This window comes from Colias eurytheme, chromosome 7, assembly GCF_061535395.1.
Source record: "Colias eurytheme isolate Ceu_HAF_F1 chromosome 7, ilColEury1 Martin Lab GWU primary, whole genome shotgun sequence".
NCBI classification, from domain to species: domain Eukaryota; kingdom Metazoa; phylum Arthropoda; class Insecta; order Lepidoptera; family Pieridae; genus Colias; species Colias eurytheme.
The window spans coordinates 7363601-7507779 of record NC_142986.1 but is presented as its reverse complement, the minus strand read 5'-3'; the positions used below and the strand labels follow the sequence as shown (position 1 = coordinate 7507779).

The following is a 144179-nucleotide window of genomic DNA, read 5'->3' as shown; positions in this document are numbered from 1 at the left end:
TGTCTCAAATAATCTTGTCTCAAATAATGGTAATATTCGCGTCCCTACTCTAGTCATTGCTTATGCTCATGTTCATCTTCAAGAGATCGAATAATATTATGGTGCACCCTATCATTTGTCAAACGGTCTTCATATTGAGTAAAAGTTTCAGATTATCGAGATAAAATATGCCATTTGCGATCAGCTGTGAGACGTTATACCCTCTCAGTGAAGGTTTTGGTCTCACAGGCAATTCTCGTTGCGAAGCGGTTTCAGGTTCTCGGCATAACACATGTTGTTTTGGTCAATAGTAAGCCTCTTACCTCTAACGATCCTTGAGAACTCTTATTTCTCATTTTCTTAGCTTTGCTCGAATTTCGATATAAAGATTTTTTAGGTAGCACTGATGCGAGTGAATAAAAATTAAGTTAAAACGGACTGAGAGTGTTATAATCATCAATCATCATCATATAATAAAATTGTGGAAAAGCGATGTCTGTAGTTAAAAAACTGTAGTTAAAATTTTTTTTGTCTGTTTGTCTGTATGTTTGTGCACGCTAATCTCAGAAACGGCTCATCCGATTTAGATGCGGTTTTCACTAATGTATTGTGGTAATCTTCATTTAACATTTAGTGTTTATTTTATATCAATCGGTTCATAAATAAAAAAGTTATGGCCATTTAAGTAATCACGGCGAACATTTGCTAAGGCATTCTATTGTACACTGTACAGTGTACGATAAAACGTAATTTATCTGTTATATGTACGCTACAGTTATTCCTTTACATGTCCAGGTGATCATATCAAAATTCCCCAAGGGTTTGGGGGTAAGCTGAGGTAGTAGGGGGGGGGGGGGCGGGGTCAAATTAACATTATGGTTACTTCTAATAGGTAAATTTTCCACATAAAATGTCCTTTAAATTATGTCGTATTATATTTCTAACCCCCGACGCAAAAAGACGGGTGTTATGTGTTTGACTGCTATGTATTTCTATGTGTGTGTGTGTGTCTGTCTATGGCACCGTAGCTGGCTAACAGGTAAACCGCATTAGATGCGGCTTTTTTTTTGTTAGGCAGCATATTTTCCGACGCTGGTTCTTAGATAAATTGTATCAAAATCGGTTCATCCACTTATTATACCTACATAGGGGTAAAAGTGGGAATGAAAAAAATGATATAATAATTTATTTTTAAAGATCGTCGGGAAGTTTATGAAATTATTTATTCCTTTTTCTATACACTTTTCTTCGTCTAAACGGTTTAGTTACGTGCTCCCTCTCTCTCTCTTCAGCCTTTAGTTACGTGCGTGAGACAGGAAACATCTAATTTGGATTTGTTGCTGGATTTGATAAAAATTGAGTATCGATTAAGCTGATCAGTGGCTACACGGGCTACACCATACATTATTAAAAACATCCATTTAAGAAAGGAAGGAAATAGAATTTGCTCCTCTCCCCCCCTGGTTCCTAAAAAATAATATGACATAATTTAAAAGAAATTTTACGTAGAATTAGTTAGGCATTTCTTTTTTGATTTTCGATATTATATATCTACTAATCATAATTTTTAATTACAATATTATGTAGTAACTATTTGGTATAGGTTAGGCATTTCATTTCTTGATTTTCTTTAATAAGTTGGTACGTAAGTTTTTTAGCTCAGTTAAGTAAGAAATTTTAATAACAATTCTTTTAATTATTTATGGTAGTACGTATTTACTCAATAATTGTATGTTAAGTAGTAATTCAGCATGGGCGTAGCCACGGTGGGGCTGGGTGGGGCGCTTACCCTGGCTTTGATCTGGTAGGTACCAATTGTGAAGGGGAGTGGGCGTGGGCGTTGGCGTGGGCCTGGGAGTGAACGTGGGAGTGGAAGCATGAAAATAAAAAAAATTATTGTTGCCCCACCCTGAGCCCATGGTCATAGGTCCCATAGTCACTATTCCACGCGGACGAAGTCGCGGGCACAGCTAGTAGACAAATATAATCAGAAAGCTTTGAACTCCTAAGCTCAACCATAAAAGATAGACATTTATGATGTCGGGAGATATTTTTTATATAATATGGAGAACATTTCTTTCATACTTGATTTCTGTGTAGCTTTAACCATTAAGGTTGCACACGCGACGAAAGCTTAAAAATGGAGTTACTGCTCTGCTCACGAATATGAAAAATAATTGAACCAAGTTTCGTTTAAATCCGTTGAGTAGTTTTTGTTTGTATAACGGTTATACAGACAGACAGACGGACAAAAATTTTTGGCGTCAGTGTCGATCCCTAATCACCTCGTGATAGTTATTTAGGAAATATATTTCATGTACAGAATTGACTTCTACAGATTTAATATAAGTATATAAGTATACATATATTTAGATTCCAATTTCCATGTAACGTTAAATTCGACTATACAATAACTAACAGACAACGCAGGTTACTCTCGTTTCCGTAAGTTGAGGCGGCTACATATTCGGTCCTCATAACATCACTTTTTGTGAACGAAACGACAGCGCGGTTTAATTCGATGCCAACATCAGAAAAAAGGAAATATTTTTAATTGAGAAAAAATATTATGATTTACACTATTTATACTATTTTAACATTAACACAAAATATAAGACTGTGAGTGTGTAAAAATAAATCCAGCTAGTTTCACATCAAACTTATGTTTTTAATTAGGTATACGACATGAAAATATATTAATTACCAAGCAATAATCATACAGGTACTTAAATACTGAACAAAAGTATTAACAGTCAAAGTATATTTTTACTTACAACATGTAAATGATGAAGGAATAATAATTATCAACGAACTAACCTTTTTGTATTATTGTTTATAAATATAAATTCATAAACAATAAATTTATAAAGAATAGAAAAAATTCGACCACTAAAGAATGCTGGTTCGAGTCCCGCCTCGTTATCCAATTTTTAAAACACGAAGATTTTTAAAAATGTAACCAATGAACACAATCAATATTAGATTAACTGTAATGGTGTCTAGTTTGACTTAAAATAATAAACATCTACCCTCACTTTTAAAAATGTAGTATATTCACACGAATTATATGCGCACCTTATAGGGAAGGGAAGATATGGGTTAAAGAGTTAAATAAATAAATAACATAATTATATTTAAATTATTAATTTTTAACATTGTGTTCAGTAGTGTTAACATGTAAATTGATTTGATTTTTACGAAATCTCATAGATGGCGCTGTTTCAAATTTGTATACTAATAAATTCATTAAACTGATTCTCTGCCCAAATTACGTAAATGACATAGTTTTTATTGTGTAAAGCTAGATAATAGCATAGCTTACCCGAAACCAACATTTAAACATGAGTCTTTAGATTGTACGCTGTCGTAATACACGGAATACGTAAGAAAAAAAAAGGTTCACAGCTCCTCCCCCGGAGGTGATAGCATGATAATATGTTTAAAAAAGCCTCACCCGACCTGTTAGTAATATTCATGCAAAATTTGAAGTCAATCTATGCAGTACTTTTCGAGATTAGCCTGGACAAACATACAGACAAACAGACAAACAGACAAACAGACAAACAGACAAACAGACAAAAATTCTAAAAACTATGTTTTTGGCTTCTATATCGATTATAGATCATGGATTATGTATTCTTTTAAAAAAATATTCAATGTACAGTTTTGACTTTCCTACGATTTTATTATATGTATAGATATTTACGAACAACGAACGTTACTCCGGAGCTTTGCGTAGGAGTTCACACCTACGCGTATTATTATCTTAGCCTAATTTTGTATCCCCAAAGGATATATTATGTTATTCAATAGAAGACTACCACTCACACACTACCTACAATATATTGTAATGAGCATTATATAAAAGATATTAAAGGAATGCTATGTTGATGTTTGGTGTGAGTTTTCATTTCTTACTTTAATCACTTTAAACTAAAAAAAAATGTTATGCTAGGTATACAATTACACCAAGAATAACTATTGATATTCATTATAAAGGTTTAAACTTTTTTAACTCTTTTACTCGTTTATTTTATTAAATAATGAGTTAGGTAAAGGATGTCTTTTATATAATTTATGTATGGTCTACTTATAAATACGTACAGATAACAAATATAATCCCTTACAATATGTGTAAATGATTGATAGTATATCTCACAATTTTTTTCTCTATTATAACGTACGTCTATACATCACGTAAGGTTAAAAGAAAAATTTGCGGATGTGTAACAACTGGCCCGGCCATGACCCAGCTACTCGTCCTTCTTGGAAGTTTATAAATCAATGTTCAATAAAACTTTGTTTTTGTTAGATTAATCAGTTTCTTTTTACCATCCAGATCGATCTGACGTGTAGAAAACTTTATCTGTAAAACAAAGCTTTTAGATAGAAGAGTATAATAATACATGAAACATGCATTTGGGAACAGACTAAATAAATACCTAGTAAAAGCAACGAATATTTAAAAATTTATTTCTAAACATCCAGCTGTATAAATGTAAAATTCCTTATCAACGTTTTTTTACATATTTTAACTGTAATAACAAAGTTTTTAGGTTAGAAGAGTATAATAATGTAGGTACATATTAAAAATACCTACATTTGGGAACAGAATAAATAGGTAGTAAATGCAACGAATATATAAAAATTTACTTCTAAAGACCCAGCTGTATAAGTGTAAAATTCCTTATCAACGTTTCTTTACATATTTCATATTATTATTTTTTTTATCGGAAGTACCTACTGCTTAGCTTCCAAGAAACCGTATTGAAATCTAAGTGCACAAGAGATCAAAATATTGTTAAGAAAACACGCTTTCAGCTTCAGACGGGGTTGCATTATAAAAGCGAGAACATATTGTATGGATACTCATAAAACATAAAGGGATATTATTTGAATGGATAGTTATGTGGGCAGACATCGGCGCCGCTCCGCCGCGACTGCCTGGCGTCTCTCGTAAACACGGGATTTTCTTTACTATCTCGTTCGGAATATCATCCTGAAAAATTAATACATATATTTTAGAAAACGATAAATTACAGGGAATATTTGTATGGAATTTTTGGTCATTGTAAGATAAGATAAGAGTCGTTATATTTTTTATGCTTTTGTATTCTACAGCTAAAGTTCAACGTCAGAATCAAAAAGCTTTTAGGATGAAATAAAAAAGAATCCAATTTTGATTTTGGGTTAAGATAGATATTGTATGTGTACTTGTGTAGGTAGTGTGTGAGAAGGAATGCAAAAAAATAAATAAATCATAAAGATATGTAACAGTACCTATTGAATCGTAGCAGATGCCTCATTCATGCCACCGCAAATATGCCACAAAGCTACAATTTCACCGCAACCAGCTTAATTATTATTTTTATTTTAATATAATTTAGGATTTTTTAGACAGTAGAAATAAATTCTTAGTCGAGCATGTAATTACAATGTAATTAAATATAAATTTAATCATACTAAGTGTATCCGAACAGAACAGTGAGTCAGGCAGTAAGTTGGCACTTCAGCCAAAATCTGCGAAGGTCAGGGTAACTTTTACGCTATGCAGTATTTTGTTACTTTGCGTAAGTTGATATAATGGCGTCCTTGAAACGTTTATTATGTAACTAAACCCGTTTGTTTGACGTAAGCTGAAAAGACTTATGGCATTTTAAGTGCTGTTCCAACATAATTATACAGAGATGTTTAATTTTAGCTTGTCTCTGAAAGCTGTGTTGAAGGACGGTTTATAAATCTGTGAGGAATTTTGATAAAGAATGGGAACAATTGTTATAAATTGGCGCCATTTAAGGGCTGTTGTTTGTATCAGACCTCCGAAAATGCGATCGAATGGAAAAAATATCACTGCAAGGTAACGCTTGGTTAATGCTTAAGTAGGTAACATTTCTCCACAATATAACATAATAAGTAGATAATATGTTATGATTTCTCATAAAAATAAATACGTACGTATCGAAATAAACGTACGACATATCAATAAGAAAGGTTGTTATTAGTTATTACGTTACCAAGCTTTTAGTGTACCTATTATCATAATTTTATGTTCAAGTATTTTCTTCAAAGTTTCACAACAATTTTTAGCGTTTACGTATCTTTATTTTATTGCCATAATGTATTTATAAAAATGTAGCTACGTAATTTTTATAAACTATGATTATTTGAAGTTCTTCCCGTTTCTTATCACTGAAATCCATAAGGAGAAATGAATGGAAAGCTAATGTTTGTTTGAACCAAAACGCGATTGGTGTGAACTGAGCAAGGATTGAGGCTAATTGATCGGAAAATGAAATCGTTCACGTAGAAATATTCGTAGCCGCGGTCTTGTCGCGGTGAAAACATTTCGTTTCCTTGACGGTGGTACAAGATTATTTTTATATATTTAAACGAAAAATCTATTCTTACTTAATGTTATAAAGCTGAAGAGTTTGTTTGTTTGTTTGAACGCGCTAACCTCAGGAACTACTGGTTCGATTTGAAAAAATTTTTCGGTGTTAGATAGCCCATTTATCGAGAAAGCTATAAGTAGTAAATATAATAATAGCTAATATTGCTAATAATATAACTTATATTATAAAGCTGAAGAGTTTGTTTGTTTGAACAAGCGATCAGGGTCCGGGTCCGATTTGAAAAATACTTTCATCATAATCAATATATTATCTATACTTGTCTATACTATACTAACAATATAAAGCTGAAGAGTTTGTTTGAACGCGCTAATCTCAGGAACGAACGGGTCCGAGTTGAAAAATCCTTACAGTGTTAGATAGCCCATTTATCGCATTAGGTACTTATAAACTGTAAGCCACTTGTGCAGTTGATGTTTTAGTTTGTTTTCCATTATGTGTAACTTAGATATTTACTACGTCAGGAAGCTTTTAATAGTTTTTAGTTAGCAGTTGCTTTATAAAAGGGTGTTAGTTTAGTTGAGTTTTGCGTAGCAGCGACATACAAATAAAAAAACTACTTAAGAAGGTATGTGTTCATTAATGAGTAAATCGGATATGATCTTACTATTTATGAAAAATAAGATTTAGGTAATCAGGTGATAAATGAATAACAATAAGTAAGGCATAGTTAAAACGCTTGTTGTATGCAAGCTTATAGAGCTTATAGAAATGAAGAAAATCAATAAGTAGGTATGCTAAGCAAAAAAAAAAATTACGACATTATCATTTTGATCAAGCGTTATCCTTATAAAAAATATTTTCAATTCCCATAATGACAACGATATTTCTACAAAATTTATAGAACGCAGACTAATAAAGTTGTATTTTATCACGAATATATTATTTGAATTGAATATATTACTTGTACCATTGAAAACATTTTCCTATTTCATTCAGGAAACTACCAATGCTTCGTGGAACTATATTAAATCTATTCAACTGTAAGAATTACTTCGGTAAAAGGCTATTAAGTGGCAGATTTGATAAATAAATGCTATTACTTCGTTATAAGGAACTTTATATCAATATTATGAATGCACGAAATATTAATTGAAGAAAAGGGCATTTCAAATATTTTCTTAAAAAAGAAGTTCCTTAAAATTCAAGTTTTCAGCAAGTATGAGTTTGTAACGCCTATAATATGTAACTTAGTACAAATGTATTAAACAATATTGTGTAATAATAAACACATAGGCGTTATACATTTTATGAAAATAATACCTATTTTTCTATGATTAGCTTCAATAGCCTGTTAATTGATGACTCCATATTTTTTAGTAAACGTTCTCTTACCAAAATGGCCTATTCACATACGAGTATACCTATCTGTCACTCAGATGTTATAATTGCTTCATTGGCAAAGTCAACAAACAAACAAAAATCGACTTCATACATGATAATATTAGTAGATAAAATATTTCATATATAGATGTATGAAATAAACTAGTGTCTATAAATATATTATTTCCGCTTTGAACATGCCGCTTTTTACTTGTCCCAGATATTATTTTTGATAAGGTAGACGTCTGCCAATTTCCCGATGTAATACAAAAGCGCTTTTAGCGGATTTTTGATTTCTTTTTAATTTTATATCAGTACATAGAAGTTTTCCCATGATTAAACTTCGAGTAATCGCTTTTTAGCTTTTCACATAAAATTTTTCATTCACCCTTTTAATCCTACTTGGGTTTAATTTCCGCTTTAGAAAATCATTATGTCACGATCATGATAACTACAAACATTTAAAATTTATTGTACGTATAATATTTATTTCGATTTACGATTTTTATTGTTAAACAATAGTGAAAGCCATAATTTTCATAATGTACAGATTCGTTTTGGATAAAATCTATACTAATATTATAAAGCCGAAGAGCTTGTTCGTTTGTTTGAACGCGCTAATCTCAGGAACTACTGGTCCGATTTGAAAAATTCTTTCAATTTTAGATAGCCCATTTATCGAGAAAAGACCAACAGGAGCGGAGCAATGCGGGTGAAACCGCGGGGCACAGCTAGTAAGAAATAAATAAGGAAAATAAAAGTGAACCATAACATTTCCTTTGGTTAGTAACACACATTAGCGAAATCCTGGCAGACTTCCGCCTTTTATTTTTATTTATGTTATAGCTTAGTGTATATTTACTGCGTTTTATACTTATTATTAATGGACCAGGCCAAGATAAAATTCAGGTCTATTTCAAGGAAAAAAATATCACCAAACCTATTTCTGCGTTTGCTTGTCTTTTTTTTAATATTTATTTTTTAATTTTAAGTAGTTATCAAGTAGAAATAGGGCTGGCCTGCATCTTGGTATCTACAGTGGTAGCATGAGAGCATAATATCAAGGATCATTTACTCTTTAATTGTTTCAGGACTTAGATTGGGCTTGGGCTTGTCTGGCAGAACAAAGAAGATTTTTCACATTTCATCATCAATAGCCTATAATTATTTGTTCCCAAATGGATAAACGGGACAGAATTCAAGGTAAAAGTTGCAATATTTGAAATCAATGCTGAATTAAATATTTTTTATGCTTTCATTAAATTTAGATATTTAACAAAGGAAATGTGGTAACGGTTTTTAGTTTTTATTACACTATTGTTCAAAAATATATAGACCTACTTATATTGAATACAAAGATTTAAACTACAAGTAAGTAGGTACTTAGAAAAATTATGAATGATAAGTAGGTAGTTAAAGCATGAAAATAATCTCTTGAATATAATAGAGATAACTATGGTTGTAAAAAATAAAATAATACATTTCATAAATATGTATAATATGACCATAATATGACTCATTCCAATATGTACCTATACATAATATTATTTAGAAGAAAAACTATAGATAAGTGCGTAATATAAATCTTAACTTCGTCCTTCGTACCTAATCTGAATAGCTTGGTAATAATTAACGTCGACACTACTAAAATTTCTAGATAATACAGTCACAAGATACTCGTATACAAAATTCAAAGTGACGAGTGTCTTACAGAACTCGAACGAGTGTAAATAGGAGCTTGTCGACTTGACGACCTCACACTTCAAAGTAAGAGTACTCGTCCCTCTAACTCCGTCTGTTTCTTAACCGAGTTAGTGGAATATTGTCTCGTTATCTTGCTTACGTTTCACATATTTTCTAGATTTTCTATGTAGTTTTCTAATTATTGCGTCAATTTTAATTCTCATTTTATATTTTTGTTCTATCTTGTATCTATCTTCCTTGTCATCATCGTTTTACTAGGTATCTACGCTATCATACCTATTTATGAGAATATTTAGAATTTTCAGCAATGAGTGGACCGAGCGTACTTCAAAATTTAAGATCCTTGAAGAATAAGATACTACAAGCTGCTCTTATAATATATTTTTCTCGAAAATAATGTGAGATTATATTTTTTTAATACGTACGCCTTGTTAGTTGATATCCGACAAGATAAACTCTAAACACAGAATACCAATATTTACGCTAAAAGTTTTTTATTATTATCAAGCGTATTACAAATTTCATGACAAGACCATCCAGGAATCCAGTGAAAATAGATTATCTGTTAATTGATACGATTCATAGTGAACGGGTACGGTCTAATGAAATTCAAGATAGATGTTTCACCGAACTAAACAATGGGAGGGTATTGCTCATTGAATACACACGATAGTAAGGATGAGCACGCATTGTTCAATACAAAACTAATGCCTTGAATACACAGGCTGAACCAGCACGGTGCAAAATACAATGAGTCATGGACAACTTTTAATAGCTTGTACGGTTGTACGGTGTACCTAGTATATTATCTGTGCATGTCTTTTGCACGTAATCAAGTCAGGTACCTACTACATAGTACCTACTTAATTAGGTAATTCAGGAACTAGAAAGATTAATTGATAAATTAATTTTTTAAGTACCTATGGACGAATATTTACTTTTCAATAATATGTACTAATATTTTATCACAGTTTAAATTAAAATATTTAGATAGTAACAGAGCTAACATCATTATGGTAACATCACGTACCTAACATAATATTCTCGTACCTACCATATCTATTTTATTCCTATTTCAAATTTAAGATTTTCTTATAAGCCGACAAATAATTTCAATCAAAACTAATGTATATAAGTTTTTGTTAACATTTTTAAGAGCTTTTTGTTAGGAAAAAATATTCTCGTAACGTGCCTTAACCTCTCCCAACATAACCTTGAATCATCTTTCGAGGCGTGGAAAAAACTAATAATACACATGACTATCTACATCTTCTAATCAAACGTTATTACATCGATATAATCCCCATTCATTGCTCGAAATTACGCATCAACACGGGCCTTTATATACGTGCTTTGACTGTAATTTATTTTATGACCTTTCGGCAGACGTAATAAGGGCCTTATGACGTCATATAACGATCGCTCCTCAGTACTGACGAACTTTAGCCTTATAATGGGGAAATAAGGAATTTTATTTTCTTACTTTGCCTCCATTATGCCGGAGAACGCTACTTTTGAGCTTTAAATGGACTTGGATTGTATTTAAAAGCTTGTAACTACCTGTACGTAATATTTTCCATAATATGAATTTTCATCGGAAAAGCTCTGTTGTAGGTAAATGAATATTGTACTTTTTGTAAATACGTATAACATTCGACCTTTTAAAGTCAAGGGTCACTTACCTATTTCGTCTTATACAAAATTAATATCGAATAGTAATTTTCCCTGGGAATATTTTCTTACGTACAATCATTGTTTCAGAACATAACAATTACTTGATTTGTTATGTTTAATAATCATGATTGCGGAAAAGATATAAACACGTAGCTACATTTAGTCCAAAAGTTTCTCACGACAACAATTTCGCGGTAAATCTTCGTGATCCAAGTTTTTCTATGAGATAAGTCGACGCCCGCTAATGACCTTGTGTGGGAATTAATTCCGATCAAAGTATATTATGTTGTCGCGGCCTTGTGACGTAACCCCTCTGCCTTCGTTGATCCTCGCTCCGACCGAGCGGCGCGTCGAACGTGCGCAGGCGCAGTTGAAAATAAAAGGCTCTATAAATTCCATTATTATAAATACAAATTGTAATAAAATACGTAGCGTTTGTGCAGTGAAAGTGGTGTTTCAAATAATTGTTTGTTCTGGAAAAATGCTAACAAACTCTGGGAATTAAGCCAAGGATATCCACTATCTTGTAAGTTTTTTTTTCTGATACTTATGTAGGTATGATAACAGAAATGCCACTTTATTAGAATTATATCGTCGATAGAACATTCTATAATATTCGGTTTCTATCTAGGTATACCAACTTTATACCTAGTTTTGTTTTACTGATATCAATAGATATTTTATGGTATGTAACATTTTATTGGTGTGAGACTTAAACTGAAATAGGTACCGGTTCATAGTATTCAACTGCCGAAATACCATAACATGTTTCTAAGATTCATTCCAATTTAAATAATATTTTAGTGGTGAGTTAGAGATGAACTAAGTAAATACCTAAGTCGTCGTTCTTTCTAGATGATACCATATAGGTAGGTAGACTTTTTCTTAGGCACCAATTTCTATGAATAAAGAACTAGTCACGCCTTGTACTTGAGCAAACCTAGTTTCTAATTACGGCAGTAAGTATCCAGCAAAAAAACATACAACGAGGAAAGAAAGTTTCTTTAACTAGTTTAGTTTTCCTTATTTTAGTTGGGGGTATATAAACAAATGGTCAGTCCGTCACATGACTCTTTTTAAGGTTCAAATAACGATTTAATGATATCATCAAAACAACGTCACGTCTTCAATTTAAGTGACTGAGAAAAGTAGGATTATATTTTCAATAAGGAAAATCTAGCAAAAAACACTTATGAAAAAAAACGACCTTGTTTTCCGTCAAATTCTTATTGTACTTTCAAGATCAGTAATTACACCAATAAAGCGCACTTAAACATCATAAATATTAAAGCCTAATGTGAGTAGGCCTTAAACAGAAATAGTTCCATAAAAAGCAAAAGTACAAGGGCCTCATTAAGAATTCGCAGCTGCAGGTATCAAGGTGCAGAATATAATCGAGACTGTAACATTGACATAATTACCGTATCAATGACTTGCGAATTAATATAGGTATAGGATGATAGTAATTGTAGTTATAATAATATTATAAACCTTCATATCATAATATTATATTATAATCGTCTCTTTCGTATTATTTACTACGTTGTCCATTGTCCAAGTCTTCAGACGCTGGATCAGGATTATAGTAACACATTACTTAATAGAGTAGGTACCTATAACATTTATCAATGACAAAATTTCATCTAGATACGGTTACGTGAAGGAAACAAAAACATAATTATCTAACCTCGCGATTCACAAATATAATAATAATAGATAGTAATAACGTGACTATTTTTTATGCAACCAAAAATATTGAAGTAGGTAAAAGTATAACTACGCAGCCAAATACATTATCTATATCTAACAACATAACGTTTCACTGCTTCTTCAAAAATTGTGTCCTTTGCCTACGGGGACGCCTGAAACTTGAAAGAAACCTATTATTTAGGACTTTTCTCCTTGTATTTGACAACTTTTCGGCACATTATCAACTAACGATACTGTTGAAAATAGAACACTTCACTAAAATACCTATTTTTGTGATCTATTGTCAACATAGACAATTTTCACATTAGGATTATGTGCTAATTATTATTAGTTATCACAAAATTGAACTGGGAACAAACATATTAATTCCAAATATTAGGATGAGATTAGAGATAACACATTTAGTTGAATCGAATATTATTGGAAGATTAAACATGATTGTATCAATATAGTTTTAATGTGGTTTTAATGGATACAGCTATAACTGTTATTATCAAGGAAAGAGCATAAATCAGTATTATAAGAACTCATAACTCCATTTATAGATTCTAGCATCGATACTTATTACGAGCTTCCTATATACAGTGTGTAGTTATCTAGCTTTATAGGTTTTATCACGCAAGAGTGGAAATAGTCTGAGAGATAAAGATATAATCTTGTATAATATCATTAAAATATCAATAAAAAGTATTTGACATGAAATAATTAATAAAATTCATACGATTTTGACGTACAATTTGAGGAATAGTATAAGACAGCATAAATAACACGGAAATATTCCGATTACTTACAACATAATTCATTAAACTGTCGTTAACATATTTACAAAATGTATTTGATCAATTACGTAGTTCTACACATAAATATAGATAAATCTATTTGTTACAATAATCTAGTAGGAAATTTTCTTATATTCTGTATAACGGTAATGGGTGATAGTATTAGATATAAGTATAGATTTTTTTTTGTAATAGCACAGATAATATACTAGATAAAATTATCCCACTAGGTAATAGTGGGATAATTTTATGTGAAATAGACGCAAGTTGAATGCGAGGCACATCGTTAAATATAATATTTATGTTACAATGAGTGTCATTATAAATGTTAAAAGTTACGTGCTAATTTAACTAACAATACCTTTAAAAAATCTATTGTCAAGAATTTACAATAAACGATAGCACCTCAATACTCTCCAATAAAGTAAATACTTATACTTAAATACTTATTCATACTTATTTTCCAATGAAACACAAAAATAGATGAATGTATGTTATCAAGCTCTTCCACTATCACGCTTGGATGCGCATCAAATGCTCTCGAGGCCTATGACCTCTCATTCAATGAAAAACAATTTATAGTTTAAAATTAACAAAGGAAATTTAAACGGACAATGCATTTGTAAACACTTCGTTGCACTTTTGACCTTTTGAAGTTAATTATTTAACAAAAATTTAAACTTACTTGTGGATCTGTAAAGTATACATCTAAGAAAATTAAACCAGTATTTATTCGATTAATATATATTTGTGTACTCTCAAAAATATGAACTTCAATTTTTTTGTACGTTATTTTGTATTCCAATTTTATTAATCAACTTTTACCTATATTTTATATCGTGTAGGATCACGGTGTTCAAAACAACTAAAAAGCTTTAAAAATTTGAAGTCTTCAGTGTTAGAAAATATTTATCAACTATGAAATTGTAAATTTGTTGTGACAGTTCATATAGATCCTAAATTACGAGCATTTCTTTTAAAATTCTCGACAGAACGTGACATTGTAATTCACAAAGGGACGTTTTGCGAAACGTGTTCTCAATTCTTAAGGACTTTTATCTTTATTTATTTCTTCTAATACAAGAGTAAACAATGTTTATTTAATATGTATTAGTCTTATCCTATCCTATCCTACTTACTTCCTTCCTACTAATATTATAAATGTGAAAGTTCGTGAGGATGTGTGTGTGTGTTTGTTACTCTTTCACGCAAATACTACTGAACCGATTACCTACAATGAAATTAAGCACACATATATAACTTGGATTAACACATGGGATAGACTTTATCCCGGAAATCCCACGGGAAAAGTGGGTTTTTCTTTAAAAAACGCGGGTGAAGCCGCGGGCGGAAAGCTAGTTTATTATATTTGACAAAAAATGAAGTAAGTAGGTCCTCTAGTTTGTACCTATGTTATTGTTACCATATTATACTTAACATTAAAATTAAAGCAAAACGTTTCGTTTACCATTAATCAGATAAAACATTATAAAGCAATTAGAGTTTTTTATATATTTTTCATGCCTAAACATAGGTACATAATATATCAGCAACTTATTATACAAAATACACACATAATACGATCGTATTCGACTTAAAAATATAGTAACAACATCCTAAACTTTTAAGGGTTCCAAGTATACTTACAATAATATTCCATTCGAATTCAAATGTCGTAGTTCGTAAAGAAGTTGTTTCTCCCAATTTAATTAATGAGCAAACGACGCCTCGTTTCCAATTCTAGCCATGTTCTTGTATTTTTATTGAGGAAGGAACATCTAATACAGTAGAACCTTGACCTATTCAGGTATAAAGGAGCCGGGAGCAGGGAATCAACGGTCCGTGACAAAACCTTTCAACCAGCGTACCCGAGTATCCGACCCTTCTGTTTACACTTTATTTACGCTTTAGAACATACGATATAGTAGCTTAAATTACATTATGAGGAGAAATTTTGTTTCTAATTAATATTCGTACTCGAAAAATATAACTACGTAAACAGGTAAAACTCAAAAGATCTGTATTGAATTTAAAAATGTTTTCATATACCTACATATTTCAATCAACATTATTTACTAGCGAATACTAGCTGGCTGAATTTCCATACCAAAGCACTAACCAGTCAATTATAGAAATAACAATCTTAAAATAAATGGCAAGACGTGTTCCACATAAGATAAGGTAACATATATTATTCCAAAATTTCCTAAACAGATTCTACCTACATGTTATAATTTTTCGTAGATGTTTGATTTTTTATTTATCGTTGTAATGTAGGTATCGATTGATTTTTCTTCCCTACTGAAATAGTTCATACTAAATAATAACTAGAAAGGAGAATCCTGTTGCTACATCATTCAATAAACAAATTAAAAATATTTTCGATTTCAGAATCATACTCGTCAAGTTTTCGAAACTAATTAAAGATTGTACATGTAAAGTTTAATACCTGATGCTTCCGATAAATCGTATAATATAAAAAGGGTAGTTTAAACAATGATAAATCGCTTCCAATGATTACACTTATCATGCATGGCTGGCCAATTATAGCCAAAAATAGCACATAGAGTGGAACTACGGACACCGACACATGTGTGGCTGATTATTTCAAAACCTCTGTTATGTGTAAAGTAATTGAATTACAATGGATGCAATAATAGTGATTGTGTCGACGATATTAAATTTACCGACGGTTCAATGGAACTTAGTGAAATAAATTTATCGGTATGTTTTAGTGTGTATTATTTTTAAATAATTGTATTCAAAACGATATAAATACGATGTATAGTGGATCGTTTCTCAGACCTGCAAGTTTGTATAGCAGTTTCATGATACTATGTCCTTCCAGTCTATGCTAATTTTAAAGATTACCTAATCTCATTAAATTAATTCTCACCCAATACTGAATTAAATACTCACGTATATAAATGAAATAAATACTCACATGAATACAAGAGGGAGACTCGTTTTCGAATATTTTAGATGATACCATCAAATATCGCTATGAAATTTAACAACTGCAAATGTCATTATTTCTCTAAAATCTAAATGATAACAATCGTTACAATAAACTCTGTAACATGTATTTCACGGCAATTTTATTATAGGTGTAGCATTATCTTTCTTACAAATACATGTAATAGTATTTACAATCTTGATATTTCTACGTAGGCCTAAAATATTTATGTTATCAATAAAGAAAATGTCTATTTCCTTTCAGAGACGACGAAAATGACGAGGAAATTTCTATTCTGTTTCCCGCTGAGGCTTGGGAACATCGTTTTTGGTTACATTGTTATTGTAAGTGTTATTTCTTCATTTGAAATGTAGGGTTTGTTTTTCTTTAAAAAGTTATTGCTAAGAGAAATTTGACAGGCGCTTAAATTTAGATATTTCTATTTATATTTCATTTGAAATAATAGTACCTATATAAATTTGTATATACCTATAAATAGAAAATATAATAAAATGTATTCGTTCATCAATGCTAGTAGAGCATTTCCGATATAAGTTCTAATTGTTTTGCTGTCTATTTATTTAAAAAAATTAAGCCAATCTCAGCTATGAGATCATGTCGCAAATGACAAAGCAAATAAAGTTAAGTATCTGGTTATGTAGGTGCAGCGTAGGTTGACGGTATTTTACTGGCTAACAGATATAAATAAGGATATTCTTCCTTGGTCTAGACGAGTATGAGTCATACGTATGTTAAGTTTTGAAATATTCCCGATTTGCACAACGCATTCGATACTATTTCCATTCCTTTGTTAATACAATAAATTTTATAGTGTTTAATATTGTTAACTTTACGAGATGGATGTATGAAATTTTATCATATTAGAAAAATTATATTTTATTCATTTAAATTTCCTGTACATAAGTAATGTCTTATTATTTTTATTAAAATATTTTATAACCAAAATGCAATTATAAATCAAAGGCTGTTAACATGAGATAATTCATTTTCTTTCAGATTGTAAGTCTAGCAGTAGCTGCGTTCCACATTTATTTACTGAGCCAAATAATCACACGAAAGGATGAATCTCACTCAGAATACGAAAAGCACGAAAATATATTGGGCAAAGAGAATAAAAGTATCTTCTTAATCTCTATTATATACTACTTGCTGTATATAATAGCTGGATTATTGTTATTACTTTTTAGTGTTGTTTTCACAATTGGAGCACACACGGTAAGCATTCATGTCATGTTTTTTGATAAATGAAATATTGTAAAATGAAACTTATGTAATAAACAGAAATGGTAATATTAGATAAGACAATAGACATCGTTTATTCTTACAAAATAAAAAGCGAAAGCTTAAAAAAACTCAGAGAACTGATTCACCGTGATTGATTTATTGACCTCATAACAGGTCACTTAATTCACAATCGATCTTATTGAGTGATCGTTTGTTCTATCGGTCTTGTAAAATATTTTCATGAAGACTAAGAAAAGACTAGATATGTACATCTAGTCTTAAAAAGTGGATAATATAATAAAATTTTTAGAATTATTATAATTGAGATTGTTTTTAATAATCCTTATATAACTGAGTTTTTTATTTGGGTGATTTCTAATAATATAGGTGCCATAATAACTCTTACTATCTCTCAAATTATTATTATTTCTGTTTCTCTCTTATCTTCAATCGACGCGTTTCTATCCATCCTATTTTAAACAGTGAGCTGTGAGTATCAATAGAAAAAAAATATTTAAACTACATTGTTGCCTGCAGTAAATAATACTTAGCTTAATATCAGAAGCAAATGTTTTATAGCCGCTGAAAACAGGTTTTATTACATTTTAATACAACAAAACATGTGTATGTACAATAGAGGACCCTATTAGTACAGTGCCTACTGTACGTATAGTAGGCACGACAGAGTGCGTTAGCTTTTTGTAGACAACATCGCTTGCAAGTACAAGGTGTTATCCCACACACTTCTGATGCAGAGATCGCAAACCTTACGTGTATATTATTACATTTTTTTCGAAAACCTCGAGTTTAATAAAGACAAAAGACACTACAGTGTAGGTTTTTATTTGTATGCTTATTTCTGTGTGTATCATTAACAAAAAGATGGGTATTTACCACTGCCACATAAATAAAATAATGTTCTAATGTCTCGTATTCTCCTATTTTTCAGTATTGATTCTGCAGAATATATCATTATTCATTTACTGTACTATAAAAATATTAATATCTACTAGTATCAGTGGTTTGCCTAAAAAGGTTACTAACTCCTCCCCAGAGTCGGTGAACTCAGTTGAATGTTCTGTAATAAATAATTAACTGCACTTAGGTGATTACATTTCACCGCTGGCGATGGGATTGTCTCAAGATCGAGTATAATTAATATTTAAATCCACTTATACCTAATTACATTGGAAAAACTAAAAAAACGAATTGATGAACTTAGTCACAAAAAACAATATGAGATACAAAGTACGTGAATTAGGAGATAACTTCGGTATCGGTGTGATTGCAAAAAAAAATTTGGGTTTAGTAAGCAACATAGATAATAATATCAGGCAATAATATATGCAGGTTACGCTAGTTGCACAATATCCTAAACTACAAAAGCTCTGTATATTAAAAGCCAGCGTTCCTTCCTAATAAGCACAATATATGTTTCATATGTGCTATGAAAACATAGATTAAATTATTTATATTTGCAGGTGAACAGATGTTGTGTAACGTCTTTCTTCGTGTACAGTTTTATCCACATTTTCCTCACAATTCCGCTCATTGTCTGGGAGGCGCTGACGGCAGGCTGGATACAACTTGGCCTCTTGGTATTATCGGATGGTTAGTATGTGATAGAGTCTATTAATTGTGCAAATATGTTTTTTTGTTAATAATTATCTTTTTGATTAGATTTGGAAAATTGAAGTAATAGAACTTAACATTGACTTAGTTTGACGAATGAAGATGATAATACCAGCTCGTAATGTATTTAGGGTACTAGTGATGATCTTAACTTTTTATTTAATGTTCTAAGTGCTTATAAATAATTATTTAAAAATTTACCCATTTAGACTTCTGGCTTTATCGATAAGAATGGACAATCAGAATATGTTACAGTATTTAATGTTAAATTGGTCCCTCAACTTAAATAATAAATTACGATGGTCCTTTCAAAGCCGATAAATATTGGAATATTTTTGTTTGTTTTGTTTTGAAAAATCTGTGTGTAAAATGTGTTTATTTTGTTCCAGTGCTCCTGATAATTTGTTTATTCAGTGTTAAGTACCTGATGGAAGCAATAAGGACTGGAAAAATCTACAGTCGTCCGGGTTCGGTGCTCTACAAATATTGATGAAATTGATTGATTCTTTATATCTAAGCTTTAATTTATTTATGACAACGGAAAACATGGATAAATAGATGATTTATTGCCATTTTATCGAATTAAAATAAGGATTTTAATCATCATAATATTATAAAAACGATCAAATAATATAATTAAGATTCCATAGTATTTATCAAGATCTGTTTGTTTTTAACGATTTTCTTATTTTTCAATCACTAACTTATTTATTATTTATTTTTAATGGTGTTAGTTGTATCATAGACTAGAGTAGATAATTTTTGAAACAAAAAAAAATCGCATTTACTATGGTGGTGTTTATTTTTTCTTACACCATATGAAAGTAGAGATTTCAATATTAATATAAAGATCGGCAATACTACATTATCCCGAAGTACAGGACGAGGTTTGGCTCAGGGAGACCCATTGTCCCCTCTATTATTTAATATTGCAACTCTCCAGGTTAGCAAACAGATTTCTAATGTTATGATTTCTCAGTATGCTGATGACTATGTTTTGTATATTTCGGGAAAAAATGTTGAGTATGTATCTAGGGAATTGCAAATAGCTTTAAACAAAATAAACAATATACTAGGTGAGTTAGGTTTAGATATTTCTCCAACTAAAACCAAGCTTTGTATTTTCAAAAGAGGTGTCAATAGACAACAAATGTCTCTTAATATAAATAATACTACAATCGAAGTAGTTAATGCTGTTAAATACTTGGGAATGTGGTTAGATCAGTCTTTAAAGTGGAATATACATATTCAAAACTTGGTCTATAAAATATCTAGATACTTAAATATTATCAAAATTCTGGCTGGGGCATCATGGGGTGTTCATCCCAGACAGCTTAGAAGATTGTACATTGCTATAATAAGGAGTAGACTAGACTATGGATGTTTTTTATATGATAATAGCTACCAGAAGTATACAAGTAAATTAGATAAAATACAAAATCAAGCAATGAGGGTAATAGGTGGTTTTATAAGAACTACTCCAATACATGCCATGGAGAGTGAACTTAGCCTCTCTCCATTGCATGTACGGAGGGCGTATTTAGGTGGTAAATTTTTACTAAAAGCCAAAGCTCGATCAAATAATGTAACTATTCATATATTAGAAGAATTATATACACTAAAAGATAACAATTATTGGCGTAATAAAAAGAAGCCATTACTTGTGATTCTGTATGAAAAATTATCTAACATTAATATTTATAATACTCGGCAATTGGAGATGTTTTCAATGGATACCTGGGTCACTAATATCAATTTAGATAATATAGTTTATGTTAGTATTCCTAGTATAATTAGTCCCAAACGAAATTATAGCTCATTAGATTTAAACTTAGCATGTATGGATTTAATTAATAAGCAATATTTTAATTATTATAAAATATTCACTGACGGCTCCAAGGATGGGGAGGGGGTCGGCTCTGCATTCTACGACATCCAATGCGATATAAATTTAAAACTAAAAATTAATAACAATTACTGTTGTATAATGGAAGCAGAACTAATATCAATTTGTGAGGCTCTGTCCTACGCAACTTCGTTAGTCCAAAATAATATTGTGATATTTAGTGACTCCAAAAGCGCGTTGCAGCATTTAATCCGCTGTACTTCGGGCCTACCAGGTACCCCTATAGCTTACACGATTTTAAGTCATATTTTAAATTTAACTGGTAATTCCAAAACAATTAAACTACAGTGGATTCCATCACATTGTGGACTGGAACATAACGAGCGAGTAGATATGTTGGCTAAACAGGCTATTTCAGATGGAGTGGACTATAATATGTTACCTTATTACTCGAATTGCATTTGTTTAATTAAAAACTACTGCTATAACCTATGGAAGGAATATTTTGATGCGCGTTCAAAAGAAAAAGGCATATGGTATAAAACCGTCCAGCCACAGCCGCTGAGGATTCCATGGTTTGAGCATCACAGCCTTTGTAGAAAGGACATAGTTTTGATTATGAGGCTGCGTACCGGGCATGTCCCATCAAATAAGTTTGCGTTTCTGATGAAAAAGGTTTTGTCACCGAATTGTGAACAATGCGGTGTTCCAGAGGACATAACGCATGTATTGATGGAATGTTCCCGTAATGCAGCCTACCGTCTATCGAATTGTAGCGACATATTGAAAACGTTTGCGGACATCAACATTATTTTGTCTAACCCCCATTCGGAAGAAATAAAACGTATTATCAGACTATATAATATGGGTTGCGCCTCGGATCAGTCTCATTAAATTATTTGTAGCTAGATATATATTACTGAATTTATATACCTGTGTACGTATGTGTATGTGTGTTCCTGAGCGACATAATCATTTTGTGATTAAGCTCATTAAATAAAGATTTGAAAAAAAAAAAAAATGAATAAAAGGCACCCCAAGTTTTTGAAAAAAGCTGATATTTTGACGGGTGACTTTTCGATTGAAAATTAGGTTGTTTTTTTGGTATTAATTCAAAAGAAGGCGAAAAAATAAATATTTTCAATCAAATAAATTACAGTGTATTTGGGACATAATAAAGTAAGTTTCCACCAAATTTCGTAGAAAAAAAATAAATTTTGAAGTAGATAGAAATAAAAGACCAAAAACTTGGTTTTTTGAATTTTTCACCTAAATTTTTAGGTTATGTGAAAAAATTGTGAATACAAAAGTTGTAGAACTTTTAATTACCTACAACTTTGCCATTGAACTTTTTTCTATAGGACTTGTAGTTTTGTCGGAAATCGAGAGAAAACATTTTTTTCTCTTAAAAGCTCCCCCCTCCCGCTTCCCGAACTCGGATTGACCGTAATTTATTTTTCCTTACATTTTTATCATATTCCCCTCCTTTTCTAATGGGTTTCATCCGACTGCGATTTTTTTTTATCTTTTCATTATTTTCAAAGGCTTCTACCCCAGTCTATCACAGAAGTCTCACAATGTAAAGTGTTGTATTTATGCTCAGAAATAATGATGTGTTCAATATTCCAGCCGGAAAACCTCGCCTTAAGTACTAAAAATTATATTTATTAATTACTATCATGCATGCAATGGTTTTCTGTTCATTTCATACAAATTATCTTATTACTGAATGTTACTTTCTTTCGTAATTAAAATAGTAATAATATGTTTAACTGTTTTAATTAAAGTGTTCTGCGAATATGAAAGTTGCTAATTAGGTACATCCTATATTTTATTATAGTCAAAATTATGTTGATGCTTTTTATAATTATTTGTTAAATTAAAATTATAAAAACGAATTATACAGGTTTTACTAGTTTTATTTCATGGGCCTTCTTAATATTGTACATAATATTATCCTAATAATAATTTAATCACACACATAACAAAAGCACACAAAAACGATCACAGTCACGCATTTTTGGATTTAACTTAAACTAAAATAAATAGATTTAACTAAGTATCTTCAGTTATTGATTTTGTAATAGTTGGTAAAAATGTACGTGATTTAATTCCCTTCTTCTTCGTTTCTTTCCTAACATCATGGGTACGACCATAGCCATGGTAGCTGGAAGCATACCCGCTCCAACAGCAGCCAATACCGTCGAACTATCCGGCGAATTATTACTTGGAACTAACTTCTTTCGTATCACCTTCTTCTTAACAGGTCTCACCTCAGATGCTTCACCTTGCAAATACGTCATTTTATCCATATCTTGCTTAGACTCTTCTACAGTCTGGAAGCTTCTTTCAACTTCCAATAAACCTCCATGCGATGTGGTCATATTTGTATGAGCGTCGTCGATGGGTAACACCGTAAGGGACACAGATTGGTGTGATGTTATTGTAGGAACGTCACTGTTTTCTTCTGGTACCTCAAGAGAACGATGACGCTTTTTGTTTCTATAGCCTTTAGTGGTTGATAATAATACCCATTGTCCATCACCGTATGGAGGTCGTGAAGATCGATCATCCTCTGGATCTGCGTCAGCATAGATTACTTGTGTAGGACGTCGCATTGGCCGTCTTTGCATAGACGCTTGATGTAATGCTTCGTATTCATATGGAAAATTGGAAGGACGGGAATCCGTAACAACTGAATCCGATGATCCATAGTAATTATTATCTTCGTTGTGATAATTATCATTTCTATCGCAGTTTGGTCTATACGGGCGTCTACTATCATCAGGGGACCATGATAGCTGTAGATTATGCAGTGATTGTTGCTGTTGCGTAGGAATCTTATTCTTAGTCCACGATGGTTTGGATGGTAATTCGGTATCATATTCGGGAGGAATATGCAGTTTATTATTTATAAAACCAGGCCGACTTAATGTGGGCTTTTTCTGAGGATAATTGTAGGAAAATTTATTACTATCGCTTTCCATGTCAGGGTAAGAAGAATACTTATCGTCAGATGAAAATTTTGTGTCCTCATCTTCATTCCAATAACTCGGTTTTTGTTTTTTAACGTTAGGTTTCCACTTTGAAATCTTACTAGATGACCATGCTACTGGTTCTAATGTTACCCAGCCATCTTTATCATCATACGGATGCTTATGTTGTTTTACTTTAAGTCGATTCCAAGTGGTAAATACTTTGCCATTATCATCATCTGCCTCTTCGCCACTAATAGAAGTATATCTGTCAGCTTTAATATTTTGCTTCTTTAACTTCGCGGCTAAAGCTGCAATTGCTTGAAGCCGCTCATTCGAAATATCGCCAAAATCTTTTAATTTATCTAAATTATCCAATTTGTCCATGTCCATGTCTTGAGGGCCTTCGTCATCCATATATCCTTCTTGACAAGACGGTCCATAACAACGAGGTCTGTTCCCACTAGAATCATGGACTGGAGTCATAAAATTCTTGATAATTAAATCATCATCGCTCTTCTCTTCTAAATCTTCGAAACGTCCTGCTTCAATAATCGTGATGGGTTCCTTTCCAGGTACATCGATTTGGTATGATTTCACTTTGTTGTTGTATCGTTCAATTTGCGTTTGGTCGTTTGGAATGGCATACGTCGCATGGAACAGACAAAACGCTAGTAACACTATCATTTTCTCGGAATTTCACTTTCGTTGGTTCACGTGTGAGCGCGCAGGCGATGCGCGCGTGTACTGAGCGCCGGCGGCTGCAAGAACTCACTGATATAGTTTTGATAGTGGATGCACAATAACTGCCCTCCCTGCTCTCTAATGCAATGGTAATTTCAAGTTGGTCACGACGAATGAGCGACATAATTACACGGCGATTGTCGTTCGCCGACTTATCTTAATTCACCATCGCGTGCCTCTGTCGCCGTGACCTGCGACTCGGTGAAAATGCTTTTCTCAGGAGAAATTATTAAATAAATATAAGAAATTATAAAATAAATTATCTTATGGAGAAATTGCAAAAATGAAATTTTACGTTACTTTTTTAAATACATATATAAGCATTGGTAAAATATAGATCGTATAATTTATTTTTTATTAATTATAGTTCTCGAGCTATTATAACACAAGAATTATTCTAAAATATAGTAATAATATCGTATTTCATTAAAATAAATTTACATCAACACGTTAGTTTTAAACACTAGAGAAATATGTACTTGCAATATTTTTAGAAATATGTATCAAGGCATTTTCTATAAAACTGCAGTTGCTATATGCTCTCTCCCAACCCAGATGATTATAATCGTTATCATACGATCAATTTCACTTTAATAACCAGTTAATCTCACGACAACCTCATCCAGAATGTATTAAAAGTAATCTCGATGTATCGTGCATGCATTACCTTATAAACGAAATAAGTACGTGAAAATATTCTACTTGAAAAATTGGATCAGTTGGTCTTTTCTTTTGTGTATGATAAAATTCAACTCGTATATAATCTATATAATATGATATATTAATATTATAAAGCTGAAGTGTTTGTTTTTTTTTGTATGTTTGAACGCGGTAATCTTATGATTCGGTGTTAGATAGCCCCTTTATCGAGGCTATAATATATTATCATCTCGCTAAGACCAACAAGAGCAGAGCAATGCGGGTAAAGCAGCGGGGCACAGCTAGTTTGAATATAAAATACGCATGAAAAGGAATTATCAAAAATAATGTTCGTGACTTGTTCGAGATAAAATTTAAATTGGTTGAAAGTAAATACCGACGTCCTATATAAATACATTTATATTTTTCAAGACAATTAAACCGCACAGATAGATTCGTTAAAGTAATTGAAACAAATTCATCATACAAATGGAAAGGTAAAGAAATTGCGATTGCGGTGTCTTACGTAACATAAAAATAGAGTTCTATTATTTTGTTACAACTTTCTATTTAAGTGATGCAAATCGCAATGAAGTTTGTTTATAATTTAACGAACTTTCATTTGAACGAATTTCGCAATACATGAAAATTGGTTCACCGTTTCGCGATGTTTATGTGTTGTCACTTGTCACAGTATTCAATAATTAAAAAACAGTATTTTTTTAAGCTTAATTCAAGCAGAAATTATTTTTTAATATTGTCTCATGTTTTTATTCGATTTCTTTTCAGATCACGATCTCAAAAATATGTAGAGCAAATTAGTTTTAACTAGGTTTTTCTTATTATCTGAATAAAAATACAAACTCTTTAATTCTTGCAATTAAATTAATTATCATTATAATTTTACGCATTAACACTTTCATTTTACAGCAGGTGATTCTTATAAGTATATTTTTTATTAACACAACAAAAAATAATTTATTTAAAGGAGAAAGTGTAATATCAAATGATCTACATAATTAAAATGTTTTTCAGTAACGAAATAGGTATAAAAAAAATAATTAGCTAGATGACAACAGAACATATATACTCAAGGGAGTAGATGACTTTGATACATATAATCTTACATAGACGACGCAGTTGGCGCAGTGGTAAAGTAACTGCCTACTGAGCCGACGGTCCCGGGTTCGATCCCCGGTCAGGGCAAATATTGGTGTGATGAACTCAAATATTTGTTCTTGGGTCTGGGTGTTATTATCTATATATGTATTTATTAAATATTATATTTATCGTCGCCTAGTACCCACAACACAAGCCTTAATTGAGCTTACTGTGGGACTAGGTCGATTTGTGTAATTAATGTCCTATAATATTTATTTATTTATTTTATTTATTTATATATATGCTTATTCATATATGCTTGTATTATGCATACCCAACAAATTGATTTATTTGATACCATTGCATCGATATCGCTTTTCAGCCTAGAAAAATAAAAGCAAAGGCTCTGGTAGTTAACATCTTACACGATATGCAAATAGTAAATTCAAACCTAATCTACTTATAACCTAGTTAAAGGAAAAATATCAAATTATGTAAACCAGAGAATATAAATGTGTAATATAATATGTAAATGTAAAATCAAAAAAGTTCATTGCGCGCTTTTCTCCTATCTTAAAATTCCCACAGAAAGAAGCAATCATAAGACTCATTATCCTGCTATAAAAGCCTTTAAACCGATTCAAAAGTCTTGAAATTCTAAATGCTTTCTGTATTGATTATTTTCTTTACCATTTCTTTACTCATATATATACCACAAAGCCTGAATGACAAATAAATAATATAATTGTGCGTCTCTACTTTCCCGCATTTACGGATATGAATCTTACCTAGATTTAGCACAAAGAATATCTAGGCTTAGTTTATTACGTTATTAGTTACGGGTTATTTTTAATGTCGCAGCGGCTGTAATGTGGCAAACTTTATTACTTTTACGATGGTCTATAAAACATTTATTACCTTTCTTAACTTGATTTTAAATTGTTTCTCTTCATTTGAAATCGTGAGCTTCTGTAATTCTACAAATATTTCTTAGTTGAATCGTATATTATTATGTAGATACCTACCGCGTTAAAAATACTTAAATAAATTGTAATTATTTTTTTTAGTTTCCCTTTTCACTTTTATACGTTTTTAACGACTTCAACGATCATCACCGACTTTCTTTAATGACTTTTACGAAAGTAAATATTCCTTATAAGTATGACTAGAAGGGAAAGCTCTTATAATACTAAAATTTGCAGAAAGGGCATGAACAATACGAAAAATCTATCGTTCTTTATTATGTAGGTACCATAGATTTTTAGGATCTTCTGTTTTGCTTATGCGTTACAAGGAAAATCTTTTTTTGATAAATATAGCAGTGTTATAGCAAACAAATTATTTAACTTCGGATATTTTACAAAGTTAAATAATAAACTATTAGATTAAACAGAAACCGCTTTGTAAGTGGAAACTGTCACGGTGTGAGAACATTAAATGCATCTTCCATTTAACGCACTACGATTCCTTTATGCTTTCTAAGACTTAATTTTGTTGATCTTACTGAGATTTCACTTGCACTTCTGTGTATACTTTGATTGTTATTATTGAAGAGATGATAAATTTAATAATTATGTGAATTTCTTATAGAGAGACCCCCACAAAAATTAAGTGGTATAGGAAAAGTTTCTGACATTAAATATCGAAGTAATGTTTTATAGTAGGATTCGTAGATAATTATTAATTAATTATTAATAATAATAGTGGCGCGAGATGCCTAATACTAGACTCTATGATGAATACAGAGATATAAAAGTAGGAAAGCTGGTCACGATTCACGAATAATTGAAAAATGATTTAAGTACAACTTCATACAATACAATTTCCTTCCGGAACATTGTCCCGAGGAAAAGAATGTAATAATAAAACACGGGTGGATGCTATCAAATCCCTTCCTCCTACCAACCGTGTAATGTACATATGACTTTCTTTTGTATTGTTCTTTTGTGTTTTTCAACACATACTAATTATGAATAGATTCGGAAAGCTTATGTGAATATATTTGTCTTTAGCAATACCAAATCACAATATAAGCAATAATATATTATTATGTATCATATTATTATCAGTATCTATTTATAATAGCATTCTTGTTTGTTAACTCATTATTCGCATTCGTAAAACGAGAAGATTTATCTGTGTGATCAGCCTCAACCTCTCATCAGCATGATCAGCATATATTCGCGTGAAAGTTCAAATTGAAAACATTTTCTTGGAACCCAATACATTGTTTATTTATGTTAAATTTAACAGACAAAAACATTAAGTACTGAATGATATTGGAAATGAACGTTCAAATTATGAAAAATTATTTCATTTATATTAGGTAAGTACCTATATATATTATTTGATTACTCAGGCACCAACATGGTCTTAATCTAGACTTTTTGTATAATCGTGACTATCTGACTCTTGTTAGATGAAGAAAATTTCGTATATATTATGTCACACTGGTTAAAGCTAATCTAAAAGCTTACAAACATAAAACAAAATTTGATCTGGTTTTATCGCTGACAACAGCATATTGCTCTATCTAGTTTTTCAGAGGCACATCCTATCTAGTTTAACCAAAATCCTATCGCCAAAATAGAGTACTTAGCGTTAAAGCCATAAACGATACATAGTATATTATTGTTATATTATATAACAAATGCATTTCACCGAATGAATAGTTCACCGCGTTTGTATCGTGAGAGCGGTGAAAATGTTTTTATTATAAAGTGAAACCGGGCCTTGACCGTCACGACCTCGGCTATGGAGTCGCGAAAGATGATTATTTTTTATTTATAACTAACACTTTTAACGTAGACTTATATTCTACACTAATCTTAACTAACGTTAAAAGAAGGTGGGGATTTTTGTATGTGTGTTGTAATGTATCATACAAAAATACAGGACCGATTTATATCACTATTTATATAAATTCTATCACTAGCTGTTGATCCTGGATCGGCGTGGAGGCGGGACGAGCAGTTATTATAGCAGAGCTATTATGCAATAATTTATACACTTACCAGATATGAGACATATTAAACATTTTATAAAAAGACTAGCATTCCGCCTGCGGCTTCGCCCGCGTTTTCAAAAAAAAACCCGCATAGTTCCCGTTCCCGTGGGATTTCCGGGATAAAACCTAGCCTATGTCACTCAGAAATGATGTAGCTTTCCAACAGTGAAAGAATTTTTCAAATCTGCCAAGTAGTTTCGGAGCCTATTCAATTCATACAAACAAACAAACAAAAAATCAAACCTTTCCTCTTTATAATATTTGTATAGAAATATATTTCATTCCTTATTACAAAAAAGGGTTGAGGTAAAAGAGGTTCATAACATATAAGTAACATTTTCAGGCTAGCTCAGAAATTTCGCTGTTTTACTGAAAATGTTGTTGTTGCTGTAATTTCAATGAAGTTTTTACTACTTCAGGTAATCATGATTATTCCACACATTTTTTGCATATATAACGAGGAAAGCTGCAACAGATTCAACAACATACAATTAAAATATTATAAAGATGACAGCTCCACAGCCGCCTCTGTGCGAGCTTCAGTTCTCAGCATTTAGGCAGATCGTGGAAAGTGCTCATGATCTCGTAACATTGGCGCCAATTACGCTTTCGAAGCTTACTGACGTGACGCAATTCTATCGCCGTGACCGGACACGTAACTTTTGGGCTACTATTACGATCTCATTTTGTCTATTTTCTTTATTGATGCTATTTTGGTTAGTTTTGTATTATTGTAACCACCTAGTTTAAATAAAAATGTTCTAAATTGCTATACCTATTATCAATATACAACGAGATTTTTGGGTTTGTTTTGTTTAGCTTGTTGAATGTTTCAATGCGAATTGAAGCTTAACAAAAATAAGTTACGTCTCTATTCATATTAAGTATATATGCAGTACAAAGAATGGAATCAATTTATGTTTTTGTAGAATTATTTTCACTAGACCGAAATATGTGAACAAATATTTTGCAATTTATAAGATCCACGCCAAAAAAAACAACTAAAATCTAGATTTATATAAATCTCGTGTCACAATGTTTGTCCTCAATGGACTCCTAAACCACTTAACCGATTATAATAAAATTCGCACACCATGTTCAGTTCGATCCAACTTGAGAGATAGGATAGTTTAAACATGTAGGTACCGAGCGAAGCCGGGGTGGACCACTATTATAATATAACTATATATAACAAACAATTACGCTAACATCGTAACATCCTTTCAACTCAACTAAAAAAACCTTGTTATTGTTAACAGCGCCACCTGTGAAATAAATGTTATAAGCACGTGCATTTCACTTTATTTTTAGAAAGGAGAACACAATAAAACTAGGGTACAATTTCTGCACTCAAACTTTTTAAGCTAGTTGTTATTGCAGACAATAGATGGCGTTGTAAACAATTTGTTAGAATAAAAGCACAAAAGTTTATCAACATCAAATATTGATCATAATATCACGATAATATATATTTTTATGGGATCTTTGAATCCATGTATAAAATTATCAAAAAGGCAATCCAAATTTAAAATTGATTTTTAACCTTTAAATGCAGGTCCGTTACTTCGACATACGTAGGTACCTTATTATTCCCGTCCGATTAGGGCCCTTCTGGCCTCCTCCACTCAAGCGACAGCTCAAGCCGAGGTTCGTGGTCCCCGTCAAGGGGGGACGCCCTTGTGCATGTCGCTACCAGGGTGAACCTTCAGTTCACCCCCGCGTCCGCGTTAAAATGTAGAAGCCCTTCTGGCTAACATTGAGAGACACCACAAAAAAAAAAAAAAAAAAAAAAAAAACTTATTATTAATTAAAACTTTAGATGACCTTAATTTACTATAGAAACGAGTATCATTATAGAAAAGTAAGCTCCTAATTGAGATCCTTACGTTACATTATCTCCTAAAATATGTAAATTAGTAAATATATAAATATAATAGAGCCATGAGCTAAGGCCATGAGCATATCAAGTAGGTAGGTCAAAATATTTTCATTTTATTACTTAGACCCACAGATAATATAATACTACACTGCAGCACGTAATTTATCCATAACTACTTTAAAATATGATTTGAAATACAGCATTTGAAGTATTATCTACATCAAAATATGATTATCTACGAACCTGTCTATTGAAAGAATAGTCTAGAAATATCATGCATGGTGGACCATGAACACTTAGATAATGTAGCCTTCTATTGTCATTTTACTTTCAACTCCACTTTAACTTTTAAAGAAAGTACCTTCCAGCAATCATCCATTGGTTATGTAGAGTCCGTGGAACCCACTTATGAAATATGTAGAATATACTTAAATTAGTTAAAAAACTGTAAAGTGAATTCGATATACCTAGAGAAAAACAATTCTATCGGTTGAACTATATAAAGGAGTTATACCACAAATCTTTTTTGTCTTTCATTCATTTTGAGTCCTAGAACTTTAAATGTTTTATATGTACTTCATTAAAAGGAAAAACAATCAGCTAAGACGTAGTTTAAAATCATCTTAAAAATAACGATGTAATTGGAAATACAGCCGATTTTTTAAAGCTACTATCTGGTTATCTTTGACATAAATAAAATAACAATATAACATAAAATTCTGCATACCCTGAAAAGAGAGGTGCATCGGTTTAACAAAAATGGGCGAAAGACGTAAAAAAGTAGGTGCGTTATAGTAGGTGCTAATATGTATGAAGACTCCCAAATGTATGATGACATTGTCACACCCCAAATATTATCGAGGTGCCATAACACATTACATCATATTCTTGCCGAAAGTGCAGTCATCGCTGCCCTACATAACTTTTATTACGGAAGCAAATTGACTTGTAGCGTGGTCTAAATAAAAAGGTTCCGCTACTTTATCATTGTCGCCTCATGTGAATTGTGACCATCGCTTCTTTATTCCATAAATATTTATCCAATAGCCACCTTGATCTTTAAACATAAAAATCATAAAATATTCATGATGTCGTGAAAAAAAATTACAACGCTTTTAAATTAAGGTAAAAATTAATTGGATTAAAAAGGGGATTAATTTAAATTCCTACTGCAAGATTGCAAAATTGTTTCATAATTTAAAAAATCATGTAAGCTATGCTGGTTATCGAATTACCGAATACCAGCTAAGGCCTGTAAAACTGAGCAATACGTTTGGTAATGTTTAAAATCCACGCCACTTGAAAGCAACAACAATAGAACTATTAGGAGATGTCATCGTGCGTGCAAAAAACAAAAGCGGACTTAAAGAGATAAAATAGCGCACTGCACCTGATTCTTAGCATCCTATCTCTGCCCATTGTACCTGCAGTAACCATCCGGCACTCTTTAGAAATGGTTGTCTTCTACCTCTTATTACTACCCTGTGTCACCCTTGCGCATTCCGGAGCATATTCCTCCCCGCAATATGCTAAGAAAATGTACCCGAAGAATTTTGATACCAGCGCTTTGCTGCCTAAGGACAAGCCTGCACATTTTAAGAGCGAATCGATTGATCGGTATGATAATAGCCTGAACGATACTTCGCAATATGGCCGAGCTACGTTCTTGGATACAGCAGGGAGTTTCCTCAGTGGTGCTGGGAGTCAGGTTATGTCGAGCCTGGCAAAGGATTTCATAGCAAGGTCCACAGGGAGCAGTCAGGTTGGTTTTGACTGCATTTCGCAGGTTCGTATCGCACTTGTATATAGATTGCACGCATTTTTGCATGACTCAGCTTTGCGTTATCGGTCGTCCCAAAGTTTTTGTTCAACAATTCTTGGGTTGGTCTTTTGTTATGTTCAGATAACTTGTGTGTATTAAAAGTTAAAACATGCAAGCAATTTTATAATTGAAGTTAGCTTTAGTTTTAATTTTGTATCAGAAAAATATAAGTAGATACTTAAATAGTAGAAATCAGATAGAAGAGAAGAAAAGAAATCAGAATAGTAGAAATCAGAAAAATATAAGTAGATACTTAATTATTAGTAGTTAGTAGAAAAAATATAACAAAGCCATTCAGTAGGTTAATGCAGTAGCATAAAATAGTTTTAAATAAATGCTAACGATATTTGAGAATGGTACAAGTTGGTAACTTTACCTTCCAAATTGAAAAAAATATTATAGCGGTACAAAGCCGTTTCCATACGTTACAAATAATCCATTACAACGTTTTCTCAAATAGGTACTCAGCTTAAATCTGACCAATCTGGTGATCCTCATAGTTTTGAAGGCTCTAGTACTGGCTGCGGGATTCTTTGGAGCTGGTGCTTGGAAGGGTCACCATTATGGAAGGAGTTTAGAAGGTACCATTTAAACATGCTACGTATATGAGAGTCAATTGATTCTGTACTAACGGTAGTTTTTTTGAAAATATGGCATAGGAACTTACTAGCGCGCGGGACACACGGACGAACCTACGGGCTAAAGCATGTTATTCTTGTATAAGCTAAACTAATAATTAATAATTAATAATAAGTAATTTTACCAACATTAATACTTAGGTTTTATTTTTTTTTTTTTTTTTACTAACAAATGGATCTACGATATCCGAATTTTTGATGCTAAATAAATAAAATAAATAAATAAATAAACAAATTTCCAGGTATAATAAAAATAAGTATTATCGCTTGAAAGTTAAAATCGTTACGAACATACCTACTTGTATTTTCGCGTTTATCATATAAGCAGGAATTTATACTTAAAGCACAAATATTATAAAAGAACAAAAATTAGCACCAATTTGTGAAGATATTACAAGATTAATACATAATGTGATGAATAATAATTAGCCGGTTATTTATGAATCAATAACCAGAAACCATAACAACTAACTAATTAAATACAAAAAGACGTATAATTTCAATGGGCTAGAGCTTTTCATCTACCGCATTTTGCTTTTCGGTAGACTATTTATTATACTCAAATAAAAACGAGGAATAAATAGGTTCGCACGCGCCTACATCTTACATATCAGGAAATAATCATAATAAACTATAAAATGTCCACAACAATAATCCGGAAGCTACTAAGTACCAACTAGTTCAGTAAACATACATCTGCCTAGTGTTCTCACTTCCTACTTACTATTCTAGACTTTAAACCAACGTAATAAAGAGTATTTTAACAAATGTTTAAATATTTAAGCCTTTGACCACGTGCCGAAACTGACCATCAGGGCTATTAAGTTAATCCAATAGAGTTGGATGCGTTTTTCTTGTCCATTCTCGAAGTAATCCCATTGCAAGGGATAATCTGCAGACACCGTGCGTTAATGACTGTCAGATTTGCGGAAATTTGTTAAATAAATTGTAATGGATCAGTTATATACTGTTGATATTTTTTTTTGTAAATACTTAATTTTTAAATACTTTTATATCTAAAGTAAATGATAAATATTTACGAACACTCAAACAGAGCGTTCGTAAATATATAACATATATATCCCCAAATTACGCTAAACGCGCTTGTAAAAAATGTAAATCTATGTATTCTATTCAAAAGAAACAAAAACCACTTGCAATTAAATTTCTTATTTTATATTAACAGATAACAAGAACGCATCATACATAACAGAAGACGAAATCCTCTTATATGTGAGCTATCTAGTGGGTCAGCAGACGCAAGACTACGGCTGCCTGTACCGTCTGGCTTGCCAGAAGCCGCACCAGGCCGCCATCTATGCTTCGGGAGCGGAACTCATATTGCAGGGAACGAAACTTGTACAGGGGTATGGTTCAATATTTTTTTCAATACATTTTTATAAGTATAAATATATATAAAACGAATTTAAATATTAACCACACTATCTGTATCGCTCCGTTATTAATAATAATATATTTTAATTGAATTTTGATTTCGCCTAGTGCGGGAACCAATGAATTTTCTAACGTCTAGCTTTAAGTACCTACACGCAAGTCTACGGCCTCATCTTACTATCTCCCTTGCATATATTTCTGATTAATTTTTATGGACTGAACTGTTTTAATTAGGTACAATAAACAAATTTGTACACAACTTAAGTGAAATTTCTTCATTTATTCTTCTTCTTAATACCTATTTAAACGGATCAACTAACATACATACAAAAAACTTAACACAACACAATATGAACAAAGAAAAAAAATCCACACTACGCATTATCCTTTATTGTCTTTTATCGTCACCAATAACTTAACACAACGTAATTAAATGTCTTTAACTTTTAGGAACAATATTACGATGTACAAAAAATTTAAAATATTAACGCCACACATCCTTTATCTTTTAATCTCACTAATAACAAATGATAAATTAGACCTCATTCACACGAGAGCTTTTTTAACGTCCGTTAAAAAAGCGTCCAAATAGAACAAATGCATTCCCAAGTATATGTTCACACGTCAGCGCTTTTAAAGCGCGACGCTTTTTTATCGCGCAGTGTTCTATTTTCAACGCTCGGCGTTGGGCGTTAAATAAAATAGACCATAGGAAACTTCTTACTATTATTCAGACGAGCGCTAAAAAAGCGCCGGCGCTGCGTTCAGTATGCCGCACGCTCGCTCAGCGGTAGCACGTGTTTGTTGTGCTTATAATCATCAGAAAATCGATACGATGTCGTGGATTGTTGATCCCGAACTATTAATTATAGATGTGGAGTCTCGTCCGTTCCTGTATTCAAAATCGTTATAGACATTTGAAAATAATTAAAAAAATTCCGGGGTATTGCCTTAACTCTTCGTACAGTGTCACAAACTGCCCTTTTAAGTATCTCTGTTCATTCAGAGGATGTACCCAGAATGCCTTTTGTTTCCTTTTTCGTCTTTTAATAACACAAATCGCTAGTGCCAATCTTTCTTTCTTTCAAATATACCTAACATATAAAAATTAAAACAGTAGGTTTTTTTATCATATTCCTTTAAGTAACATGTTTATCGATGACGAGTTTGAACAAATACCTAAGTAGGTACCTACAAGTAGTTTATTAAGAACAAACTTTCCGAGGAATTCTAAGCAAATATAATAATATAAATATCATAAAGATATTACGCAACTGACATTACGTAATTATTTTAGCAGAAACCATTTCCACGTCTTACTGAAGCCAGAGACGAGACATGAGTGATTTTAAAGCGTTAGTATGAACAACCACAGAGAGAACGTTTAAAAAGCGCCAACGCCGGGTTTTAACGCAACGCTTTTTTAACTCTCGTGCGAATGAGGTCTTAGTCTTGCAGGAACAGTATTAATTTGAATAAACACACAAATCAAACATAAAGTTTACTACTCCACACACCATTCTTTCAACTTTTTTTACGTCATAAATTAACAATAAACAAATGTCTTTCAGGAACAGTATTGATTTGGAACCATACGAGCACGTATCACACGGCATCCAGCAGGCCACGGCGTGGGGCGAGCAGGGCAAGCCGTGCGAGCAGCGATACCAATGTAGCTAGTTGCTTATGAGATTCCATAGAATCGTGGCCCTGGAATTGTTTAATGCTTTAAGTGGCGATGTCATATTTAGGTGTAGATTATTAAAATTTAAAGTCTGTTCAAATAACGTGAGTTTGTTTAAGGCAGAAGCATTAAACTGTCTGTTAGATCAATAAACAAAATTGAGATTAATCCATTTATGTAAGTGACTTTAATTAGTATCTACTTATTCAATCAACATGGCCATTCTACTTATTAAGTGAAATTATTTATAAACATGTTTAAAAATTCCAATTTATAGTGACAGACATATGTTCTCTGGCATTTTATTGTGAGTAATTTTCTGATATTTTTAATTAATTGCGTAATGACCATGCAAATTTGTACTTGATACATTGAATACTTGAATTTATGTAATCTTATCGAAGCGTACTTTGTAAATAATTTTACAATAAAGAAATTAAAATTATATCATTTGTTTTATTTCTATTTTCTGTACACCTCAAACGCTTTTCCCTATATATTTTTTAATCTAAAGTGTCTTCTATGCATACGAGACTTAGCCGTCGCAATCTGTGTCTTCCGTCTCTAACATACGGTCTACTTTTACTGGAATTATATTTATTTTTGTTACATTATATCCCACCTGTGCTATATAGAGCCAGCGGCCACAACTCTGGGCGTCCTCTCTGTTGGGTTGTTAATTCGAGCGGCGCGGTACTCCGCGTACGAAACATAGCCGTCACCGTCGGTGTCGTCCGTCTCTAGAGTACGGTCTACTATTGCTGGAATTTTAAAAAGGTAAATTATAAGAAATTTTTAAAACAAGACACAAAATGATTAATTTTTTTATTTTCCTCGTCTTTTTTGGGTTGCCTGGTAGAGATCGCTGCCACCGATAAGGCCGCCTACTGTACTTTGATTAATTATTTATTGTTAAATTTATAAAATGTTTCCTATATGGTGTACAATAAAGAATTTTTCATTCATTCAATCATTATCAAATCTCAAAGATGGGATACAAATGAATATATAGATTAGCTCTTTGGGAATTTTTATTCAAGTATCTTTCTTTCGTAAATTATATCGTTTTATATTTCTTACCAATATACGTCGCAATATTATTAGCTTCTGGCTCTATGGAATCTTCGACATCTGAGTGAGGCTCGTGTTCCATTGTATGATACACTGCCTGAAATTAATTATTTAGTTATTCTTAAGTTATTAATAAAATACATAAATGACTGATAAAATGAAATAAAGTTTCAGTGTCCGTGTTCTTCAATTATTCGATATCATAGATAAAACAATAAAGAACAAAATATAACATGTGTTTTATTTAACCTTTAGCATTTCCAGACCGTCCAACATGGAGTTCCTATCAAAGTCGTGTGCTGAAAAATAATGGAATTCCAATTCCTCCGGGGTCATATTAGCCAACAATTCCGGAGTCAATTCTTGTACATCCTCTTCGATATGTCTGAAAATATATTATTTACCTTAGTTTATATAGATATTATTATGTGAAAAAATGCTCTATCAAGTTTTCATCATAAATTAGGTACCTACTTGAAAGATTGGCTCAATTTATAATATGGATTCTCGTATTTAAAAGAAATAAAAAGTATTAAGTAATTATATCAAAAAATAAAAATAATTAAATAAATATTCAAGCAAATAAATAAACAAATTGGAATGAAACAAACGGAATCAGCTTTAGCTAAATGCTACACGAAACAATTATTTCATGTTGATACTTATAATAATAATATAGGTATTCAATGCAGTTTTAATAATGGAGCTTATGTGTTCATCGCAAAGGAACGGAACTTAGATCTTTAAAAAACCATAAGCAGTAACGCACTTGGTATCATGAAGCAGCTTTGACTCCCTGGTTAGCTTCTCCGTTCCTCTTGGCACATAGTGATGGTGAGCTTGTTCCACACCATGTCCATGGGGGTGGTGTGGCCCGCGTCGCATACAGCATGCCATGCCGCTTAGAATTACTATTATGATGGCTAATGAAAAGATATTCGAGTATTTAGTAGGGGCACAGATAATATAATACTATGGTAGTGGCACTCAGCTTTGTGAATCGATTGAAAAATATTCTTAAGTAGCCACAAATGTGTGTGATTACTTAACTGCCAACCATTGTTATTTAGATTTCTATGCTGCCAACATATTTTTATACGACGTATGCGGTTGTGTTAATTAAATAAACAAGAAAGAAATAAACAATTATTTTTTAAATGAATTAGCTTTTGACTGATGGTAGAGATATTGTTTTCTTAATAAATCTTCTTCATCAAAAAAAACACCATACTATTCTCTAATTTACGAATGCATCATTATTGGCAACCTTTCATACAAATAAAGTTAATAAATAACCTTTCACACGAATCACGAGTATTACTGCATAAACTGAAAAAAGAACGTGTCCAGTATTTCTGACCATAAGCACGACAATAATAACATTGCACCTACGCATTTTTTCTATAACTACCACAAAAAAGTCAAACCGGCACGCGCCTCAACGACAAATTACTCCATACAAATCTTGCCATAGCGCATACCTGTCCATCATTGCAAGGGGTGGGCAGCTGGCGCCCCCGGGGGTACCAGCGTGATGGCACCCCATTGAGACGCAATATTCACACCTCATTTCACATTATGCTATTAGTTTTGAAATCGTGTAGAAAATCTAGGCTAAGAAATGACAATTAGCTCGGATTTAAATGAAATGTAGAGCACATTTGATTTGTAATTATTTAGTTGAGTATTAAGTTAAAAAAGTATAGGTAATAAGACATTTTCATACTTTAGAAAGTAAAACCGTGCCTTTTTCATATTTAAATATTTATTTATTTTTATACCTGTACATTTTGCTTTATTAATCCTTACATTATAGAAGAACTGATTTATGCTGATTTATATTGAGAATAAATGCGCCTCTATGAGCTATATTATTGCTTGAGAACATAAAAAGTACATCATCAAAAACGACTAAAAAATACGCCAATCATTCGTGTAGCAACTATTCGGTTCACATCCCAAAAAACATACCGCTTTTAGTCTACAAAAGTGGCATGAACAGAACATGACACTATTAACAAAAACACACCAGCCTCACATTACAAAATAACAAAACAGGTGTTAATCAGCGCCCCATCCGAAAATCTATTACGATACAATTTCAATACATCGAATGAATTATTTATATTCGCGACCCTCTCAATCAAACTGTACAGTTGTTTCGTAGGAAAGACGAGACCGGGTCGAATCGGACCCTACTTTGTAGTATAAAATGAAGCCATAATGGAGGACAAATTATGCGCTTCGTGACAAGTGCGCTCCGTATGTCGGGGTGTCCGACACAAGCGGTTTACATCTGACACACTACTCGCTATTGTAGGGAACAAAAATATGAACTTGATGTGTCTATCCTCGCGGATATAAGAGATATTTAAAATGGGTCAAAAAACTGCATCGCTAGCTATAGCTACTAGAACTTTTCTGCTATCATATTAAAATTAGTCTAAATTGTATGCATACATATTTATAGCTTATTGTTTTTTTATTTATATTGCTTTATTATATTATTCATTTAAATCCCAAATCACACAGTATTGTCAAGTAAAAAGTTCTCGCCAACCTTACTTAATTTGCTCTATAATTTCACTCTACCACATCTAATTATTTATCGTATATCTCCACTTCATACTTCAGACTTCGAACTTCGAACTTTTTTATTTTTACAATTTTTTTTTTCATTTGATTATTCGACATCCATACATACCATGTGTCACGACACCAGCGCAACCCACTGCATTATCGCCTTATAGCGCCCTAATCTCATGATTACAATGGACACAACCACGGCTCATAGACTCCTTTATACCTTATCTTTGGTTACATTTCGTATAAAGTGATTATACTCGTATTAACCATACCGCAGTGAGGGATATGCATCGTAAAAAAGCTGTAGAATACTGAGTAGAGGATACCTTTTTTATTTTTGTTTTGTTTTGTTGCCAACAAATTATGACCTATCTTATGCTAATCAACTAGAGCTATTAATTAGTCGAATATCAGGAATATTATTCAAGCATGCATATTAAATTGTAATGCACATTAAATAAATATATAAAATAAGGCATATGCAGTAATAGGTAGCTGAAAAATATTAAATATTTGTTTGAAGTATTTATTCAGATATTCATAATGGAAGCTACATAAGAGAAGCTAATAGTTATTCGTTATAAAAACAGTAATTGATTTGTTGCGACTATCTTATTACACTATCCTTAGACACTATCAATACAAAGCCAATACAAATATCTTCTCTGTATAGAATTTTACTCTACAATTACCATTGATTCGTAAAATTGTAGGTTATATTGACACTATTTGTAAATAGTAGATACTATTATTATAATATGTACTAGGAGACCAATAAATATTTTATCGTATAATAACAAAACATCCTTTGATCAAAACATCATTATTTTAAGAAACTTTTCAATCATAATTTAGCCATTTGTCATATTGACACAATAAAAACAAATCATACAAGTGAAGTCGTATAAAACTAAACAGGAATCAGTATAAAATTACCTACCTTCAAACCTCATCCTCACATTACACGAAATCTTGATTATCTTCGAACAATATCAATTTCACACATAATTGCTTAAAATTTGTGATACAAACACTCCATATTCTGACAGCTTTCAGTTTTCAGACATGGCGGACTTGAGCTTGACGCTTGCGCAGTATGCTGAAATGAATGTGTACCGAATTTCAACTGCATAAGACTTAAAATCATATGACATTAGTGTAATTCCCGCGCATGTCTTTTTGGTCCCGAAAATAGTTCGCTAAACGTTCACGTCATTGTTTCGTGAAAAATATAATAGATGGCGGTATAAGTATCCCTAGTATTGGAAAACCACAGGAAAACTAATATAATGGAAAATATTGAATAAATAGCTGAAAAAAAAAATAAAATACTTTAATTTTTTTCTAGATCGACTCTAACAATTTGGCTACGGCATTCAAACAGCCATGGTTCGTAATATTTTTTTTTTAATAAATGATTAAAAAGGTACTAATTTAAATAAAAAGTGAGTTAGTATCAAGATTTATTCGACATTTTAAGGAAGGCATATTTAGTATTAGAATAGATGAGGTGATCTAAAATCTATACTAATACAATTAGACTAAAATACTATTGGCATTGAGACTAGTAAAAAGCAATTCCATAAAATGTAGGTTCACTTTGTCAATATTATTTATAAGTTTAACTCTAAAAGCAACCCCTTATCTAAATACATTATAAAAGAAACTTACAAGAAATGAAAATAATTACGTCAGCCATCAATAAAGACCTCTGAATGTTTTAATACATACTCATTTTCTCGCAACCCACCACTGAAAGAGATCTTTATTCCTTTAAAGATAGGCGCTGAATTTACTGACATAACAACGCAATCCCCGCAGCAAAACAGCTTATAACAAAGTTTCTCCAGACGATAATAATTCTTAATTCTAAGTGTTAAGTTGTTCTTTCGTTTGCATTGTTGTTGAGAAGAAGCGTTTTATAGTTAAATTGTTTATGTTTGTAGCGATCTGTTAAAAAGAGACGGGCGTATGTAAGCGTGTGAGTATCGTATGATCAATACATCGGGGGATGCGTTATACGGAGGCTTCCCTAATGGTCGTTTTCTTACATTTGCATGCTAATTGATTTCACCACTCAGAACATTCCTTTTGTCTTATGTGTGACGCAAATTGCAACGAATTAAGTCCCGTCGCATTGTGTTGAAGTTTAGTAGAGTAGTTTAATGCTTTATATGTATACTAGCTTTCCACCCGCAGCTTCGCCCGCGCAGTCAAAGAAAAACCCGCATAGATCCCGTTCCCGTGGGATTTCCGGGATAAAAAGTAGCCTATGTCCTTTCTCGGGTATCAAAATATCTCTATACCAAATTTCATGCAAATTGGTTCAGCAGTTAAGACGTGATTGAGTAACAGACAGACAGACAGAGTTACTTTCGCATTTATAATTGTATTAGTATGGATTGTATAGCTATTTACGTTTTTGCTTTTAAAATTATTTACATAGGTACTGTGCAAAATGATGTCTTGTAAATATAAACATAAGAAAACAAAATTATTAATACTACAGGAAATACCAAGAACTCACCTTAGCCGTTGCCTTAGCCTCTTAAGGGCTTGGTCTAGTAGTGCAAACAAATGCATCCTGTCATCCTATATGTAAATAATACAAATGTACTAAGGGAAAGTTGCTCCACTTAATTTTTAAAAATTAAATCATTCGTATGCATAATTTAATATTCGTAATAAGTACCAAAAATGACAATTTGAAACAATTTTCGTGAAAATTACACCGGGTGATTTTTTTTATCAGTACACAAAATTTGCGAATACTTTCTATTGATATCTTCAACTTCATGTTTATATAACTCATCAACTTTTACAAAGAAATTTGGACGAAATATAAAAAAAAATAAGCTTTCCATACAAAATGCATAACTCTATACATTTTTTTCGACCTAAGTTTCTTAGTGAAAGTTGTTCAGTTTAACTAATAAAACGGATAAACAAATTTTGTATATAATAAAAAAATGTAATGTTTGTGTTAAAAAATTATAAAATAGAAAAATACGCAAATGAAAACAAAAGATATTTATTTCTAACTAGCTTCCGCCCGCGACTCCGTCCGCGCGGATGTCGGTCTTCGCGTCTTCTACAGATTTATTATATTGGTTAGGGAGCCAGGTGCAAATTTGGTTAACTTTTTCCTCTCAAGAGATAATTCGTCAGACGCATGAGAGTATAGTATTATAAAGCCTCGTGAACGTCAGCTGGCGCTCGGTTGGGGGGGTGAGCGGTTGTAGCCTCCCACGCACATAGGAAAAAAAATACATTCATTCATTCATTTCCTCTCAGCTAAAAATTTGTCAAATTGTAGCTAACCCAATATCTCAACGAAAAAAAATAGTCAGCTGGTTACAACATGGTGTATTATACGTCAGCTGGTGTCTCGAACATGAAAGTTAAATTTAAAGAAAAATTTATTTTCCGTTATTTCCTCTCAAACAAAAATTTACCTGATGATAGCTTATATGTAACTGTGGATAAATATATATGTCAGCTGGCTGTATCTTGGTGGAAAAACCGTCAGCTGATACGGGAGGCTACAACCGCTCTTCCCCCCAACCGAGCTCCAGCTGACGTTCACGAGGCTTCATAATACTATACTTTGATGCATTTTACTAATTACCGCTTGAGAGGAACTTGGTCATAAAATCTGCTGCTGGCTCCCGGACCATATGTATTATGTATAATATTATATAGATTTATATTGATAAACCTAATAAATCTTTTGCTAGCATTCTGATGCTTTATCGGTTGCACTGGATTTATCTCTTTTTTTTTCAATCGCTTGAATGATATAGGATGGGTCCTTGATGGGCATCGAATGCTGAAGTCTCGAATCAATCAATTCTGACAGTATGCAATTTATGTAAAATCTTGATAATGGTCCATCATTTTATTTTGCCTAAACATTACATAATTTTTTATATATTCTATTTTTAACGAATGATTCACTCCAGTCCAAACAGCAAAGACTTCTGCTTCTTCAACGTCTAGTTGCAGAAGCAGAAGTCTGCTTATTTGTATTTCAAAAGTGTTATTTTTTGCATTGTATTTCAAATATTAATTTTTTTATTTTTAACCGCATCTTCCGCATTCATGTCTTTTGCCGGAATTAGACATTTAACTTCTACTAGTCCCATTTTCCCTTTTTGATATGGGAGTGTATAAAGTAAATTTTTTAGATATTTCTCGTTATACTTTTAAAAAGTTATTATTGTCATTTTGCTCATTAGGTAAAGTAATTTCGATATCAGTTTTAAGTTTTTTGATACCTGCAATAATAACGTCATAATCGCCTGCACATACTTAACGATTACACCCTGTATACAATCCACCATCCACATTCATAATGTTTTCCTGTCCTCCTCTCCTTTACGCTGTTCACCGATACATTTTAAATGAGTAAATCTGCTACCACTGAAGGATGTTTCATTGTGATCAGCAAATTTTCACCACTGTTGTCGATTATTTGTTTTTCATTTTTAATCAGCAATTGGGAATCATCAGTTTTGTTTTTTGCAGATTGGTGATGTACCCTAACAATACGTCGAAAAGGGAAAGCATCAACGAATTATCGTTTTCGTCCTCTTTTTTTATTCTTCGCGTCTCTGTTACTTGTGTTTGTTTAGTTCTCATCACCCACTGAATTTTCTATGTTATTGTGATCTTCCATTACATCTGAGTTTTGATGATGTGATGATAATCCATTTTTAATATTGGTACTTAGAGTTGGTGGACTAAACTAGAAATGGCGGACTAAATTTGTCAGCGCATCTGTAAGATCAGAATATAAAACCAACATCCTGTATTTAAGTTACAAAATTAATAATCAAACAACATGCCGCTACGTTGAAAATGACTAGAAGAAAAAATTAAAACACCTCGGCATATAATTTTGGAGTAAACAAATCATTTTCCCCGTATGGGGATTTCCCCGGATGAACTTGGGAAGTTAAAGTTCTCAATACAAGTTTATATTATATTTCGTATTTCTCAAACGAAACGAAAATGAAGTTCCAAAAATGTTTATTCATTTTTGGAACTTCAAAAAAAAAAATATTATAAGAAAATTTATGAGCTTACTTTAGTTTTAAAGAAATATACATCCCTTTACTGACACCCCGTAAAAAAAAGACATTGTTGCCAATCACCTTTGCAATCTATTTGGTTTCATTAACTTTATGTTCGAAGATAATTTTTTTTCTAGTAGTTACACGCGTATTTTTTTCGTTTATTTTCCATATCGAAATCAAATGTTTAAAAATACGAATATTTGCACAAAACTAAGATAAAAATAATCAATTAACAAAAATATTAAATTTAATGAAGTAGAGCAACTTTCACTTCGGTATGAAGGAAAATCGAGCGTAGAGCACACGTCAGAACGCTCCGGCCCAAGGAGCGCGACTAAAGAAATTCGCTAGGATTTTTCCTAATTATTTTAAATATTTTTTTAATATTTAAAGAATTATCAAAATTCAAAAAAAAATTTTTTTAAAGGATTAATACTCATTGGTCTTCAACCAACTCGAATAAATTAATGGAAAAAATAACTTATAGCAGTATTTATCAATAGATTTTGTAAGGCAAAAAATGGGAAATTTAATGAATTTATAACGTTCTAATTAAGAAAATCGTAAGTTTTTTGGAAATTGTATTCAGCACTTTTTAATAACGACTATATAAGGATAATAATGCGCTGATCAGATTGTATAAATTGTAATCGGTTGCAACGTAGTGAGTGCACAAACTTAGCTCGAAATGTCTTTGGGGGAAAGAGACTTATCTTGAAGGCCTGATTAAGGTAACATAAAGTAACTTTATAAATGTGAAAAAATTCACGCGCATTGCGTATATAACACTAATTGATAAACAAGAAAAAAAAAATTCAGTTTATCATTTCATTAGCCGGGAAAAAATTGTCAAATAACTTGTTGAAAACGCAATTTTGCTAGACTGCAGCCTTAAGTGGATATTTTTCTTTTAATGTGACACTTTCAACGGAAATGTTTTTACAAAAGCTTATTCTATGATTTTTGGCACGTTCATTAATTAAATAACACCTAATATTAATTTTTATTTGAATGGATTATTATATACGTCTTCGATAATACTAGTTGTGATTTCTACTTCAAAGTATCATTTGTTTCTACTATAATCATGTCATAATCATGTAGATATTAAATTTCATATAATGATTGGTACGAGTAGGTAATTAACCTAATGTTATTATTAAGTTTACATACACAGTTGTAATTTATAGGTAGGTATAGATACATTAAAATACATGTGCTTACATAAGGAATTAAATATATGAAACCTGTAACAGGTTTCTAGACAAGCATAGCCTGATTAACTATTTACTTGAGATATCATTTTACGCATTCACAAAGCAAGCAACGATGAAAGATATCGTCTGGTAAAATTACGCAGAAGTTGATAGAAACTACTTACTCAAATAACAAAATAGAATAATGCATAATTGAACTAAAATAGAGAGGTAGAGTAGATTGTGCCTACTCTATTAACTTTTTATTGCTTCGTAAAGATAATTCCAAAAGTTATTTTGTAGAAACTTAATATGTTTGAAAATGGAGCAAAATTCAATATTGAGATCTTTTTATTAAAAAAAAAAACATGAAAATCAAGAGAATTCACTTGGACTTGGATGCCTTAGCCCAATTTAAAAAACACAATTATAATCCTATTAATATTATAAATGTGAAAGTTTGTATGGATGTTTGTTACTCTTTCACGCAAAAACTACTGAACCGATTACAATGAATTTTAGCACACATATAGAGGGTAACTTGGATTAACACATAGGATAGGTTTTATCCCGGAAATCCCACGGGAACGGGAACTATGCGGGTTTTCCTTTGAAAACGCGGGCGAAGCCGCGGGCGGAAATCTAGTGTAAAATAACTCCACCTACCAAATATGTCATCCACCTTACAAAATATGCGATCGAATAGGTACTTTTTAAAGCTGTTTTTCAAATTTATAAACACACATTAATGTACAGTCCCAAATCCGAGATTTGTGGCTAGGGAGGCGCGGGCGTTGCTAGGCAACGCCGGGAGGCGGGCATCCCGGATCACTTTTAAACTTTCATGTCGGAAAGTTTTTAAGGTTTGCTTGTGGCACTCAGAGTCTCTTCCTTTTTGTTTTATACTGCTTTAAACGTGATACTGATGTACCTGTACATTGTTTTTATTTCGTTATTTTACTTTTTTGAGTTTTATCCTACTTAGATTGATGTCACTTTTAATGTTTGTTCAAAGTGACCGTGTACATTTCCTACACTGGTATATAAATTTAAACCAATAAAAATATATTTGCTGTAAACTTGCTAGATTTTTTGGTAGGTATGTGTTTATTGGTAAAATTTATAAACTTAGGAAGAGGAATGCAAAATAAACCTAACTAGAGGGAACTAGAAATATAGGATTTGCGTGTATGATCGGTTCAACCTAGCGAGTTAACATTATAGTGCTTCCAAATTTTAATTAAAAATTCGACTAGTACAGAGAAACTTTTCCTTCTCCTTTTTGGTTAAAATAATACCACAATTGTATTCAACCATCTACAGAGACTCTCACAGAAGTCCAAATAGAAACTGTCTCTTTTACAGATATTGAAATAAATAAATCTAACTTAATTAAAAACAAAAACTTAAAGCATCAAAGATTAATTCTTATCAACCTTGAAACATGAAGCAGATCCCCTCAATAATTCAAGAAGTCGCATGAAAAGTTTCCAAGCGTTGAGAGTGTTCCGTACAAAATTGATGAGCTAAGGAAACCGCGTTCTGCGAAGCCAGAGAACCCGATGTTGCTTTTAGCCCCATAATTGGTAAGCTTTTAAGACCGCGCATTCGTTTGACGTTTACCGTTACCTACTTGGAAAGATATAATGTACCTTCTTTATTATGTTCGGATTTTAAAAATGTATTTTTTTATGTGTAATTTAAATACCCAAATAACGGATAACTGGGATAGAAAATAAAATTAAAATAATAATGAGTTTTTATCAACATTATTGCACATTTCGGACAATAGAGCACTACCTACCTAAGTGCTCTATTGTCACCAAATCAAAAAATCACGATCCACAGTTTATCTTTAACAATTTCCAAAAACTTTTTATACTAAAAAATACCTATACCAATAGCAAGAGGTATAAGGCCCTGTAGACAAAGTAACAATTAAAAAACGATAACGAAGTTAGAAAATGAAAAATGTATGGGATTGACATTAGATAGACCACGTGATCTAACGCGGCGTATGTCAATCCCATACATTTTTGCCTTTTCTAACTTCGTTATCGTTTTTTAATTGTTACTTTGTCTAAGGCCCAAGATTATTTATTTCGATTATTATCATTAAAATAAAGTTAATTGAGAAAAATTTTGCGTGGATATCAGTTGGTCTTTATGAATGTAAACAAGATATCTTAAGAAAAACTCAACTTATAACTTTGATTTTCATTTTCATCAATTTCAAAATTCAGAAACTGTATATCAAAAACTTTACAACCATTAATCTCTACGGACTTTTATAGCCATAATATTTACAGGGTTCTCCATTTTCATTAAAGTAAGTAACTTTTCGCATCGACACTAAACTAATTTTTGTTTGGCTGCTGACACGTGGCCGTAATAAAAAAGTTAAACGTTCTAATTTCAAATTATAGAGGGCGACAACTAGCACGCGAACATAATTGGGCGGCAATTTTGACAGCAGGATAGGCGCGAATTTTTCTGTCAAAATATTTTTGCAAACAATTGGCATTCTATTCAGCGCTTACAATTTCCACGCCCACATTTTTGTAACAAAACAAAACCACAATTAGCGTAATAGTAACATGTAAATTTAATTTACATTGTAAATTCAACAATGGCATTTTAAATCTAAGTGCTCCCCCATTTTTATTGAGTCACGTTAAGCAATGATATTTCGTAATATTCATGCAAATTATTAATTGCCTCTCTCAATTAACCTGTTTAGCAAATCAGAAATGTCATGTAAATATTTGATAGCTGAAAATGACTCGAAAGGGAAGAATTATAAAATTATATCTCAAACGTTTCGTTTCGAGTCTCTGAAAAGGGTACGCTTTTAAGAGCTGTAAAAGGCGTATTTTGTCCCTGTCACACGGATCAACTATTAGGCCAGGTGCTGACCTCTTTTGAGGGTCATTTCTATTTGGTGAAAATTTTTCCCTTTTCGTAATAGCGAATGATGAAATGGATTTCTCAAGCTTTAGGCTATTACCAGTTGCTCTGATATTTTCTATAATAATTTTACTCTACATAATTTCGAAACCACATCAGTACCTACCTATACTTAGATTACTTACATTAAACTGCATTTTATTTCGTGTCGCATGTCCTAAGAAAAAGAAACAGTTTTTATTCCCCATAACTAAAAATGTTCTATCACTTCAATTCATCCATAACAGACTACGAACCAAATCTCATACATAAATATGTACTCGAGCTCCACAGAATCAAATGAAATAATAATTAAAGGGTATTTCAAAGAAGCTGTCCGATATTCGGGATGGATAGCGAGACGCCCGTAGCTATTAAAAACTTATTAAACCTCATCTCGGCCAATTACACCCTAGTTACAGGCCCTTCCTCACGGGAAAGTTAAATGTAATGATACAAAATTCTCATCAACGAAATGAGAATCCTTTGTTATGTTTTGGATACAGTGTATACTGAATTCTGTATAGGTACCTATGATGTTTATTTATTGTGTAAAATATTTTTATTAGAAAATTGATACTCGTAAGTCGTATATCGTGATCGAAATACAAGGTTACAGAGGCATTTGTCATGTACAAATTAACAATATTTTGAGACTATCCATGTTGTTAGCTAATTGAAGCTTTCTGTTTTTGAAAGCTATTTTTTTATCAGCCCAGCAGGATTTCACTTTATTCGTCACTTACAATTTTTTCTTTTATGGAACATAACCTCGTACTGATAGATAGACTACAGGCCCATGTTGAAAAAATTATGGGTCATTTGACCCACCACCTGACCTATCTAGAATGATATAAGAGCATAAAATAATAAGATTCAGCACTATGACGTCACTTGTAAGCTGTCCACCTGAGTGCAGATGAGAATTCGAAGGTTCAGGTAGAGATTTTCTCCCCTTGTCTCCATGATTTTTGTACGGCGTTGCGGAATAATGGCTTAAAAGCAGTATAGAAATAGTATGACACAGATGCCGTACAAAAATGGTGGTCCACAAAGTCGGAATTTATTTTTATTTTTCGACAGTTGCCGGGGTAAATTTGGTCATTTGATTTTGTACGGCATCTGTGTCATACTATTTCTATACTACTTTTAATCAATTATTCCGCAACGCCGTACAAAAATCATGGAGACAAGGGGAGAAAATCTCTACCTGAACCTTCGAATTCTCATCTGCACTCAGGTGGACAGCTTACAAGTGACGTCATAGTGCTGAATCTTATTATTTTATGCTCTTATATCATTCTAGATAGGTCAGGTGGTGGGTCAAATGACCCATAATTTTTTCAACACGGGCCTGTAGTCTAAGAGCAAAGCGTATCTCAGTCACTCAGACTCCTTGCCTGCCTACGTGCGTAAAACAAAACAAATCATTCATTTATTTTGATTTATTTCGTTCATGAACTTCGAAAATATACCATGAAGGATATATAAAACCTCTTTAAAGACGAGATATGCAGGTTCGGTTAGCGGGCGGATGAGGTCCGGATGCAGCCGTCCACAGGAAGCAGCCACGACGTTTCTACGTCTGCAATAAATTATCTGACTCTTTAGCTTATTGATTTAAAAATTTTAAGAATAAAAATGATTTTAAAGTATGAAAAATCTCAGGCTGGTTTGTACTGCAAGTTTATTTAATAACTACGAACTAGCTTTCAACTCGCAGCTTCGGCCGCGTGGTTTATTTCAATGATTTCATTATTAAAAAAAAAATTAATACAAACATGTTAATAAACATGTTATTCCCAATATTTTCAAATTATTTTCAATATGTACGTTATCCTCATCCTTTCAAACTTTAAATCGAAGCTATTTCTATTTACATAGAAACAATATTTTCTCGAAATAGCTTTTAGCACAATATTTTTCTAAACCATCACTTGTCGTATAGACTTATGAATCACAAATAACAGTAATAAGCTTGCGAAATATAGTTTAAATCGAGAATCAACAAATAATCCAGCACGTGCGAGCAATAACAGATGAAAGACGTATAATTTGTAGCGCTAAAGCATGGGCGGGCGGCGGGCGGGGCGCGCACATGGTCTCACAAATGTCGCAAATTGGTTATTCTGTAACAATCGATGTTTATATTGATATCACGAGTGTTTAGGCATAGTCGTATGTCGTAAATATGTATAACATACATTCCAATTGCACGCCTCATAAGCGAAGCGTTGAGGTGGGTACTACTGTCACTTCGCGCAAAACATCTGATTTTTCAAACTTAAAATGTCTTTATGTATCATACATTGCACTTGTAAGATAATACATACACACACATATTAAGAAAAAACACTATTTTTAACGTTCATGATATTTTTGATGTCATTTTTGTTATTTAAACTAGTTAAAAAACAGTTTAAAAAAGTTCTGTCTTGGACGTCCGTGTGTCTGTATGTGCGGATCCTTTTTCTTGTTAATACGATAGCGACCGAAATACTTTACTAATCGAGTCTTTTTTTTTCTCTTACGCTTGAGTATGCTCAGGAATAGAACCCTTTCATTTTTCAGGGTCTGATTCGATGTGGTTTAATTGTTATTAAATAAACAAAAATAATAATTAATAAATATTTATTAAAAAAAATCATGAGGCGTGCACTTTTGGATTTTCCAAATTATTTTTTTTTATTTACGATATGTAAATCTAAAAATACACTCGCCGAAAGGGATTTAAAATTTTTTTCGTGACACACAGCTGTAATAAGACATCTTATTGCCGCTGTTTCACATAGTTAAAAAACTCAACTTAATTTAGAATTTGATGTTTTTTTTTAATAAAATGGTATGGTCTAAAATATAATAAAAAAAATTGGACTTTTTTCTTCAACTGTTAGAATAACTTTTTAAACTAGTAACAATAATTGACATTAATTCATAAATGTTACTTTACTAAATAATAACTACTATGCAGAATATTTGTTTTCTGAACTATTAAGTAAGGTCATAATCATGTTAAAATAATTAATTAATTAAATTATTTAAGAGATTAATTAATAAGTATGTTCCTATTCTGAGGAAGGTACTGATATAAAGAAATTCGTGTGAAATAATTTTTGTTTTAGAAAAGTCGAACAAGTGGCCCTGTGGCGCAATGGATAACGCGTCTGACTACGGATCAGAAGATTCCAGGTTCGAATCCTGGCAGGGTCGAGAGAAGTATTTTTTTTAACTTCTTTACAAATGTAATTTCATTCCTTTTTGATATTTATTTATTGAAAAAATCACATAATAAATGTTTTGTATTTCCCTTTCAAAAACTGATTCTAAATAAGGCATTACCAAAAAAATAAAATATATCATTCTTGATTCTACGATAAAAGATTACTTACAATATTATTTGAACGACTTTTGTAAATAATAATTTCATGGTTACGAATATTTTTAATTAGGTTAGCCACCTCGTTTTGTTCTAGAATGTCAATAGAGCTTTAATTAAAAAAAATGATGATGAAATCCAAAATATAATTGTTATTCTTAGGTAGGTACTTCTATATATAAAATATGTCTCAATTTGCTCTACTTTTTTGAGAATTCACATAACTGGCCCTGTGGCGCAATGGATAACGCGTCTGACTACGGATCAGAAGATTCCAGGTTCGAATCCTGGCAGGGTCGACGATTATTTTATGTGTTTAAGAATAATGTATTGTTTTTAAACATTCTTTATAAGTTGCAAAAAAACTTTTTTGTTTTTATATAAACTTAATTCAATAAATACAGCGTCAAAGAGTGCATCTCAAATCGTGAATAATTTTAATTTAATTTTTCTTTCAATAAAATTGATAATGTGACATGTAACTTAAATTCTAGTTTATATATTTAATTACCTACTTATTGTGAGAAGCTATAAATGATTTATTTAATTTTTTTGAGGATTGATTGATTTTATCAAGAACTTTCATGTGCTTTTAAGAGCTTTTTTTAAATAGAAATAAAATAGCTTTAATGTTATAATTTCTATATTTATTGTGTATCAAGTGATCTCTATTCGATGCCTATCATTGAAGATTCGATAGGTTACTTTCTTACACGACCAAATTTTTTTACTACATTTTTTAACTTTTCCTGCCATAAAGTCCGGGATACATCGCCCATTTTTGAAAGTGATTACTATCAAGCTAATTTTTCGTGAGTAGCTTTATTTTGATGAGATGCCCAATAATTTCATGTACGAAACTCTCGATTGTGGTAGCTACCAGAGGAAACAAGGATAAAATATTTTGATTTGATGGTTCTCAAATATTAATTACTAACTGAATGTTTTTTTTTGTTCAATCTCAAGATAATTATCTAAATTATTCGAAAAAATATTTGTCCTACAAAATCTATGGTTTGATCAAAGAGTCCCCCTTTCCAATGTGTATCGATAACGAAGTCATCATAAATGATTACTAACCAGCAGATTTTTTTATTTTCACTTATTTAATACTTAAATAATTCAACAGACATATTGTCCTACAAATTGCGTAATAAATATTTGAGAACCGTCAAATCAAAAATTTTTATCCTTGTTACCTCTGTAAGCTACCACAATCGAGAGTTTCGTACATGAAATTATTGGGCATCTCATCAAAATAAAGCTACTCACGAAAAATTACCTTGATAGTAATCACTTGCAAAAATGGGCGATGTATCCCGGACTATTAATCCATATAAGATAAATCATACCTAATTCTATTGTCACTATAAGTAAGCTATCTCATGGTTTCCAACATAAAAGGTAGTAAGTACTACTGAACCAATTTTCATGAAATTTGGTATGGAGATATTTTGATACCCGAGAAAGGACATAGGCTACTTTTTATCCCGGGAAAATGACGCAATCCCGGAAATCCCACGAGAACGAGAACATGCGGGTTTTTCTTTGACTGCGCGGGCGAAGCCGCGGGCGGAAACCTAGTACTGATATAAATTTTATAATAAGATGACGACTTACTCAAAAGTTCAAAACCGTGCTTTATTTTTGGACAAGAGTTATTATTATTATTTTTTTGATAGGACGTTTAAAAACTAAACTCTCTAAAAATAACTTAATAAAAATTGACTGACACTCAATATCAGAACATTTGCGTTTGCAACTCGATACATCTAATGATATTCATAAACTATTAAAGGGTTGATCATATCATTAAAATGTTTGTTCAAAGAGCTCTTATCATTACATCAGCACTGCTCTACAGTATACTACAGTGTATATTTGAATAACCACAAGAGCTTTTGTTGAGATAAAAAATTTTATTTATATTTAGCACCTATTGGCTACTGCATTTTAAAAAATAGTAGCTAACTACCAATTCATTGTAAAATTGATTAATTATTTAAAAAAATTATGTGGGTAATTATTTATATCTCATATATTTTAAATTTTTAATAAGGTGACCTTATAAACACCGATTAAAGTAAACTAATCGATACGGACTTGAAACATAATATGTCAATTGGACTTGAAACATAAGTCAATTTTAAAATTCATTAGGCAAATCCCTGTCCAAGTAATATGTTTTCAAGGAGCAAAATAGAACAAGTTTCTACATAGGTAATTAAAAAAATGCGTTTATTCTGGTGTAGGTACTTTATAGATAATTAATCAAAAGAACAATAAATAAAATTTATTATGATAGGTATTTATTTATTCATACTTATTAGTTTATTACCCGTGACCCTCACCTTATCATTGCATTCTATTCTAGATATCAGATTTCGATTTTTAGAGTAACATCTCTAGTATTTAAAAAGAAAAAAGGTTAACTGACAAAACATTGTAGCGACGTCAGGTCTTTAAATCAATCCATCCATATTGTTTTGAATTCAATGACGGTAGTTTAAAATTAGAATGTAGAGTATCAAACGTCCGTCAACCACATTCTTCAATGTTCATTTGTCAGCGTCGTTCAGCACACTGCAGTTCGATATTCCAATCCCTTTAAATTATTCATTTTATCAACGTCTACCAGCCAGGAAAGACCTGACTCACGTAAACAACCTTGTATAAACGAGGTTGTAGGTTATAGACTTGATATGCAATACTTTATACAAATTCTATTACCTAACTATTAATTTATGGAATTGAAAAATAGATAGTAGAGATAATTAATAAATTATTTCAGTCAAAATTTTCTCCTAAATTTTTAATTGGTAAATAAAACTGAAATAAAAATACATATAGGTAATTTATAATAAACAAATTGAATATTTATGAATTTAAGTACCTGTAGCTAGTCTAAACAATAAACATAGAGATAGGTTAAAGTAGCAACTAGCACTATTATATTACACCGCGATTGTATAACAAAATCATTTTTAATTATTCGGACAACGTTATCAAAATATTTTTAAATATTTAATGAACAATTTTAAATTTAAAATATTCAAAGATAAATTTAGATACCGTCACATTTTTCTTTCAACAGATTTACCTCAAGAAGTTCATACGTGGTTTCGTGTTTTGTAGAACAAAACATGGTACAATGCATAAACTTTAAACGCTAGAACGACGAGAAACCATGGGGACAATAAAACAAAGAGAAGCGCTCCTAGCCTGAAGCGGTGTGACGCACCCCTAGCCGAGCCGGCAGTGGCCAATCGGCAGCCAGCCCGGAGCGCCCGGGCCCGCCCACCGCCGCCCCCGTCGCTCCACTGCGACTCAGCGCCGGGGATGAATGAGACGCAGCATCCCTATAAAGATTTTACATCGATTACGGGGATACCGAAGTGAGCCGTTTCGCTCTCGCTCGAGGGCGGCGACGTGATATCATCTCGCGCAGTCGCGAACAATTAGTGCGCGGGGCGGCGTGTCGGCCGTGTACCACGTCACTATAATGTGGTTAGTCAGTGAACGTCGGGGCCGAGCCGACGGCGACGGCACGGAGCACGACGCCAGGAACGCGGGCGAGCCGCGCTACACGATCAGCCAGCGCACCGGCCCCAGCACGGTGGAGTTCAAGAGTGCGGCGTGCGCGGGGGCCGGCGAGCCGCCCGCGCCGCCCTTGACCGCGCTCCCGGACCCGCAGCAGTTCAACATCTTCCCGGCCTTCTTCAGCCGCCAGCTCAACTTCAGTGGCAGCGGCGGCGGCGGCCAGGGCGCCAAGATCATGGAGGAGCTGCGGCCGAACCTGGTCGGCGGATTGCTCGGCGTGCCGGGCCTTCTAGACGAGCACCAACATGATGCCAAGTTCCTACCCTCAGGAGGGGAGAGTAAATACACGCCCGACAAGGGCAGAAAATGCAGCAATGCGTCAAGTTCCTCAGCTGAAGAGTTCGGTGGTCTATATGGCGGCGAACACGCAGCTACGCCTCCAGCGCCTCCTATTAGCCGGTCGTTACAGGACCACACAGGTACTTGTGCTTACTATTATCAATATTAGTCTTTTAACGTAATCAGTTGTTCTTATGGGTATCTTATTCGTATACGAGTATACTCAAACTTCATAAATACCTACTCAGATCTATGAATTTTGAAACAAAATGCACCTAATTTACATCGAATTTAATACAATGTACACAGGCTTAGAGCATAATAATGTAGTCGGTTCCAAAGAATAAATGTTTACCGAATGCTTATCTTTCAGCAACTAGATAAATAGCTTAGCTATAATATAAATTACTAGCTTTCCGCCCGTAGCCCCTAAGAAACTACCCAATTTTGATCATATAATTTCTACCAATTCAAACTATAACAAATAATTTGTGCTTTTAAGATTCAACATTAATAAATAATAATTTATAAAAAATATATTTATTTTTAATGATCTAAGATTTTTAAGACTAATCAACGGCGCCTCATATATTGTGATAATAAAAAGCTCTTCAATTTACACACTATGCTCCTGGTTTCAGTCTCTGAAAATTGCACGTCGGCTCTCTCAACTTTTTGCATTACCAACACGCTCTAACCTAGTTTTCTTCATTAAGTAATTTATACTCTTTATTTTTCTACGAGTTTTTATTGATATAACGTTGGCATACCTCTATCTATCTATTAGTTTCAATTGTTTTTTTCTCAAATTAAGCTATTGAACTTTAAAATCTCTCTCGGACATCTGAGGAAAAAGATAGTACCTACCTATATAGCTTGAGCTAATCCAGACTTCGTCTATTTTTAGCCGACTTCAAAAAAAGGAGGAGGTTATCAATTCGGCCGGTATATTTTTAGCCGAATTAAAAAAAAGGAGGCACCGACATCAAACCTATTTAGTAAATAGCACAACTAAATTATATTATTAATAATATCAAATATTTTTTATCTTTTACTTTTCCGTTTTGAAGTCGATTTTTTAACGTATTTATTTTTATTTAAACTTAACTTTCACAATAACAAATTAGATTTCAAAATAAATAAAAGGTGTCGCTTTGACGTATGGTATAGGTTCATTAGAATCTATTGAGCAGATTGAACATCTATGATATTTAGACAGGTTTAATCACAGACATTATAATATTGGTTAAATAATACATGAGCAGATATATATATATAGAGTATAACCTAGCTTCGTCTGTGGTACATTAACATATATCTACTATGTATATAAAAATAAGCCGGGTTTTCCTTCCTGACGCTATAACTCCAGAACGCACGAACCGATTTTCACGGTTTTGTTTTTTGCATTCGTTGGAAAGGTCTCTGGCTCCGTGAGATTTGTAGCAAAGAAAATTCAGGAAACATTTCAACAGAAAAGCGGGAAAACCGGGAAAATCATTTTTCACATACAGCGCCTTATGTAACATTTCGTTTGGTGTTTAAACTATGAAGGTGGTATTTAAACTTTTTATTTAAATTTGGTGGCGAAACGGAGTTCGCCGGGTTTGCTAGTAGCCTATAATAATGACAACTTTCTACATGTTCTTTTCATAAATTTAAATCACATACCTATAGCTTCTACTTATCAGTGTTTTAAAAATTCTACTACTGTTTCAATTATTTTTTTTAACGCAATACACACCTAATTTACAAACAAATAATAATCTTCTCATAATTTATTTTCATCATATCAGTTTATCTTTTTTTAAAGTATTTTTTTCTAATACTGCTGTAATTAATATTAATAGTTTAAAAAAAAGCTGTAGGTATATAAACATTATCAGTATTCTATTAGATAACTATCGGTCCGCCCCGGCTTCGCCCGTGGTACATAATATTTACGTTTTCTCTACATAAAAACCATCCTCGTACTTCAAGGAATATAATAAAAAAAGAATTATCGAAATCGGTTCAGCCGTTCTCGAGTTATGCGCTTACCAACACATTTTGCGATTCATTTTTATATATAAAGACTAGCGGTCCGCCCCGGCTTCGCCCGTGGTACATAATATTTACGTTTTCTCTACATAAGAACCATCCTCGTACTTCAAGGAATATAATAAAAAAAGAATTATCGAAATCGGTTCAGCCGTTCTCAAGTTATGCGCTTACCAACACATTTTGGGATTCATTTTTATATTATAAGATACCCTCAAGCGAAGAGTGAACCTGTACCTATATATATTATTATCATAAACCACATCTCAGCTTTCCATCAGCCGAGATTATTGTCAAGCGCTTCCCTATCTACAATTAAAAATAATCTTTAGTCATAGTCAACCTTATGTATCATTATTTTACCACTTTCATTATTCTAGCCTACGGTTAAATTAATAATTATTAAATGAATGCGTGCATAAGCTTTTTGAAAAAATAGGTATATACAAATAGTAAAAAAAGCTCTTTCAAAAAGCCTCTTCCTTCCTTCTATTTTTATTTGAGTTCATCAAAAATACGTAAAAATGATCACGAGGCTAGATTATTTTTATTCACATGAATTTAATTAATTTGTTTACATTTTGCTAGTCTGATATTTAAAAATAAATTTTAAACTAAATCAATACCTATTGAGTGATAATATTTAGTTGTAAAACAGTATGAATGTAAAAAAGCAGATTCTCAATGCATTTAAATATTCGTTACGTTCAAACTAGTCAAGAGTAGTAGTTGGTAGTAGTAGTAATATTCATTTTACTATTTACAATTTTTAGCAACAATCTACCATGGTGCCTCCTTTTCCCAACATCAAATAGGACGTTAATGTAAACTTGATAAAAACCAAATATCATCAAATTCATAAGTATGATGTAATTTCACTTATTTTGATGACATTTTAATTATTTTGAAATAAAAAATTAAATTTGTTATTGCAAAACGTTTTTTTCGTTGTTAAATAGGTGCCATACGCAATTTTTTATTTCAAAATCATTAAAATGTCATCGAAATAAGTGAAATTACATCAACATGATTCCGCTTAAAAGGTAAGTAATAACTTTATTACTTATATTATATTATCCTTTTTTAATACTTATATTGAATAATTAGTAAACTAATATTTTTAATAGATGGTTTCATATTTGTTACACTTTTGGGTATTAATATGAATTTGATGATATTTGGTTTTTATCAAGTTTACATTAACGTCCTATTTGAGGTTCGTTGGGAAAAGGAGGCACCATGGTAGATTGTTGCAAAAAAATTGTAAATAGTAAAATGAATATTATACATAGTATATCCTTTACGGGGACTCATGTTGATGGAATTTCACTTATTTCGATGACATTTTAATGATTTTGAAATAAAAAATTGCGTCTGGCACCTATTTAACAACGAAAAAAACGTCTTGCAGTAAAAAAATTATGTCTCATGGATCTATCTGAAGGCAAAAGATTAAAAATTACGCGTTAAAAAATGACTTTAAATTAAGGATATTTTCCTGTGCAGATAAGATGCGCACTAATAAACGCAACCACTGCGACCAGCCAGACAGCCCGGACTCTAACCGAAATAGCAAGAGGAACAGTATATCAAAGAACCAACTATACTAAAATGCTCTCTTGTCAACGTTGGTAGCTCCTATACGATAAAATGACTTTTTTTAAAACGTTACTAGCTCCCGTACTTATAATTAAAGTTCACAAATCTTAATCTTAATACTATTATAAAGGCGAAAGTTTGTATGGATGTTTGTTACTCTTTCACGTAAAAACTACTGAACCGATTACAATGAAATTTAGCACACATATAGAGGGTAACTTGGATTAACACATAGGATAGGTTTTATCCCGGAAATCCCACGGGAACGGGAACTATGCGGGTTTTCCTTTGAAAACGCGGGCGAAGCCGCGGGCGGAAATCTTGTAAAATATAAAATAGCATTATACCACAAATTTTGCTCCCATATAACAAGGCCCTGTGGCGCAATGGATAACGCGTCTGACTACGGATCAGAAGATTCCAGGTTCGAATCCTGGCAGGGTCGGGGTTCCTTTTTTGTATTAGTGAAATAATAGTTTTTAATCTGGATGTATTTTATTATCTTTTAATTTGAAAGGGTATAATTTAATCAAGTATGTCATATTATATGAAAATCTTTAATCTATATTATCTGTCTTAATTAGCAGTCATCTATTATCTACTTTTAAACGACAAATTCTTATATTATAGGTTATTAGTTATTCTGAATTTCTGAAAGCGCTCTAACTAATTTCAAGAAATTTTGTAGGTATGTGTCGTGGCCATATCGTAGATTTGCTCATTTCATGAAATGATTGATCATTTCACGAAATGGTCGCATTTCATGAAATGGCTAACATAGTTTGATCAGATCGTTAAATCGTAAATTTTTCACGATTTGGTCATCCACATTTGGCCAGATTGTATATGTTAGGTTAGGTTCGACTTTGATAAACAACGCACGAGCCGAGCGAGCAAAGCGAGCGTGCAGCGGCAGCGGCCGGCGAGTACCAGAAGCGAATCGCATTTAAAAAAAAAACAATAATAATAATATAGTAGGATATATATATATAGTTTTAGACGATAGATAGATTTTAGACGCATTTTTTCTTCAATATAAGATATCCGCAGTTTCCATAGTATTCACTTATTTAATACTACTGTACAATACTACAACAGACATATTGTCCTACAAATTGCGTAATAAATATTTGAGAACCATCAAATCAAAAATTTTTATCCTTGTTACCTCTGTAAGCTACCACGGAAAATGAGCTTGATAGTATAATCACTTGCAAAAATAGGCGAAGGATCCTGGACTATCAGACATCCAGGAAAGAACCTACTCTTAATGTTTTTTAAATCAATAATGTGTGTCTGTGAGTAAAAATACAATACAAATAACAATTTTGAAAAATAAAAATAAAAAATACATACGTATAAACTCTGAAATTTATATACTACCTGATTACCTACGTTATTATCAACGTTTTCATTTCAATGTTTAGGTTATCGTTGAAAATAATGTACTGCATGACACTCACTCACAGCACTCACTCTATATTTTAAAGTCACATTTTTTTAAAACACATGTTTAGAAATGAGTCAAAAAAATTCCTCAATGCATTTATTTGTTTCGTTCTCTTCTGTTAAATTAAATGGTATAAAAGCTACCATTTTTCACGTCATTTTTTTTTATAACACTTAGGTTACAATAACTATCTTAATTCTTGTATTTATATAATTAGGTTTTAATCATTTCAACAACAATTTTTTTGAATCAAACTCAAAAGTCAGCTTGCATTGAACTTTGTAATTAATTTTGATGAATATAAATACCTGCTGCTTTTAATGATAAATATTTTTGTTTATTCTTATCTTATTTCAATAACCTAAGTGCTTTTACAATTTTTAGCTTACCTATAGATAGATACACTAATTTAGATCAGAATTTTAATTTTTTAATCACATTACCTATATGGTTTTTTTCATATTTCTTTGATACGTTCTCGTTCTACGAATCTTTGATATATTTTTAAAATATAATAAACATTTCATGCATGCAATATCGCCAAGTTTGATATAAAAGCGAAAACATTTCTCGAAATCTCGAAATAAACGCAAATAATAATTACCTAGTATCCTTTTAATTTACTAAATGACCGAATTTAATTTTTGGAATTATAAAGCTTAATTTAATGCAAACGCTAATAGAGCATAATTATTAAACATGAATCTATTGAAATGATATATATAGATAAATGTATTTTCAATTTTTTGATTCCTAATATCATTTTTAAGTATACGTATACTAGCGGTCCGCCCCGGCTTCGTCCGTGGTGCATATTTCGCAATAAAAGGTAGCCTATGTTCTTTCTCAGGGTCTAAATAATATCTGTGCCAAATTTCATCAAAATCGGTCCAGTAGTTTATGCGTGAAAACCATACATACATACATAATAACAAACCTTTCCTCTTTTAATATTAGTATAGATAACTACTAACTATATAATTTATTTTATTTTTAAAACTATCGACCGCACAAAAAATTACGACATAATTTAAAGCTACCTAGTAACTTTATTTCTTTATCCAGTCAACCCGGTCGAAGCCGTATAAAATAATATAGTTGTTCACATGCTAATTTATTTTTAAATTCAATAAAGAATAGGTAATTCTCAATCAAAGGTAGATACGATTTAAAACATATTTATTGTCTAACAAAGATCCAGAATTATTATAGACAATGCACATTGATTTCCAACATAATGAGAAATACAATTCACAACACACATGTATATAAATTAAAACTAATAGAACTCCTCATTTAGCCTTCACCCAATTTAAAACTAATCACAGTACCAAATAGGACATCGCAACTAATAATTTCGGACACGTATCTATCCAGAATATGTACGTATTACAATTCCAATTAGAGTAATATTGCAAACAATCGGCCCGGGGCTGACGTCATGAATACGAAATGTCGCTAACGACCGCCCCCGGCCGTGCGAAGCCTGAATTTTCAAGCAGAGCTGTGTGGAATATATTTCAGTGTGCGTTCTGCGTAATATGCGTGGTTATGTGCAGCGAATTGTTCTGGAATCACGTTCGGTTTGGACTTAGGTAGAGGTTAGGCCGAATAGGATGTAACAATTATGAAAAGCGCATTCAACAAAAACCATCACATAGATAGAGAACATATCAACGTTGTAATACACTGTTTTAGATCAATGTTATATAATTATGTAATTAATGAAAAGATATGTACCTAATTGATGAAGATAATAAATCAAACCATTTAAAGTTAAATATACTAATTATTTAATTCGATAATACATATTAATCAATGTTCCTTAATATATTTTAATTAGTATGGGCATTATTCTTTTTTCACATCGTTTAATATCAGTGTAAGTTTATTTCTTTAACTTTCCATTGTTTATAACCGTATAAAATAAATTGGGTTAATGATGATGAGGATGACGATGATGCAATAAAAACATCTGGAATGATCTATGCTATTTTAATTCACAAATGTTCCTGTATTACAGTTGCTATACCTACAGTTGTGCGCTCGTATACAGCATAGCGACCTAGTCACGTCTACGAAGGCTCTAACAATGAAGAGAAACGTGCAGGCTATAATAAATGAAGTCTTTGTGTTCACGCGCCACACAGAATAGCGATCAACACGCCAACCAACCTTACATAATTAACGTTTTATAATGGATATTATTAAATGCAAGTAAACTTTTACTAAAGAACATTCAGTAGATAAACAAGATCCGAACTAAATAAGGTTCACATAACGGGGAAATAAAATGGAAACATTAATTTCGATTGATACTTTTTAATCGTCATTTAATTCACATAGTAGATAGTTTCGCTGTGACTTACTGTCTTATAATCTGGTACAACAGGCTTAACTTGGAAGAAAAACTTCGTTTTCGTCATCGGCTTAAGTAAATATTTATCATCTTGTTTGGGCTTCTCGTTTCTTGTGTTTGAGCTGCTTGAATTAGGCAATTTTACGGCTGTGTTTCTGCGTCCATTACTCGGCGGATGACTTATAATTGGTTTTGTGCGATTTATGTTGCCATTATAATTATTAAGACCATTCCCACTAGGTGATACATTTGTCATTGGTGTATCAGTAGGTGGATTTGTAATAACCGGATTACTTGTTGCAGTGTTATAATCATTGTTGTTCGGTATTTTTAATGGTGGGGCATTATAATGAGGTTTATTAGAAATATATGGAGAAGAAACTTGACTATTTCCGCCATTCTGATATCCATTACTGTTCACATTCGTTAATACACCAGGACCTTTGTTTATGTGAACTCCATTATAAGTATTAGCAAAACCTCCAGGTTCTGTTGGAGAATCGTTGTTATATTCGTTACTATTCTGATAATTTCCATCATTCTGTTTACGCCGATTATTTGCTGCATTTTGTTTTTTAATCGCATCCATGATATGGTTAATTTTATTTATGTCGTTCATTATTTTAGGAAGATTTGCATTATTTTGAAAAGAATTTGAAATAGGCGTATTTCCATTTGTATCTAGATCTATATTTGTAGGTTTACTATTTAAATCTCCATCTCCATTTGTTAGAAATGCATTAGGTAATCTGTTATTAAAATTATTGCCATTTGTGAAAGGAACTCCTTGATTATTTAGTAATGGATTATCTGAAAAATTGTTATTATCGTCGTTAGTTCTACCATTATACGAATTGCCATTATTAATTCGATCTCTATCTTTTAATAGAGCTTCTGGTAATCTCCAGTTATAATTATTTCCGGGATAATTTTGAATAACAGGTGCCATTGGGTTATTATTTTCGTTAAACATATGATGCCGTCTTGCCAGTAATAAATCCATGAGTCCACCATCGCAAAATGAATGAAATTGTGCTGAAAATAATATTTAACATTAAAATAATATTCACACCATCAATGCTTATATTTATTCTAGGTATTAAATTGTTAAAAATCTTAAAAATATACGAAAAGCGGTACAGAAAAAAATAATAATTACTAACGTAGTAAGTAGTAGGTATTTCATAATATTTCGAAATACATATATATTGACTTTATCGATTAAAAATAAATAACTCACCAAATAATATGTAAATGCTAAATATGTTATAATATTTTTTCATATTCACTAATACATCAACATAGTTTTATTCTTTAAATATTTCAAACTACAATTACACCCGATTCGCACCATTCTGAATTAAGAACTAACTTAAAACTATTAAATGGTCATTAAATTGTCGTTGAATCAGTAATTGAAACATGTTTTACCACTTAATACCACCACTAAACTGATGACGTATTTAATGAACTAGTAATTAGGAAAAATGACAATATATTCTCATACTGTCTTCAATAGCTGGGTGCCCTGTTTCATGGATAATATGATCATATCAATGAACAAAATTTTGTTTTAGATAGATAAAAACTACATGCATATTATTCTGTCACGGGTAATTAATTATTTATTTAAACACTTTATAATAATATTAGTCGCCAGAATTCTTCAAAGCACGCAAAAACTTCAAGATGTAAGTACCACTCTTATGAGTGGTACATCTACCGTCTGCTCAACACAACTTTTAGACATGTAATTTTTAAATGAATAAATAATACAAAAAATATTTCAGCTTTTTCCAATTATAATTAAGCGTGACGACTTTCAAAATCTTGTTCACGTTCAGAAATCAAAGTTTCATCTACTTATTATTATTTCGCAAAATACACAGGACCGCTACAAAATTGTCAAAAGGCAAACAGCTAACAGGACATACGTCCGTCATGTATATTTCTATTGATTTATTGTTCCCTAATACGTGACGCGTGCCTGCCGCCTGCCATGGCCGTCACAAACACCCACTACACCCAACAAGCCTTTACAATATAATAATAGATGTAAAATCACACTGTCAAAGATATTACTATTACTAGATGATTTCTAACTATTGTATGGTTAGAAATCATCTGGATTTGTGGAATATTTGGACTTAGAATCGTGTTTTGAAATGCTGCGATTTTTTGTTGTAGGTACTAAAATACATTTTTTTTTTTAAAAAGTTGTAAATGTATAAAACATTTTATTATGGATAATAGTAATTTATGAGCTCATGAAATATTTCATGAGTATCAAGTTAAATGAAGTGCCTATAATTATTTTCATGCGGTCAAGTGCGTGTTTGTGCGCGCACACTGAAAAGTGTCTACCTCGCTGTTATATTTATACGCATATTTCATATTCACAAAACAAAAAATTCATAAAAATGTATAATTATAACAAAATCAATTAAATTTAAATTAGCATAATAAAAATTCGAATAATTCTCGTCAAAGCTCTGTAAAAGCTACTATTACTTAGGTACTGTTTTCCTATTTTACAAAATGTGAAATAAATCAATCAATTTAAAACATACCTATTCCGGTACTTTCACCAATAACATTCTCGTCAATTCAAATCCACCTTACCAGTACCAGCTTGCAAATAAAATGCATAAATAGTTCGTAATAAAGTGCGTACTCAACATAATGGAGAGTCTCGCGCCCCCGTAGTCACTCCGATCCCTTAAACCTATTGTAAACTGGGGATCAGCTGCCACTCGATGTAACAAATGTCCAACGGGTTAAAAATAATTCCTGTACAGTATTTAACATTATTTTTGACGTTTTTGGAAAATATAAAACTAGTTTTATAGATTTGGAAGAGCGTGTTGTGAAATTATTTTCATATTTTAAAAAAAGGCACATGTCACTTGCTACACAAGGAAAAAATAACTAATTTAATTATGATTTAATGATTGATGAGGAGCCGAGGAGGTAATGATAACAAATTACTTATAACAAGTAGTATAAATAACAAGGTACTTAGTACCTATCACGTACCTATCTAGGTATGTAGTGATTTAAACATTATGCCATGTATAAACAATTGAAAGTATAAATTTAGGTACCTTAAAATATAACTGAGAAAAGATTATTTTGGCATAATAAAGGCAAAATTCACATATTATGTATTTGAGCAGCTGATTTTAACGGCAGAAAAATTATGCAATACTGCCATAAAACAGTCAATTAAAAAGATATCAATTATAGATTAAATTGAGAGGGATTTGCTGGTTCCTCAGCGATTATAAATCTATTAGCGGCATGTGATAACATATGGAGGCCGCTCGAGGGGCGAAGCACCCCGCCGGCCGGAGCGGCCGCGGGGTGCCAACACATAATAGATTTCAAGATCTATTATAAATTGCGATTTCGAGAGTATGTTCAATTGAAATTTGTTTTTACATCCAATAGTTTTTATTGGTACTGTTTACTTAACTTGTTGTACTAATGATGGTAGAGCATTTCTATTTTTTTTAATTTCAATTTGTTCAAGTAAAAAGCTGAAATAGTTTATATTGATGATTCAATAAGTATTTTTTAGATAATCCTTTGGCTCAGAAACTTTTAATCAACTATAAGTAAAAGTAAATCTATGTAGTTACGTAACCTAATAAATAATCTAAGTACATATTTTGAAATTTTATCACATTGTAACAATTTATCATTTAAGTTGCATTCATTAGTAGATTCTAAATTTATTTAAAACTAAGTTCTAAATAAATCTAGAATCTAACTTAAAGGAAATAAACCTGTATCTTATCAAGTAATTTTCAAAAAGCGCTCTCTATCTCGCTACAAAAATATATACAAAAAACAAAAACGTCAAACAAATCGTCACCTAAGTACAGTCACCCGACACCTCTCGACCGCTACAGATGGCGCTTTTATGTCAATCGTCATAATTAGGGGATTACGGCCCCCTAATGACATGTTACATTGAATATTGTTACCCGCGCAAATGTGCCCCATTCGGCAAATATTGTGCATTGACTTGTTGTAAGTCAGTTGTGATTATCACGGATTGTACTTGAATGTGGGTGTAAGAACGAAATCTGTTCAAAAATTGTAGATAAAACATTGAACTTAAAAATTAAATGATTCTTCTGAACACTTATTTCAAATTTTATTATTATTATTATAGAAAAGTATACTGGGCCCGTAGACAAAGTAACAATTAAAAAACGATAACGAAGTTAGAAAAGGAAAAATGTATGGGATTGACATTAGATAGACCACGTGATCTAACGCGGCGTATGTCAATCCCTTACATTTTTGCCTTTTCTAACTTCGTTATCGTTTTTTAATGGTTACTTTGTCTAAGGCCCCTGGTCTGTATTTTTAACAAACGTCTTTAATACAGAGAACTTTATTTTTTAAAATTGAATCTGAATTACGAAAGTTATTATCTATGATGATAATAAAGATAACCTCGATAGCTATTTAAATAAAACGTGTGTTGGAAGAGTTGTAATTTGACTACGTATGAAGACATAAAAGTACATGAAATAAAAATAGAAGTATGAACCTCCCAAATTGTGTATACAGTATCTGACTGAAAAGGACAACGTTAGAATCCATTAAGAAAAAACCGCAGCGACACAGCATAACACGTTAATAGCATCAAAAAATATGTCAGCTAAAAAACGAAACCGATAGCCATCAAAGCTTCTAAAACGTTCTGAAAAAATCAGCTTTTAAACGTTAAAAGGCTACGTTTACCGCGGACGCAAACACTTAGCTCCATGTTAATTAATAAGTAGCTGGAGCCTCGTCAAAGGGAATGCATGAATACTTGCAAACCGACCTCCGACGGTGCTTTTAAAATTCTCCCCTCTTAATCCTGTAGCTCAGAGAAACCGACGGTAAACTGATTACAACCAATTTTAGACTTTTTGAACTTCTATATTTATATGTCAAGTATATGTACCTATTATATTCTATCGGGGTATTCTGGTACTTATAACGTTCAATTATGAAACAGATATGAATTTCAAATGAACGCGGTAATTCAAAATTATGTGTTAATGCAAAAAGTATAACTACTTTACAAGGCCACCACTGATCTGTGTTTGTGATATACATATAAAGAGATATTTTAATGGCACATGGAATTGTGAAGTTATTTTTATTAAACATTTTATATCGTTTCAAAGTTCCTTTAAAACGAGTTTAATATTTTCTTCAAAAAAGTAGTGTAGCACCTGCGCGTAGCATGGCGTAGCGCCCATTGATTCAGTCCGCCCGATGAAACATAATCTAGAATAGGTCACTTTAATAATTTATATTCCATGTTTATATTGAAAACAAGGCAGTCATTATTAAAAAAAACCTTTTGTTATATAATATCTAGTTACTTATACAATTTATTAAAGTAATTTCAACAATTCGTAATAAAATAGTATTAAGGCACAGAGAACATTAAATGTAATAAATTACAGATTATAATAACTCCGCGGTTTTTTTTTATGTTTTAAGCATTAAATTTAAATTAAGTAAACGTGTATTTAATAAACATCAGCCAGTTTGTCGCACATTCCGAGACTAAATCAAAGTTCAGTGAGCCTACGAGACGAATCATTAGGTGTAACAGTGTTAAAGCAACGCAATTACAATTATGGGCGGTTGCGAACTTGACCTACGGTAAGGATCGATGCGACCCACTATGCAAATAAGAAACGGTTTCTTTGAGAATATGTTTTCAGTTTTGCTACGTTGCTTACATTGTTTTTCAAGAGCGGTTATAGGTTCAACAGAAGCTTCGTTCGTGTCAGGATATTTTATAGAATTTGAGATATAGAGAAAATATATTAAAGTTTTACGTTATTTTTTTGTTCCTATCTATTAATATATATTTGACGTAAAAATGTATTGAACATACAAAAGAACCATAATATTTTAAAATCGTTTTCTTCAACAAAAATAAAATAAATTCTATATACGAAAGCAGGAAAATTTTGTTTTTAATTTTAACTATTTTCGTTTTCAATATTTTGCTCTTATCACAACACAAACCGGAAATAGAATATAAATGTTTGACTACATTTTCTAACCAATCTTATCTGTCCAGCGGAAGGCGCGTTCAAGAAACTGAAGCCAGAGCCCGGCGGGAACGGCGCAGGGTCTGGCTCCTCCGCCCTGTCCCCCGCGCTGGGCCCACAGCACGCGGGCCACACGCCTACCACCGCGTCCTGTCCCACGCCTGCGAGACGGAGACATAGGACTACTTTCACACAAGTATGTTTGTAATGTTATCACATATAATATGATACTATACTATGATACTATACTATGATTATATACTATGATACTATAGTAAGGTAACTAATAAAGTGAGTTTGATAAGAGCGCTCATGACGTTACTGAAAGTAAGTTTGTAAGTGACTGGTTGTGTGGTGGTGGCGTGAAAGAATGGTAATCCATGTAGCCTGTAGGTCTTGTTACTTACATCCACCCATAAACTGTCTTTATTATGTGTAGGATTTCATTTACACTCACTCATTTTGTTATTTTTCTGATGTAGAGCTTTGGCTCTACTATTTAAGTAAATTATGACTCGTTCTATTTGGTAAAACTGAAACTGCAAATTGAAGTGCTGAACTGGTAGGAACATACGTAGTAAAGCCTTCTCATAAAACAAAATAAGTAGATCTTTTAAATAAATTTAAAGATTATAAAAGTATTTTATCGAAGAAAAGTTCTTTTGAGACAAAAACTATTATGATCAAACTGGAGTCTTATAAATTAAGTTCAGTCAAGAAATCTTTGAACTTTTTTTTCTATTGACAGTTAGAAGGGCGTTGTACAATCGTCAAAGTCGCCATCTTTCTTTTGTAAAATAGGTAAAGAAAGATCATGTAGAGACTATCGATTCTGACGTTAAATTGTAGGTCATCGTTTAATATCATGTCTTTGTTTACACAGGAACAATTAGCAGAATTAGAAGCAGCTTTTGCGAAATCTCACTACCCAGATATTTACTGCAGAGAAGAATTAGCAAGAACGACCAAACTAAATGAAGCCAGGATACAGGTAGGCCAAAAATTCATTTTACACTTCTTTAAAATTTTGCTTTTGATTTAATGACAGTTATTTATTTTATTTTACTAATTCAATTACTTAGTACCAGAGTTTTAAAATTGTTTATATGTATTAAAAAATGGTTTTCAATACCAAACATACGTAATTATAATACTTGAGTAAACCAGAGAGGACCTTGTTTTCTTTTAAGTATGATATTTCATTTAAACATACATTATCGCATAACAATTTAGTATTTTAAGAAAAATATCGAAGTTACAAAGCTAATGCATCGTAATAAATTAAGAACAAGGAAACATGCTTATTGCTATTGTAAAGTTTAAACCAACCATAAAATGCGATTACAACAACAGCGAAATGATCTAATCAATTAGATTTGGCAAAAACAAAAAGCGCAATAATCTACAATAAAAGGAAATACATAATAACCGGCAAACAAGTGAGTTCCTTGTTCTTACGTGGATTGTCGAAAATATCAATGATGCGCGAATATTCGGATAATACAATTTGAAGCGTAGGCCGGAGGCAGATTGAATTAAAGTGCCATCTGTCGTCTTCGTCCGTATGAATACGAAATGCTTACAGTTAGTCGCGATCCTTATCTCAGTTTTAAAATTGCTCAATCCCTCGGGGCACTATTGATTTGTCCCCAGAGCACCTAATTCGTCGCTTTAGATATTTTATTCAGAACACGACTTTTAACATTCTCTTGAAGTAACGATCGTAATTCTTGGCTCACATTTACGGAATATAAAACGCACTCACTATTTTATGAATAAACTGATTATTCTTTATTACATAATGTTTAGTTTCCTTTCATGAACTTTTAATAAAGATAAAGAAAGATAAGGTTTCGTAACAAAATAAAAATAGTTTACTAATTAATAGATAGCTAAAGTGTTTTTATTTTTCCTCTACACTGAATTGCATACCTCTCTTAAAATTACCATGTAAATACTTTCAATATCAAATTAGTCATCTTAATACATACATGCGTGCTTCTTCGTAGTAAGTGACAATGTATAAAAGCCTAGCTAAATGTTATTAACAGAAATTCTTTTACATATCGCCGTTAAAAGCTCGCGAGCACACGCACACAACTGCGAACACGCACACATGCCCACACATTTAACATAAGTACACGCTTCGTATCTACACGTATCTATTAACGTTCGCGACGCTACATAAGAATGTAAACGTTAAAGACGACGTTCCCTCCTTCTAGAGGAAATTTCGATATAAAAACGAAACGCTAGTGGGCGAACGAGGGAGGGAGCAAGGAGGGAGTGAGGTGGCCCCTGAGGCATTGCAATCCCATCAAATGGATCCGTAACGAAGTTAGCCGTTCATCCTCCCCGCGCGCCTCTCGACATTGTCTCTGCCCTCAAATGAATTCTACAATTGGAAATAAGAAAATGTTTTGTTGGATCTCAGTGCTTTTTCAGTTTAAAGGCGACCGTTTTCTCCAGATAACACGGCGCTCTGCAAATGTGAACGGTTTTTTGTATTCGGGCAGGGTTTCAGGGATCTTTACTAAATTAGATTTTATCGACGTTTAAACCGTAGCTAAGTGAAACTGACTTTCTTTTTTGTTTAGATTACAGCTGTAACATTACTTTATGTCTTTTTTCTAATAATACTACATTGTTGAACATTATTTACTATGATATAATAATACTATCTATTTATGTGATTATTTACTTAACTTAAAATAAAGCAAGAAAACTACTATCTACTCTCACAAATTTATATAATGTAGAGTGAATTTATACCAATTATTATTTTAGATATAAAAGCAGTTTTAAATTCAGTTAATTTATGCATTATTATTATTAATAACGAAATTAACCGTTATTCATTGTTTTACTAAACTACTTTCATAAACCCTACATAAGGATATGTTTCCAAAAAGTATATTTTATGAAATAACTTCGGGAAATGTACATCAATTTTGCAATGTAGAGTACATTGCAATTATTTTTTGTTTAGTTTTCGTACCAAAATTCTACTTAAAATAAAGAAAAGTTAAAACTATCTTATTAAAAATTAAGGAAAAGTATAATATTAAACATACCTACATTTCAAAATTTATTGTAATTACTGAATTAATATAAATATTACGCAGTTTCAAAATATGTATTATATTGATGAAGAGACTTATTATCAACTAGTATATAAATCTTTAAAATTCCATACATCCTGTGGAATCGCGATCACCGAACCATTTAACCTCGTAGGTATCGTAGTAAGAAATCGTACATAGCAACGGGAAATTGCTTCGTTTTTCATCACAACGCGCGTGGCGAGGGACGGATGTTGAATTGCTTTGCGAAAAACTAATATCCCATTTATGTTTCTTCACCCTATTTTCTGTATACCTACACGTTTGCGGTATTGGACTATGAACCTTGTGTTCAGTGGAACAGAGTGGGTTTTAAACTGGGTATAGCGTTGGGTATTTATGTTTATGTAGAGAGTGCGTTCGGAGGGCGGCTCCCCGGCTCTCTCCCTCTAATCAGCTGTAATCACCATATCAAACGACGCACGCCTCATTCCCGACGACAACACACAGATTATAGCCTCATGTGTTTTCATTGTGAGGACTTAGTTGAACATTATGTAGTATATAGTTGTAGAGGGCCGGTTGGTATGATCAAACAGTACTTCATTTTCAATCGCTATAACCTTTTGTGAGAAAATTATTCGTTTTTGTTTTTATTCGTCTGCAAAATGAAATATATCTTGTTTCAATTAACACAATTGTTTATATCTTAAGTAATATATTTTTTTTAATCCATGCAAAAAGTGCTCTAACCAAAAACATTTTAACAGGTATGGTTTCAAAACCGTCGAGCGAAATACCGCAAGCAAGAGAAGCAGCTTCAGAAGGCCCTGGCACCAGCCGTGCTGCCTGGCTGCAACGGGATGATGAGGAACATCCAGGGGTACCGCGGATACCAGCCCTACCCACACCCTAACACCATCAATCGATATCCACAGGTAATTTGTGAACTATGTTGAGTAATGTATATCTCTTTCATTTGTATTGGAAATCAGAACTCAGAAGGCGTAGGTAGATACTCAAAAGATTTACCTACTACTATTAATTTTTCCGTAGCTTTGAAGTGTAGCGTAAATAAATGTAAAGAATAGATAAATTTAGTAAATTAAATTTCTTTTTCTTTAATTCTTTTTTTTTAACCCGTTAAAAGGCATACGTCCAAATGAAAATGAAAATTTAATAAAAGCTTATCCTGTTACCATGAGCTTCATCAATTCATTAATTATTTGATGAGCTACGGACGCACCCACTATATTCCATGCAAACAGCCATCATTAGACAAAGCTAACATTATCTACCTTTTAGTATATGGAATGTGTTATAATATGTAATATGTACCTCTTATGACAACATGACTATTTACCAAAGTGCATGGTTATATCGCGGTTGACAGTTGATGAGACAACATCCTAGCTCCAATGTCCAATCTACAAATGCGCCCAAATACAATGGCTACTTCCTATTAATTCTCCTCCCATTTAGGGATTCTATCGTTGTTGATAGATAGATGGGTGAGTCAAGTGTCGCAATCAATCTGTATGTACCTACCTACATCATTTGCCATATCTTGTTTGGATTTCCATAAATAATAAACTATTGTGTGATGCATTTTACTATTTCCATCAAGACATATTTAAGTTTCTGATTAACTTAAGGCATTCTCAATACTCATCAATAGACCGTTGACTGAAAAATAATATTCCATACAATTTTGTACACAAGGAAACAATATGAGTTAACAATTATATTACATAGATGTCGATCAATTACTAGAACATTTCATATCTACAAACGCTTATACTAAATCATTGTTTTTTTTTGTGTGGTGTCTCTCAATGTTAGCCAGAAGGGCTTCTACATTTTAACGCGGACGCGGGGGTGAACTGAAGGTTCACCCTGGTAGCGACATGCACAAGGGCGTCCCCCCTTGACGGGGACCACGAACCTCGGCTTGAGCTGTCGCTTGAGTGGAGGAGGCCAGAAGGGCCCTAATCGGACGGGAAATCATTGTATTGTATATGTATCATATACGAAATCATTGTATTGAAAGTGCAGCCTCCTGAAGCTCATTACAATGCAGCGCTAATCAGTCGCTCTGATTACACGGTAATACATTATTACCGTGGTAATACGATTGCGCGACCGCCGAAAATAATGCAAATGGCGCACGACATGCAACAATGGCAGTCATTATTTTATATTTACTTAGCGAAGTCATTGTAAGTGATTGTTCATGGGTGTTACGCAGCTTCAACGCGGCTTTTGTATATCTTACTGAATTTTCTGCCATAATGTGAAGGCTATATGAATTACTGAACTAATAAATTACTAAAAAAATACTGAAACATTATCTTCATAATATAAGGAGATCGAAACATAAATCATCACTTCATCACTTTTTTTTATTCAATTTACGTTTACGTTGCAGTTGGCAATGTATGCTAAAAATTTTAACTTCAAAAGCATCAAACTAACCACAACTAATTCGCTCTAGTATACATACCGTTATATTCTCATACCTATTGAAAACGTAAAAATGTATTGGAATTAACTAAATAGCCAAGAGCGATGCAGTCTATTTACATTTGGCCGATATTATAAACGATAACAGCCACAATCTAGTGTTAAAAATATCATTGATTAATACGCCAAAGCTGTGGTTACATATACCACCGAACAATCGTTAAAATCGCATTATCCATTAACGAAAGTGATAATTCAACCAACGCATAAACGGTCGATTCTTACAACATAAAGCCAACGCGTGAAAAACTATTAAATCGCAAATAATTTCGTTAATGTGCGTTTACGAGGTTTCAGTGGAGCTTTAATTGTATTTCATTATTAAAATGATAATGTTATATTTGTCCGGCGAACAGTAATTGATAATAGATACTATAGTTTACAGTGAGGTAACTTCTCTGAGTAATTAATTGGTTTAAGGTTTATTTCCTCCCTAACACACAAAGAATAAACTTTTATATGAAGCTCTGTTTTCTTAAGCTATTTATTATGTTGATGATTATGATGATATTTATTCTATTCTAATTAATATGTAAGATTGATAGTTTTCTATTATATTCCACAATTTTGTTCTTCATCTTTCCTTGCTGAAAGCGGAGTATTTAGTATATATTATGATAACACTATCGCGCAGTTCCCGAGATTAAGCTTGCTTATCCAAATACGTACGTTTTACAAAAGCTCTTCCAATTTGTTGACCTCTTTGCTTGCACCATAGCTCTATTTCCCGAAATCATTTCACATTAAACTATAACATAAAATAATTATTGTCTAAATAGCACCACGGCAGCTATGAAGAGCTGCAGAAGGACATCTTTTCGCTATCGCAAATGGGCGGCGGCTCGTACCCCATGCCGCAAGGGTTCTCCATGGGACACAGTGCCAATATGAGCGCGGTCGGCATGCGTCAGGATACTATGGGTAAGTTATAATAGTTTGTAATTCACAGGTGTGTAGGTACTGATATTGATGATTGGAAACTAAATTTTACAAACTTTACATCAGTCATCGAATATTATATTCTTTGTATATTGGTACCTAAAGAAAATAAATTGTCGCACTCTTCCTTGCTGCACGTAATGATGAACAAATTTGTTTATTAATAACATTTAATACAATCCTAATACGTTTTCATACCATTTTATCGAATCGGATCGATTTTTGGAAGCTAGACAAAACAAATTAAGTTATTACCTTAACCACAAGGTTTTTATTGCCTATATAATTATATTATCTTGTCAAATAAACTTAAATTAGTTAAAAACTATCCGACTAATACTAAACTAAAGGTAAAAATTATCTTTTTAATTAACCAACTCAGCTTCCTTTAGACTTAGATATTCATGACGAAAAACATTCCCTTCAAAGACAATTAAAAGACTGAACTAGACAAACTTATAATACGCTATAATAAAATTAAAAAGCTAGCTGTTACAAGTACAATTGTATAAAATTGTTCGTACTGCAGTAGCAGAAACTAAAATATAAGTTTGAAGTGTAAAACAAGACCGTAGACGACGCGGCAGCTTTCATCAACTTTCTATTAGCTACGTCAAGGCAATTATAAAGTTGTGGAGCGGTGGATGATCGAGCCTCGTTTTTATACAAATATCCCTTATAATAATGAGAAAACTTGCTCTTTGTTGGTCAGGGATAAGTTCCGACAGATGATCGCAAAGATGAAGCGGTAATTTGTTAGACGCAAGCAATTTGCAGTTTTACTTTGCCCTTTTATATTTTAGCGGCGTATTAAAAGTTCAATTACTACTGTATGCAAACAAGGATACGTTAAATAAATAATATGCGTTTTAACTAACAAACGAAACTGTACCCTTACTAGCGTAGCGTATTTAACTAGAGTTCTTTTTTTAAATTCCCAATATCGTTAAAAATAATATTGTAGTAGTTATCAAGCAAAAATAAAATTTAAGTATACAATTAAATTATGTATTGTACGAGATAAATGCTAATAATTTTCTTAAACAGTTTCGTAGTTCTTGAGCCTTAATACAAATGAATGTTAAACTATTCATTCACTAAAATTGGGCACAATATTGAGGATTATTAACATAATTTTGTTGAATGTAGGTTTGAAGTTTCTATGTTTCTATTCATATCAACGATACTAACATTGCGAATTTATACAACTTGTATATTTAACCAATTACCTACTTTATTTGTTTCAAGTGAAGTTTAGTAATGCTTAATGTGTCACGACTCACGATCGTTTCATACATGAGCTATTCCTATATCATATAGATATTAGTAGGATCAACTGAAGACGGTAGAAGCAACGTTTCACTAATTTAATATTCCTTGAGTTTGCGGCCGGAGATTATAAATTTGTGCCCCTCAAGGCAATATGTATATATTTACTGTGTACTTCGCGTACACTTATCGCTCGAAAGTTTAGTTGTATAATTCAGACTAATTGATGTTTGCACATTGTACGATGTATCGTTTATTCAGAATCAAAATATAATTCAAGTTATACGTTAAATGGAGTAGTTAGATGACTGTTGAAATGATTTGGATTGTTTAACGCGTTAAAAGAGAACAACATTTAAACAAAAAGTGTTGCTATTTTATGCAATGTATAATTCATGTTATTTGCAAATTCATAACTCGATAATGTTCACGAAAAAAATATCTCATCAAAAATACGCGTCAAAGCATGTAATGTGGGAGTGCCTCGAGCAAATTCCTGCGTAAAAAAACACGTAATGGAACCGAGGCATCGTACCGTAGATATTCTAATAAGAAAATTTCCACTACATTTACTTTGGCGGGCGTCCTCGCGGCGTCTTCGCAAATATCTTATTTCCTACGGCGAGATTGCATCTTGAGAAAACGCGAGGGTCGAGTTGTTGCTCTATTCGCCCCTCCTAGCACCTCGTTATACCTACCTTTTAGCTGAGCTTCAGCATTCAACTGTATCTACGAGAGTTGAGAATAAACCACAATGTTTTGATTTATTTGTATCAATGTTGAGCTGCGGGTTTTATAAACGTAAAAGTCACATTTTATTTGACTCAAGGATAGTTTAATTTTTTCCTATTCTTGATATTATCATTTCAAGTATAACAACATTTTGTTTAAAATATTATCTCTTAAAATGTCGAAACCTTTTTTAAATTGTTATTTACTTATTGATATCCTGTGCAGGTATGAGCGCGGAAGACGAGTGGTACAACAAATCGCTATCAGCGCTGAGAATGAACAGCGGTCACCACGCGAACCTGGCTGCAGCGCCCATGCTGCAGTACCAGACCTAATCGTTGCTCCACGGCGCTGACTATTCGCCAGCGCCGGCGCACGACTACGCGCCATAACGCTGAAATCGTGCTGTTTCAGTGTCAATTTGCTGTTAAGCTTGGCTGTACTCGTCGCGGATAGAGGTACAATTAAAAGGCGGGTCCACACAGAGCGAGCATTGCTACACGAAACAACTCTGTCTGTGTGGACGTGGCTTAGCCAAGGAAAATAGCAGCACAAAGTTTTTCCTTTGCCAAACCACGTCTTTGTGGACCCCGCTACAATACTGAATGTTACAATTAAGACGAAAACATAGAGTGGTTATTCCGTAATCAGTTGTGATGTAAATACAGAAGTGAACCAGGGATTTTAAAGCATTAGTGTGGCTAGTGGTCAGTCAGCAAAATTTCTTCGCTAGTCACATTTTGGATTAGTGCCAAATATCATTTACAATTAAACACATTCTGTACGACTCTATGAATAGAGCAAGTTTATAGACAGTATTTGAATTGTGATTGATCACTTTGACTGTTCATTTAAGGTAGTATCCAGAAAAACAAATCTTACAACCACCCACTAAACTGAGAAATGATTAGCATCATGCATACCTGCTGTAACGTATCGCAACATGACAGACATTATCACCTTTAGTATTGTTATATGTATTCAAATTTCTGTTTTATTCTTCGTAATTTTATTAATCACTTAAAGGTTACATCGTCTTTTTATAAGATAGATATCCTAAAACATATTTTTTAAGAAAAACAGAAGTATTTTCAAAATAAACGAATGCGCACATGAAGTAACAATGCTTGTTTTAATGCTAAATTAAAATAATGAATTGTTTTTAAACACAAATATTTCTATGTTTATTAGAGAAGGGCAAAAAATTCAACGAAATTCTTGTGTACTTTATTTTAGATGGAGATTATTAATAATGTAAATATTAATGTATCATCAGCATGTTTAACGAATATCAAATAATTTATTTCTAAACAAAACGTATGAAAGATCTTGCAACGATCAATCTTCAATAGCTCAAAATCAAATATGAATTTAAACATAAAGTTAAATGACACTAATTTAATTATTAATAAAATAAAATAAATATTTTTAAGGACTGTAATTCGTTACATTAAGGTATTAAAGATGTACAGCATTCTATTGAAAGGAAAAAACTTAGTATAGATATACATAGGGTTTTTAATAAGAAAATCGATTTCGATAATCAATATTGTACTCTAGTCATATTATGTACTATACAGCTCTTTTAAACCTTTATGTATTAAGTAGAATCTTTGCGATTGTTGTATAACGTAAGTCAAGATTTTATATAACGGATTTTCATGGAATAAAATGGCTCCTTATTTTAGTCGTTCTAATTTCTGGTCAAAAGCTTTTTATGCGCCTTTGTATTCAGAAGACATGAACATAAAACTGCCGTATTTAACTTTGTATAAACTTACAAAATATTTGTTGAAATTTAGTTAGTGCTTTCCCCTCCGAAAGCTTATTTAGCAAATATTGATTATTTTATATTAGATCCAGAAAAAGACGTATATAATATCTTGACTTACATACCAATGTAAATAAGCCGTTTGCGTGATCATTTTAAGGTGTTACCATCTCAACGACAAATTAAGTATTATATTATGTAAAATGCGAAAGTATTAAGTCTACGTTTACTACATAAGTGTTGTGTATACCACTGTCCTATTTAGTTTTTATTTTGTTATTTAAAAGCTATAATGTATGTGTTTTTTCAATGCTAGTCGATATTGAAATTATCTCGAAAACTAGTCACTTTTATGTTACCAATACTTTTTTGTTATTTTATTTTCTATCGCCGTAAATGTGCATTTCGTGTAAATATTATCGTAAGCGGAATATTATGATAACATGTGTAAAATTAAATAAATTGTCTAAAATGTGCTTGTTTTTTCTTTCTCTATCCTTACTCTGAATACCTATTGATGACCCACAGCTCTATCTTTTTTTTAATCAATAACCTCTACATTTTATAGAGTTGTAATTTGTTAGTTTAATACCCTTGAGTATATTCGATGTTCAAGAATCAAATATGACTTTTACTGTGGAATTTTTACATTTCATTTATAAACTGCCTATTTTTATATCAATACTAAAATTGGAGGTGACTGCAAATTTTCGAATCCTTCCAGTTCTCATACACGACGTTAAACAATAAAAAAATACCAACATATAAACAAACAACATTTATTACAAAAACAACAAAATCAAATGAACTCCGGTTCTGGCACGGCATAGTACGGGTTAGTGATGCTATTCCGTTTGAGATAGTGCGCGAGGTGCGACGTGACGATGTGCTCGCCGTCGATTGACTTGAATTATGCCCACATTAGAAACACACTTACTTCAAACACAATAGGTAGATAATAAATAGAACACCAATAAAATCAAAAACAACATTTATTACAATAAAATCAAATGAACTCCGGTTCGGGTACAGCATAGTAAGGATTAATAACGCTATTTCGTTTGAGATAGTGCGCGAGGTGCGACGTGACGATGTGCTCGCCGCCGATCGATCGCCAGAACGCCGCCGCTTCCTGACGCAGCTCTGCGTTCTGACCGCACTCCTTATCGGATATAATGAATTATTAAAAACCGATTTATGATTTTCAAAAATGGTACAAATATGATATTCGCAGACACACGCAAGAAGACCATGTGTGCTAGTGGTCTATGAATTTATCTTAACGTGCCGGAAGGGAAGAATATCATAACATCAAAATAAATCTAACGCTAGATTTATTAAGAAGGATAACATTAGATAATAATTCAATGGTAAAAATTATTTTTTACAATAATTCAAATCTAATAAAAAATCAAAGATAAATAAAATACACTTATAAACAAACCATTAACTTGTTTGAAATGCACGTTTTGTCACAGGAAGAAGACTCTACGCTCTCAACAAACTCGTGGTATTTGGTCTTAACCACATCATACACCTTTAGAAGTAAAGTGAAAGTTATAAGTTAAGTTAGTTCGTGTTAAATTATTTTTAATTAAAAGATTTCGAAACATACTCAAACTCTAATAGCAAATACAATGCTCAATTGTAATATGATATTTGTAACTTAAACACTTTTTTTATTTACTTCAGATGTTTTCCTTAATACAAATCGTCCTATGTTAATTGTTATAAGCAAGTTTTTGTTCTTTCCACAGCTTTAGATTTTATTTTACTTACTCACGATTTAATAACTACAATAACATACCGTTTTCACTTCATGCTCATGAAGGTCGCTTAATAAATCAATGAATGATTCTTGATACAGCGCCGACATCCATGGCTTGGAGAAGAAGTCGTAGAAGTCGTCGATCAGGTGTAACTATTAAAAACAAAGTTTATATTTTCATTTGTAAGAAAAAGGAGGCTGTATGGGAAGAAATGCAATTTAATTAGGTACTGACTCGAGAAACAAAAGAATACCGTAAAATCTCGTAAAATAGAACGAATATTTTAATAGATTTAAAAATGAGTGACTTCATTAATTACGTGAACCACTTAAAATTATTATTAAAATTATTAATCCAGAAACTACCAAATATTATTCATAGTGAACAAAACAAAAATAGAGATAACTACTGAACTAGACAAATAAATAGGACATTTTTAGTTATTATTTTGAGTATTGATACATTTTTAGGTAAATAAAATAACGTTTAGATGCAATTACCTCATATCTAGCGAGCAAATTATTAAAATACGCTTCATGTTTTCCATACAACAGAGTAAAACTTTCGCTCGAAAATCTCTTCTTGGACAAACAAGTGATAGCTTCGATGCAGTGTAAAGCGTTCACTTGGAGTCGAAAATAGTTCTCATGTTTATCTGTTATCAGAATGTGACCCTGGAAATGTGGTTTGCTGAATTGGTGACCACAGATAATGTAATACCATACTTACTAGTATACGTAAAATATTTGTTCTTTTATAGAAATATTCAAATTATGAAATTAAATGTCTTTTCGTCTTTACGAAGGTTGATACGAAAATGAAGAACCTACATATAAGATAATATTAAAATCACTGACAAAAAACTAGAATAAAAACAAATATTACCTACCAAGTTATCAAACCGAATAATTAATGAACTTTTTTTTATGTTGCAAAACAAATACAAGTAACTAAGGATCCCATTAAATGAATAGTACCTATCATAACAACCACATTCGTAAGTATCAAGCAGTAAAACTAACTGCCAATTGTATTTTCCAAAATTATTGAACTCAATACAAATTAACCTGATGAGGTAACGACAGTTTCACTGCCATAGGTATCTCCGGGCCGGGTGTTCGGAGCTGCATGTAATACAACGGTCCAGGTAATATCCCTGACTGAACCAGAGGAGCTTTGAACTTGGCCACTGGTTGCCAGCGTCTGAACAAATGAGTCTTTTATCTGATAATATTAGTTATTACCATACCCGTAGTCGTTATATATACCTACATCTTCTAAAAGTGTAGGTAATTAGCAAAGTAGGTCTGTATCTCTATGTGTAAGTATAGTAAGTATAGTATAGAAATTACCATCAGATGTTCGTATGTGTCATATTTTACATAATATTAAAATTTTATTATAAATAACAATTTACAAAATATTTATAACAATTAAACGTGGCTGAACTTACCCTCTAATAGCACTGGCTGAAAGGCGAATAGCGCTCCCAACGCTAGCATGCGAATCTTTGAATCTGAAAGTTTGATATTAATTTTATCGACTCTCTCTTATAAAAAATAATTAAATAGAAAACAACAACAGAGATACAATAATACGGTTAAGGATATCGCAAAATATACAGAAGTAAAATACATTATTAATCCATTTTTCAAAAATATTTATAATAGTAGACGGTTGCATATCTATTTATACTTAGATTTAAAAAAATAGTTCGTCTTATAAATTAGTAGTGTCAGAAAACAAAAATAATTTCTACCTCTTCTTATAAAGGAACCGATTCACTAATAATTTAAAAGTATATGTAAAAGACAACTCACGCCGATAAGTTAGAACTGAAGCGTGGCATGACATCCGATGTCGGCGACTCGACCTCATTCACGCCGGTCATGAAGGGATCCAGTTTGTGGAGGAAAATCCTTGCCAACTGAGTTAAATGGTACAGTATATTTCAATTTTCAATGAAATATTAATTATAAATATTTTGTTTTAAAGAAATAGCTAATTATGTTTTTAATTTTGAACGAAATAGATCGCGCATCAAACATTTGAAATTTGAATTTTAAACATTATAAATTACTTTATTAATTAAACGAAGCAGATCACAAGATTTGAAATTATATCAAAATAAAGTACCTTCATATTTTGTCTGAAAGAGATTACTAGAACTACATTAATTGAAAAATGAATCAAATGTTTGTCTAAAATGCATCACTTCATTTGAAATATAAACTATAAATCCCTACATTTGACTGAAATAGATCACTAAATTTTAACCAAATAGATCGTTATATTTGGATGGACAGACATCCGGCCCTGTGGCGCAATGGATAACGCGTCTGACTACGGATCAGAAGATTCCAGGTTCGAATCCTGGCAGGGTCGATGTGTTTTTGTTTTGAGATTTTTACAAGAGATAATTTTTATGTTTTTGTGATTCTTTCTTATAATTATTATATTAAATGGATACCAAGTGTTTTCAATTACTAACATTTTATTATAATTTTTTTTTTTAAATTTAACAACTTGAATACGAACTGGACATATTTTTATACAGGTTATCGTCATTTATAAACTAAAATAAAACCACCTATACTTACTTGCCAATATAATACTTGTGCTGGCTACTGTTAGACTTACAGACCTTGCGACTCCACTAACAGACCCCCGTCGTATACCAGACTACTGTGGTATGTCAGACCGCTGTCGTATTCCAGACCGCCGTCGTATACCAGACCACTTTTGTTGATACACATACAATCTACACAGAATATTCTAGAACCGTAGTACCGCTTCACCAACATCCTCCGAGCAATAGTTCTTGTGCTGGCGAATATCCGCGTATAGTTTGCGCGAGTATCGCACGCACGGGCCAGCCGCGAACACGTGCGGATCGTTCGTATCGAAGCTCGGCCCCACTACCAGACCGCCGTCGTATACCAGACCGCTTTCATTGATTGCTAGTATATATTAAGTTTTTTAGGTCTGGCGTTAAAATTAAAGCTTTGTAATAAATCGTTGAGGTGTCGAGGTTGCAGTTAAATTGGTAATTTCAGTTTACCTTAACATGAAAATAAAACCGTTATACATATTTCAATTCTGAAACATTTTGATGGCACATAATTTTATTTTAAATATAAACAATGTAAATTTCATCATTATTAGGAACTTAGTTAGGAGATATTTTTATTCCCTTTCGAAGCAAAAAAAAATATGAGATAATAAAGTTTAATTATTTGTGTAATACCTTTAAAAGCATAAACATCAATAGCCTTTATCCCATAGTAAAAGAAAGCAAAACATGGTAAATGAAAAGCATGCAAGGGCGACATGAGACGAATAGTTTCAACTCGGTTGCCTTTCTGCCACCAACCGTACAAGTGACTTTTCCTATAGACTTGGATTTTCAGCTTTTTTAGCATCATTTGAACCCGTTCATCAACCTAAAATGATGGCAAACTTACAAGAATGAAGAATGAAACCTACAGCGGAGGAAATATAAGGTTTGATTTTTTAAACTTATTGTTAAATCATGGGCATCCATCTGTAGGATTAATCCAAAGACTGATACATATTATCTAATAGGTACAATATGTATTTACCATTTCATCATTAAAACAATTGACCCTCATTTTAGTACTATCTTCTGGTGGGAACGGTTCAACAAACGCTAATAACTTCGCTGATATTCCCATCTCTAACAACGCGGCTATACAGCTGTAGGCTTCTATGTAATCGCCATATACTATAATCCTGTTGTCTTCGCTCAAACATTTATCCGATTCCTCTAAAATAAACGTATAGTTTTAAACAATTAGCTATTGTATAATCCCAGATCGAGCGAAAAGCGAAAATCGAGCTCTAGATTTTCAACACGATCGATAATCAAATTAAAAGCATTTCGTATTGCCGCTTGTCAATGTTGTTCCTACTGTACCCACAATGACACATAACCATCTAATACATCTTGCTTTTAGTTTTCTTTGAATGAAGAACTAATTTTAAAAGTAGGTGGAACTTGTAAGTGTATATCAACCAATGCTCAAAAAATGTATTTTAACAACCTTTCATTTTCAACTGTGCAATTTCAGTTTAGAACGTTTTCAGATATATCATTTCTAATATTATCTTAATAATAATTTGAGTTCTTCTAAATACTAACTCGCTGCCTTAATCATCACTTGCAGTTTCCTCAAACAATTATTGGCTTGTTCCAACGAGTTGATAAGCATCACATTATCTGGTAGTTCTGGTGGAGGAGGTACTCTGTCTGGTTGGTACTTCGTGTCATCCATTAGGAGACGATCACATGGCTTATTGGGACTTGAAATTATAATGCAATACAAATTGGTCTATAGTCGTGAAATTAACGAGTTCTTATGTCCAATTATACATATGCATTTATCGCCAGACCGTTTCTAAAGTTCTGAGGTACCATATAACTGGTCTGATTATAATCATTAAATTGAGTGAAAGGAATTCATATTCAACTAATGTCCTATAATACAGAATATGCCTAATTTGGACTTACTCAACGTCTCTAACTGGTTCAGGATCTTTCAAGTAATCTGGATGTTGGAATTGTTGACCACATGTTAAAACTAACTCATCATAGAACTTCATTCCACCATCTTTCAAATGTATACATTTCTTTTTTCTGCAAAATTTTATTTATATATTTTTTCGGACATTTAAGGAGCGCCTTCAATATCCAAACAGAAAAGAGCTTTAATCTTCTTATATGTTAGTAATAAAAAAATACGTAAACATTTTATTTTAAAATACATGTTACAACTTCTGATTTATTATTTCGATGCCAATTTCTCTAAACATAATGATAGTCAGTCAAAGGAAATATAAAAGTATCTAATACCAAACAAACCTGTCTATTTGCGTCATAACAGCAGAAATGACATCTACATAATAATAAAACGGGACACTCTTTATATATCTGTCTGTATAGCGGCCATTCTTCGGCACGCAAGTTTCTGCTGCCTTTAAACAATCTGGCACTGTGGGCAATCCATGTTCGGAGACTAAGGTAATGTTCGTAAATGTTAAGTATTGAGAGGTTGGTCTGTAAATGCAAAAAACGAAATAATATTTGGTAAAAGACATGATAAATATGATTCCAATCCATGACGTATTTTCATACATACGTCAGATGTGTGAAAAGAGGAGTTAGGGAGTTTATCGATCTTGCTTGGACTGGATTCAGATTTAAAGTGGTAAAAATTGCTTGTTTAGTATATAAAAATGTTACAGCATAAGCTCTCCGATAAAATTTATTTATTGTTAAAAACAATATTTACTTTGAACTAGTTTTTAAAAGAAGATTGCGTTTGAACTAGAAACGACGAGAAATACTCATGAAACATGAACATCCTATGTGTGTTAAAATAATGAATTACCCCATAAAAAGGTGTTCGATAAACGCAAGCCCAGTCCGACTGGCTCCCACCACCACAATATTGTTATTAACGTAGACTCTTGGCAAACTTGTTAGAGCTCTTTCTAAGGTCCAAAGAGCAAATGGAGCAGATCTATTGAAAAAACAATGTGTCAAATTTTTCTTTGTAAATGCCAATACAGTAATATATTAAATACATTATTCATATTCTATTTCAGATTCGGATATGTAAGGCGCTGTTGTAATTGTAGAAGACAGTTAATTTATGTTCAGGCATGACTGTAAAGGTCGCTTTTACAGTTTTACATATTCAGGATACAATATATGTTCTGCTTTGCTTATCTGTCAGTTAAAATTACACTTATTTATGTTCATAAATAAAACAGGTAAAATGTGATTGGGTAATTAATTGATGCAATCATACTTTTCATGGTATCTTTCAAACGTTATTGAATCTATCATAATTAAGAAAATATTTACAATTATTTCCTTACAAAACTTACATGGGTTGAAATATAAGTTCTAAATCCTTATTGCCCTTAACGTTGGGGAAGAATTGCCGAGGCACTACTGCCTTCATGAAGTGGGCCAGTGACATTAAATGTCTTGCTGGACTCTACATATAACATAACAAGATTTCTTTAAAACTGGGAAGTAATCGTTTTCATAGCAACGATATAAAATAATAAAACTACCGATGTGAAAATTTTAAGTATCTAGAACTAGATACGCACGTCAAAAATAGTTTATGAGATTAAAAAAATATATTTATTACTAGCGGTCCGCCCCGGCTTCGCCCGTGGTACATATTTACGTTTTCTCTACATAAAAACCATCCTCGTACTTCAAGGAATATAATAGAAAAGAATTATCGAAATCGGTTCAGCCGTTCACACGTGATGCCATGACAACGCGAAACGGGTGCAGACCCGCCGCCTTTTTATAGCTCCCGCCGCGAAGCGCGTCGAACGCGGCAACTGATACACAAAAATAATCCTTATGGCTGCATGATTCTGTATTCACGCGCGATGACTTATAGCGTATTTCATGTATAACTTTGGTGTTTCTACACCGATTTACATGATTCTTTTACTATAACCTGCCCAGGAGTATGAAGAATAATTGTGCCAAATTTGGTTAAAATCCGTCGTGTAGTTTTTGTTTCTATAACGAATATACAGACAGACAGACAGACAGACAGACAGACAGACAAAAATTTTACTGATTGCATTTTTGGCATCAGTAGCGATCCCTTATCACCCCTTCATAGTTTTTTTTTAAATATATTTCATGTACAGAATTGGCCTCTCTACAGATTTATTATAAGTATAGAATAGATTGTCTTATTTCATGGCAATAAAATTAGAAAAGTGGAAGACTTTCCTATGCAGCTATGAATTGGTAAAAAAGTTTGAACAAACAAAATGAAAACAAAAATATTGTTTACCGCGTCTCCTTTCGCAAAAAGCCGACAAGCCCAGAACAAGGTAACATATTTAGTATGTCTAATTAGATCACGCAAGTACCATCGCGCGTGAGGCTCCATTATTGGAGACATTACACCAGCCAATATCTATACAAAATAAATTTATTTTTTTAGCCTGAACTTTAATATAAAAGTGGAAAATAAAAATTGAATTGAATTTGAAAACTTTACCACAATACGAAAGTGCAACTTTAAAGATTACCACAAACAGAGAAAGAGGCAGAATTAAAAGAAGATAATATACCAAATTTTTGAAACTACTTCCCTTAATAATGTTATATTTTAGTCCCCTAAAAAAATTCTAATACCTATGGGCTACAATGTGTATCTTTCATGTGGTACGAGTATTTCAAAGTAACTTACCGCAGCATCAGTCCCATACTTGTGAGGTTCAGGCGGCAAATCATATTGGGCTCTCACTATGGTATTTTCATCTAGAGGTCTAAAAAAATAGTAATAAAGTAAGTAATTAACCAACATCAAAGTAACTGCATTGTGTGATTGGTTATTTTGAAATATTATGACAAAAAGTATATTTATTGAGTGGGGATTTGGGCTCTTCAAGTAAATTTTTATAAGTTTATTTGCGCAGTTGTCTGTGATATTTTGATATGTATATCTATATATCTTCCATATTTTGCCAAAACCAACCTTAGTTTTTCGTTCAAGTAAATTTTTTTTTAGACACGGGAACACACTTTTTTTAAATAACTACCATCAAAAAGACATACCTTTGCAAGAGCGTTAACTAAATTAGTTTACATAACAAAGAATAAATCAAAATCATCGTACCCAAGTATAATGAGACCGATCGGCTGGTTCTGGCTAAGGAGGACAAAAGACGAGAGAATCCGTAGGACAAAGCTATCGTGCAACAGATCCAATATTTCATGTTTTCTTGGAGAATGTTCTAGAACTTCCGTTATGCTGGGAATGTCGTACGGTTCAGCTGCACGTACACGTACATCTCTGGATATATTATCATAATTATTTCTTATATTTGGACCTAACTTTTTGTTGGTATAATATCCTACTAATTTTATAAATGCGATGGATATATAAGTACCTACTGGACAGATTTGGATGAAACTTTACAGGTATCTTATAGAGGTAGGTAGGCTCTAGAAAAACTTGATTTTATTTGCGGGTGAAACCGCACTGCACAGCTAATTACTTAATTATCCATAAATTATTGGCCCAAATGCACCACAAACCATGTGCAGGTTTAAAGATGATTTGATTCTACGAGATGTACAACTCGTACCTACATTTACTTCATGTCGCAAAATATTGAGCAAAATACAGTCACCAGAAACAACCAAGTTATAAAAAATATCTGCCACAACAAATTACAATTTAAAAACCATTAATTTTAAACACATTTTGGCGAAAATATCGCGTGATAAAATTAATAATATCTTACCCTCTGACGGAGTTTATGTGGGCCACATAAAGCGTTTCGTTGATAAATCTCATGCGGTAGCTCTGCGGCGTCACTAGCTGAAAATATTTTCAATATTAATCTAGTTATTGCTGTGTACTGAGTAAAATTAAGGTGCATTACCTATGCATTATATGTGTTTTTTTGTTTAATAAAAATGGTAGAAGGTTTGCAAAATGTATAAGTATAAGTTATTTAGCAAAATACTATCATCTTTTAAAGCTGTCTTTAAAGGCATCGGTAAAAAGCTTTTGTTTGTAAGCATACCTATAAATTCTACTAAGTTTACATCATTTAATTTGAAACCTTATTATCACAAAAATAAATACTAGTATATTAATATAATATGTTGTACTATCTGTGAAAAAAATTAATTGAAATACCTACCGTAAAATGGTCCAGCAATGGAAAGCTCGTATGACATGTTGGTAAGCAAATGATGCAATAATCTCGATTCGGAAATAGTTCGTAGGCCGCTTGTAGCATGTCGAAACCGTACCTTTAATTTTCAGTAACAAAAATTATTTTTGAATGATTATTATATTATTTTTTAAGAATAATTGTACAGCGATAAAGTCTGAATCATTAGGTAAGTATAACAAGTACGGATATACAAATATGGAAATTTTTACGGAAGTTAGAAACTAAGTAATAAAATAGTTGGATTACAAATTGAATAATTATTTTAAGTATAAAGATTCATAGGGTACCTTTCATCATAATCTTGATGCATAGCAAACAACTCAAGTAAAAAGGCATTAGGGGCTCCGATATAGCGCGTAGGTTGAGGGGGCTTAGCTGGAGGGCTTATAAGAAATTCCGCTTAAAAATTATATAACATAATATAATATTAAAAATGATAGAGAAAGAATCATTCTTTCGTAAAAATATAAAAACCGAAAAAGTAAAGCCTCCTTGTAAACATTGATCGAATACTTACATTTCCTTTTGCCTTTATCTTGGTCTAAGTATTTGTTATCATAAAAAGACTCCCTTCTGTGAGATTTAAAGCCTTCATCGGTGCTGAAATACAATACCCTATTAGGTATGAACGCCTTTTAATACACAACTCTTAAACATACTTATACCAAAATTAAATATATCTCAAAACTGCTGCACTGCTATTTTTATATTGTTTAGTAGACAATCCCCAAATGTTAGGTAATACCTTATGCCCAGCTTCTCATAAAAAAACTTGGGTACTTTTAACAAATCGTGGTCAATATTAACAATATCGTATTCCACTTCTTCCGGCTCGTCTTGGAAGAAATTGAGAACATCTAGTTGTGAGTACGGACCCGGTTGGGTAACAGGACGAGCCTCTTTGTCCTTGTCAAACTTTTTAAATTCGTCTTCTTCAAATATCCAAGTCACCTAATAATAATTATTAATTAATAGGTGGATAGGAAGATAATTATTAATAAGTAAAAAAAAAATATGACACAGTTGCAAGCTAATGGTATAAAGTACAAAATTTTTAAGGATCTTCTGAAATACTGAAAATGTTGCAGTCTTCGGCGCTAAATAAATATCTGTATAAATAAGTTAATAATTCAAAAATGTAATCACAGGATCTTGTTTTATAACTCACCCTTGATTTAACGTCCTTAGAAGTTGTGCTTGTAAAAGAAGTCTCTTTTACTGGTTCTTTGTTTTCTTCTAGAAGGCTAGAAAATATTTAGTTTTACATTAAAAATACTTTAATTAAGTGTAACCTAATACTACTTTTACATTTGAATATCCATAAGTTAAAAATGATACCTACTTTGCAAATAAATAAAAAAGCTTAAAAAGTCTCCCATTTCATATCTTCTCCATTGATAAAACCAATACGACCACGGAAGGATATTTAAACTAACCTAATATTTGACTCTACTGTCTCTTTCTCCGGTTTAACAATACATTCCAAACGCTTCAAACCAGCGAAAGGTGAAAGCTCAAAGCTTTCCTCCAACTCCTCGTAATTTATTTGCGTGTTCAAACACATTACACCAACTGCTACTTCTTTGTGCTAAAATGGAGGATATGGAAGTTAAAACTTACATAGTCTATCCATCTTATCATCTTTTTTCAGGTCATCTAATAAAAATAAATGTAGAACTTAATTCATACAATAAGTGATACGTAGAAATCGCACGAATATTTAAATACATACTAGCTTTACAATAAGATATCCGCTCAGGTTTATTTTTCTGTATATTACATAATAATATACATATTATGTTGGCGTGGCCGTGGCAAGCAAAACCCATGCGTAACACTGGTGTTATTGTAAATACTTTTGTAACTATTTAAAGATACACTCTTTGAAAAGTATCTATATTTCAATGTATGTTTGTAAGTACCTCACAAACCAACAACACTCGTTCCGACTCCGGGTGTCGCGAGATCAGCTCACTTACATAGAAGTCACCATATAGTTCCCGGAGCCGAGTGGATTGACGCTCTATTATTGGCACTATATCGTCATTGTCTTCTTCACTAGTTTTGGATATAGTTATTATTTTTCATAATAACTAATAAGGTATAGGTATAGTAGGTACCTAATTACGGAACTTATCTATGATGGTATGATTACTTTGAATAGGCTTTCTAAACAGAATGTTGTGATAACATAATATCGTAGCTGAAAATAGCGGTGAAAGTGAAAGCATTTCGTTTCAAATGTCATTGTTTCACCAAATGTTGAGTCCATGTATACCTAACGTTTTAAATTTTTTTACTAAATAATGATAATATATATTATATACATATTTTCTTCATTTCCTGTTGCTTTCATAATGGGGTATTATCTTTAGACAACTAAAAACTGATCAACAATTGGCATTGTAAAAATAGCAACTAGCACACAACTAGTTTCATTACAACCTACTTCTGAAACGGGTAGGTATGTAAGTGCCTACAAAACCAAATCCAAAATAATTAATAAGCTAGACAGAACAACTAACACAGCTCTCCGTACCCTCAAGCGAGGGCTGACTTCGCTCCTATCAGCGACCAACAGCGCGGGCAGCTGGTCCCCGGGCACGCCCCGCTCCAAAGCCTGCATGCGTTTGAACGACGCTTCCGAACGGGACTGTCCCGGTACTAATACTAGGTGGAAATATTGATAAAATACTCTTATTGTAAATAGAGTGAAGAGAACAATTATTACTATGGGATAGTATAGAAGTCATTTTAGGGTGAAATGAATAAAGACTTGGGAACAGGACATTTTTGCTGTTTAATCTTCTCTCTCATCTTATTTTAGAATTGTGATTTTAATAACTAAGTAAGTACCTATTTATTTTCTCTGGGCAAGTTAAAGTAACTTTAATTAAAAGTGTCCCGGTACAAAATTCATATTGGTAGAATAGCGTCAATTTTATCTCAATGAAATAAGTCTATTAGAAACGGACAAAAAGATGAATGAAATGAAAATTCACTGAAAAGATACCCATTAATTTCTTAGTGAAAAGTTCGAAATATAGACACTATCGAAGTTTATAATACTATCTATGAATCTTACTTTTTGTTTATAGGTAATCAATAGGCATAATTTTTTCTAAATTCTAATTTGAATCAACAATAAAGAGAAAAGAAATATGAACAAGATATCGATAGTATTATCTAGTATTAAATAAAGCAGATATTCAAGATAAAATTAGATTATGATTATGAAAAACTTTGCCTCTCAACTTACACGGACATTCAACTATAGTTCTCATCATAGCAACATACTGTAAGTATGGATCGTGCATAAACAAAGACTTGAGCATATTATCCACAAGTTCCCTCGCATAAATTGGATTCCAACAAAGCAAATGTAAAAATAACGTATTTCTGGAATTCAATTCCACACATCTGCAAAATGTTGAACGCAGGTTAGAAATCCAATTTTACATATTTCGCAAAATGTATTATTGTCAGTCATTGGTGTGGTAGGAATTACACCAAATACAATAGCTAATTCCATTTGTTTAATAAATGCCATATGAATAGGAAAGTTTTCGTACCGTCACTTTTCGTACGGTCGAAATAAAAGTTTCATACGTAACTACCGTCTTTAAAACTATAAACATTTTATGTGTAACTCAATTGAATCTATACACAATGATAATATGGAAAGTATATTTACTTATATTTGGTCCATACGAAATCTTCCCAAGCCGCGGGATTCACAGATGGTAGCAGCGGATAATCCTTTGCTGATAAAAATCCAACTATAGTACCATTAATATCGAGTTGGCAAATTGATAACACGCAGTTTTTTCTGAAATATTATATCGATAAATTAATACATAGTGAATACAGGTATAAGAAATTATATGTATTATTCGACCAAGCCAACTAGACGCTCGGGTGGAATGCGGCCTCCCCGCCCGCTTACCGCCTCAGGTACCGCGTTCGCCTTAGTACGGTTCGCAGCATCGACGCATTCGTACGTTTCGCATCGCTAGTTATTTCTGTACTTTTTATTATTAATCGTTAAAGCTTGTTGTTGACTGTTAAGTTTTTTGTTGTTATTTGTTTAAGTTTTTACTGTGTTGTTATTCATAGACAGCCCTCGAAATTGGGAAAAATCAGACTATTCATAGCGGAGAGCGAACAGTGATATTATTAATTTTTTTTTTTTGCTATCTGTAACCGAGACATGGGCGGGTGACGTCACAGTTGAAAAGGGTCTAGTTGGCTTGGTCACGTAGTAAATAGTTCAATCTTGTACCTATGGCAAAGATACCTAAGGTAAATGTACGTAATTCCGGAGTACTAAGGCATTCTTAACTTTCCTAGCAATTTCCAATAAAGCAGGAAAAAATTGCGAATTGAAGTTAGTTTAGTCGTAAAAAGAGGTTTTCAGATAAGAGATTGATATGTAACACTACTGTATTTAAACTATTTTATAAAAGTAAATGTAATTTTTCTGGACCTCGTAAATGTCCGTTATTACGGTATAAAATTTGACTTTCCAGGTAATTCCGTAAATGGGTGCTGGTAATTCCGGCATAAGCAGAAAAATGCCGTTTATCTGCAGGATTACATGAAATATTAAACATAAATTTAATGTGACGAGTTCTAAATAAAACAACTTTTTTTTACTGTAGGAAAACAGTTTATTAAAATTTTTAGGTAGGTACCCATTTTACTAACAAACCTTCTTCTATCGATGACAGGACTGTTGCAGCTCCTGCTGACTCTTGTTTTTTTTTGTATTTTTTATTAATTTTGTCATGCAAGGTGGTCTGATTGGGTATGTTATATATACCTTAGATGCACGATATATGGTCATGGTTCCATTTGTTAACCGACTTCAAAAAAAAGGAGGAGGTTATCAATTCGGCCGGTATGTTTTTTTTATGTATGTACACCGATTACAGTTATCACTTGTTATATCCTCTAAAGCTTTGGCGCGGTCCTCGTTGGAGTACTTTTTGTTTGACATTTCGACCTGAAAAAAATTGAAATTCAATAGCTCACTCAGGTACTTTTATATCTACCGTAATAAGAGACACAGCCAAAAACAGTGTAGGTAATTGCGGTAGTCACATTAACATAAATTTCTAACGAGTAACTCTTCTTAACAACATAAAATGACTTGAATTGTATAGGAATGCAATCATACTAGTAATAGTTACCAAAAAATATATTGGAAGATACAAGTAAATTAAACAAATTAATGATTTTGTACCGATGTTATTTGTGACGAATCTGTTGAAAGTAAAAAAATGTTTTCTCTTTACACACGTATTTCATAACATAGAGAAATAAAATCGTAATACGTAATTTGATTCCAAGAAACTATCTATGTTATATATTAGACCTGTAACAGCTTTTTTCGTTTACTTATCTCATCTCGTTCCTGACAAATTACAAAAAACAAAATCACCTTCCTTTCCTCTATTCCGTAATTATTACGTAATAAGGGACACTGTTGGTTTTTGGGGTAGGTAATTGCGGCAATCAGAAAATTTCAATTTACTCGCTAAAAACTAAATGAAGTAACTTGAAACGGTAATCAATCAGTTTGTTTTAAAACCCTTAAAAATAATTACATTACTGAGTTATGAAAATACTTACATATCACTCGCAATATCCTTATGAAAATCCGCGCGGTAGCTTACGCGTACGCAATACACCCACTACCTTTATGGCGGTTTGGCGCAGACAGACCGAGGAAGACGTGATAACTGAGCCGATGATGGTTACAGTTCTTTCTAACGCGTGTAAAAGACGCTCTACTGTACACACATAATAGATAATTTTATAACTTTTTGATACAATTAGAAGTTTTCTTATTTTTAGGCCTAAACCGAAAACTTACGGAATTTCGTACACTTACGTAATATGGTACATCTACCTTACCTAATATCAAACACCCTGTGGATCTCTTATTAAATGAAAATATTTTGAATAAAATTTCCATTGTGATAAAGGTCGTAAGAATGGTAAAGTTGTATCTTATAATAAATTACTTATAATTACAGCTATCCAAACAAAGTAGCATAGGGAAATGTGGTATGGGAGGATCCAAATCTCACGCGATAAAGAAAATAGATAAGTAACTTTAAATAAAACTTAAAATAACAATAATTAAAAAGCGAATAATTTGCGAATATAATATCACCCAACGCCATCTAGTGTTTTGTACTAAGGTTTTTTACTAAGGAATGTTATGGAATAACTCCTGATAAATAAATATAATATTAACTTATACATTATCTACTAATTAATGAGTACTATTTAGGTGAAAATCTTAACATTAAAATTTTCTAGCTGTGGGCTCTATCAATCCCTGCAGCAAAATAGAGTAAAAGATAAAGGTAATAATCTAAAACGCACGACACAAGTAACGCGAATTAAACTTAACGTGATAATGTTCTACAAAGCTTCATCCAACTTCTATTGATTCTCAAATGATTAACTTACAAAATATATTTTATATCCCAAACATTCTTCACTCGAAAATTCAACGACATGGACTCATTCACAAGAGCCATAATAGCAGGAGCATCTTCCTCCATCGCCAACCTTATGCGGCCAAGAGGCACGGCACGAAATATTCGGGAAACCATATTTTTGTAACAATTTGTTTATCATTACAAAATTACTATTATGAAAAAAATGTCTAGATCTTCTTTCAAGTTGACGCGATTTACTTTAATTCCATTGATGATAGAATTACATATTTTGACAAAAATATATTCTATGAATTCCAGATTGGCAAAATCTATGCCCAAAAGTGCTTCTAGACTACAGGCCCGTGTTGAAAAAATTATGGGTCATTTGACCCACCACCTGACCTATCTAGAATGATATAAGAGCATAAAATAATAAGATTCAGCACTATGACGTCACTCGTAAGCTGTCCACCTGAGTGCAGATGAGAATTCGAAGGTTCAGGTAGAGATTTTCTCCCCTTGTCTCCATGATATTTGTACGGCGTTGCGGAATAATTGATTAAAAGTAGTATAGAAATAGTATGACACAGATGCCGTACAAAATCAAATGACCAAATTTACCCCGGCAACTGTCGAAAAATAAAAATAAATTCCGACTTTGTGGACCACCATTTTTGTACGGCATCTGTGTCATACTATTTCTATACTGCTTTTAAGCCATTATTCCGCAACGCCGTACAAAAATCATGGAGACAAGGGGAGAAAATCTCTACCTGAACTTTCGGATTCTCACCTGCACTCAGGTGGACAGCTTACGAGTGACGTCATAGTGCTGAATCTTATTATTTTATGCTCTTATATCATTCTAGATAGGTCAGGTTGTGGGTCAAATGACCCATAATTTTTTCAACATGGGCCTGTAGTCTATTCTCTCTTGCTTCTCTCTCGTTGTTTTCAATTATTTTATACATAAGGTAAATTATATTTTAAAGTTCTTCGATCGAATAATTTCTGGTTAGTTTTTTTAGTGGTTAGTAAGTATAATAATTTGTTCCGGTGTGGAATTAATATATTATAGAATCTGTTTGAAATATTTTTTGTGTTAAAAGAACTGCTACGTACCCAAAGTGGTTTTGTCGCGAAAGAAAACGCGACAGAAAAAGTAACCTTGCGCGCAAATTCAATTTTGGAAGTGCGATTTTCGTTTTTTTTTTACGTGCTGTCTATAGCTGCTCAGTTACGGGTGGTTACGGTATGGTTTATAGATACTTGCCATACATAATCGTTAAATAAATAAATTTTAAAATACAATATGTAACTATAGAATTAAATTAAATAGATTTGGACTGAAATTAATTACTTTTTACATAAAAAAAATTACTTTTTCTCTAAAAGACGACCTCTAAGCTATAGACTAATCGGCGCATGGGGCTCACCACCCTCACCACCCACTTTTGATACGTACAAAATAAGCGTACAAACCTTTTAAGCGTACAAACGGTGGTACAAAATATAACTTTATTCCAACATTAACATTTAATATTGTTTGTAAGAGTCATAGTTGGTACATGAATTCAAAGTCTATAATAATTCTTCAAATCATCCGCTCTAGATGCAACCGTCATGTTGACTATCCTCACTCCTCAGACATGAGGGACTGACAACACACACTTTTGGTTAAACTTGGTTAATTCTCCTCAAACATGCACAGGTAATATAGGGTAGGGAGTTGAACAAATTAAACACATTTATAGATACGCTTATATTTATTTAATATCCTGAAAATTCAAACTTGCTGAATTTTACAAATAGATTAAACTAAATTGTTTGTAAAAGCGCTGTCGAACTAGACTACTCGAGCTTAACAAAAATTCATTATAACCCAATTTACCGCCTAATATACAGAACACATACTAATAAAAATAATTTATTTTTGGAACTAAACCCTACGAATAGCATCAATAAATAAGATGACTTCATTGTGGATCTCTTTGGGTGAATCGATCGACGCGAGCCAAAGGGAAAAATTGAACTACATAAAAATAATATTAACAATTTTAAGTATATCAAGTTAGGTATTAAATATTTACAAACACTAATAAAATAAACCCACGACCCACAATAGATTATAGTTACACTAAAACTAAAAATATAGGTGCTACATCGCACGTTATTCGATAGAGCCTATAATAAAATTAGATAATATGAAAAAATTAGGTTATATTGCTCAATTCAGCGCTAGGCGGACAATGCTCAGACGTCAAACAAATTTGCGACATAATTTTTTCTCTTTACTTTATACTCGTAACTAATACTTCATAGCAAGTGTTTTGAAGATAAAATTGGAAGCCGAGGAGGTAATTACTTATAAAAATAGTAAGTAAAATGTATCTTAATATTCTCTGGCGCTAAAGTCAAATATTTTTAAATGTAGGATTAAAAATACATTATAAAAATCACCGATAAGTAATTGTATTGAAATGTGAGAAAAGAAATTTCTATTGCAATTGTAAACTGAACTAAATAATTCTACACGTTTATATACAAAGCAAAATATTACGATATTTATATCGGTAACCTCGTGATGTACACTTATTATACCTATGATTCCTGATTATGCTTCATATAATGCAATTTTTACTCAAACTTACGTAAAAATATAACTTACATCTAAGTTCGAACTGCACATAACCAATCTATTTTCACACGATTCTTATTCCCTTTACAGTGAGATGTCTTTACGTGTACAAAAATATCATTAATTATCATTATATATTATTATTTCTATCTATATTTCAGTCCCTACGCCACAGTAAGGCTAGAAAAACGCACGCATTCATGAAAAAATAATTAATTTCAAGTAAAACTTAGATCATCAATAATTAATTAAATGATAAACTATGATTTTATAATTCATTTAATATTTGTTTAATATATGAGTATCATTGATAGAAATAGCTTTAAAATCTTAATCTAGAAGCATTGGACAATAAACTAGATTTGTGGAACTTTTTAAACCTAACTAGAATTCTTAAAATATGTTACAGTATAGAATTATTTTAAATGATATATTGCTTAGTATACAAATACGTGATAAACTAAAAGTGATCAAGGTCTTCATAAAAACCTTTAAATTGTGAATATTGTGTAAAAATACATTTATCGATAGCTATAATTTTAAGACTAATAAGGCTAGAGTTTAGGGGTGGATTATTTAAGAAAATTCATTTGTCATAGTTTATTAATTATTGCTTGAACGTATCTAGAAACTACGTCGTATAAGTTAATCAGATTGACATACTTTAAAGGCGTTATTTCTTGTTAAATGAAGACCTTAATCAAATATTTGCAAAATTAACGCCTGTTGCAGTCTTACATCTATCTATTCCAAAGTGAACAATAATAAATGTTATGCAGTCATTTTATTGTAATTATATAAAGTACTAAGACTATTTTATCTACAACTAGCTGTTCCCCGCGGTTTCACCCGCATTGCGCCGCTCCTGTTGGTCTTAGCGTGATGATATATATAGCCTATAGCCTTCCTCGATAAATGGGCAATCTAACACCGAAAGAATTTTTCAAATCAGACCAGTAGTTCCCGAGATTAGCGCGTTCAAACAAAGAAACTAATAATCAAACAAACAAACTCTTCAGCTTTATAATATTAGTATAGATTTGGATTTAAGACGCATGAGAACAATCTAACATAAAATCTTTATACAACTTTGAAAAATGTTACAATCACAAAAAAAATCACATTTGTAAGTCACCACTGTGTCGATAACTATGTAAAAGTGCAACAAGCGTTAATTTTAACAGGACATTAGAAAAGCACATTATACAACATATACCAACATTTGTATATAATTAAATAACCCAATTATTATACACATTGAATTTTAGTTTAGAAATCCCGGGACCGACATTTTAAGCCGTGGAGTTACTCGATAATCGTTTGAAAGTACGATATAATAAACGAACTATTTAAAGAGTCATGGATAAAACCTATATTTAATATTGTACTATAGTATTTCGGGCGGCAGCATAGTTTTTAGAGCCTGTACTGCTATAATGTGAATGAATATGAAAATACATCTACATACAATAAAATATGTATGAACCTTACTACTTAATGCATTTGCGAAATATTAAAAATACATAACGTCTGAAATGAAATGGCAAGACAATATTTACAAGTGGAAATAATTATAACCTAAAGAATTATTTTCAGAAATATTGAAACTAAAACTACATTCGATACACTTGTATCATTGTGATCATTTATCTTACAACTAAATCCTATTTTATATTTACAGTATATTATCCATGTTTTCACTTCCGTAAACCTTAACGTATACAATTATTTTCACCATTTTCGTAATCAATTTTGTGTCACTGTTAAAACTTTGTACAGTATTCATCTTTTCATATTCATTTATATTAAAGGAAACCACATAATTAGATATGACAACTACATACCTAAATAATAATCGTCAATTTTAAAATACGCAGAAACTGAGTAGATTTAAATGCAAATTGATTTTACTCTTCTTTAATTACAACACAATCGAAGAAAATATAAAATGTTCATAATTTTCTGTAAATATTGTTCAACTGTTTTAATTCACTTGACCCTTGAAATAACTGAGACAATTATTCTTTGTACGTATGATGTTTATAACAGGATAATTTATATGAATAATATAATTCATTCACAAGTGTATACTATACTTAAATTATTATCCTGTTAGTATGACGTATAGGGTATTTTTGCAGGAATTCTATTATTTCCTACTTCTTAATCTTAATTTCAAGAACGAAAGGTTTATTAATAGAACAAAAGCTTACCAAAGAATCTACTGATTTGAAATATGATCATTGAAAATACGTGATAAATTTAACATCTTCTTTGTAGGTTACATCTGTTGATAACTATGGCTTGGCGAGGCAATGTGACGAAAATGTTAAGTTGCAGCTCCTAAAAACAAATAATTAATATATCAACTGACGCCTTTCATACCACATAATACTATATTACTATGTGAGAATGATTAATTTGTATACATGTGTGAAGGTGTAAAATTTATCTATTATTGAAGAAAAAGTCAGCAAATAATGTTTGACAAAAATGTTTCAAAGCATGTATGTTATCTATATTAGATGTTCATATTTGTGTGTTTTTCGTATCTTTATATTTAAATATCTTGTATATGTGTTAAGGAATAAACATACATACTACCCGTTCGCTTCGAGTTGGCCGTCGATGACCGTTACAAAATGACGTCACAGGCACATCAACTGGTACCGTCGACAAAAAAAATAATAACACTCCGAAAATAAAATAACAATAACAGTTCGTATAATTAATTAATTACTTACTACAGCGATTTCTTCGCTAATAGTAGTAAAAAACTATATAAAATTTAGCAATAATAATCAAACTTAACAAAACGATCAAATAACATAACTAAAAACAACAGGAGCGATATTAGTGACGGACGGGCGCACGTGATAGCGTTGCTGACGGTACTAACAGGGTCTGTCTAGGAGTGCGGTGAAGTGGGAAGGGTGGGAGCGGCGAACTTGAAGCGAACGGGTAGTATATTTGAAAGAAAGAAAACAAGATTTCTTTTTTCTTATTCGTAATAACACCTCAAGATATTTGATACGAATGTCTATGTATATGTTAATGAATATGCATATAATGTGGTGTGTTAATTCGAATATTTATGTCACTATGTCAATACGAGTACGTGTGTATGTATGTATGTGTGTATGTATGTGTGTATGTATGCAGTCAGCGGGTCTCACATCACTTGGCGGCCTTCTTGGGCGGCGTGGTGGGCGCGCCGCCGAGCTCCGCGGACGCGCCGATCGACACGCCCTCGCTGTCCACCTCCGTCTGGAATACACATTATTATGTCAAGCATTTTTGACATTTTACACTTTCACAGAATACATAATTAGCTAAACGCTACAGAACGGACACTCCGCCTCCCGCCAAAATTAAACACTTACCTCACCCCGCACGATCAGTCTAAAAATGGTCCACATTTTTCTACAAGGACGATACGCAACGAAGATTGACAACATTAATCAAATTGACTTAGAGTTATTTTATTATTTTGGATTTGTGATTATCGTTTTTCGTAGAAAATGGTTAGATATTGTGCTGTTTACGGATGTATTTCATCAGAAAAACGCGATTTTTTTTTTTACGCTAGTCACAAATGTGCCAACCATAAAGCGTTAACACACATATTTGCAGTCTCTACAGTGTGACTGTCAAAACGATAATTTTGTATGGAGTGTCCGGGGTGTGACTTTACCGTACCGTGCCGAGAAACAAAACAATGTCTATCGATATTTTGCTTGCTCTGACATAAATAAATAAATAAAAATTTCAACGCCGTGTCCCGTCCGTGCACGGCCGAGCCATGGTCAGGCATAAATCACTTCATACAAAAAGTTTAAGTACAATAATGTTTAATCGTGCCTTGGGACGGACGGGGCAAGGCTTATTATTGTGTATAAGGTGGAATTTTATAATGCCACCTGGAGAGTACTCTTCATTACTGTACGTAGCAAATTTAACTGTATATGAAACATTCCATAATTTTTATTTATATTGTTATTAAAAGGACTTACCTTTTCATCTTTAGCAGTGGTGTTTTTTGGGGATCCAGTACCATTATTACTGCTATTGTTCTCTTCATTGTTTTCATTTGATTCTGTGCTTGTAGTACCTATAATAACACTAGATTTTAAAGACACATATAATATAGGAGATATAGAGAGATATACTTATTTACTGCATGATAAAGTAGAAAAAAAATAAGTTTAAACTACAATAGTACAATAGTACCGAATTAAACAAGAGTCTATACTAGAATGAGCCATCTGTATTCTGTACTTCGAAACTAAGAAAAGTGCTAAAAAAAATACTTGAAAAAAATACTATAGCATTTTTTATATCTTCCTAACACGCCTGTACGATTAGTCCATTGAAAAGTTACATTTGGGGTTGCGTTTTTTAGAGGACGCAATTTTATCTTTTTGATGTGTAGAGGGGGTCAGTGTGATGCTATCACCAAGTTTGTGAGGTCGCCACCCTTGTCCCACGGCTGCCATCTTGAAAATAGCGTTTGATATGGTTTTTACGCTATATCTCTTAAACTATTTATCTGATAAAAAAAATTGTTAACATTACTGGAAAATAGTACTAACTTCAGAGCGTTGTAAAACATTAGCTATTGACGTAATGAAATAATGTTGTATATAAAAGTTGTTCCTCGAAAAACAATCTACAAAAATGGTCTGATATCATTTCTTCGTAAAATGATAAAAAAAAAGTTTTATTGAAAAATATAAATAACTCTAATTAATGCACATTTTCGCTTATAACTTTTTTATTTATAGTTCTACAACAAAAACTTACTGGACCAAAGTTGTAGAGAATTTAATTTGCAACAAATAATGTTAACATTTTTTTTTATCGGATAAATAGTTTAAGAGATATATTGTAAAAACCATTTCAACCGCTATTTTCAAGATGGCGGCCGTGGGACAAGGGTGGCGACCCCACAAACTTGGTTTTAGCTTCACACAGACCCCCCCTACATATCAAAAAAATAAAATTGCGTCCTCTAAAAAACGCAAGATTAGGCCTAAAAAATGTAACATTTCAATGGAGTAGATATAATATGACGAACTTGCGTATTCAATTTTTTTTTTAGTTTTTCTTTTACAATTTAATGTACCACAGCAAGATATTTTCAGATTATTATGCTTTTTATTTATTTATTTATACATTTTTGTATACTCACCGGGCTGTATATGCGCGCCGCGGTCGGCCTCGTGCTCGCGCAGCACCGCGTCGAGGTTGTACCGGCGGCGGTATGAGATGAAGAACGTGCGCACGTGCGCCTCCGTCTTCGTGCCCAGCATCTCCGCTATGGCTTGGAAGTCTTTGCCTGTTTAAATGAGTTTGGTTTGTTAATCCATTTAAATTTTTCACTAGGGATAAAGCCTTGCCGAGCATCTCGGCTATCGCTTGGGAGTATTTGCCTGTTTTAACGAGTATTTTTTTTTTTTTAATGAATGAATGAAATTTTTAATCCTTCCCTTTAAAATAAGCTTTATCGCTCTATCCTTCTTTATATCTCCAAACATAAAAATTAAAAATCATATAAAATATCGCTCATTGCAATGTGAAAAAAAAAGAAACAAGAAAACACACTTTCGCATTTAAAATATTCGTAAGGATATACATACACGTAACAAAACTTATTATACTTACTTTCACTACTATCAAAAAGCAATTAATTATACTAATAATTATGAATGGTATAATAAGAGAAAATAAAATGAATTATTTATCTCGTTTTATAATGAAATATAAAACGAGATAAATTATATATTTAATCCATCAGTCCTCGGAATCACAGACACAATAGAAAATCTATTGTGTCGCGCCCCGATCGGGGCTTACGGTGGTCAATGGGTTAAATAATATTTAGACTTGCTTTAGTGATTATTAAAGTCAATAGGAAACAAACTAAATCGTACCATATTTCCGAACAGCTGTGACGGCCATCAGCAATTCCTCATTAGTCCAGCGAGAGTTGATTTTAGCTGGTGGTTCACCGGGCCTGTATTCTTCCACTCCAGTGTCGCCGACTTTGCGTTTCATCGCACTTAACTGTTGTTTATTTTGTTGTACCTACAATTACGAACGTTATTACGACGATTGCAACGCGTTGAAATAATTTTATCGAAAATAAAACCACTATGATGAAAAATAAGGATATGTGCATATCTGGATTATCCAAAATAAGAGATCGCAGCCGGGACTTAACTAGATGCATTTAAGCGGATAAACAAAAATAATAAATACAAGGCATGTGTGCAGAATATCGTAATACCTAAAGTATTAGACAATGCGAAACGACCTCTCCACACTGGTACATAATGTTAAAGGCGTAAATGTATGAGTTACTAATAGGGTTTGGCGTATCGCGTCTTACTTGTCGCTTTAGTGATATAATCTCTCTGTCCATCGACTTGAGCATCGCTTCGCCCTGGTTAACGAGGCCGGGCTGCGGCGGGTCGCCGGGCTGCGGGCCCGTCGCCATGGCGACCAGATCGTCGTGGTTGATGTAAATGCCGCGCGGCAAGCGGTGCTTGTAGCGCACCCGCTTGGAGCCCGGCCCGCGCCGCCCGGCCGGCCCGCACAGGGGCCGCATGCTGCCCGTGCGTCTGCACATCATCGCCACGTCAACATGTGCCTGCGCGCCGCTTCACGTCGGGCCAAGCGCCCAGACCCGACCTAACCTTCTACGAAAGCGAACTCTAGTGCCGCCCGTTCCCTTCACACGCCGGGGGGCGCCCGAGCTGCAGTCGTTTGGCCCGACGTGAAAAGCAGGCTCTATTTTTAATGAAAGACATGCAAAAATTTTCTATAGATTACGGGACTCATACGACGCCTCGACAAGACGCAATTTTTATTTTTATGAGAGCTTTAATTCGGATATAAAAATTGAATCGACCTACACCGGTACGGTGTCATCGGTTCGATGTAACGTGGCCTGATTCGATGCAAAACTTGTATCCGAGGCGAATTATGAGCGCAAACTTGATTTTACAAATGAGTTTAGTTACCGACCTGGCGTGCACGAGGCATGCCTGGCAAAGTTTCTGCGAGTTGTGCGGCGTTGTCTGGGAGCAAAGAATGCCGCATACGGTACACCATTTGCCCGCACCCTCACCGCCGTCGCCCTAAACCCCAATTCAACACTTTACTATCCTCTACAATCTATAACCATGACTCCTCACATACTTCATTTAAAAACCCATTAGAATATCAAATATATTCTGCACACATTTAGAACAAATCCAAGGGGCTGTTAAAGGAAGCATGCGGGGAAGGGTAGATAAGAAGGATTAGGATTGGAAAAACAAAAATTAAATAAGGAATGTTAATACTTATTACTTCATTACATACATATATTAGAAGAGCATTGGATTTCATGCAATACACATAATATTCAACAGTCACGAATCACGATGTGTGAGATTGTTATTGTGCACTTATTGAATGATTTGAACACACCTGCTTTATGCATGATATAGTGCAAAACAGAGGTATCACATTTCCCACATCTTGATGAATTTTTTTATAAACATGTTTAAATATTAATACATGAATATGGCTGTAGACATAGTTTGTAGATAAAAATGCAGAGCAGTTAAACTTAATGAAGCAGAATCAATAAGCCAGCGAAAAAAAAACTAAAAATGAAATTATTTGATGAGATATTTGAACAAACACGGTATGATATCAACAGATACTTAATATGTAAATTGTTCATATAATCATTGAAATTCAATATAAATAAGGTCAGATAAAAAGCAATATTATAACTGGAATGATTCAAAAAGAATATTCATAAATAGTCACTAAAATTTTTGTATTGAATTACTATATTATGCTGCTTAAGTACAAGCAGGATATTGAGCTATCTTCTTTCAGAAAAATTTCTGAATGTTTGCCGTTTTAGACTTTAGGCAACATTGTGACTTACAATATACATATGTAAAAAATTATTTTAGTTCTCAGTTGAATTTTAATTTATTCTTTTATTCAGTTTCAACCACATCTATAAGAAATTATAAACATTTTGTTTTGATTATAAGAACTTTTGATAAAAAGTTTTCTTTGTTCAAATAACTAAAGCTATGTGCGAAAACAATGACATACAAATTATAATGAAAACATTGAAACAAAAAAATGTATTGCTCATAACACTACCATGATATTTTAACAGAAAATAATGAGGATTACATGATAAAATAAAATACAAAAATTATATGGAGTATGACTTGCTTTGGGGTTGAGACGAACAATTTCAATACAATAACATCAAAATATTAATGATATCACACCAATAAATAGATAAAGTGTGGAAATGGAAGAAGACATTTAACATCCAATCAACATAATTCATACTTGTGGGAACACCCACCTCGGCTTGTTGGCCGGTGCGTAGCGAAGGCGCGCCCGACGCATGGGACTTGCCTCCGCGGACAATACCTCGGTGGTAAGTCCACTTCTGTCATCGCCAATACAAATTGTATCCATCTTATTATAATTAAATCAAAATATCTCATGATCAAACTACACTCAACCTCACATATGCAGAGTCCTAAACTAAAAATATCGATCAAAAAATTTACACAAAATTTTGATGATTCACTTGAGACATGATAATAATTTCAACTTCATGTAGATTAAAATTTTGACAATTTGCATTAATGTTACTACATGTTACAAAAAATTAGCTCAGATGTTATCTACTCTGCATTTCTATTTACCAAACAATTGCAATAGTGTTAATACAAACTATATAACATTATTATTTATTGGACAATCCAGATACACAGATTATTAAAATAATTCAGTTTCCTAAAAATGGGTACATTTACAAACAAAACATACAGGTAACAAGCATAATTATGGCAAAACACATACCTTTTCATCGTTGTCAGAATCTTTATCTGAGCCACCAGGTTCTGAATTAGCCGTGGAATCTTTTTTACCAGTACCAGATGCTGTAGCGTTTCGCCCATCACTGACTACATCCATCAATGAAGTTCTTGCTCTTGTCTTTTTCCATGAGTAGTAGTATTTAACCAATGAGGCTATCGATTTATCTGGCAACTAATACAATTTAATTATTATAAAATATAAACTTTAAATAAACATACAAAATATAATGTTAGATACAAACCATCTGTCGTATCCTGTGAAAACTTTTTCCATGAAACTGGAAAGCTTGCTCAAACAGGACCTTATCTTCAACTGTCCATTCATCAGGGAAAGGTGTAAAGTTTGCCAAATCCATGGATGCCCTGCTGAGATCATGCTTGTGCCAAAACAGCATACCTAGTGCTTGCTCCCCATTATATCCATATTTTTCTTTTGCTGTGGTTATGTATTCATCCACTAAAAATAATCAATTAATAATGACCCCATAATATTTTACAGAATAAGAATATTTAAGTATTACATGTTGGAATAACTTACACTTAGTGTCAGATATATCAGATGTTGGGGACCACACCAATAAAGCTCTATCTGATATTTGATCAGGTTTTCTTTGTTCCACTGGCTCTAGCTCAGGACACACGGCCTGATAGTCTCGTCCAACTCTTATTTTCTCAGCTGCAAATGGCACTACTGCTTGGTTTTGTTTACATGATGATTGATGAGATGAAGAGCAGCATGAAGGCGAATGATGAAAGCATAAAAAATAAAGCATGATATGAGTTCGCTGTAAGTATGACGTATTATAGCGGCGCATAAATCAAGCTGTTCACTCGAGGTAAACAAGTGGTTAGTAATTTATGTCTAGGAGATAGTCACTTCTGTCATGCATAAATGAAAAATAGAAGACTGTTCTTTTAAAACACTAAGGTGGAAGTCTTACCATTCTCTTCTTCGGAACTTGAATCTGGACTTCCGTGCCCATTAGGGCTTGGTCCTCTCGAACGCTTCCCGTTACGAACATCATTATTTCTCTCAGCTAAGACCATGGTTGTCACGTTCAACACTTATATCACAAAAATCACTTATGTATTACACACTTAAAAACAACACTCATCTATTACGATGCTATAAGTAAAAACAAAAGACAATTAATAAGAAATGCGAAGGTTCGCACTTCAATTCAAACGTGATTCAAACCACCGCATCAATACTTTGACAAACCAGCTTCGGACTGCAATGAGTCTTTTGATGGCGTCTGTAAGTTCCGCATTCACTTTTCCTAATTTGAAAAAACAATGTAAAAAGTTTCGTGAACATGGAAAGTCACATAATAATTTAAATGTGATAAAACTGGACTACTTTTACATTTTTATTGTTTTTAATAGATTTGTTTTATCGAGTTACTTTTATTTTAGAATGGCAATTATTACTGTACAGACGTTTATGAATGATCCGAGTTATATTCAAAAGTTTAATTGCCCTGTTATTGTCTCTCACTATAAACCTAATTAATAATGGAACGACTATAAAAGTATAACTTTATCTGGTGTTCATTATAAACATACATGTAAGTATTAATTAATATCAACTATTTATAATTTAATATCTTCAAAAATGTTGTTTTGATATTAGTCTACCAGATGGCGTTATTTACAACAGTAGAAATAATTTTCCCCGTTCAAAAATAAACGAATTTATCTTATATAGAAATCAAACAACGATTTCGCTGTTTTTGATGAGCATAACAGCAAAGGGTACAGATTTTCTCTATTCATAATAGCATTTATTGGGTTGAATCATGGAACCACGCCCTATGGAGCGAGCGCAAGTTCACTAATTTTATTCACTTGCGCTTCCGAACACACGAGAACGCTCTTATGCAAATAGATTTATACTCGTAATCTATTATAATAAATTATAATTTATAGGCATTGCCAAGGCATTGCGAACAAAACAGAGTAATGAAGGAAAACTGAAGGTAGTGTAGGAAGAAAGAAGAAATGTTCAGATTATACATAATATCAAGGGCATTTCCTTCTAAAATCGTAATCTTTTTCAATCATAATATTTCCTTTTTTTAAACATCTACAATATATGGAGAAGGCACAGGAGAACGAAGGTCATGTTGTGAAGGTACCAACTAATCTATTCTATTAGGGTGCTTTTCCACCAGAGATGTGCTATGCTACGTTTGGATTCGTTTGTTATCCAATAAAACGGCAATTAAATGTTCGAACAAACGTTATTTATTGAAGAACAAACGAAAATAAATCTTATAAAGTAATAATGGAAAAAAATATTAATAACTTTGAATGGGGGGGGGGGGCAACCAAACAGTATATTTTTATTTTATTTATTTTTAATAAACAATTAACGAACGAACAACAAACCATGAACTATATAAAGATATGGCAATAAAAATTTTAAACTAAAAAAAAATTGCGGGGGCCAAGTTTGGTGAGCCGACGTGTTGCTACTGCTAGTAGAGTGCAAAAATAGCAGACGAAATAATATCAATAGTAGAGGCATTTCATATCATCGGTAAGTCTTATTTTTATTTTTTTTTACATATGTATATTTTATGTGATAACTACGCCCGCCGTAATTCGTCAAAAATTTATAAAAATATCTAGTCAAAATGAACCTTAAAACATAAGAAATTAGTACTATTATAGATTAAAGAGCAAACAAGACTCTGGAATATTATTGAAAAAAAAACAAACGAATTTCGTTTCAGTGATGATTAGGCGCATATCGATAGTATCGATACTTTAAAAAAGACAAACAAATAAATATTTTTTTTTTATTTTTGTTTAGCTTTCATTTGTACAATTAATTTATAGATAAGCTGTGCTCCGCGGTTTCACCCGCATTGATCCGCTCCTGTTGGTCTTAGGCCGGCCACATACATCAGTTTTCCTGATACGTTTTCCTGATCCGTTTTCCGAATCAGGGCCTCCGAACGCAGTAAATTCATACAAAAGCAATGAATGTCACACACATTCGATTACTTTCCGTACGGTTTTTTCTCCGTCCGTTCTTTCCGAATGCAAGCCCATGCATCAGGAATTCCTGACGGAAAAAAAAACGCAACGGATGCAAAGCTTACATACATTTTGTATTCGAAATTCCGAACGGAACATCAGTCACTCACTAGTCAGCGCAGCGCGATCGAGCTGAGCGGACCCGTACCGTAGTTATTGTTGGGACACCCACGAATACGTAATATTTAATTATTATTCACGATGAGTGACATTGAACAGTTAATAATTGGTGTAGAGGGGTACCCATGCCTGTGGGACTTTATAGGTCTACCAGAATCTGATGGCATATTTATATTTAAGAAATAAAAGATTTTTATGTGGCAACTTATTTGACAACTATCAAATTGGATGTCAAATTATTTGTCATTTATGCAGTTGATGATTATTTTTTAGGATTTTGTCTAAAAAATCTTCGAAAATGTCGAAAAAGCCGCTGCGATCACAAGCAAGAGGTGTTGTTTATAATGTGTATAGAAAAATATTCGATGAAGAAGGGTCAAACACATCACAATTTTCAATTTTGAAGATTTTATTGGTAAATTGGACTTACCCGTTTTGATACTATAAATTAAAAAATATTATATGTAGGTAACTATAATAATATTGTTTGTTGATTAGAATATAATTTTATGAAAACTTATTACAGGAGTTTATACGGCTATTCGTCAAGTCCAAGCTGTCCAAGTCAATTTTATAATGTGTGTCTGTTAATACTTACGAAAATAAACATAATATTTTTATTTTATTTTATAAAAAATTATAAGCAGTTTTGATCTACATTATCATTATATCGATATTTTCACATGGCATACTGGTAATGAATATACAATATAGTTGTGTAAATAATAATATGTATTTAACCTGTATAAAAGTAATTTGTATAATTGTATAATAAACATGTAAGTATGTACCTACATAATATTAAGTGGATATCTCATTATTAAGTACAGTATTGTCCACTTACGTAATGTGAGTAATGATATTGAGGACAAAATAAAAAATAAGCAGTATCAAGATCGTTCAGTCCATTTTCCCTAGGGTTGCACACTCAAAATTTTGATTTCCCTAATTGCCATCAGATTCTGGTTTACCTATGATAACGAAGATTATCATAACAGCTTATCAGCACAGCTTATCTATAAGTTTCGTTGTAAAATTAATATGTAGTATGTTCCATTGAGATAATATTACTATACGTATGGAGGAGACACCACGAACAAAATCTGTGCGCCATTTTTTTGCTCTAACTAAGTTTTAAAAATTATTATCTTGTTAGGTTCTTACCGATGAAAGTTATTCCTTTGCACATTTCCGTATTATTTGTATTATTTGTGCAATATCGTAACAAACACGAAGGCATATTTGATGCGTTTCACTTTAAAACCATTAAAAAAAACCGCTCAACATACGTCATGTGGCGTATGTTGAGCGGAACATAAGTGATGTAGGCGGTGTGGTCTCCATATATGTATATCTCAATGGTATGTTCGCAGTTGGTTCGCAGCATAAGTTCTCAGTGTTATATCGGCAGTCTTATTAGCTAAAAATTAGCAGATAGCAAGCGACGCGCAACAGCAACGCGACAGGTTTGCGACTGGTCGCGAAACGTCAAAAAATTTCGTATTATGTAAGCTGTTGCGCCGCTGTCGCACAACATCTGCTTCCTGCGACCGATGCACTTGATTTTGTATGGAAAGCAGCGCCACTCACAATCAGGTGGCAACTGGTGGTACTACGTATGTTTGTTAAACATTAAACAATACTCGCTCTCATATTCATAACTGCGTCACATCTGTGATCTGCGTTAGCAAAAAACTAATATGAAAGTTAAGATTAAGAAACTTGTGAAGTGGATGGATCCCAGCATGACCACTCCAGGGATTTTTTTTGCGATAACCCTTGTAAGTGGGTCTTGTCACATAAACAACGTAATATATTATTACTGGGATATGGGAAAGGTATTCAGTAGGTTCGTGAATGTGATTTGTCGTGGTTTGTGCTCAGCGGTGAATATTAGTGTTACAATTTTCGTAATTTTGCACAAGTAGGTAAGTCTAACTCTTTGTTTATGAAGGCGCTAGTTACAATATATGCATTAAACGTTACTTATTTACTCACAAAATATTGTGAATTTTTCAGTTGAAAAAAATGGAACACCGAGTTTCCAAGTCTCAATTAGAGGACCTCCTTAATTATTTAATGGAGCATCAGGCTCTGGCCAAAGGCGTTGGTTTGGGTCCACGATCGAAAGAAACAGTCGATCGCCAGTGGGAAGAACTAGCTTCCAAGTTAAACGCCCATGGCAGTGGTGCCTCAAAATCTGGATATCGCTGGAAACGTGTAAGTATATTTGATAAATAATTATTTATTTGCTATTTCTATACAATTTGAATCCTTTTTGCTCATATTTCTAACACATCACTTGATTTCACACCGCCATGTGTGTATTTTTACACCACAGAAAATAGAAATACTAAATAGCTGTCTATACCAGCTGCCTACTTGCATTTTTAGTACATCAATTCCATATTGATGCATAAAATTATAGTTTATAAAAGGTTAAAAAAAAGTTTATATAAACTACTTATATATAATATATATATAACTATATATATATATATATATATATATATATATATATATATATATATATATATATATATATATATATATATATATATATATATATATATATATATATATATATATATATTAAGAGCTGTGGGTTTAAAACAAATAAATTTAAATAAGCTTGCATGCATTATGCTTACAGTATTGGGCTGACCTGAAGCATAAGGTAAAGGCGAGGGCATCAGCCCAAAGACGGGCAGCTTCTGGCACTGGTGGTGGGCCGGCTTGTAAAGACGACTTATCAGAAATTGATAAAAAGGTGTTGGCCATTATTGGAGAGGGTGCTGCATATGGAGATACTCAGCATAGAGTGCCAGCATTTGTAAGAGAAAAAAAAATAGTCTTTTATCCTTGAAATTAATATGTAATGATTATAATCATATTTTTGCATTGCAGCCTATACCAACACCAAGTACCTCCTCGGCCATCTATGAGGATATAGCAACTGAATGTGTAGAGATAACCATAGGTAAACAGACATTTATTTTAACCAACTTCGGAGTGAAAAAAAATCTGTTACTTAAGTATATAATTTATCCAAAACCCTTTCAATTTTAGAGTCTTCTCCACCACCACCAGCCAGTGAACGGCTCTTAGATATTGGGCAGACCACAACGCCAATATCACCATCAACGAGAGGAAATACTGGTAAAGTTAGTTAGTTGAGCTTATACTATCTACATTACATAAATAATATAAGAAAAACATACCTACATAAACAATCAGTTGTTATTATATGTAACTCTTAACAATTTAGGTAAAATTTGGTATTTACATAGAGATTTATATTGAACTAGCTTTCCACCCGCGGCATCGCCCGCGCAGTCAAAGAAAAACCCGCATAGTTCCTGTTCCCGTGGGATTTCCGGAATAAAACCTATCCTATGTCCCGGGGTAAAAAGTAGCCTATGTCTTTTCTCGGGTATCAAAATATCTCTATACCAAATTTAATGCAAATTGGTTTAGTAGTTAAGGCGTGATTGCGTAACAGACAGACAGACAGAGTTACTTTCGCATGTATAATATTTATTATATATTATATTGTTTTAAACCTGACAAATGATTCAAATATTTCAAAATTGCAAACATACTGTTGCTTCAAAATATCCTATCTTATTAGTTTCAGATAGAGTGCAGGCACCGGCTTCTGCTGACCCTAACAGGACGCGGGGTCCTAGATCAAATGCTGGTCAGATATAGTTCTAATTGTCACTTTTATTTTTTAATATTTTTGATGTCAGAAGTCAGAACTATCGACTGGTTGAACAAATTTTAATTTTTCTTTTTTTTTACTTGAAAGCTGGTGGTGCTTCCTATGAACTGAAAGTTGAAATACGAATGCTTTAAATTATTTAGTTGTAATTATAATATTTTTTTCTTTACAGATAGTCCAGTGTCACGGCGACTACCCAGGAGCTCTATTAGGAGCCGCAATATATCTGATCTCAGGACTCGTCAAAGAGTTGACCCGTCTTGGATCGTTGATATGGAAAATAGACGGATCGACGCGGAGCAGAAGCTGGTAGATGCAATGATGATAATTGCAGAGGCTAGGAGGGACGAGTTAGATATATCGCGCAGACAACTAGCCCTTACAGAGACTCTGGCTCAGGCGCTGCGCGAACTAACCAATGTATTAAAAAATTGTTTAGAAAATAAATAACATTTATTTTATTTTATTGTTTGTGTTATCATTATTTTAATTCCAAATTCATTATTTTTGACATTAAGTATTCAAAATCTGATTAATTATTATTCACATTCTATATTGTGACATTTTTCTCATTCACATTTTTAAAATTGTTTTATTTGAAAATATTTCATTTTTTTTACTAATATAGTTACTAATATTTGAAATATCTGATATAAAAAATTGAATTAATTTACACAAGTGAAATATGAAGGTAGAAGGTACATACCTAAGGTTTCAGTACACATTGACTTATACATAGACATGTTTATTGCATCACACAATCACACCACAAAAATAGAAAGGTTCAGTACACAAGATAATCATTATATTTATAATCTAAATCTTCTAATAATCTAAAAATTGTAAAACTAAAAATAAGTAACCAAATAATAACGATACAATAATAACCAGAAAAAATTTAAATAATTATTACAATTACATATTATATGCCCAAACTAAACTCTTAAATTTAAAATAATATCATCAGTGAACAGTATTAAATTAACTACTTATTATCATAAACTACTTTTGCTATGTATAATATTTTTATCTCTACACAATTATTAGTAAGTACCTACAGATAGTTCAAGTACATTCTTTTTGAATAAGGTGCTTCCTCACAATCTATAATCTAACATTTCAGGTTCGATTTTGTGATGACAGTTTTTCCTAGCTTGCCTATGTAATGCTCGACTTTGTAACGTTACATTACAGGTGGTGAGTTAGTGCCTTTATTTCAGTATATTTATTAACCACACACAAATATTAACAATAATATCATCATTGGTTTCTGCTATATAAATATAAATATTCTTAGGTTTAAATACTAGAAAAAGTTTGTACAACGCTAAATAAAGGCTATGGTCTCCTCTCCCTCCATAGACGCTGCATAATAAGTGATCGCTGTAAACGACCACGTTCTAATTGGTGTGTTTCATCATCAATGCTGATGGTGTCAGATATTTGGCGGTCAGAATCATGTCTAGTATATTCATCTGATAGCTCTATGACTTCTGTTCCTTGTTGGTTAGCGATGTTGTGTAAAACACAGCATGCATTTATGATTTTTGCTACAGTGTGATGGTCATAATGCAGTACTCTATGTGCCAACAAACATCGCCAACGAGTTTTCAAAACTCCTATGCAACGTTCAACAGTATTCCTAGCACTGCAGTGGACATTTGTGTAATGCTCTTCTGCAGTCCCAGGAACAGCGTTAACAATAGGAGTCAGAAGCCATGGCCGCAGTGGATATCCAGAGTCGCCTGCAAATGTAAAGCATAGTCAGTGTTTTATAATGTATAAATTACTACAAAATTGATATCTAAAAATGAAATAAATAAAATAAATAATAAAATTAAAATATTTAGTAAACAGGTATTTTTGAACATTAATTCTGTTACACTTAACACACACACTACATTAATAATACAAAAAATAATTACCTAATAACCAAATGCTTTCACCATTATTATGAAGCTGCTGCAAATGATTATTTATTTCCGAATTGCGCCAAATATATGCATCATGAGTAGCTCCGCCAAAAGTAGCATCCACATTTAAAATATTAAGGTCACTGTCACATATCTAAAAAAACATTATTTACAAGAAATTAATTCTTATATTCTCACAGTATTAGAAACATTGTGCAAGTCAGTTTTTTAATAATTGTAGTAATAAAAGGTTCGTACAAACTAAATATAGGTAATAAATAAATTAAAGCTTAGTTAAGTAAGTGAGTACTTACTATTTGAACATTTCTAGAATGATAATGTTTTCTGTTAAAAAAACGTTCTTCATGCTCTGAAGGCTTCACTAATGCCACATGTGTACCATCAACACAGCCCAGGACACCAGGAATTCCAAATTTATTATAAAATCTGGAATTATAGACAAAATTAATGATATGTGAAACTTTCATGGTACATATCAAATAGGTATAGAAATTTACTTGTTAATGATGATATTTCTTTCTTGCTGTGTTTGTGGAAATTTAATATACTTATTCAGTATATTAATATTGTTTAGTGCTGTTGTCACTTCTCTCACAGCATTTGACACACTAGGCTGGCTTAAACCATGCAAAAAGCTCATTCCTACTGGCTTTTGGTATGAACCCGTTGCATAGAAAGACAGAGCTGTTAAGACCTGAAAAGTGATTATTATAATTTAATAAATGGGCAGACTACAAACATGGTCTTGCAATGCTGCTAACAATATTATGAATGCATTCAAGTCAAGAATTTATAACAATTTCTTACCTTACACTCTACAGAAACCTTTGTTTGCCTCTTTGATCTAGCCATTAGTGGAGCTAGTCCATAACACAACTCTTCAAATGAATCTTGGGAGATTCTGTAGTGTGCCTTGAACTCAACATCTGTCATGCTCAAAGTCCTTGCTTGGATACGAAGACTTCGCCGTAACTGAGCCACATCATGAGCTTCTTGTCTTCTAACTTCGGCCTCGAGTGCCTCAATTAATAAGAATGCTCGTGCCATTTTATATAAAACTGTCTAAGAAGGTATGATTAATATTCCCGAAAGTAAATTTAATATGTAATTATTAGTAAAATTATATTCGAAAACTTGTCGAACACCTTTTCTAGACCGATGAAAATATTTTGCACACTTACCGTAATATATTTTAATAAGTTTTTTAAGTATTCGATGATCTCAGTTAAGAATCAATCTTCTAAACTATAATTTTTATTTTATTTTGAGATTTTTATATACTTTATTGTTCCTATTACAACCAGCAACAAGTCAACAACAAGCATTAGAGCTGTCGCATATTTGACAAATCAATTGCTTGGTAGTTGCTGTCGTGTGGCTGTCGCAAGTCATAGCTAATACCATTTGCAAAGCAACCTTTGAGTTTTTATTAGCGACAACTGCATTTTTAGTTTTTCAGTTGCTCGACAGAGGCAGCACTGTTGACGGCAGATTGTCTGCTTGTTGTCTGCTTTTACGTAATAAGAAATAGACGTTTGACAACAACTATTGCGCAATTTTTGGTTGTTGCTGATCGTCTGCAAGATCCGTAATAAGGCAGCGGAACAGACCGATAAGATGTCATTATGACAATTGACAAATGACAACCAATATCCATGCCATGTGAATGTGAATGTGTCACTGGCATTGTGGTTAAATGACATTTCACATTATTGTCGTGATTGTCATTTCTTGATTCATAATCGCTATAGAACGTGAGGGTCAAGATTTTTCATTATTTCTTTTGAATAATGTTATCAAAATAGATAAAGATAATGTCCCTCCACGTATTTAAAAAGGGCTAACAGATATGTTAGCTTTATAAGAATATTAATAAACATAATCGTAGAAACAATGGTGATGTCGTGAACAAAACCGCATTGTCAGGTCTTATTGTTTTGCACAAAATAGTGATAAAGTTATGTAACCTATGTTGATTTTGTATTGGTGAATAAAACAAGGACGCAAAAATGAGGACGGTCGCATTGATCAGCGGAGGCAAGGATAGCTGCTACAACATGATGCAGTGCGTTGGTGCCGGCCACACGATTGTAGCACTGGCCAACCTCCAACCTCTCCATAAAGGTTATTACTGTCACGCTCAACCATACATAATTATATATATCATATTTCATAAATTGACGTTGTCGTCATACATAAAACAACAATTTGCTATGTAAATAATTAGAATGATGATAACAGCTGGATCTCTATAAACGAACTACACTGACGAGATAAATGCTAATTTATCTCAATTTAATATCATCAATTGAGGTTTCATGCATATAAATTATAAATCAACTTATTGCAAAATATGTTTTAGATGAATTGGACAGCTATATGTACCAAACAGTTGGCCACCAAGGCATTGAGCTATACGCTGAGGCTATGGATCTACCGTTGTACAGAGAGGCAATATCTGGTGTAGCTGTTGACCAAGGAAGGAATTATAAGCCAACAGATAATGATGAAGTGGAAGATCTATACAGATTACTTGCGAGGGTCAAGGTATGATCTGTTATTAGTAGTTTTTGGGACACCTTATGATTAAATATTGTCCTCTATCTATTTGTGAATGTTTATTCTTCTTTCATTATTACATATTATTATTTATATAATACATACCACATTATGACAGAATTAAAGTATAAAAGTCTCTATTTAGTGTCTGATAGGTATATTTTATATGTAGGATAGTGCTCTGCTCTTGTTGGTCACAGGGAGATGATGTATAGCCTATAGCCTTCCTCGATAATTGCGCTATCTAACACCGAAATAATTTTTCAAATCGGACCAGTAGTTCCTGATATTAGCGCGTTCAAACAAACAAACTCTTCAGCTTTATAATATTAGTATAGATTTCAAATAATAGAAGTTTATGTAATGTGTTGAATATAACACCATAATCAGGTTAGGATAAATAACACTTACATAATTGTTGCATGTTGTGTTAGGGTGCACTCACACACATCAGTCACCGTCACGGCACGTCACCGGACAGGATTAAAAAAAAATATGTATCAATAGTTCTAGTATGACTCTGTTCCCACACGACAGTCGCCGGCACGAAATCTATCAGTGACGTCACCGGTCAGGCACGTCAAATAATCTTTCCATACATGTACCATACTTTTATCCCCACTCACCCGGTGCCGTCACGTCTCAGTTCAGTCAGCGTCGTGCTACCGTCAATTGCTACATGTTCTCTAGCGTGACACACGTCTAATCACTGACTAACCTGATGTATGTGTTCAATGATTCAGTCAAACCGGCGACGTGACTGACGGACAACATGACGGTGACTGGTGTTTGTGGATACGTACACAAACCGTCACCGATCAGTCATCGGTGACTTGACGGTGACTGATGTGTGTGAGTGCACCCTTAGGATTTGTTAAAAGGTTTACAATTTATACAAATGGACAATATTTAAAGATATATCTCTACCTGTATAATATCAGCTTCATTTTTTATTGTTGTACACACTAATTGCAGAAACAAGCCCATTTATTGAGGAAGGCTAATATCACACTAAGAGAAGAGCAATGTGTGTGTGGGTAAAACCGCAGGGAACAGTTGGTTTTTGTTGTAGTTATAGAAAAAGGGTGATACCGCCATATTTTTAATGATCATGATGTGATATAGTGACTTCTGATAAAAGTTGCATATTAAATAATAATAATTATCAACATTTAATTTGAGATAAGAAACAATCACCTTATCCCCTGCTCATAAAGTTAACATGTTTAGAATTTTTTTTATTATTTTTCTACACCTAATCACTAATAATTATTGTTATCACATATTATGCAACATTATTTAAATAAATAATATTAGATTAGAAGTTTTAATGTTCTTAGTAACAACATTTTTTTGCAATTGAAGTACTTACATAATCGTTACATTGGAATAAAAAAAAAATTACGAGGAGGGACTTGATTCACATGTTATACAATGCTACAATGATGCCTTAAAGATGTTTTTTTTTTCAAATTCATATTTGATGAAATGAATACATAATAATAATGCATAACATTAATGAAATTGAAAATGAAACTCACGATAACTGTGGTAGGAAAGTAATTTCTGCTTGCCTACATTAAACACAATAAATAGGGAATCTAACAAAACAAAAATATTGTCATAAGTATGAACTTCACACTCAATGTGACAGTCAAAAAAAATGCATAGTAGATAGGGCACTTTTATTTAACACTAGCTGTGCCCTGTGGTTTTACCCGCAGTGCTCCACTCCAGTTGGTCTAAGCGTGATGATATATGTATATCCTATAGCCTTCCTCGATAAATGGGCTATCTAATACCGAAATAATTTTTTAATTCGGACCAGTAGTTCCTGAGATTAGCGCGTTCAAACAAACAAACAAACTCTTCAGCTTTATAATAGAAGTATAGATAACATAAGAAAATTTAATGCTTATAGTACTCTCTCTTATATATTTTATTCTGTTTCTGAAGAGTGCACTGGATGTAAATCCTTTGCTTACATTTAATTTCTAAATCAGATTATGTTTTTAGAGTGAGATGAATATTGAAGCTGTATCATGTGGCGCTATTTTATCTGATTACCAAAGAATAAGAGTTGAAAATGTGTAAGTAAATGAGTTTCTATAAGAGTTTGTGAATTATTAATTCAAAAGGAGAATGTTTTCCTTAAAATATAGAGAATTCAAATAACTAATATTAAAAATAATAATTGTATTTATTATTTTTAACATATGTATTTATTTAGAAAAGAAAATAAAAAAGCTACAAATATTTTATAATTGTTTCTTTTCTGTTGTAGTTAATAATTAATTTCAATTTAAGGTGTCAAAGGCTTGGTCTTGTATCACTTGCTTATTTGTGGAGAAGGAACCAAAAAGAACTCTTGCAAGAGATGATTGCTAGTGGTATTGAAGCTATCATTATAAAGGTACTTATGATTTGTATTGTGTATCACTACATAGTATAAAACAAAGTAGCTTTCTCTGTCCCTATGTATGCCTAAATCTTTAAAACTAAGCAATGGATTATGATGCGGTTTTTTCAAATATATACAGTGATTCAAGAGGAAGGTTTTAACATGTAATTTATGTATTATAACTTTAATTGAACTTCTCAAGTATCATAAATAAAGTGTAATTTGAGACACAATAATGTAATGCAATAAATTATTTTCTTTAATTTTATTAATTTATTCAACATTAAAAATACTAAATGATATTCATAAATTGAAGTTAAATTACGAAAATATATATCTGAAATATTGCCACATTATTTTTTTAAAGGTTGCAGCCCTAGGATTAGATCCAAGGATACACGTAGGAATGACAATAAAAGATATACAACCACATCTTCTAGTCATGCAGGAGAAGTATGGACTCAACGTTTGCGGCGAGGGTGGGGAATACGAAACATTCACCTTGGATTGTCCTCTATTTAGGAAACGGCTAGTCATGTAAGTATTAACTTTAAGTATTTGTAAATATTTTATGTAAATTTTAAATATACCTTAATTATGCAAAGTCATTATCTCAAAACATCACTGTGTTTGACAGTTTTTGTGGAACAAAAGATTCATAAATGTTTTCATATTTACAGAGATGACAAAGAATTAGTGATACACACGGAAGATTCGGTGGCGTCAGTTGGCTATTTAAATTTAAAATTGCACCTTGAACCAAAAGAAAACTTTGATGGAACAATAAAACTACCTCCAACTGTAAAAAACTCACTTGATTTTATTAAAGATTTGAGTGATACAGTGTTTAGTGATATTAGCGATATAGACGAATCAGAGATAGACTCTATTGAAAAGTTAAAGATCGAAGAAGAAAAGAAACAGAAAGTACTCAATCCTCTTATAAGTTACGAAGGACAAGCAGATAAGAGGGAAGAAATGGTCAGTCAAAGTGAAGACGAATTAGAAGAAGACGATTATTACTATGATGATGTGCCTGTTGAAAGTGAAAAGTTAACTGTGGTAGATCATAGATCCATTTATGGCAATAGACACGGGTGGTATTTTATTGGCGGCATTGTCGGTGAAGGCGTGGACATGGCGGTGGCTACGGATGATGCGATGAATAAATTAATTAGTAGGTAAACTTGTTCAGGAGCTTTATTATTTCATTTTAAGTTGCATCAATCTTTAATCATTATTTGAATAGTTTAATCCGTCAGTCCTCGGATCACAGACACAATAGAAAATCTATTGTGTCTCGGCCCGATCGGGCCGCTCGGTGGTCAATGGGTTAATGTACCATTTCATGACTGATGACTGTATCTTTGCATAATTTCATTTGAATTTTAATAACTAGTTTAATTTAATAACTAAGGATATCTAATTTTGATTTATAGTTTACATTTTGATTAACAATTCATCATATTAAATGCTACTGTCTTATTCTCAACTCATACCATATATATAAAGGGGAATAATATTTGGTAAATAAAATAACAAGCCACAATAAAAGACATACTGAATCTAATAATTTTACTTTTTTTAAAAGATTTGCTTGAATCGGAAAACCTCGAGCTTCCTCACGTGTGTTCGGTGAACATATACATGCGTGACATGGAACAGTATGCGGCTCTCAACGCGGTTTACGTAAAGACGTTTGATTTCCCCAACCCGCCTACTAGGGTGTGCGTGCAGTGCCCGTTGCCTAGCGACGTCGGATTAATTATGGATGCTGTAAGTGTAGTTTTGTTAATAAACATGGTGTTTTTAACAAAAATTGGAGGTAGTTTAAAAAAATTATGACAGTCCATTCGCGTTAATAAAATAGTGAGTCATCAATACATTTGCAGGTAAACACCTTTTTTCGCAGTGTAGTGAAAATTTTATAGAGTACTAATGAATAGATTCTCCAGTTACATTTATTATGAAAATTTTGATTTAGATTTTTGTTCTGCAAGTACTACTACGTAAAACAAATTCCAAATCTAATTATTCGAGTATCACATGGTTGCAGCGCTTATTCCAACTATAACGCTATTGCGTCATCAATTACCTTATTTTTTGCGTCATCCATTTTGAATTCTTGGATTTATTGGCACCCACATAAATTTAAATATAACCCACACAAAAATTCAATTCGATTCAGTTTTCAAAGGTAAAACGGAAGTCAAAAAATTCTTATACCATTACTTTTGGCAGTCTCATCTATTAAATAATGGTGTGTCAATGAACTCCTAACGTTCTAGTTGTCTCGGGGCGTGGCTAGGCTTGCAGGCAACCATCATTAATTGTTTTTTTTAATGTGATTGGACCATAATATTACAATAAAAATATTTATATTGAAATTGTTGCAAAATAATAAAAAAATGCTAGTGTACTTCATACATATTTTTTATGATTTTTCTATTTTTACGAATTCGAAGTTTTATGGATATATTTTTAGAGTTTATGACAAAATTAAAGTATTAAACTGTTTATTGTAGGTAGCACATAAACCTGTACCTGGTAGTAGTATGGAAGGGGAGGGTGCGATGTCAAAGGAACGCGTTACGATGCATGTGCAAGGCATATCGCACTGGGCACCGGCTAATATTGGACCTTATAGTCAGGCGATTAAGGTTGGTATTACGTTTGAAACAATTAATTACTTACGTTATTAACTTTGTTCCAATCTCGAAAGTTCATCAATACTAATTGCTGATATGGAACACTAATGTTGCATTTTCCTATCTTTGTTATCATTTTGTATCTATTATCAGTACATTTTATGTTTTGTTTAAAAAGAAAGTTCCAATGTTATTGCAATAAAATCATTATATCAAATCTGAGGAATAAGGGATACGGGCAAAGAAAAAAAAAACATATTTTTCTAATATAATGTAATTTATTTTAACGCATTATACACACCATGATGAAATTATACATTCAAAGCATTTACTTATATTAAACAATTTTTAAGTAATCTAATACAATATTTGTCTATTACAATTGAAAATCACACACTAATTTTTATTTTTAACTAGCGGTCCGCCCCGGCTTCGCCCGTGGTACATGTTTACATTTTCTCTACATAAAAACCATCCTCGTACTTCAAGGAATATAATAAAAAAAGAATTATCGAAATCGGTTCAGCCGTTCTCGAGTTATGCGCTTACCAACACATTTTGCGATTCATTTTTATATATAAGAAGATCTGAATATCTTAACTACCATTTTAAAATTTTTTAACTAAAAAAACAGATCGGTGAGGTGGTCGGCACATGCGGGCAGATAGCGTTAGTGCCCGGTACGATGAAGCTGGTTGAGGGCGGTGCGCGCGCGCAGTGTGCGCTCTCCCTTAGGCACCTCACGCGGGTGCTGCGGGCGGCACATCCTCGCGCACACATACGCAGCGTTGTACAGGTTGGTCGGTTTAGGCTGATTACATACGGCGGGTTTGGAAATTTAATAAATATTTTTTTATTAAATTTTGGATTATGACAATAATTATTATTATAATGATGAGAATAGATTGAATATCAGGAAAATATGTTATGTTATGTTAGTAAATAAACAGGGAGGGATGTTAATTATTTTACAATAGAAATAGTATTATTTTTAGTAGTAGTATCTTTACCTTGGGCAGCCTGGAAGAGATCGCTGTTAAGCGATAAGGTTTCCTTATGTTCTATGAATGTTTTCTTTTTCTTTTAATGTTATGATATTCATTGTAAATTTTGTAATGGTGCATAAAATTGTTAAATAAATAAATAGTATACTTACAAATAGTTTTGATAGTTTTTCGAGTTTTGGTTACTAAATTATTTAGATTATTCTTTAAGTTTAATGTGCCAGTTTCTTAGGCCATTCTCCCATTACGATACGCACAGGCGATTCAAGTATCCTGCAAGTCTCGGAGACTAGTCGCCGCGGAATATCACACATACATTTGTATGTAGGCTCGCACACTACGCTACCGGTACAATGTATCGCAATGAGAGAATGGCCTAAGTGTTGTATACACAGAACATATAAAAGAGGTTAGAAAGGCATTGTAGGCGGTGCAGACGCGCCAAGGATATGAGAACTGCTCACATCATCATCACGCGTATGATTCATTCCATTTTAAATCGCGTGATCGCGCGGCGCTATGATTGGCTAAATTTGAAATTACAAATATGTGCGTAAGCGGACTCGTGGACTTGGCCATACCCACAGGCGACACCGGTTCTTATAGGAACGGCGAATTAATGCCATTCTAACCAATGACTCTATTAGACTGGTAGACGCGGCATACGCCAACATCATTGCACTAAAAAACAGCGTAATTAATACATACCTACTTACTAACGCACTATATGGCCCTATACTCCGTCCGATCGCTCCGAGAAAGGGAAACAACATGGATGTCAACATACGCCTTATCTGTTAGAGCGAGCGCGCACCAGCAACTTAGTTGCCCGGCAACTATTTTGTCTCTGTCGCTGTCTCCTCGCAAAGTTTTGAACGATGCGCACACGAAAGCGACAGCAACGCAACTTTTTCTTTAAAATTTTCTGCATTTATCAACATGGTTTTCGAAGAGGCGGTTGTGGTCTGTGCTCTTGTCCCGCATAGTTCCCATTCCCGTGGGATTTCCGGGATAAAACCTATCCTCTGTGTTAATCCAAGTTACCCTCTATATGTGTGCTAAATTTCATTGTAATCGGTTCAGTAGTTTATGCGTGAAAACTGAAAACCATACATACATACAAACCTTTCCTCTTTATAATATTAGTATAGAGATGTAATCGTAATTGAAAAAAGTTAAGTAAATGTGCAGTTCCAACAAAACGAAATAACATATTTTTCTATGGCGTCGTTACTAGATTACGTTGCTGAATTTTGTTGAACTGTCAATGTTGCCTATTAAAATGGCTCTACTATAGACAGAAAACTACTAATAATAAAAATAACTTAATTGAAAACAATATTATTAATTTATTAAATAGGTTTGAAGTCGGTGCCAAGCACTTAGTATTAAGCCCGTGCATCGACATCAAACCTTTTTAGTAAATAACACATCTAAATAATATGTAGTAATTAATAATATCAATATCAATCTTTTTTATTTTTTACTTTTCCGTTTTTGAAGTCGGTTGTTTTTAGCGAAGTTATTTTTATTTAATACTTTTTAGTGTATTTTTCAACACGAATCAAACGAGCTCAACCTCGATAAAGTTGAGTCAATATATTACTAAGTTCCTATGGCCACCTTCCGATTCCATCATCAAATCAGCTCTATCTCATAATAATGTTTCATCGCTATCCAATTTACATGCGTATACAAAATTTCAGCTCAATCGGTTTCCTGGAAATGAATCACAGTTACTTGCTACATTTCAATTAAGTCATCGAGACCAGACAAAAATGCTCATAAAATAAAAACTACTGGGCTTATCCGAATAAAATTTATGGGACCAATTCCACACCATTCCGCATCAAAAAAAAAAAAAGAATCACATAAACCGGTTCAGAAACCTCGGAGTAATCGGTGTACATACATAAAAAGATATACCGGCCGAATTGATAACCTCCTCCTTTTTTTTGAAGTCGGTTAAAAACTACTGTGTACGAGAATAAATACGTTGACATACGTACTATCGCTACGCCGGTTACGCGGCAACTGGCCGGCGGCCGCCGACAGGCAACATTTTTGTCGCCGTGCGCGCACTTGCATTGAAACCAATAGATAGGGCGACAGTTGCGTCGCGGGCTTGTCTCCGAACCCGCGGACAAAAAAGTCTCCCGGGAGTTGCGTCGCTACGTACGCGCACTTTCATACTAGCCCATGGCTGGAGAGACAAAATAGTTGCGGAGACAAAATTGTTGCGGAGACAAAGTTGCTCGTGCGCGCTCGCTCTTATTAGAAAGAGATGAATATAGAATCACAGAATGAATATACAATCGTCCAGCCACGACGCTGAATGGTGCGTGACTAAGTGAAACTCGGGCACTTAGCTGAGTTTTTTCTTGCCAAAATAGAGAGCGGGTAACGTATCTAAAGCTTTTTTATATATCATAGATTCTAACCTCATTTATATGTTCTGTGGTTGTATACGTTCCAGAGCGTATGCTACGTGCGTTCCCTTGGCGGGGCGCGCGAGGCGCGGCGGCAGTTGGAGCGGCGGACTGCGGGCGCGATGCTGCAGTGCGCGGTGGTGGACGCACTGCCGCGCGGCGCACAGCTCGAGTGGCACGCGTGGGCGCACACAGACAACAACCGGTTCGAGTGTACGCGAGTATTATTCATTTTGACGTGATAACGTCTTTAAAATCGTTTTAGTCGGGTAACATGTTCAGAAACTTGTGTCACACCAAAACCTCACGAGCGCGATCGCAGGTATAACGAGAGAGACGGACCGATCTCCCGTCTCATCTCGAGCGCTGCCACTGCATTATGTTATCACGTAAACATCTCGATCGTAAACCTACTTTACAAACAACCGATTTTTATACTAGCTTTCCACCCGCGGCTTCGCCCGCGTTTTCAAATAAAAACCCGCATAGTTCCCGTTCCCGCGGGATTTCCGGGATAAAACCTATCCTATGTGTTAATCCAAGTTACCCTCTATATGTGTGCTAAATTTCATTGTAATCGGTTCGGTAGTTTTTACGTGAAAGAGTAACAAACATCCATACATCCATACTTACAAACTTTCGCCTTTATAATAGTAGTAGGATTCATTTTATATTTGCTAGCTATTCTTTTGACGTGACAACGTCTTATAATTCGATAGCGCCGGCTGCACGCACGAAAAAACATGACTCATGCGGCGTTACCTCGCTCTGAGGCGTTTAATATAAGGCTTAAAGTGCAAGCGAGAGCGCGGAACGAGCGACAAAGAAGCACAATCGGACGTTGTCACGTTCAACTATCGTCAGTAAACCGACTTTACAGACAACCAATTTTTTTTATTTACTAGCTGCGCTCCGCGGTTTCAGCCTTCCTCGATAAATGGGCTATCCAACACTGAAAGAATTTTTCAAATCGGACCAGTAGATCTTGAGATTAGCGCGTTCAAATAAACAAACTCTTCAGCTTTATAATATACTAGCTGTGCCGTGCGGTTTCACCTGCATTGCTCCGCTCCTGTTGGTCTTGACTCTTGGCGTGATGATATATAGTCTATAGCCTTCCTCGATAAATGGGCTATCCAACACTGAAAGAATTTTTCAAATCTGACCAGAAGTTCCTGAGATTAGCGCGTTCAAACAAAAAAACTCTTCAGCTTTATAATATTAGTATAGATTTTATACATATTTGATAAAAAATATATGCTCTTACCACAAAACAATTTAAACACAGTCTAACTTTAAACCAGGTATCTGTCACTTTAATAGTTGTCTATGTGCAATACGACAAAACCAGATTATAGAGAACCCGCGCTTAAAGTGAAACCCTGTCTAAAGTTTTTTTGTTTTTTGTGATAAGACAGATAGATTTTATATTGTTTACGTTTCAAAAATAAATGTTCTTTCTGCATCCATCCAGCTAAGAACTTGAAAATAAATTATAAAAACTTAATTTGTTAATAATTTTCTCAATTTGCAGATGAGGAAACTGGGTGCAATGTAGGTGACTATAAAGTAGCGATAACGCGCAGATGGAATTACGAAAACACGGTTGCCGCTATCGTGTGTTACGTTTCAACAGGTAAGTTATAGTAAATTATATAAATCTAATAAATAAGATAGAATATCTTATATATAAAATTCTCGTGTCACAATGTTAGTCTGCATACTCCTCCGAAACGGGTGGACCGATTCTCATGAAATTTTCTGTGCATATCGGGTAAGTCTGAGAATCGGCCAACATCTATTTTTCATATGTACCACGGGCGAAGCCGGGGCGGACCGCTAGTAATCATGTAAAATAATTAAATATTAAAGTTATTCAAATAAACAATACCCTTTTTTCTGTATGACTATTTATATTTTGATTTTGTCTTTATTTTTAAAGCACAGATTATCTAGTATTCTTTTATTATTCTTTAACTATTAATTCCTTGTTTATATCACGGAGAACAGATCGTCCCGGCAATGTCGTATTAGTATACGTCGTGTATTAGTGAGCCATTTCGTACGTTTCACAGGGACTATCGCTACTGTTTATATATTCTTACTATGGTTAAAGTGAGTCACACACGGTGAAGATAATGTAAAATATATATTATCTTAGAGCATATTTCCGATTATAGCTCGCCATACAAATCCTATGAGCCATAACACACGACGAAGATAATATATATTTTACCTTAAATATCTTTAAATACCAAGCGATAAGCCATCTATAGGCCGGGAGATACTGACAAAATTTCGTGTCATTTGTAACAGGATGGCGGTTCTACAGGAGTCTTAGTACGCAATGACAAAAAGAAAAATGATGGTCAGAACGCTGATACCGGATACCTTAAGATACTGTAATATTTTATATTAGAGAATCTTAACATAAAATATGGTACGAGATCCGGCTGCAGGATCAGTGCGTTCATCGGTTTTTTGCTGAAAACCGAATTTTTATGTATATTTATAGTTAGGAGAATATGTATCGACTAGGTTGCCAGTCAAAATTTGGCCGCAAGCATGTTTAATTAAAATTTTTCTAATCGATGTTTGGGAAAAAAATTCGTTCACTAGTTTTTTGAATAAAATGTAGTCACGTCAAATGATATAAAAATTCTAAAAAATCACGGTTGCGCTTTTCACCTTGCCGCAACATCTTGGCAGCCTGGTGCAAACAGGTATGATTTCGATTTATTTTTACGTTCATAACGCACATTTATGAATCATATATTAAATTAAAGCTAATTTTTTTCTATTTATTCATATTATTTCTATATATATCATATATGGTTGCCTAATTAAATCCCGCCGCAAATAAGGGTTGCTGGCTTATAAAAATTATAAATATAGGATTAGTGCGTTCATCGGTTTTTTGCTGAAAACCGAATTTTTATGTAACTATATGTATTTATAATTAGGAGAATATATATCGACTAGGTTGCCAGTCAAAATTTGGCCGCAAGCATAAACATGCTTATGCAATATTTAAGGTTGAATGTAAACACACTCAACCTTAAATATTCAACATCTTTAACAGCCGGCAACCCTTATTTGCGGCCGGATTTAATTAGGCAACCATATATGATAATAAATAGAAAAAAATTAGCTTTAATTTGATATATGATTCATAAATGTGCGTTATGAACGTAAAAATGAATCGAAATCATACTTGTTTGCACCAGGCTGCCAAGATGTTGCGGCCAGGTGAAAAGCGGCAACCGTGATTTTTTAGGATTTTTATATCATTTGACGTGATGTAGACTACATTTTATTCAAAAAAACAAGTGAACGAATTTTTTTCCCAAAAATCGATTAGAAAAATTTTAATTAAACATGCTTGCGGCCAAATTTTGACTGGCAACCTAGTCTATATTCTCCTAATTATAAATATACATAAAAATTCAGTTTTCAGCAAAAAACCGATGAACGCACTGATCCTGCGGTGGGATCTTAGACTAATATTATAGTATCTTCACCGTGTGTGATGCGCTTAAAACTCTAATCCCAATCGTCTCCGTGCAGGCTCGTCCCCCTCCAGCAGCCAAGTGCCGCTGGACGGCGCGTCGCTGGCCGCGCACCGCACGCGCGCGCGCCGCGCCGCGCCCGCCGAGCTGCGCGCCGCGCTGCTGTACGCGCTCAACAAGCTGCTCAACGACTGCCGCAGGACCGCCACGCCCGCACTCGCTCTTAGGATATTCTATCAGGTATAGCGAAATGTAGAAAATGTATCAAATTGTATACTGTGTTAAACTCGGTCAGTTAGTCGGATCAATTGTTTTCGTGAAGCCTTTTTAAATTCAAGTCATCGCTTTGATATAAAATATTTTTAAAATTTTCTATAGTTAAACATATGTATGTTACGCCACTGTATATCTCCGCTAATATTATGAATTCAAAAATAACTTGTTTCTGTCGCTATACTTAGACACTTTAGAGCTCGAGAAAGAGTGTGAACAAGCACTTAATATTATGTTGTTAAAATAATAAGATGCAAGAGACTGAAAAAACGGATATCATACGTTAAAGTGAAGCTAAAATCGTCATATTGTATGTGAAACAGGCAAGCAGCGCACCGGACAGCAGTACGCTGTCGGGCGCGATGCGCGAGGCCGCAGCTCTTGCAGGCAGTGCGGGCGCGCGCGTGGCGTGGAGCGCGGTGCCGGTGCGCGCGCTGCACCACGCCTACTGCTTCCTGTCCATCTGCGGCCTGCGCCTCGACGAGTGACAGTGAGTGCACACGGCGCGTCGCTGCGTCGTTTTACATACAAAAAATTGGTTGTTTGTAAAGTAGGTTTACGATCGAGATGTTTACGTGATAACGTCTTGGTGGCAGCGCTCGAGATGAGACGGGAGATCGGTCCGTATCTCTCTCGTTATACCTGCGATCGCGCTCGTGAGGTTTTGGTGTGACACAAGTTTCTGAACATGTCACCCGACTAAAACGATTTTAAAAACGTTATCACGTTAATAAGTAATAACCAAGGAGCAGCCCCCGAGACGAAGCGGGAGGGGGTGTACTCAATGCGACATCGGAGCGGCAGCTCAGTTGTAGTAGTAGTAACGCTGACATTGAATTCTTTGAAAATCTATATCTCATAATAACTTCGTGGTTAGAATGTGGTATTTTTGTCACATGTAGACCTAAGTTCAAAGCTTCTTTTGGTACTAAACAGAGCTTCTAATAACGCCTGCATATAATATAAAAACGAAAATCAGTAAAAATTACAATACTTTCGCCTCTATCGATAATATTGAAAATTTCAAAAAGGGATAATTTGCGCCTGTAATCACTACATATATTAGCAACGTTACTACATAAATTATCAAGTGTATCTATTTTTTTTTATACGAATTTATTTAGCTTAGTCGGCCGCGAAAATTCCAATATTTTAAATATTTTTTTAAAAATCGAGTTTTTGAAATAAAACTCTGGGTGTTCTACCCGTGCATTTAAAAAGAGAAGCTCCTTAGATATCCATACTAATATTATAAATGCGAAAGTAACTCTGTCTGTCTGTCTGTTACTCAATCACGCCTAAACTACTGAATCTATTTGCATGAAATTTGGTATGGAGATATTTTGATAAACGAGAAAGGACATAGGCTACCTTTAATTGCGAAATATGTACCACGGGCGAAGCCGGGGCGGACCACTAGTTTCCAATAAAACAAGAATGTCACTTTTTCGGGGCTAAAAACATATAGTGGCGATGGCGCAGCGGCCGTGTGGCCGGCTATGCGTCAAATATTTGTGTTGCAACGACGCAACGCTGACGCGACGCGCCGTGTGGACTCTCTGAACCGAGCGTGCGTTGTGTAAGGTCTTGTGTTCACTTGAGCGGCTCGGCCAAATGAGACGCTCATTCGCCTGAGCATGCTAAAGTGGATACAAGGCTTAACTAGCAGTAGGGATGCGCACAGAGCGCGCAGTACGGCCGAATGTAACGCGAAGCGGAACGGTCAAAGGCACACTCGTTATTAATTTATTTTCATGCTTCTGAATTATTTACCTTATCATAATTTTAATATTAAATATAAAAAATAACAGTTATCATATTTTTAATATTGCACCATCTATCGTAATTTATGAATTCCGGAATGATTCAAATAGGCTTCATAATGGATCTTCCCATGAGTATTCAGTTATTTTATAGCAGTAAAAATAGCATATTATATTATCACTCTCTAGCCTCCAGACACAAAAAAATATAGCATATAATAAGTTCGGCTGCACCGTGAATCAAAAACAAACAAATACACTTTCGCATTTATAATATTACTAATATCGCGTTTTTTTTGCTAACTATGCATTTTCTCTGTCTACAGGTACCCCAAAAAGAATTTGAATGCAGATGCTTTATCGCCGTTTTAATATATTTGCTGAATATTTTCAGTGTTTATAAGATTTTGTTAATTATGCTAAACGAGTTTACTGTATTTAAGTCAAAATATATAAATTATTTTTATTGCATACGTTGTTTTATTTGTACAATTTAAATAATTAAGTTACCTAATACCTACCCATCTTCTATGTTACACTCAAAGTAGATAGAAAATAGAATTGATCGATAATTCGCAGGCAAATGGTATTATTTCGACGGTTACAAACGCTCGTCATTTTGTAATACCATAGAGAAAAAAAAACATGATAATTTATGTGTAGGTAATTTATCATATTTTGTTTTTTCTAGTCCAAACTTAGAACATTTTTTTTGTAAGGCAACACAAGTAAATATTGTAATTTTTAGCACAATCAGTCATTTAAAAAAGTTGCTGTATAGGGTCACAACAACCATACGACTTAACAACCATTGTCGATCGATTAATATTATTGATATAAAATATCCAAAGGGACATTAATTTTTAAGGCATTTTTTTAAGTAATTTTTAATGATCCCTTAAAATTTGTAACGCCTTTGTAGACCACAGCTTTGTACGGGTTTCTTAATATTTTGAATGGATCTTTCAATGGCATAGTATGTCGTGAAAAATCGTAAGACTATAATATTGTCCCCCAACTCGTACTTTGAACAAGTGACGGCATTCGTGCCGAATGCTATTATTTTACGGCTCTCTTTCTAAACAATGGTATCAAATTGGTCGCATTTGATTCATCAGCTTTTTCCATGCACTGGGGGTTAGTAGTCTATGTTGCTTAGCCGTTAGGTATTACCGTAATTTTGAAAAAAAAAAATCACCATTTCAATTCTGCATTTATATTCTTGGGCACTTTTATCATTTGAGCATCTCCATTGCATTTTATTTTATCATTTAATACATAACTACTATTTTTATTTTTCAAAAATTTATTTACTTACTCAATAAGATTTCTATAAACCGGAATAAAAACCGGCCAAGTGCAAGTCGGACTCGCGCACCGAGGGCTCCGAACAAACCTACTTTTTATTATGTTGTAACAGCTGTAAAATGTTTTAGCAATTTTTGCTTTATCTGTGAAACATTTTCATTTTTTGTATTAATTATTCCTGTATCTGTGCTATAAGATATTGCTTCGTACCGAATTGATTCTGAGTTCACGGGAAGTACCCTGTAAGCTGTGCCTGTAAGTTTTGAATTTTGTTGCCCTTGCAAATGTCGAAATTTGCGAAAATTTTCAGCATTTTCGGCTGCGTCTCCTGATTGCGTTGACTTTGTTGACATAGAAGTTTGATTTTATTACAGCTTAAAAATATATTAGACCTGAATTTTTTATGTGAATATCAATTTAATACATATAAGCGTTTATAAGTAGGGGTTGTAAGTTTAAAATTATAAAAAATATTGTTTTTATATAATGTTGTTAAAATTCATATTTTTCAAATTTCAAGACTCTTGTGTTCATGGGAAGCACTGAAAGTTTTGATTCCCTTGCGAATGTCGAAATTCGCGAAATTTTTCAGCATTTACGGCTGTATCTTATGATTGTGTTAGCTTATAAGGTTCATATTTCCACAGTATCAAGAGACCGTAGACTTGAGACTTTGAGTATTCGATATAAATTTCAGCTCTATTGAGCTCGTCATGCGAGTTCCTGAGAAAAAGGGTGTTGACAGTCAGATAGACAGACTGACAACAAAGTGATCCTTTAGGGGTTAAGTTTTGTCCTGTTGAGGTTCGGAACCCAATTTTTATTCGTCCATGGTTTTCTTTGAATGATATGGATATTCAGAAACTATTGTTTCTCTCAACTTTTTCAACTTACAAAAAAACCAGTTTCATCAATATCCGTCCAGTAGTTTTGGCGTGATACCCAGACAGCATTTTCATGTTTATATTTTACCTACTGCTTTAGCTATCAAATTAATCTAAATAGTAAATACTGACTTATTGAACTAGATGAGTAGGAAGAGTTGAGGAGATTGTAGCGTAGGTTTTTCTTAAGGACGCTGTCACAAATCTGCGTTACTCAAATTTAGGTATCTAACGACGTAACTTTGTTCGCGGCAATATCACGCTCACATAAACATAGCGCATTCCATTTTATAGACCATCTTCATACTTGATATTATTTTTAATTTTTGATATTATGTATTTTTATTGAAATTGATTCCAGAAGATTACTAGGAACTTTAAAAATTCATGTTGTTACTTTTATTAGTAGGTACGATCCTAATAAGTATGTTATGTATCCTAATAAGTAATAAGTATATTCAAACAACTTAAAAAAGTGTGACTATTTTACATCATTATTTCATTGAATAATAATCTATGAATTGTATACAATATCAAAGCTTTTTAAAAAATGTAGAATTATTATATCATGTGTCTTGTTATTTCTCGGGTGGCGCTCGCACGGTTTATTCAGCTCCGTTAAAGTTAAATCTTAAAAATATTTATCGTGTAATTCCATCGTCATAAGTTATTTTAACGTAAAGTGCTTTAAGTAAATTAACCCTCGAACTGTGTTCATGGATCAAAATAAGTGCATAATTATATAAAGTCATCAAAATAAGTTAATTACTAAAAGTGTTATTTGTTAAAGAATATATACAAAAATACTTAGTGTATTAAGTGAAACAACTTTTTTAAAACATCGTATAAAAGTGATTATCAAACATAATAAGTTCTAAAATAGTTAATACACAAGTGCAAATTACCAATAAACTTTTTCTTTGTTCGTTATAATTGTGCAATGACACTTCGACCTTGAACTTTATAACGGTTTTACTCAAGCTAAAGCAGATACATTTTTTCAAGTTCACTCTTAAATGTCGTGCTAGCTTTACGGTATCGCCTTCGGACAGCGTTTCAAGACCTCTGAAGCCCCGAGATCAAATCTCAGACATCCTTCCATAATTGTTTAATTATTTTTTTTGATTTTTTTTGGGTTGTTTTAATTTTCCAACTGAACTAAGGGAAATAGAATAGGGAAAGAAGAGAAAGAAAAAAAAAAATAATAATAATAAATAAATAAATAAAATGCAGCGCACCCCGCCTGATAATAAAATTCACAGCGTATGTAATTCTGATTCAGAAACCTTTAAGCATCAGAACGCCATTGACAAGAAAAAGGGTGCATTTTCCAAACGACAAAAACGTCGGCGTGCGTCACAGGAAGAGGACAGTTGCAAATCTAATGAAGAACGTTCACAGTCTAAAGATGAAATCTTATCAATAATCGATGCTTGGAAAAAGGAGCAAGAGTGTGTTCTAAAAAAACTTAGTGATGATATTAATGAGGTAAAAAAACAAAATGCTAACATACAAAAAACAAATATAGAAATTCGAAATACAAACAGTGAAATTGAAAAATCTTTTAACTTTTTATCTCAAAAATACGAAGATTTAAAAATATTGGTAGGTGAAATGCAAAAAGACAGGAAGAAAACTCTAGAATATGTCAAAACATTAGAAGACCAAATTGAAACTATTCAAAGAGCACAGAAATCAAATATGATTGAACTACGAAACATCCCTTCTAAAGCCATCGAAACGAGCCCGGACCTCGCATCAATAGTCACTAAAACGTGCAAATCTTTGGACGTGCCCATACAACGAGCAGACATAAAGGAAACCGTGAGAATCTACAATAAACATAACCCCCAATCAGCTATGCAAACTGTGCTTGTTGATTTTTCCTCGTCTTCAATAAAAAACAATCTCCTAGCTAAGGTCAAGGATTATAATAAAAAGAACCCAAATAATAAATTCAGTTCTCATAATCTTGATTTCCCTGGCCCGAACGTGCCCATCTACATAACAGAAAGTCTCACACCGAAATCAAGAAAATTATTTTATTTAACTCGGATTTTTGCAAAAAATCGCAACTACAAATTTTGTTGGACTTCGAATGGTAGGATCTTCCTCAGAAAGACCGATGGCGCTCAACACATTCTTATCAAGGATGAAGCCCAGCTAAGAGGGATGAACGACGCCCCCCTATGACTAGCAAATCTCATAAATTTTGTTTCTGATTTGTACAATATTAGAACTTTTACTTTATATACTTTTAACCATGTTTTTAAATGTACTTGTAATATTATATTATATTCAACACAATTATTGTTACTATCCACTCTAATACACATACATGCTACAAAATCAAATAAATTTAAGCACATTACTCACTCATTTACCCTTCATTCATATCCGTTCAGAGATGAGAGCCAACTGTTCCAATATGTGGACATTATGTTTTTCCATTTCATCATAGTTCATTGGCCAAGTTTGTTGTGTCGTACCTCTACAAATGAATATGCAAGTCTTTTAAAATGTGACAACCTACTACCCGTTTTTCAAATTCGATTCTTTAAATAATAATATAATTTTATCTGAATTGGAAGAAATTTGTGAAATAGAATGTCATCAACTATCCAGTCCATCTGAATATACGGACAAATTTAATGCTAGTTTTACTAAAAATTCCCTGACTGTACTGACGGTTAACATACGAAGTATCTCTAAAAATTTTGATATTCTTGTATTCTTCATGTCATGTCTAAACGCCCATATTGATATTGTGGTACTGACTGAGTGTTGGATAGATAAAAACAGTATCATACCATCTATTGATTCGTATTCCTCTATCCAAACACAAAGAAGCCATAACCAAAATGACGGTGTAATTGTATATATCAAGGATAACCTTGATTACTCTTTCTCTGAACCAATAGTGGATGGTGGCTCGTGCTTAAGCGTATCTCTTGCAAAAAACAGTACTACACTTATTTGTTCTTACCGATCCCCTAGCTCAAATCCAGCTAAATATATTGAAGACCTAAATCAAATATTAGGCACTACGCGAACTAATAATATTATTTTGACTGGAGATATCAATCTTGACTTATTGCCTGGTAGTATCACCGGTCATACATGTGATTATCTGAACTTGATGCATTACTATGGATTAAGGCAAGGTATTAACAGGCCTACACGAGTGAACTCCTGTATTGACCATTTCATGGTTCGCAGCAAGAATGAATGTAAAACAGTTGTATTTGATCCTCTTACTGACCATGCCCCTATACTCTTGTTAATGAATATGAATAAAATTACAAAAAATAACGTACCTCGTTACACCACGGTTTATAATAATGATCTCCTTTTAGAACGCTTCAAACATATAAACTGGTCTGAGATATACACAATTGAAGACCCAAACCAGATATTAGAATTCATCTTAAATAAGATACGGGAAGTACTTGATAGTTGTAAAGTCCTGAAGAAAATTCCCAATCGAAAGAAACCTATTAAGCCGTGGATAACCCAAGGTTTGATAAAATGCATTAGAAAAAGAGATAAATTACACAAAAAACTAAAAATATCCATGAATAGCGACTCCCTTAACGAATACAAAAAATTATAGGAATGTGTGTAACAAAATAATAAAAAATGTTAAAATAGCGTATTATAAAGCTAAGTTGGAGAAAAACAATGGTAACGCTAAGAAGGTCTGGAACATAATCAAAGAGTCTTGTAACATAAAGCCTTGTAAAGTACCCAATGCTGACCTCTTGAATATTAAACCCAATAAGCATGATGCCTTGGCTGAAATAAACAATTACTTTGTATCTGTAGGAGGTGAACTTGCAAAGACTACTCTAGCTTCCCTTAATGAAACAGAAGAGACATTGGCTTCTAAATCTAAAAATAAGGAGCCACCTCTTGACTCCTTCGTGCTTACTCCAACTAATCACCTCGAAATACAAACCATCCTTGCAAATATAAATATTACGAGTGCTTCCGGTCATGACTTAATACCAACATTTATTTTCAAGAATTTCAGAAATTATTTATCCGCGCCCATATCTCACCTATGCAATACAAGCTTTTCAACTGGAATCTTTCCGCATAGCTTTAAAAAGGCGATAGTCACTCCAATTTATAAATCAGGTAATAAACTCTCACCGACAAATTATAGGCCAATTTCCTTATTATGTACCCTTTCTAAGGTGTTAGAGAAATGCGTTAACAGGAGACTTATGAGCTTTTTGGAAAAGAAAAATCTACTGCATAACCATCAGTTTGGCTTTAGGTGTGGAAAATCCACTGAAGATGCCACTCTGAGACTCACTACTTTAATTTCTTCGTATTTAGATGATGGCTATAAGTGCTTGGGTGTCTTCCTAGACCTAAAGAAAGCGTTTGACACCGTCTCAATTCCGATACTCTTGGCCAGGTTGGAAAATTCGGGAGTAAGAGGTGTTACTCTTGACTGGTTCCGAGACTATCTATCTAATAGATCTCAAGTTGTTCGTCTGGAAGGCTCTTTAAGTACGGAAGAACATTGCTTGTATGGAGTCCCCCAGGGAAGTACATTAGGACCTACACTTTTTCTTGTCTATGTAAACGAATTATGTAAGCTCAAACTAAACGGCGGCGAAATCACCATGTTTGCCGATGACACAGTCATAATATTTAAGGCCAAAACGTGGAAACAACTATTTGAAGGTACAGAATGTGGTCTCGGTGAAGTAACGGCATGGCTTGAAGATAGCCTCTTAAGTCTTAACTGCGCTAAAACTAATTACCTCTGCTTCAGCAAAACTTCCGCTTTAGAACCAGTAAATAAGTCGCTCAAATTACATGTGTTTCCCTGCAATCGTAGTTCTCATAGTTTCCAATCGCAATGCATGTGTCCATCCATAAGCAGGGCTACGCAGATTAAGTATTTAGGAATAATTCTCGATGACAAGCTCAATTGGAAGCTCCAAATAGCGCACGTGTCAATGAGAATCCGGCGGTTGCTGTTTATTTTTAAGACATTGAGGACTTTTGCTAACTTCAACCTAATTTTGCAGATTTATAAGGCCTTAGGTGAATCTCTATTATTCTACTGTTTAACTGCTTGGGGTGGAGCTGCAAAAAGCCATTTCATAGAAATTGAACGAGCTCAGAGGGCCTTGCTGAAAGTAGCCATCAAAGAATCGTTTCGCTACCCAACCGCCCTCTTGTATGAGAGGACTATGGTACTTAGTGCTAGGAAATTGTTTATTTATAAATGTATTAGACGTTTCCATCGACAATGCTCATTTAACAGCATCAAGAAATTCAACAGGAGAATAGTCGTCCCTGTACCGATGGCTAAGAGTAAATTTGCTAACAGACAGTATAAACATTTGGCTCCTAAAATGTACAATGCCCTTAATAATTACCAGAATGTAACTAGGTGTACAAATTACCAAATAAAATCTAAAATTAAAAACTGGCTCTCTACTTTTGATTATTTAAATACTGAACGTTTACTCTATTAACTAGGACAGTTCTTTTCTCTAATAAAGTCATTCACACACTACACTCCAACACTACACTCTCATACAACACTCTCACACCTACACACCATAATTATCATGTTTTACGTCCACACACAGCACACTAGGGTTAACCGAGTGGATTATAAACTATTATTATTTTTTATTTTTTTTATTTTTTTAATGCATGCATAATTATTGAATAGGTAATTAATTAATAATAATGTATAATGAACAAATGTTGAAATGTAACAAATAATATTATAATAAATTATGTCTAAAGCTGAATAAATTCGTGTACATACGCCATTGTAACAGTGTAATATAAATTAGTGTGAACACAGGCTCCTGAAAAACAGTTTACAACTATATTAGGAGCCTGGGTCATTAAATTTTTGTAAGATAATGGTGCAAATAAATGATTTATTTATTATTTATTATTATTTATTATTATCATACATACTATGATGTTACCGGCACTGTATTAAATCCGGCATTGTATACAATTCTTACTAAATGTATGTTATTCCGAAAAATAGTCGGAATGAAATAAATTATAGGTATTCGTCACATAACACATTACCTAGGATACTCTTAAATCTGAACTTTTCCTACGTAGCAAACACATTTGCAAGTGTGGGTAGTTTTTAGGGTAGCTATTAACCAATATGAGGTCAAAACTAAAATCCAAGATGGCGCCGACGAAAATTTAACATCTTTTCGTCATGGGTGTCATTTTCAAGGTTTTGGAGTAGCTCTTAACAAATATGAGGTCAAAACTAAAATCCAAGATGGCGCCGACGAAAATTTGACTTTTTTCGTGATGGGTGTCATTTTCATGGTTTTTGGGGTAGCTATTAACGAATATGAGGTTAAAACCAAAATCCAAGATGGCGCCGACGAAAATTTGACTTTTTTCGTGATGGGTGTCATTTTCATGGTTTTTGGGGTAGCTATTAACGAATATGAGGTTAAAACCAAAATCCAAATGGCGCCGACGAAAATTTGACATCTTTTCGTCATAGGTGTAATTTTCTTAATAATAAAGAAGTAAACTAAAATAAAATAACAAAGATTTTCGTCGGCGCCATCTTGGATTTTATTTTTGACCTCATATTGGTTAATAGCTACCCCAAAAACCATGAAAATGACACCCATGACGAAAAGATGTAAAATTTTCGTCGGCGCCATCTTGGATTTTAGTTTTGACCTCATATTAGTTAATAGCTACCCCAAAAACCATGAAAATGACACCCATGACGAAAAGATGTCAAATTTTCACCGGCGCCATCTTGGATTTTAGTTCTGACCTCATATTGCGTAATATCCACCCCAAAAACCATGAAAATGACACCCATCACGGAAAGAAGTAAAATTTTCGTCGGCGCCATCTTGGATTTTATTTTTGACCTCATATTGGTTAATAGCTACCCCAAAAACCATGAAAATGA

The 144179-nt window shown here is 33.0% G+C and overlaps 11 protein-coding genes and 4 non-coding genes across 23 annotated transcripts; 10 read left to right on the top strand and 5 right to left on the bottom strand.

Moving 5' to 3' along the window:
• The first annotated feature begins 11420 nt into the window (after positions 1-11420).
• Positions 11421-20147, top strand: LOC149907172 (uncharacterized). 2 transcript variants are annotated; one of them, XM_090103749.1, is made up of 5 exons: positions 11421-11616; positions 16800-16879; positions 17553-17771; positions 19262-19391; positions 19802-20146. In XM_090103749.1, the coding sequence occupies exons 2-5, from the start codon at positions 16811-16813 to the stop codon at positions 19900-19902; spliced, it is 519 nt and encodes a 172-aa protein (XP_089959875.1). In that variant the 5' UTR covers positions 11421-11616; positions 16800-16810; the 3' UTR covers positions 19903-20146. The 2 variants fall into 2 exon arrangements, with proteins under 2 accessions (XP_089959875.1, XP_089959876.1); XM_090103750.1 differs by lacking the exon at positions 11421-11616 and adding an exon at positions 16131-16303 and having other exon boundaries at positions 19802-20147.
• Positions 20148-23156: 3009 nt separating this feature from the next.
• LOC149907171 (uncharacterized) lies at positions 23157-25019 on the bottom strand. The gene has a single exon (XM_090103550.1). The coding sequence runs from the start codon at positions 24918-24920 to the stop codon at positions 23328-23330; it is 1593 nt and encodes a 530-aa protein (XP_089959676.1). The 5' UTR covers positions 24921-25019; the 3' UTR covers positions 23157-23327.
• A 7930-nt stretch (positions 25020-32949) lies between these two features.
• On the top strand, positions 32950-37168 carry LOC149907170 (uncharacterized). The gene is made up of 4 exons (XM_090103756.1): positions 32950-33365; positions 33886-34006; positions 35250-35430; positions 37030-37168. The coding sequence occupies exons 1-4, from the start codon at positions 33057-33059 to the stop codon at positions 37136-37138; spliced, it is 720 nt and encodes a 239-aa protein (XP_089959882.1). The 5' UTR covers positions 32950-33056; the 3' UTR covers positions 37139-37168.
• Positions 37061-42541, bottom strand: LOC149907169 (multiple coagulation factor deficiency protein 2 homolog). Its single transcript, XM_090103757.1, has 7 exons — positions 42471-42541; positions 41740-41898; positions 38983-39136; positions 38463-38598; positions 38223-38310; positions 37765-37903; positions 37061-37168 (listed from the first exon to the last, which is right to left on the bottom strand). Exons 2-6 carry the CDS (start codon positions 41750-41752, stop codon positions 37770-37772), a joined length of 525 nt encoding a protein of 174 aa, XP_089959883.1. The 5' UTR covers positions 41753-41898; positions 42471-42541; the 3' UTR covers positions 37061-37168; positions 37765-37769.
• A 10615-nt stretch (positions 42542-53156) lies between these two features.
• Positions 53157-53229, top strand: TRNAR-ACG (transfer RNA arginine (anticodon ACG)). Its single transcript has one exon. It is a non-coding gene; the product is annotated as a tRNA-Arg (tRNA).
• Positions 53230-53621: 392 nt separating this feature from the next.
• Positions 53622-53694, top strand: TRNAR-ACG (transfer RNA arginine (anticodon ACG)). Its single transcript has one exon. It is a non-coding gene; the product is annotated as a tRNA-Arg (tRNA).
• A 3203-nt stretch (positions 53695-56897) lies between these two features.
• LOC149907164 (homeobox protein unc-42) lies at positions 56898-79659 on the top strand. Its single transcript, XM_090103747.1, has 6 exons — positions 56898-57414; positions 70829-70995; positions 71683-71790; positions 74632-74799; positions 77164-77305; positions 79550-79659. The coding sequence occupies exons 1-6, from the start codon at positions 56898-56900 to the stop codon at positions 79657-79659; spliced, it is 1212 nt and encodes a 403-aa protein (XP_089959873.1).
• Positions 61286-61358, top strand: TRNAR-ACG (transfer RNA arginine (anticodon ACG)). The gene has a single exon. It is a non-coding gene; the product is annotated as a tRNA-Arg (tRNA).
• On the bottom strand, positions 64693-66061 carry LOC149907165 (uncharacterized). Its single transcript, XM_090103748.1, has 2 exons — positions 65963-66061; positions 64693-65757 (listed from the first exon to the last, which is right to left on the bottom strand). Exons 1-2 carry the CDS (start codon positions 66003-66005, stop codon positions 64697-64699), a joined length of 1104 nt encoding a protein of 367 aa, XP_089959874.1. The 5' UTR covers positions 66006-66061; the 3' UTR covers positions 64693-64696.
• A 2235-nt stretch (positions 79660-81894) lies between the features above and the next one.
• LOC149907162 (cilia- and flagella-associated protein 61-like) lies at positions 81895-94959 on the bottom strand. The gene is made up of 26 exons (XM_090103861.1): positions 94884-94959; positions 94150-94294; positions 93556-93682; positions 93061-93212; positions 92793-92868; positions 92370-92575; positions 92142-92224; positions 91912-92023; positions 91589-91700; positions 91184-91260; positions 90553-90729; positions 90124-90202; positions 88778-88890; positions 87747-87941; positions 87396-87521; positions 87027-87187; positions 86467-86651; positions 86112-86307; positions 85655-85824; positions 84685-84791; positions 84318-84380; positions 83932-84067; positions 83365-83538; positions 82903-83016; positions 82126-82257; positions 81895-81999 (listed from the first exon to the last, which is right to left on the bottom strand). Exons 1-26 carry the CDS (start codon positions 94957-94959, stop codon positions 81895-81897), a joined length of 3399 nt encoding a protein of 1132 aa, XP_089959987.1.
• Positions 85177-85249, top strand: TRNAR-ACG (transfer RNA arginine (anticodon ACG)). The gene has a single exon. It is a non-coding gene; the product is annotated as a tRNA-Arg (tRNA).
• A 4867-nt stretch (positions 94960-99826) lies between the features above and the next one.
• Positions 99827-110856, bottom strand: CoRest (REST corepressor). Of its 3 annotated transcripts, XM_090103549.1 has the most exons (12): positions 110571-110856; positions 110168-110320; positions 109872-110086; positions 109613-109801; positions 109107-109193; positions 107747-107859; positions 107109-107340; positions 106651-106804; positions 105909-106055; positions 104731-104828; positions 103894-103984; positions 99827-103060 (listed from the first exon to the last, which is right to left on the bottom strand). In XM_090103549.1, exons 1-11 carry the CDS (start codon positions 110674-110676, stop codon positions 103895-103897), a joined length of 1584 nt encoding a protein of 527 aa, XP_089959675.1. In that variant the 5' UTR covers positions 110677-110856; the 3' UTR covers positions 99827-103060; position 103894. The 3 variants fall into 3 exon arrangements, with proteins under 3 accessions (XP_089959675.1, XP_089959673.1, XP_089959674.1); XM_090103547.1 differs by lacking the exon at positions 109107-109193; XM_090103548.1 differs by lacking the exon at positions 109107-109193 and having other exon boundaries at positions 110168-110305.
• A 3357-nt stretch (positions 110857-114213) lies between these two features.
• LOC149907160 (uncharacterized) lies at positions 114214-116984 on the top strand. 6 transcript variants are annotated; one of them, XM_090103545.1, is made up of 8 exons: positions 114214-114583; positions 114644-114718; positions 114814-115014; positions 115448-115627; positions 115702-115774; positions 115864-115953; positions 116426-116494; positions 116691-116984. In XM_090103545.1, the coding sequence occupies exons 3-8, from the start codon at positions 114823-114825 to the stop codon at positions 116966-116968; spliced, it is 882 nt and encodes a 293-aa protein (XP_089959671.1). In that variant the 5' UTR covers positions 114214-114583; positions 114644-114718; positions 114814-114822; the 3' UTR covers positions 116969-116984. The 6 variants fall into 6 exon arrangements, with proteins under 6 accessions (XP_089959671.1, XP_089959669.1, XP_089959667.1 ...); XM_090103543.1 differs by having other exon boundaries at positions 114644-114722; XM_090103541.1 differs by lacking the exon at positions 114644-114718 and having other exon boundaries at positions 114214-114575.
• A 3194-nt stretch (positions 116985-120178) lies between these two features.
• Positions 120179-135509, top strand: LOC149907159 (uncharacterized). The gene is made up of 14 exons (XM_090103539.1): positions 120179-120576; positions 120815-120999; positions 123028-123101; positions 123319-123424; positions 123780-123949; positions 124093-124589; positions 125004-125188; positions 125938-126072; positions 126695-126856; positions 129541-129706; positions 131028-131129; positions 133061-133242; positions 133599-133765; positions 135365-135509. The coding sequence occupies exons 1-13, from the start codon at positions 120462-120464 to the stop codon at positions 133761-133763; spliced, it is 2244 nt and encodes a 747-aa protein (XP_089959665.1). The 5' UTR covers positions 120179-120461; the 3' UTR covers positions 133764-133765; positions 135365-135509.
• A 2948-nt stretch (positions 135510-138457) lies between these two features.
• On the top strand, positions 138458-139423 carry LOC149907158 (uncharacterized). Its single transcript, XM_090103860.1, has one exon. The coding sequence runs from the start codon at positions 138458-138460 to the stop codon at positions 139421-139423; it is 966 nt and encodes a 321-aa protein (XP_089959986.1).
• The last annotated feature ends 4756 nt before the right edge of the window (positions 139424-144179 follow it).

Coding starts and splice junctions, on each gene's coding strand:
- LOC149907172 (XM_090103750.1), top strand. CDS start 16,811: ATGACGAGGAAATTTCTATTCTGTTTCCCGCTGAGGCTTGGGAACATC. Junction 16,880..17,552: donor TTTTTGGTTACATTGTTATT/GTAAGTGTTATT, acceptor ATTTTCTTTCAG/ATTGTAAGTCTAGCAGTAGC. Junction 19,392..19,801: donor CCTCTTGGTATTATCGGATG/GTTAGTATGTGA, acceptor ATTTTGTTCCAG/TGCTCCTGATAATTTGTTTA.
- LOC149907171 (XM_090103550.1), bottom strand. CDS start 24,920: ATGATAGTGTTACTAGCGTTTTGTCTGTTCCATGCGACGTATGCCATT.
- LOC149907170 (XM_090103756.1), top strand. CDS start 33,057: ATGGTTGTCTTCTACCTCTTATTACTACCCTGTGTCACCCTTGCGCAT. Junction 33,366..33,885: donor GGTCCACAGGGAGCAGTCAG/GTTGGTTTTGAC, acceptor TTTCTCAAATAG/GTACTCAGCTTAAATCTGAC. Junction 34,007..35,249: donor TTATGGAAGGAGTTTAGAAG/GTACCATTTAAA, acceptor TTATATTAACAG/ATAACAAGAACGCATCATAC.
- LOC149907169 (XM_090103757.1), bottom strand. Junction 38,599..38,982: donor AAGCTGCTTCATGATACCAA/GTGCGTTACTGC, acceptor ATATATTTTCAG/ACATATCGAAGAGGATGTAC. Junction 37,904..38,222: donor TAATATTGCGACGTATATTG/GTAAGAAATATA, acceptor TTAAAATTCCAG/CAATAGTAGACCGTACTCTA.
- LOC149907164 (XM_090103747.1), top strand. CDS start 56,898: ATGTGGTTAGTCAGTGAACGTCGGGGCCGAGCCGACGGCGACGGCACG. Junction 70,996..71,682: donor ATAGGACTACTTTCACACAA/GTATGTTTGTAA, acceptor TTGTTTACACAG/GAACAATTAGCAGAATTAGA. Junction 77,306..79,549: donor CATGCGTCAGGATACTATGG/GTAAGTTATAAT, acceptor TATCCTGTGCAG/GTATGAGCGCGGAAGACGAG.
- LOC149907165 (XM_090103748.1), bottom strand. CDS start 66,005: ATGAAAAAATATTATAACATATTTAGCATTTACATATTATTTG. Junction 65,758..65,962: donor TAGCATTTACATATTATTTG/GTGAGTTATTTA, acceptor TATTATTTTCAG/CACAATTTCATTCATTTTGC.
- LOC149907162 (XM_090103861.1), bottom strand. CDS start 94,959: ATGCTCAAGTCTTTGTTTATGCACGATCCATACTTACAGTATGTTGCT. Junction 92,024..92,141: donor AGATAAAGGCAAAAGGAAAT/GTAAGTATTCGA, acceptor ATAATTTTTAAG/CGGAATTTCTTATAAGCCCT. Junction 90,730..91,183: donor CACATAAACTCCGTCAGAGG/GTAAGATATTAT, acceptor TAATATATCCAG/AGATGTACGTGTACGTGCAG.
- CoRest (XM_090103549.1), bottom strand. CDS start 110,676: ATGGTCTTAGCTGAGAGAAATAATGATGTTCGTAACGGGAAGCGTTCG. Junction 106,056..106,650: donor CACAGCTGTTCGGAAATATG/GTACGATTTAGT, acceptor TCATTTAAACAG/GCAAAGACTTCCAAGCCATA. Junction 104,829..105,908: donor CGGCGCGCATATACAGCCCG/GTGAGTATACAA, acceptor GTGTTATTATAG/GTACTACAAGCACAGAATCA.
- LOC149907160 (XM_090103541.1), top strand. CDS start 114,495: ATGAAAGTTAAGATTAAGAAACTTGTGAAGTGGATGGATCCCAGCATG. Junction 115,954..116,425: donor ATCAACGAGAGGAAATACTG/GTAAAGTTAGTT, acceptor CTATCTTATTAG/TTTCAGATAGAGTGCAGGCA. Junction 116,495..116,690: donor GGGTCCTAGATCAAATGCTG/GTCAGATATAGT, acceptor TTTTCTTTACAG/ATAGTCCAGTGTCACGGCGA.
- LOC149907159 (XM_090103539.1), top strand. CDS start 120,462: ATGAGGACGGTCGCATTGATCAGCGGAGGCAAGGATAGCTGCTACAAC. Junction 131,130..133,060: donor CGTGTGTTACGTTTCAACAG/GTAAGTTATAGT, acceptor GTCTCCGTGCAG/GCTCGTCCCCCTCCAGCAGC. Junction 133,243..133,598: donor CTCTTAGGATATTCTATCAG/GTATAGCGAAAT, acceptor TATGTGAAACAG/GCAAGCAGCGCACCGGACAG.
- LOC149907158 (XM_090103860.1), top strand. CDS start 138,458: ATGCAGCGCACCCCGCCTGATAATAAAATTCACAGCGTATGTAATTCT.